Below are 116,782 nucleotides of genomic sequence, written 5' to 3'. Positions count from 1 at the left end.
GCAGGAAGAGCTAGCTGTCCTGCGCTCCTCAGGGAAGCTTGGCGGGAAGAGCCACTGTCCTCCAAGTGGAACAAAGCCCCGCCCCCTTTCTGCTCCCACGCAAAGCCTCTTCCCCTGCAGGTGTGTCTGGGCGTTCTGAGAAAGGAGGGGTCAAGGCCAGGCCCTGGTGGTCACCAGCCTGCGTGCCAGTGGGAGGCCTCCTTACCTGGACAGCTCTGTGTGGGAGGAGCTCGTGTCATCCAGAAGCACCGCGAGGCCAGGCAGACTTGCTAGCAAGGACGGGAGACAACAGTTAGAGGCAGGGGAGGGGGCTGGCCAGCACCCCAGAAGCTGGGAGAGATGGCGAGACTCAATAGGGACATACTGTGCCAACCCCTCAAAACACAAAGGCCCAAACCTGAATTATGGGGCAGCCCGAAGACAGGGCTCTGTAGTGGGAAGTGACACTGGCAGCGCGTCCTGCTGTTCATGACCACCTTAGCCCTGACAGCTGCTCGGTGGGGGGTTGAGGGGTGGGGTGGGGCTGGGAGGGGAAGGCTGTGCATGGCCACAGTCCTCTTGGACAGCATTAAAGAGGTGTTTTTATTTGTTAATTAAATATGTATATGGCTCTTAGTAATGGGCCAGGCACTTGTTCTAATGAACAAACATGAACTCATTTAATCCTCATACAAATACATTAGATGTTATCATCACGGCTCCAAGAACACAGTAAGAGGCAGTCTGGGTCCAGAATCCAAGCTGCTTTTCGAGGTGATGAACATAAAAACTTTACATGCAAAAAAAATTTTGCATATTCTTGACCTAGAAATAGCTTCTGAAGGAACTTATCCCCTGGATCTCCCATGACCACCCAGGGTCACCCAGGAAGAGTTCCCAGCGGGGGATGTTCCTGCAGTGTTACCATCGCAACGCGCTGGGAAGCACCACATGGCCAGCTTGGCTGACAATGACTTGAGAAGCCGTGGCATTGGCCTGGGAGCCGCTCTCCCGCGCACCCTCAGCACGCACTCACGGAGAGGAAGCGCAATCCCGGGCTTACACGCAGGCTGGCACCGGGCCCCAGCAAAGGCATCCACGCACTCCCATCTCTTTTACTAGCCCAGTTGTACAGATGAGCAGCGAGGGCGGAGGGTCCGCGGCCAGACCAGGGCAGAGCTTGCTGTGGGATGCACACCGCTGCCTCTTCCTGTCCAAGCACTCAGTAGGCGCGAGGCTCGGGAGGGGGCCTTGGTACTCGGGCATGCCGCTGCCCAGCCTCTGGGCTGCCCTCTACTTACCTTCATGCGGGAGTTTCTCCCTGCAAGAGTCAAGTTTGTTGTTCTGTTTTGTATTCTTTTTTTTGTTTTTTTTCAATCCTCACCTGAGGATATTTTTCCATTGATTTTTTAGAACGGAAGAGAGAAGGAAATAGACAAGACAGGACTATTGATGAGAGACACATTAATTGCTTGCCTTCCTGTACCAGCCCAGACCTGGGCCCCAGCTGGGGAGGAGCCTGCAACCTAGGTCCGTGCCCTTGACCTGGAATCAAACCCAGGACGCACAGGCCAATGCCCTAACCACTGAGCCAAACCTGATAGGGCAAGGGTCAATAGTTTGACCTCTTTTAACACACAAACTAAACTGCAGGTACCAAAAGTATCAGGTACCGAAGGACTGCTATTAAAGTCAGCCCTTACCTGGTCACCTGGAGAAAATTATCTTAAACGTAAGATTATTGGAAGCCATGTGCCAGGCACTGTTTTGAGTGTGTTGCATGTGTGATCTCATTTATTAATAATACTCGTACTTACTGTTAGGAGCTCTTTATTCCCACCTCATGTGAGTGGAGTAAGGGGTTTTAGCAGACTGTCCATGCTCTGGGCAGTGTGGCTGACAACACAGGGAAGCAAGTTCCTGCAGGCCAGGCTCTCAGAGGTTTGCACAGCCCAGGGGGCTGCTCCGAGGAGAAAGAGCGCACCTTGCGGTTCCATCCATAGCCAGGCAGGGGCCTTGCCGCCACGCCTGCCCCTTCCCCCCCGCCGCCTCGGACTTCGAGCTGCTGGGCCCCTGCCAGCTAACCAAGCTGGTCAGTCACCGATGGCACACGCCCAGCACTGGCCTCCAGGTCAGTCACGAGGGAGCGGGTGGGCATTATAGCTCTCGAGGGAGGGCAGAGCCCGCAAATCTCTCTGGTGGCAGGTGTCTGCGTGACGGTGAGAAGGCAGGTCCCTTTGGTTTGTGCTCTGAAAACTCACATCCCAGCATGAAGCAAAGCCCCGTCCCCAGGGAGCTGGACAGCACCTCCTTCAGGACAAGCTCAGGCAGCTGGGCACAAGGCCGTCCGCACCGAACAGCACAGGGCGTGCGGGCACCGGCCCTGCCTCTCGCCCAGCACTCGGGTCCCGAGCCTGCAGACGATGAAGGGGCTCCCGCCTCTGGCCTGCAAGACCCGCCGTCTGATGGATGCATCTTCGTGTCTGGGAAGGGAAACCTTCGTGTCCTCGGAGTGGGTGAGGGTGTGTGCCGAGTGACCCCTCACGTGCCCACTGTCTTCTCTGGGGAAGGTGCGATGGGCCGGACAATATCCCCCGGTCCTAAATGGAAGCCCTAACCCCCATACCTCAGGACAGGGCTGTTTGGAGACAAGGCCTTTAAAAGGTGATGATGTTAAAAGGAGGCCATTGGGATGGTGTCGGGAGAGAGCAAGACAGACAGAGGACCGCAGGGACAAGCGCACGGAGAAAGGGCCACCCAGAGAGGCATCGGGAAGCCCCCGGCCCCGAGCCAGCAGCCCGGGGTGTGTGTGTGTATATGTGTGTGTGTATATGTGTGTATATATGTGTGTATGTGTGTGTATATGTGTATATATGTGTGCATGTGTGTGTATATATGTGTGTGTATGTGTGTATGTGTGTATATATGTATGTGTGTATATGTGTGTGTATATGTGTGTATATATGTGTGTATATATGTGTGTATATATGTGTGTACGTGTGTGTATGTGTGTGTATATATGTGCGTGTGTATATATGTGTGTATGTGTGTATATGTGTATATATGTGTGCATGTGTGTGTATATATGTGTGTGTGTGTGGGGGGGTGTTTTGCTGTCACAGCCCCGGTGGACGAAGACTGACCGTCACAATACTCCTCCAACTCAGAATGTCAGTAAGCGAACAATCAATCTAAAGATTATTTGATTAATACTTTTAATGACACGATTATAATTATACAATTTCCACTCTTCAATATTTTGTATAAAACCAGTTACAATACACATGATATTTCAAATGCAACAATACATATCAAACTACATATATATGCAAAGTTCACACGCCATTATGAAGCTGTATCTTAAAAAAATACCTTCAGGAAAATAAACATTCATTCAACCAGTTCTCTCAGCTTTATAAAATGTGGTTAGAAATATACATTTTAATTAAAAAAATCAAGACAATGATTGACCCAGTATTGATTAATCAGTTACATTTTAAAACTTTTTATAATCTGTACATGAGTGCAGGTTAGATAAAAGTATGCAAATTATTACTATAAAACCGCAGTACTCTACTCAGATAAGCTACCTGCTGACACTGGTGAGGCGGTGGAGGAGGTAATGCCCCCGCGCCTGCCGGGAGGAGCGGACGTGGGGGGGAGAGCAGCAGCCAGCCCCGTGGGTTGAGACCAGTAAGGGATGAGAGTTGTCTAAAGTTGTTTTTGATGAGCACGACTTCCCAAATACAAGAATAACTGTTAAAAATGCGTGGAGAGAAGCAGCGAAGCTCCTTTTAGAACAAACATCACAGGAGCGCACAGTGACTCAGGCAGAGGACTGGCCGGCAGGACCAGCCAGGGGCCGCACCCACAGGAAGCCTTCTCCTCAGAGCACGGGCGTGCACCGCCTCTGCAACCCGTCTGGGCCCAGAGAGGAGGTAAAAGTTACCCCTGGGAGAGGAGGGGGGCGGGGCAGGAAGTGGGCGGGTGACCGGCCGAGGGGCTCAGTTTGAACAGAAGGTTCTGGAGAGGAGAGGAGCAGTGGGCCTTGGGTGCCATTTAGCTCTCCTTGAAAACAAAAGAGAAGTCTGTCTGCACTGCTGGGGCCCAGTTTTGCAGACCCCTTCCTTTGGACTGCCCCAGACTTTTGTCCCCAGAAAGCTTTAAGGGCACCTAAAAATATTCATTTCTGCTTTCAATTCCAATGAAAACTTTTGGGTGTACTTTCAAAGCTATTTAAGGCTCTTAAGTGAAAGGAGTCTCTCAAGCTGACAAGCAGTTTCATATTCCACAGCGACAAGGTCTCCTGGAACCAGGGCCCGAAAAGGCCCCGGAGGTTCTGGGTGCGATGACGGTTCGGTTGGGGCGGGTTGGAGACTCCACTCTGATTCACAGCAAGAACTACCCATCAGTCCTACCCAGAAACTTCCTGGCTTCTCGACATGGCCCTCGGAAGTTTAACACTGGTGCTGGGTCCTTTGTGTCCCAAATCACTCATTTCCTAAGACTAATTTCAGGAGCAATCCTGTTAAACACAAGGATTTTTAGAAAGAGCCACGGGGATAGCAGTTCGAGCTGGAAATGTGAGCAGCCAACACAAAAAGGCAATTAGTAAAATAAAAAGCACTGAGGTTGGCACTGCCGCCCAGTTTTCACTCTTGGCCTAGACACCACAGGGCTTCCTCTGAGGGGACAGCACACTGACTGCTGTGAAGTAACCAGAGGCCCAGCCAGGCGGGCTCAGGAGGAAGTGGTTTCCACAGCTGCCTGGACTGTTCGGCGGAGGATGGCCGTTAGGTGTGGAGGGACGCAGAGCTGCGCTGAGGATGCAATGCTGTGCTGGGCGCTGTGAAATCTCGGATCGCCCCCCAGCACAATGCGGCGGTGGGATGCTGCTCTCCCACCCAGAGCTCACTGAGAAGCTGGCTCCCACCCAGAGCTCATCTGTCTATGAACTTCAGGGGCAAAAGCCCTCCGTTTTTCTGAGATCTAATCCCCTAGAGTAGGGGTGTCGAACTCAATCAGAGAAGGGGCCAAAATCTAAAATCCAGCCTAAATCGCGGGCTGAATGGTTTACTGAACAATCATAAACTGTCATTGTGATGGAAACGCAGCGGAGTGCAGTGATGACAGCGCGGTGCGGGCCACATTGCAAGGCCTGGCGGGACGGATTTGGCCCGCGGGCCTTGTGTTTGACACATGTGCCCTAGAGTGTAAGAGCAGCAGGCGTGAGGGCCCCCACAGCGCCCAGTGGGGAAGAACTGCTTGTTTGGCCAAAACAACGGCATCTTCCACTCCACATCCCCTCAGAGCTAGCCCACCCCCCAATTACCGAGAGGAAATGCCAAACACAGCGAAGGCCTTCCGGTTACTTCTGCAATCACAGACTTTACTCTGTTTCTACCACCCACTCTTCAGTCCTCCGAGTTTTGTTTAAAAGGCAGCTTACAGAATGGAGCTGCCTACTGACCTGCCTCTTTCATCTTGCAACGGGAAGGCGTTCTGCCTTTCAGTACTGTATCTCCCCATTCCCCAAACCAGGGCAGGCCGACATTGGCTAACAGAAACTAAAACCATTCACTTCTAAATATTTTGAAAAATATTCTCTTATTTTGGACCATATTTATATTTTAGCAGCAAATAAACTGGTTTGTGTGAGTGTGTGATTGCTTTACATCAGATTCCGCTGTGCTGTTGCGGGGCGGGGGAGAAGGCACTCTGCAAAGAGTTGATCCCTAACTGAAGGCCACAGTGAGTGTCTTAGCACAAACTGAAATCCAGATGTGAAATCAAAGGGTGTGGGAAGGGCCTTGGCCGATCATGTGACAAGAAGTCCATATGCTACCGAGAAAGACCCTCTTAAAACAGCGAGTGTTTTAAAGCCCGGTATCTGGGATCCCTTTCTAAGGAGAAACACTGACACGTGGTTTTTCATGCCCGGAAGGCATGACAAGGCAACTGAACAGCGGGCAGCCGTGGAGCCTTCAGTCCCTAATACCACCGCAGGCACGACTCAGCGTCCTCCAACGGAGCCACTCCCCTCGGCGCGCCCTGCAGGGGTGAGGGCCTCGCAGCAGCCTCGGCGCCTTTCCCAGGCTCCAGGAGAAGCACTCTGTGGTGGAACCGAGCGGCTCGGGGCTTACCAGGTAACATTACACACAGCATTCCAGGGAAGAGGATCACTCCAGACAGAATCAGATCAGAGTACCGTTTTGGCAAGGCCTGCCCACCTCTGTACACTCGGGCGCAGGGCGAACAGAAAATAAATGGCGAAGGGCCTCCGTAGACTGTCCCTGGGGAGTCCCAGGGACGCACTCCCCACCGCGGCTCTGGCGCTTACACCTGAGACTGAGCGCACAGCGGCTGTTCCTCGGGGGACGCGTCTGCCAAAGGAGAGCCGGGTTGTCCTCGCGTCCCACTGGTACCCACGCTGTGCAGCTACCACACTCCAGGGGTTGGTTTCTTCACTGAACAAGCTTCTTAGGTGGAAAGCAGCTAAGGCGTTTGCAATTTTGTTTAGTTTCCAAATTAATTGTGCTAAGTCCTGATGCAGTGCTGTCCCCAGTCTTCCTCCAGTTCTGGTCAAAGGATTTACTTAACGCAACACTGTCTTAGTCCTCGAAATGGAGGGACTACGGGAGAAAGAACAGGATTTACCACAAAGGTTTTAGTGTCCCACAGATAGTTAGTAAAGACAAGGAAGGCAACATAATAAAAAATATCAGCATGCTAAAAAAGTATACATTTGTATAATTCTTTAATGACAAATATTTTGGACGACAGTACGATACCAACCATAAAAACAAACAGGAGAGGAAGGCAAAGCAGAGAAAGGTTCAGTTCTGCAGAAAACAACACGAAAAACAAAACACTGAAAACACAGTGAGGGGTGGGCAGAGGCAGCGGGCAGTGAGAGTACCATAATGCCGCGGGGGGCATTTGCTGCAAAGCATTCCTTTTCCTTCCTTCCCTCTGAGGAACCAGGCTGCGGGGAGAGCGGACAGAACGGAAAGATAAGGGAGTGTTACTCGGTTATTTCAGAGCCAGACTTCGGCCCCAGAAAGGCGGGCGCTGCACGCGGCTCCCAGCTCAGCCCAGTGCAGCCGTCAGGGGCCACACCACCCCTGCTGCCCGTAAGTCACTGCCCTGATTCATCCTCATGCTACCTGCCGGGTTTCTTTCCGCCATTTATTACCTTCACCTAAACAGCAGCTTTCAGAGAAGAACTAACGGGAAGGCAGGGTCAGAAAGACCAATCCGATCCGGAGCAGCTCTGCACACGTGCAGCACGCCCTGAGGATAAAGGGCCAGGGCTGCTCAAGTGGGAACGGATCTGGAATTTCAAAGGGAGATTAATGTCCTAGGAGGGCAGAGGTCACCAGCATTTAAACAAGAGAATATTTAGATAGAACGTTCTGGCCTTCCTCACGGACGCACGTGTGGAGATGAGGTGAGCAATGGAAATGAAAGCCCCGCGGTGAACAGTCACTGAGGCCCGAGACGCTCACGGACCAGAAGCCGGGTCAGGTGTGACGACGGCAAGAATCACAAACGAGACGACTTAGGCCAAAAAGAAAACAGCAACCCTAACGCAGCTCCTCCGCATGAAGGGGGGAAGAGCGCGTCTCGGGGGCCGAGGGAGCCCTCGCAGCAGGTGACTGGGCGCAGGGTCCCCGGCAATGAACGTTCGGTAGGTTTGGCAGGTGGAGCAGAAAGTGATGGTCCCCAAGGATGAAACCTGGAATAGAAACCCCTTTTGCATATGCAGTTCTCTTAGAAAATGGATAAAGTTACGATTAAAAAAAAGAAAAGAGACTGCCGTAAGAAAGAGCGTAAGCTGCTGGAAGCACGCACAGCGGGCGAGGGGTGCAGCAGGGGACTGAAGGGCAGGGGGGCGGCCTTCTCCAGACCCTCCAGCGAGCTAATGGAGCCACTGAGAACGGCCACTCCTCACTGGACTGAAGAGCGACATTAGGTGGTGTCTAGCTCTGACAGGAAGCGGGAGGTGCAGAGCGCTCGGGAGGGGGTGGGGAGGGAGCACAGAGCCTGGCCCCGGGCCGGAGCAGGGCGGGCACACAGGACCGAGGGGAGGTGGCCTCCCCGCATGGACACGAGGCACATCGGGGCCTTCTCTGCCAGCAAATGCGTATGACCACAGCCATACTTTTCACTGTCAGATATTCGCTCTTTCAACATGTTTGTGGGGAAATTCCCGTGCTGTGGAGACTCAGTAAACTGTCCATGTCAAGAGAGCGTGGCAGTGGGCGGTGCGTGAGGGGAGGTCTTCTCCGGAACCCTAAGAACGGAACAGAACTCAACAGGACAGAACGTGGGACCAAGCCCAGCGCCTGCTGGGGGGACGGCGTGGCCACCACCTGCAGGAGGAGCTGGGTAGCGGGCGCTGCGCCTCGAGGGTGCGGATGAGCTCTGAAACGTGTCTATTCTTTTCATATTGCTGTTTGAGGAAAGAATAGTCTCAGCTCAGACTATTTTGTACTAAATCAGATTATACAAATGTATTAATTCCTTCACCATCCTCCGATCAAAAACAAGTACTGCTCAGCGGGGAGGGCTGCCTGCTCCTCCCAGAGGGACCTGCTCCTAGATTCGTTCGGAACAAAACGTCTGCCCGCAGGCCACCACAGAGCTCCTGGGCAGCAGTGATAACAGACAGGTCCCAGGACAAGCCCCTCCCTGTCAGCGATGAAGGGAAGACGCTGGGCTCAGAGGGAGAGGAGGAGCCGCTGGCTGTGGGCTGAGTCCCTGAGTCGTGCGGGACCGAAGTCCCACGGAAGTTGGTGTGTCCACCGCCACACTATCCGCAGCAAGCTCACCGCGGCATCTGCACAGAGCGGGCCCCGAGTCCGGGCAGAGAACTGGGAATTCTTAATTGAGGACTTAACATCAGGCGCAACTTGCCCACTCTACGACCCAGAGGCCACATTTTCAGGGCTGAACATCGGTTTTGAAAAATGAAACTAAACAAAAGGCTGCATTAAAAGGGCCCAGATTCCCTTCGATGACCAACACATCAAACACATTTGATCACTTCCCGTCACAGGGACCCTGCCTGGGCCTGCATTCCTGTCTCCCGAAGGGTAAACGGGAAGCAATGCTTGAACTTTTCGGAAGAGTAGGGTTCTTTTCTCACCTTTTAAAACTGCCTTTCCTTGAAGCAGATCTGGTGGCTCTCTTAGCAATGCCTGCACTGCCAGAAACGTTAGGTTCAGATGTTTTACAGCTCTGAACACTGGACTGAAGAATTACTCTGAAAACAGTTGGAAAAAATAAGATTATATCACTGAAACAACTTTCAAATATTTGACCCAGGAAGGCATTTTTGCACTTGAATACAAATGATCTGATGGAGAATTGGTAGGATTTCCCACAAACACATTTTTATATTGAGGTCTTTTGAAATGAAGCACCTCATTTCCTTACGAAGGTTAGTTACACAAAAGATAAAGAGTCTTTGTCTTTGGAGAACGAATGACCTGGTATTTCAACAATCCTCACACCAAAGAAATCAACCAGCAAAGCAAATGTCTGTGTCCTAAGTAAAAGGAAGTCCTCAGAATTCCTGTCATGAAAACAAGAAGCCATTTAAATCCCCCAAATTCTATAGAACATGAATATAAATATCTAGATAATATTCACTCCTCAGAGCTGAGAGTAAGGGCAATAAACCCTGAATCAATACCAATTTCATATAAGACTTCAAATTTTAAAACCATGTTCAAGTAAAATGTGAGTTTTGTTTGGATTACAACTATTGTACTTACTGAATCACCAAGTACCATTAATAAGAAAGTGGAACTGCTTGAATTTTGTGATACTTGATTTAATTAAACTATGAAAACTCCAGGAAGCGGTGCCGGGGAGTAAATTATGCCGAGGTAAATTCATGAATCAGAACTCCTTGAGATCCAGCCTACGTGCAAGTGGAGGGTGTTTTTATATTCCTCACTCAGCTGTCACAGGGAAAACATCAAAACATTTTACACACATTCCTTTTCTTCAAGAGATTGGAATGCTCAAATGTATGCCTCACATTTAGAAAAAGTACTCAATGTGATTCTAAGAGAAACACTGGCTTGAAAAAGCTTCCTGATCGCATATGCAAACATAAAGATAACACAGCCAATAACAGCAGACTTGAACTCAGCTCTTAAGAGTAAAAAGAAACCATACCAGCGCGGCCAGTGTGGCTCCATGGTTGAGCATTGGCCCATGAACCAAGAGGTCGCTAGTTCCCGGTGAGGGCACATGCCCAGGTTGCAGGTTCTATCCCTGAGAGGGGTGGGGGGGGGGGGGCGTGCAGAAGGTAGCCAATCAGTGTTCCTCTCTCATCATTATTTCTACCCCTCTTTCCCTTTCTCTCTCTCTCTCAAGTCAATTTAAAAAACACACACATATATGTTTTTTAAAAAAGAAACCATTCCAACAAACTAGTGGTCCTACCTCTTATGCCTGAGTTACTAACTTGTTGATTAAGCACACCAGATCCTTAAAATGTAGTATAAATTAGATTAGTAAATTCCTACAATCTTACTATTACCCAAAGCATGAAACCATCGATATTTAGTAAAATGCTTGCTCCCATCCCTAAAAAACAAGGGGCTGCACTGTAGCAGAGCGAAAGTCTAGGGGCCCATGGTCTTCAAGCTGTTTGGCATGAGGGGCAGGGCTGACCGGGCTGCTGTGCACCGAGGGTTTCTGAAAGCCTCATGAGACAGCCCCCCACCCCACCCCACCCCACCTTCTCGGTGAGGGAAACTGATCCTCGCTAATGAGCCAATGCTGGACTCAGGACTTCTCATAAAGTTTTACCTCCTAAATGTGGACTGTGCTGGCATACGCAGACACAGTTGTGCGATTAATGCCCCGGCACATGAATTCTATGCCTGAAAAAAAAAAAGGATTTATTTGAAGTTTTTTTTCTGATTATAGGAAGGAGGGGGAGATATTTAGTAGTGTCTGTTAAAGAAGTGAATCTAAAATTTTTCACAAAGGAAAAATAAAACAACAAAAACCAGCCAAGGGTGCTCCGGCCACCGTTCCTGAGCCCAGGCCCGGGCCCGGGGCTGCTCACCCGCGTGACAAGGCGGTTTACCTCCGCTTCTACAAGAGGCAGCGAGGCTCCCGCTGGCTTTGAAATACCACTCCTACTTTCCAAATGAGGCCACTCACAGCCCATAGTGGACAGCTACCGCACCATCAAATCATTAATATGAGGAAAAACAAGGGCCAATAATTGCCAGCTTAGGAAACTTAAGACCTGATTTCTTAAATTAACAATACTATTCAAGACGAGAAATTACCGCTAAATCAAATTTTAGGCTAACAGGAAATTTTTTGTTTTATAAAATGTCTACCAACTTTAAATCTATAAAATTAGTGTAAATAATTAATGTGAATTAATATAATATTAATAACCAATAACTGAGGTGGAACTTGGAAAGAGCGCATGCTATACATTTAGAATGCACTAGTCACACTAATAAAGATTCAGGTCCCCAGTTGTTTGCATCAACAATAGAGCAGCTATTACATCTGTAGATTATGCACCACGAAGTGGGAAAAATCCAGCAACCGCACTTAATGTTCCCTGTGTTGGTGAATAAGTACCACCTTCCAAGGGGATAAGCTGGCAGACTGCCAAGGTAAGCGAGACGGAAGCGTTGCCACCTGGCAAACCAATCACGTGACCCTGCAGAGCATTCCACCTCCCCCAGCAGAATCCTCAGGCCTGCCTTTCACCTCTGCCCTGCACCGCAGTTCCTTTCTTCTCCGCGGTGTCTTCTGAGCCCCAATATTCCCCAAGTTTGGACATAGCATCTGCAACTTGAGGAATATTGTAAAGTAAAAACTATCAAGCCACAAAGTGCTTTGAACATTCAATTCTGGCTGTCACCCAGATGCCAAACGAGCTTCCCAAATGATGGGCCGGGCCTGCAACTCCGCATGCATCTTCCCAGTAAGAGTCTGACGCAGCAACCCGGGGGGTACTGGGCCTCAAGAGCTCCAGGCGCGCCCCCGCTGTGCCCATGAGTAATGGCCTCAAAGACAACTACGAGGATTCTTTTTGTTTACCCCACTGTTACCTTTGAACGCTTTGATTTCTGTAAATTCCAAATTAATCAATCAGGCTAAATGAATACTCTGCTGTGGTCCTAATGCAATGGCGAGCGTTACACCTTCTTAGATGGTAAAGAGAAGAGAGCCTCATGGAGCCCATTTAAAAGTTACCTGGGAAAATGACATACTCAAAAGCACCGAAGTATTATTAGCAACGCCTCCACCCAACCAGAGCTCATCTATTCAAAACAGCTTCACACTGGAAAACCATCGGAAAGGGCCATCTATATGGGAAACAGAGGGTCAGCCTAGGCAACAAGTTGGTATTTAATGACACATTTTAAGAAAATGTCACAATAGAAACATGTTAAGCAGCTTTTCCTTAATTTTGAAAAGCATGACGTCTGTTAGGTTTCAGTCTTTTCCACCATCTGAAGACACTCAATGAAACCATAAAACACGGCGGTAGTTGCCATGGAATTTTACTTTGGACGAAGTCCTAACAGAACTTTTGCATTTCTTAATAAAACTCCCAGATCCAAGTTGGAATAAGAAGAGAAATCCTTGAATATGAGCTACAGGAAAAATGTCAGAGAATAAGGAAGGCAGCCTAGCTGCCAGAGGTCCCGGCAGCCACCAGGGCGCCGCTCCGGGCCTGCGCGGGGTCTGGGCTGGAGATCCCCGGTGAGCCTCGTGCCCGTTCTTCTGCAGGAAAGACGCCTCTTCTCTGACAAGGCTCTGTTTAAGGGTGAAAGGTGTCCAGAGAACACAGAGTCTGTTCATATCACAATAAGGCGTTTTGGTTGCTTTTGGGGAAAGAAGGCAGGCAGGAGCAAGGCGGGAGCAGCGCTGGTCACGCAGAAACACAAACATAGATAAGACTCCCGTCTTCTTTGCTTCCCTCCTTTCAACATCCAGATCTGAACATTGCACGTGACTGAAAGGGGCAGGCAGGGGAATGAGGGAGAGGAGAGGGTTCCGCAGACTCAAGACAGAGATTTGCTGGGAAGCAGCTGCCTGCAGCGAGAGGCTGTGGACGTGGCACAGTCAGATCTTTACAAGAGCACAAAATCAGTGCGAAACTTACTTCTGCTAGACTGGAAAGGATACACTAAAAATGTTTACTCTAGACAACTAGAGAAAAGTTGTACAAACAATTAATTGAAAGAAAAGCATCCCAAGTAACCAAATATATTTGAGAGGGAAAGAAGCTAGCTTGGTGTCTTTTTAAGTTGCTACTTCAAGAAATCTATTCAGAGTTAGCACAACGTAAAAACAAAGCCAATGGCTGAGCATCGACTCAGGAACCAAGGATTGCAGTTCGACTCCCAGTCAGGACACATGCCCGGGGTGCAGGCTTGCTCCCCAGAAGGGGCCATGCATGCAGGAGGCAGCTTACTGATGATTCTCTCTCCTTGGGGATGTTGTTTCTATCTCTCCCTCTCCCTTTCTCTGAAATAAATAGAAAACATTAAACAACAACAACAAAATCAAAGTGTGTTGTTTTTAATGTCCCTTGTGTAAAAAGAATAGTGAGGGGCCTCCTTCCCGGACACCTCACCATGAGTTGAGGAGTTTTTGAAGAGGAACCTTTGAAAAAAGGCAAATCAATAAAGCGGGAAGAGCTGCTAATGACAAAAACATGCATCATGGGAAACAGGGCAGCAGTGAACAGTAGAGAAATGGGTGGGACACTTACACAGCAGCTATTTGTCAAAGGGTCCGATGGCTACTGTGCTCTTAAACCATCGAGACAGAATAGCAGGATGGGAAGAATGTAGTCACACACAATCCACCAGATGACAACACTACACAGTGCAGAGGTCAGCACAGCTAGGGAACATCTGAAAAGGGGTGAAGGGAAAGAACAGATGTTCAAACTGAGAAGCCAAAATAAATAAAATAATAAATAAATAAATAAAGCCATGTGTAAATTTTAGACACCATGTGATGATGTGAAAGCGTGGGAAACAAGGATGGAGTTTTGCTATATTATGTTGGGGAAAAAAGGCTGTCTTGCCCTGGCCGGCATGCTCAGTGGTTAGTGTGTCATGCGTTTCCCGGTCAAGGGCATGTACCTCAGTTGCAGGCTCAACCCTGGTTGGGGCATGGGCGGGAGGCAACAAATCGATTTTTCTTTCTCACATTGATGTTCCTCTTTCTCTATCTCTCTTACACCCTTCCATTCTCTCTAAAAATCAATGAAAAAATATCATTGAACAAGGACTAACAACAACAACAACAAAATGCTGTCTTCAGTATTAAACTGACTTGACACTTGGTAAGGATAGAGTAGGCCCAATCTCTAGTTCAATAACTGCCCCATGTTAATTTAATTGTATGATACAGAAATCAAAGTTGTTGTTATAGTGTTGAAATTCTTCAAAAAACACAATATGCACACACATAAAACTGAACCAAACCAGAGGGGAAAAGGAGGCAAAACCAACCAAACAAAAAAAAAAGGTTGGGACTGATAACTAACAGACATCCATCCGCTCGGAGGCCCAGTTAGAGGCAGACACAGCACAGTGGGCTGGTCTCACTCCAATGGAGCCATATTCTGTACCATCCAGGAGGTGCATGTCCTGAAAACAAAGATTGCAGAAGTATAGGAAACCCACACAATGTGACATGAAGACTATTATCCTCATGAACTAATACAGTAAGTTCTCACATAACATCATTGAAGATTCTGCAACTTTATGCAAAACATAATATGACAGAACCAATTTAACTGTAGACTAATTGATATTAACAACAGTTAATTTCCCACAGCATCTTCTCAGTGTTATTAACAAAGTGACGCCATTGGAGGACCTGCTGTACTGGACACATTTCCTTTGTTTTCCTCATGCAACCCAACTTGGGTTCCAGTGTGGTGTTTCTTAACCCCTGGCCTGGCGTCCCGCAGTGAGAAAGGGATCTCTTCACAGTTGGGAGGATGCTAACTCCTAGACACATCTGTGACCAATAACAAGAGGCTCCATTGAGTATTCGCTTTGTGCAAACTATTGGGCACAAATGATGAAGACTGCCCAGACATCTTCCTCAACGTCTGTCACCTTATCATTGAATGCTAGGTGCCAGGCCCAGGCATCCTATGTGGGTGTGAACCCAAATCTACTCTCTCATTTACTCCTGCCAGCAAAGAAAAACAAAACCAACAAAATCTGCTGCATGTTAAGATTACAGGGGTTTAATAGTTACAGAATGTAATATCGATAAATGACTTTGGAGCACTACCGAACCCTACCAACCCAATGCTCCCTTCCAGTTACTGACTTAACAGTTATCGAATACCCAGGTGTCCGCAGCATACACCTTGTTCCTCTAACGAAGCTCCTGGCATATGAATTATTTTCCAGTGATGAAAAAGTCACCGTCAACACTGTACCGCTAAGGGGGCGTTTAAGGCCTTTCAAGGCTAATTGGATCTGTAATTTGTATCCTGTGTAGGATACATTTCCCCTCCTCAGGAAGCATCTCATTTAACCACAGCAAACTAGCAGAAAGGATCAGTATGCAGAAATAGGCAGCACGGGGGTTATCAAATCTATGAAATCTATGTGAGCACAGGCAGTCACGCACTTGCCATCATGCCTGATGATGGCCTCTAGGTGATGGGCTACATGACCCACTGTCTTCACGGTGGGCAGGATCACAGAGCTTTCTGAGAAAATGACTATTTTACAATTTCTAATGACTTTCACTTTCCCGAATATTGACTATAAAATAGAAACCGGTAAATGGGATGGTATTTTACGTACCATAAATTTCTCTTAAGAATCACATGCTTCTCACCAGCTTTCCTTATGATGAGTATTTTCACTTGGACTTAAGTGCCAACACAAAGAAAAATAACTTGCCCGCGGTCGGGAGGTGGGGATAGAATTCAGGTTTCTCAATCTAAAATGTTATTGAAACTCTCAGGGGACTTTTCTTTCTAAAAGAACAAAAACTTGGGAGGAAAAGAAAATCTCCAATTGATCTCCTTTTCTAGAGCCAAGAGAGCTACAAATCAGAGCAAAAAGGAGATGATTTTAATAGCAGAGAGGGTTTCAAAGAGCAGGACAGGGTGAGCAGCTGTTGCCGGAAGGGAAGGTGCTGACACTGACCTAACATTCCAGGGCCTGTGCACACATGGGGGCTTCGGCCTTTTCCTTCGAAAGTGTGGCCTACAAGCCCGTCATCTCTGTGTGGAGAGGCTGTTCTATTATTTTTGGGTTATAACTAAAGAGGATCCTGAACTAGTTTCTTTAGTAACATTTATAACTTTTACCATTTTACTTGGTTTTAATTTATACCAAGAGTGCTTCAGAGCAACGGGCCAGGGTCCTATATTGGCTTTGGGGTGGGGTGGGGGTGTAACTGGGTAACAAAACCCTGAGGCTGGCTCCCCTAGCCCACCCAGGCCAGTTCCGTCATTCACCATCAGCCTTCGCCCCCAGACCTCAAACACCAAGCGGAGAGGAATGGCACCTGGTGTCACCTTCTGGGTCCGACACATTTAGGATGCCAGTCTTCATTTACTGTTGTATTTTACACAAACCCATCAGCTACGAGAGACAGTATGGCCTCGACTGTTCTGGAAAAGAGTGAGCTGAACTCTAGGAAACCTTCACCAAGAAGCAGGCTCAGTGGCAGAAAATTTCTTAAAAGCCCTATTTAACAAAAAGGTCGGACTAAGCAGAACTGTCATTGCAGCTGGAGAAGGCAATAAGCTGTTGAGAAATAAAGCAATACAAAAAACCTGGGCTCGGTGAAAAGCAGCCCACGCAATCTCCCTTTCCTAGGGCTTCCCTGGCGTCTGGAAGCTTGCTGGAATGAGGACCCGCAGGTGGGCTGCATGCCCTGCGGGTCCCAGCTCCCCAGGAGACTCGTGCACACTGACATCTGACAGGCTCTGCGCTGGGCCCTGCCTGTTGCCTCCATCATGTCTAAAACTGGCTTAAGAATAAGTACTTGGAGGGACTATAATGTTTCTAAATAACCCATCAAGCTTTAAATAAAGACTTTTAATGAAATTAAAAATGGCCCTTGGCAAAATTACGTAAAATGTACCAGTATTAAAGCATTCTAGTTGATGCAAACCCCATTGCAAAGATAATGCTTAAATGGGGCCTGTGTCAACACGATGCCCTCCACTCACACAGCACTTTATACTGGAAAACTCTGCTCTTCTCAGGGTCTTGAAGGACGCCCTGAGGCAGAGGCCCCACAGCACGTGCCTTAGGTGCGATTCTACTTGAGAAGTTAAGATTAATAGGAGATACCAGGGAAGAACCATTTTTTTGGGGGGGAAAATATTTTACTGAATTTCTAGAGAGAGAAAGGGAGAGGGATAGAGAGTTAGAAACATCGATCAGCTGCCTCCTGCACACCTCCCACTAGGGATGTGCCCGCAGCCACGGTACATGCCCTTGACCGGAATCGAACCTGGGACCTTTCAGTCCGCAGGCCAACACTCTATTCATTGAGCAAAACCAGTGAGGGCGAAAGAACCATTTTTAATGAAAAACAGGCTTGCTCTTCTCTGCCATGAACATTTACTATGTCATTAGCTTCTTGTGCACCATATTACATGATGCTTACTGAGTAACTGGCCTATGTCCACCACAGAATAGGGGGAGAGGGCTGGAAACTGGGTGCCCCATACGATGAGAGGTCATCGGAGGGAGAAATCCAGCGTCACAGGTGGGAGATCTACTGAAGAATACCCACATCCCTGGCCAGTGCATCTCCTTGTACACCTAACAGTTGCGGGTTCAATTCCTGGTCCAGATGCACACAGGAGGCCACCAACTACTGTTCCTCACATTGACCTCTCTCTCTCACCTCCCTCCTTTCCTTTCTCTCTCTCTCGATTCAATAAATAAACCTATCTTCAGTTAAGGAATAAAAAAAAAAAAAAGAAAGAAAGAAAGAAAGAATATCCTAGAAAAAAAGTATGATGCTAAGTTTTTATTCTACTTTTTTTTTAAACCATACTGGATGCTCTGTGAAATTTTATCCTAACTATCAGTTACACAAGCAACAAGTGGACAAACACACATTCACTGACTCTAATACTTCCTATTCCCATGCTAAACCTTCTGAAACTTGAATATAATTCCTCACACAAAAAAGTTAAATAAAACATATAGTTTAATCTATTGTTGCCCTAAAGTAATATGATGACATTAAGCCACCATGTCACCACTGATTCAATTCTACCATATTAAAAGAGATTGCCTGGAACATAGTAGTGAGTCTAAAGATATTCACCATTTTTAGTAATTATGGACAAATCTATTGTTCTGTGGCTTACACCTGATGTGACACCTCTGAGGATGTCCAGAGATTATTCCAGAGGAAAAGCATTCCTAAATGCTTTCCTATACATGGCCTAGAGGGTTAGGATGGAGATGGAGATAAACAGAGGACAGCCTGGAGCTTCGTAGCTATTTAAAATAACTCGATTAAAATAAGTTAGAATCATGTCAAAGTGGCCCAAGGGACATGCAATTATGGAGGAAATATTTAAAAAAAAAAAAAAGCTCATGAAGGGCCTCAGACGCACACACAAGAACATCAGCCCCCCCCCCCCCCCCGGAACCCGGACTCACGTGAGGGGCACAGCGCTCTTTTTAGGCTGCCTTCTGCTTTTCAGGGCCCGGAGTCTATCTCCTTGCGTCACGCTGTAGCTTTCGTCGTCATCGCTGTACTGTACAAGTAAAAACACACTGAGCCAGCTACCCAGGCTGCACTGGCTCACGCAGCAAAGCAGAGCAGCTACGCTTATCCCTGAGGCATGCACGGCAGCTTCCGGCTGAACTCTACAATAGCTGCTGCTTTGGAAATAAAGCTACAGGTCACGCTGCACGACACCCAACCTTCACGTCCACAGACACAGAAGCTAACAGTGCTCCTGCTATAAAACACTGACAGTGAAGAGCATAATGGGCTTTCAATATTGAAAACACACTTTTTAAATTTCACCATCTACTTACCATCACTGAATTCAGAGCAGCTACCCCTAAACTCTTGGTTCTCTAAAGTCCCCCACTTGAGAACGGCCGGTCCCCTAGTCAGCTATCACGAATGGACAAGGTGTCGGGAAGGGGGTCACTAGGGCCACCTACAGCGCTTCCTTTCACATCCCCTCCCACCAGTGCCCAGTGTACTCCAGAGTCATGGACATATAACCTTGTTCTAACTATTTTGAGCAAAAAGTTCCTAGAGAGGACACTAAGTATAAAAAATGTGTGACAATAATCCCTCAAAATGTGCTTTATTACTTTGATCTGCAATTTCCTCCGTGCCCTAAAAGGTTCTCAGCAGCATCTAAAGCAATACCAACAGAGTGATGAGGATGGTTCGATTACCAGTTCAGGTTTTTGCTTGGTGTGTTTCTCGGCCCCATGGAGTGAAAAGTCATCCACAGCCACGAGGAGCTTTGAGACAGCGGCTTTGTGTCTGCTATTCTCCTGACCCCTTAACTTTCGACGGAAATGGTCTCCTTCCAACCAAAGGCTTGACTGTTTCCTGTCAGAGCATTTAAATAGCATCAAAATACACCTTTCGAGAAAGTGACAAATGAACAACTTCCTCCTCCAAGACCACTTGTCCTTAAGGAACTAAGAAGTCTACTTCCAATCAGTATCCAGATCCAAGCATTCCCTAGGCATCACCCGAGCTTTCCAACTACTTACGTCATCAAGAACTGTTGTTGCGGCCCAATCACGGAGCCAGGCCTGCAGATTCGGATCCAGGCGATGGCCTCGGCCGCCGTCATCCTATAATGCTTCATGATGTAGCAGGCTATCAGGGTGCCCGTTCGTCCAAGGCCAGCTAGGACGGGAAACAAGCCGATCAGACCTGGTCTCCTGAACTCCAGCATTATGTTGCGAGGGGTGGGCCTGCCTCCCTAAACAGTGGTCCTCAAATTCGGATGCACACTGCAATCTCCTGGAGAGGTCTAAAAACACCTCCAGAGAGCTGATTTGTTATATAATGCCGCCTCGACAGAGATTTCTAATCCTCCAAATGATTCTACACATAGACAGGAATGAAAATCACTGTCTAGCCGAAACCGGTTTGGCTCAGTGGATAGAGCTTCGGCCTACGGACTGAAGGGTCCTGGGTTCGATTCTGGTCAAGGACATGTACCTTGGTTGTGGGCACATCCCCAGTAGGGGTGTGCAGGAGGCAGCTGACTGATGATTCTCTCTCATCGATGTTTCTAGCTCTATCCTTCTCTCTTCCTCTCTGTAAAAAAATCAATAAAATATATTTTTAAAAAAAATCACTGTCTGAGTGACAACGCTCAAGAAGTCCAGTGATTCTACAGAGTTTCCTCTTAATGACAAAATCATATTCCCAAAAGCACAGGCTTAAAATCTTGCAGAGCTTTCCCCTTCATTCACCAGTGTTTCTACTGTACCTTTCTACTCATTTTCACATAAAATTTTTAAAACTCTATTCCTGCTATTCTCTTTTACTCTCACCTAAACTCTATTTCATCCTGCAATGATAACTTTGTGTCAGCCTGGCAGGTGTATTTGGGTGAGAATAGTGACTTTGGCGTAAGTAGATTACCCTCCATGTGGGTGGGCCTCATTCAGTCAGTTAAGGCACATGTGTCAAACACAAGGCCCGCAGGCCAAATCCGTCCCGCCAGGCCTTGCAATGTGGCCCGCACCGCGCTGTCATCACTGCACTCCGCTGCGTTTCCATCACAATGACAGTTTATGACTGTTCAGTAATTCGGCCCGCGATTTAGGCTGGATTTTAGATTTTGGCCTCTTCTCTGATTGAGTTCGACACCCCTAAGTTAAGGTATGAACAGAACAAAAGGCTGGTCTCCCCAAGCTCGCAGGGGCTCTCCAGCAGACCGCCTCCAGGCTTCATGCCCACTGGCTCCTCTGGGACTCCAGCCTGCCAGCCCACCTTTGTGTGCGAGCCAATTCCTTATCACAGATCTCGTATGTATCATACATATCCTACTGGTTGTTTCTCTGGAAAACAATCATTAATACAGATTTTGGTACCATAACCATAACAATACGTAAAAATGAAAAAGTGGCTTTGGCTCGCCGAAACCGGTTTGGCTCAGTGGATAGAGCGTCAGCTTGCGGACTGAAAGGTTCTGGGTTCGATTCCAGTCAAGGACATGTACCTTGGTTGCAGGCACATCCCCAGTAGGGGATGTGCAAGAGGCAGCTGATCAATGATTCTCTCTCATCGATGTTTCTAACTCTCTATCTCTCTCCTTTTCTCTCTGTAAAAAAAATCAATAAAATATATTAAAAAAAAAAAAAAAAGTGGCTTTGGCTCTGGAATTTAAAGGCTGCAGGAGTTACAGGCTCTTGTAAGAAAACACCTAGACTGCCAAAGCTGGTTTGGCTCAGTGATAGAGCATCGGTCTGCGGACTGAAAGGTCCCAGGCTTGATTCCGGTCAAGGGCATGTACATTGGTTGCGGGCACATCCCCGGTAGGGTGTGTGCAAGAGGCAGCTGGTTGATGTTTCTCTCTCATCAACGTTTCTATCTCTCTATCTCTCTCCCTTCCTCTCTGTGAAAAATCAATAAAATATATTTAAAAAAATAAAAAATAAGTTATAAAGTAAACACATACACACACACACACACACACACAAACAAAGAAAACACCTAGACTGCCTTGAAGGAGCTGTCAGCAGGAGTATGCTTGTTAGCACGGATCCTGGAGCAGATGCAGGTGGAAATGAAGACCATATTATTGGAAAATAGAAGAAAGGCCATCCTTCTTAGAAAGAGGCCCAAATCCTGGCTGTATTGTGCTTGCAGGCTTTGTGGAAAGCAAAACTTGTGAGCAGCGACCTTGCATATTTAGCAAAGGAGATACTCAGTGATTGAAGGGTTGAAGGTGCAGCCTGGGGTCTCCTTACTAACATGTAAAATATGAGCAGAAGGAGATGAATCTAAGAACTTTTTAAACAAAAAGGAACCAGAAATTAAGTATTTTGAAAATTCTAAGCCTGTCCATACTGCAAAAAGCACACAAGTTCTGAAGACAACACCAATGGTGTGGTTGAACATGCAACTCCATCAAGACATTACCCATGGATTTAATCACCAGAAGCCAGAAATAAGAGTCACAGAGGTTGGCACGGCCGCCACCACCCAGGCCCAGGGGCATGGCCCAGGCTACCATGATCCTCTTCAGGGACAAGGCCACCACCAGAGCCACGGAGCGGGCCTGCCTCCCGGGTAGGCCTGCAGAACACTAATGGAGCAGACAGCATTCTTCTCATTTGACTTCGGATGATGGGCACACAGTGCAGTACACAATCTTGTAACATAGGAACCCAAACCTGAAACCTCTAGGATCATATTAACCAATGTCACCCTAGTAAACTTAATAAAAAAAAGGGGAAAGAATAACTTTCCAAAGCCAAAGGGAGGAAAATCCACCAAAGCTTCTACACAGCTAAGGGAAAACGAGATGTATTACTCATGTGGTAGTGATTTTTTTGGTCTGAACATTTCAAAAGTACATTTAACAAGCTATTATTGCCCTAGCTGGTTTGGCTCAGTGGATAGAGCATCAGCCTATGGAAGGAAAGGTCCTAGGTTCGATTCAGGTCAAGAGCACATGCCTGGATTACAGGCTTGATCCCCAATAGGGGGTGTGGAAGAGGCAGCCAATCATTGATTCTCTCTCATTGATGCTTTATCTCTCTCTCCCTCTCCCTTCCTCTCTGAAATCAATAAAAAATATGTTTGAAATAAAAATGTGATCAGTCATCATAAATGTCCGTCATGCACTTGAGACAACAGCACATACCATTGGTGAGCAGGGTGCACCGTATGCTCTGAGATGTAGCTGGTTTATTGTGGTGGTCAAGTCCTGCATTTTTAAACTTTTGTCTGGTTTTTCTACCCATTATTGAAAGTGGGGATATTAAAATTTCCAACTATTTTTGGACAATTGTTTATTTTCCCCTTCAATTCTGTCTAATTTTCTTTCCCATATTTTGAAGGTCTGTTAGACACGTAAAATGTTTATAAGTGTTACACCTCCTTACTATATTGAATCTTTATTAATATACCAGTGGCCCAGAGCATAAAATTTGTGCATGGGGAGGGGGATGTCCCTCAGCCTGGCCTGCACCCTCTTCAATCTGGGACCCCTCGAAGGATGTCCTACTGCTAGTTTACAGGGATCGGGCCTAAACCAGCAGTTGGACCTCCCTCTCATATCTGGGACTGCTAGCTCCTAACTGGTCACATGCCTGCCTGATTGCACCTAACTACTCTACCTGTCACCCGCTCACCCCCAACTGCCCCCTCGCCAGCCTGATCACCCCCAACTGTCCCCTGTGCCAGTGTGCTAGCCCCCAACTGCCCCCCTGCCAGCCTGCTCACCCCCAACTGCCCTCATGCTGTCCCAATCACCCCAATGACTTCCACTGACAGCCTGCTTACCCCCAACTGGCCCCCCTGCTGATCTGCTCAGCCCCAACTGCGCCCTCCCCGCCAGCCTGATCAATCCCAACACCTCCCCTTCCACTGACCTGATTACCCACAAGTGCCCTACCCTCTTCACCTCTAACTACCTCTACCTTGGCCCTGTCACCATGATTTTTTCCAGGTCTCCCAGTCTAATTAACATATTACCCTTTTATTAGTATAGATAAAAGGCCTGGTACGGGTGGGGGGCCGGCTGATTTGCCCTGAAGGGTGTCTCAGATCAGGGTGGGGGTTCCCTTTGGGCTTAGGCAGCTTGGGTGAGGGGCCTGTGATGGTTTGCAGGCCAGCTATGCCCCCATGGGGTGAGGGAACCTGCTTGGGGGCTGTGGCCAGACTAGGTGAGGGGCTGAGGGCTGTTTGTAGGTTAGTCACGCCCCCAGCGGGGACTCTTACTCCATGGGAGCGTGGCTAGCCTGGGTAAGGGGCTGAGGGCTATTTTCAGGCAGGCCATGCCCCTGACAACCCAGACCCCCAGCAGTCCTCTCCCCCCGCCCCCCTTTTTTTTAGCCACTCCTTGAGTGAAGGCAGGGCAGGTGGGAAGCTTGGCTTCCGTCACCAGGGGCAATCCAAGCCTCCTGCTCACTATAGCTCTGAGACTACAAAGTGGGCGGGGGGGGGGGGGGAGACACGACAGACAATTTGCATGTTTCTCTTTTATTAGTGTAGACTAGAGGTTTGGTGCATGAAATTTGTGCGGGGGTGGGGAACGGTTGGGTGGTGGTGGTGTTCTTTAGCCCAGCCTGCACCCTCTCCAATCTGGGACCTCTCAAGGGATGTCCAGGCCTAAACCGGCAGTCGGACATCCCTATCACAGTCTGTGACTGCTGTCTCCCAACTGCTCGCCTGCCTGTCTGCCTGATGCCCCTAACCTCTCCCCTGCTGGCCCGATTGCCCCTAACTGCCCTCCCATGCAGGCCTGGTCCCTCCAACTGTCCTCCCCTGCCAACCATCTTGTGGCGACCATCTTGCATCCACATGGGAGCAGCCATCTTTGACCACATGGGGGCGGCCATCTTTGCGTGTTGGAGATGGTCAATTTGTATATTACTCTTTTATTAGATAGGATAATGCCCCCTTTTGAATCATAATCTTTCATTAAAGTCTATTTTGTGTGATATCAGTATAATCGCCTTTGCTCTCTTTTGGTTACTATTTATATGAAGTACCTTTGCCCATCCTTTCACTTTTAATCTATTTGTGTCTTTGGATCTAAATGACTCTCTTTTATTTTTTTAAGCCATTCTTCCAATCTCATTTTTTCATTAGAGAGTCTATAGCTTAAGTAACAGTAGTAACAGCCTTTATAAGTGTCCAATGTATTTACTCTAACCAGAGATCTGTACTTCTCAGATAGCTTCTAGTGACTAACTAGTGTCCTTCTGTTCAATCGTTAGCTTTCTTTGCATGGCAAGCCCAGTGGTAGCAAACTCCCTCACCTTTTAATTATCTGAGAATGTCTTAATTTCACCCCATTTTTAAGAAAAGGTTCAGCCAGTTGCAGGATTTGTGGCTGACTCTTTTTTCCCTTCAGCACTTTGCAAGTGGTAAAAACATGTACACACACTTTAACAGCTGAGCTCAGCTGTTGTTTCTTTTCAGCCAGGTAAGCTCTGAACAAAGGAATTTCATCCTAAAGTGCTATTGGAAGATGGAAAACACAGTTGAAGTACAAACACTTCCTTTATAAATTATTCAGTGTGTATAGCCTATGTCTCCCCAAAATGTATGCACACTTTCACAGCTGATAACTCACTTCATTTTTATTCCTTTTTAGGTTTAACTGGTTTGAAATAATAGGTGAGGCCAGATTAAGCTTTGAACAAAGAAAAAATATCCACTAGGCTTTTTTATGGTGATGCATAAAATATAAAGTTTATGTTACAAAACCAAAAACAGTTGATGAATTAAGGGCACACAAAAACTGAACAAAATGATTCTTGATGTTTATGATTCCATTGCTTTGTATTATTAGCAGTGTATGGACCAGAATAGTCATCTGTTTGAAAACAGGGGTTGACAAAAATATTATTCATTCTGTAGCTTCTTTTAAATGTTGAAAATGAACTGTTATGTTAATAAAAACTGACCTTATAATCATTCAAAGGGCATATACATTTTTTGGGACACCCTATAGATAAACCTTCTGATGAGAAATCTATTGACATCTTACTGGGGTCCCTTGAATGTGATAAGTTGATTCTGTTTTACTATTGTATTTCCAAGATTCTTTTTGCCTCTGACTTTAGATTGATAATAATGCATCTGGGTGTGGGTCTCAGAGTTTATCCTGCTTGGGGCTCCCTGAGTTTCTTTGGTGTTTACATTTGTGACTTTCTTCAAATTTGGGAAGCTTTCAGTGATTATTTCTTCAAACAATCTGTCTGCTCTGCTCATTGACATACCCTAGAGCTGACCGAACAGCAGGCACGGAGCAGATCTGTGATGAATAAATGAATACATTTCCATGTGATGAGCCTTTGTAGGGTTACCTATGAACACAATTTAACTTGCTATACTTTTCATATAAAATTAGGGTTTTAAAGCATTCTTTATATGTAGAGTTTTTTTTATGTCAATAAAACCACCATAATGTGGGTTTAAGAAAAAAGCAATTTATGCCCATCTAATGTGACTCAGTTGGTTGAGCACTCTCCCAGACACTAAAAGTTGGTGGGTTCCATTTCATGCCAGGGCACATGCCCGGGCTTTGGGCTCGGCCTGCAGTAGGGGGAATAATTGATGTTTTTCTATCATCAACGTTTTTATCTTTTTCCTCCCCCTCCTCCCTGTGAAATAAAAAATAAAATAAAATAAAAAATCTAAAAACAAGCAAGTTAAAATAAAAAATGCCTTCTGTAAGCAGCTTCATGTGTCCTAGCATATCATCTAAATAACCATGGTATATACACAAATATATTCACACATCTATACATACATGCCCAACCCTCTTTAACCAACCCTACAAACATACCTTTACAATGCACTGCAATGGCACCCTCGGCACTTTCACAAATATCCAGAAATTCTTTGACGATCGCATCAGTAGGGATGCTGCCATCCGCAAAGAAAAGATCATAGTGATCGAAACCAGCATTCGTAAATTGTTTGGCATTATACATCCTTTTATTCAGACGGATAATGGTAGTAACGTTGTGATTCTTAAAATAGGCAATGTAAGACTCAGGAGCATGTTGGTAGTAACCTACATAAAGAAATTATCAAACGTTGTAAAATGCAGAAAGAAAACAATGATAACAATTTCACCTGTAATTGTGTGGAAACAATGTCTAGACTGGGCATTGAATACCTATCTATAATAATAAAAGCATAATATGCTAATTAGACAAGATAGCCAGGCGTTCTTCTGGACAAATCTACTGCAGCATGGCTGAGGCAGAGGCAGTTAGAGGCAATCAGGCAGACAGGCAGGTGAGCAGTTAGGGGTAATCAGGCAGGCAGGCAGGTAGGTGAGCAGTAAGGAGCCAGCAGTCCCAAATTGTGAGAGGGATGTTCTGAATTTCAAGAGGGTGCAGGCTGGGCTGAGGGACAACTCTCCCCCTCCCTACCCCCATGCACAAAATCATGCAGCAGGCCTCTACTTTGAGTATAAATGTAAACAAATAAAGTTAAATCCAGGCAGAATAATGTATTGAAATGATCAACAACCTTAGTTGAATTCTTAGGCCTCTAAAAAAAGAAAAAAAGAAAAAGAAAAAGAAAAAGAAAAGAAAAGAAAAGAAAAGAAAAGAAAAGGATACTTTTAATAAGAAAGCTATCCGGGTCCCATATTTTTGCATACCACTTTCAAGTCTGGATCTTGAATGAGGTCCACAGAAGGCAATAAATCGGCCTGGTATTATCCAATTTAAATCTCCATTTTCTGCTTTCTGCAAAGAGATTCATTTTTAGACTCAATCTTCTCTCCACACTCCTTCTCAATATTGAGTGCCTGTTGAACTTCAGATCCATTTGCTTTACCAGAAACACTGTTTATAAATGATGAAGCAGGACACTAAATTTGGGCCTTCTCTGAATATTCCAGGGAAGAGTCAGTTGACTTCTTCTGTTCCTAATCATTCTTTTAAGTGTTTCTTTGCTTGGGTAGTCAGCTTTCAGAAAACTACTGACTGCTGCTATCTAAAATACACCTAAGTACTTCAGTTATCTTATCCAAGTAAATTTTCATATAGTTGCTACAAATTAATATAAAAGTAAACTTTTCTATTAGGAGTGATCTGGAAACATCCATTTTCCTAAATGACTACTTGGCTTCCAATATGAGCAATCTTGACTCCTTGAGCAAAGGAGAAAAAAGTAGCTATTCAGGCTCTGGGACTTCTGATATTTACTTTTTATTTGTAGAAATATGTCTTTGCATCATGTTGCTAGCTATTTAATATGAAAGCCGCTGAAAATTTTTTACTAAACCATTAGGAAATTTGAAATTATAAGTATACTAAGATCATTGTAGGTGTCTAATAATAATAAAAAAAAAAACACTGAAATTGTAAACACTTTACTCCTGTTACGAAGTCCTTTCCATAACAATTATAAGATAAACAGAATTCAAATTTAAGAACAATAGAAATGGTTACACAAGGACTTAAGCAGGAAGTAGGAGACCCTTGAGAGTACAGAAGAAAACTAATGATAAAAATAAGGTCAGTTAGCTTTGCTGGGTGTGCATATGTGTACCTAAGACTCAGTAAGAAATAGACTGACTGCTTGGACATCACAGGCCAGGCCCATAACCTAAAACCAAATTACTTAATTATCACGGAGAAGAATTAGTGAGCCTATTCATGCTAATAGGTCTAAATGGGAACGAGAAAAGTGTTGCCAGGTATTCTGATTTTCAAGTGAAAACAGTTTAACAAGAAACCTGTAGTTAGAATTTATTAAATCATAGGAGAAAAGAGGGGAGGAGGGAGAGAGGGATCAAGGATCAAGGATCAAGGAATCAACAAAACACTAACCCAACATTTCTAAATACACTGTGGAGACTGAACAAAGCCAGTTTGTGAGCTCCAGAATAGTCCCCATGTCTCAAAGCAATTTCACTGAAAGTAAACACACTGGTGACCTTGCTCCTCCAGCACCGGCATTTCTGCATTAGCAAGAGAAGCCAAAGAGTGCCGTGTCACTCCCGAGGGACACATGGCGGTACCGCTGTGCTGCACAGCAAGAACACCGAGTGCTGGTTTAGGAGTTCTGCTTACCTAGGAAAGATATTTTAACTGTTTAATTTTATAAGGACAAGCACCAGAAGAGTGTAATAATTAATTTGCAGTCAATAGTGTAATGTGGTAATGAAATATATGTTGTACTTTGGAAATGTTTTGCTCTAACAGAGAATAAAGACAGGGTGTGCCCTAAGGAATCGTACATTTTGCTTTTACATTTTGGGTATATTTCTGTAATGACTGATCATAACACTAACCCTACTCATCAATAAAACAGTTCAGTTATACCTAAGAGTTTAAAATAATTAGAAATTGATGGTTAAAGAATAGTTATGTGAGGATTCAAGATATTGCTGCATAAAATGCTGTCTGAAGTCACTGATTATCAGTGACAAGTCTGCTCCAGATAACTATCTCTAATAATAAAAGGGTAGTATACTAATTAGGGCAGACATCTTCCAGATGTCCATCCTGACAAAGCCACAGCAGCTGCAAGGCCCGGGACTCACGGCAGCCATGGGCACAGGCAGCCATAAGTGCCAGCTGCTGCGAAGCCTGAAGATCAGGCCTCACAGCCACCATGGCCAGCAGTGGCAGGAGCAGCAGGGTGATGGGGGTGGTGCCTTCCCCTGATCAGCCCAGTGGCCTGAGTAATAAGATAAGAAGATAAGACCCCACAGCATTCTTGGCTGAAAAGGACCTTCAGCATCTTACTCATTATCCTCTTCCAGCCTATTTCCCTAGGACGACTGCAACCTTGAAACAGGGAGCCCTGGGTTACCCGGTGGGATAAACAGTAGAATCAAGTTACTTTTCTTTAAAAGAAACACACTGCATTAAAGAGAGGAGGACACCTGTGGTTTTGCCCGCCTGGACTCTTTTTGGTCTGTGTGGTTCATAGGGCTGGCCCAGCACTCCAGCTCCTGGGGGAGTGAGTATGCTCCCCCACCTACCCTTGCTGGGAACATGCCTGGTGGAGAGCTAGGGATATGATCTAAGCCAGGCCAGGGAGAGGATCTCCTGCTGGAGCCTGGATGCTCTTTTCGGGTGAGTTTGGCAACCGGGAGAGTCACAGTGGCTAGTGACTATCATTACCACTGCTAAGGGCTGGCCTGGGACACAGCACCTCCTTCCGCACAGTTTCTGGTGAGAAAGTGAGTACTTGAATCTGGTCATGCGTGATGGTACACTTGCTCCCGGACTTTTTACATATGAAAATCAATAAATCTTCCCTTTTTTATTTAAGCCATAAGTGTTTACTTTGTGAAATTCACAAGCAGAAGTGTCCTGACTTCATGAAAATGGTAATGATAAAATATATTCTCCAGAGGTTAGTTAGATGCATCATCACTATCTATTCATCCCATCAGAGTCTGTGCTAAGGGTTTTACAAACATGGTCTCATTTAGGCACAGATGAAAGACATCATTACTAAAGATGTTTAAACAGAACCTAAGGAAACAGCGTGCAGCACGGCCTTCCCTCTGGAAGGAGGAAGGCAACGAGGGCAGACGCCCACGAGGAACTGGGCTGTATACGAGGATCACGAGGGACTCTTTCATACTCTCCACACACCCCCTTGTTCAGTGTTTTTAAAAACAGTGATACTTCGGTAAGGAAAACATGAGTAACAGAATTAAAATCAATGAACTTGAAAACTTACTTCATAGTGTTCATATTCATCAAGTTTGAATGAGTTGAAATTAAAGAAGCCATACTGCATTGCCTAAAATACAAAGGAAAGCTTTTAAGAACAAAGATTCAAATAAAAAATGATTTCCAATCCAATTTCCTAATATCAGGAGGCACCCTCCAAAAACCATTATCATATTCAGATTATGTTCCACTGAATAGTTTTCTAAAGAGGTGGAATATGTCTTATAAAGGCTCCCAACTAGTTCTAACTATCGTGTTTCCCCGAAAATAAGACATCCTCTGAAAATAAGACCTAGTGCATGGAAAGATAAGACATCCCCTGAAAATAAGACCTAGCGCAACTTTGGGAGAAAAAATTATTATAAGACACTCTTATTTTCGGGGAAACAGGGTAGTTACTAGTACATCAATATTTACTTTAATGATAAAATTAATTCTTCAAAGTAATCCCTCTTATTGGATCTACATGACTCAGGCTTCAAATATAATGCACGAATTCAATGGCCCCCAAACAATAATAGAGGAAAGAAAGGTTAGTTTATCACAAACTAATCCCACACACTTCAAAAATATTTTCACTTTCAAATTCCTCTTAGGTTAAGACAGTGGTCGGGAAACTGCGACTCTCGAGCTATATGCTGCTTGCAAGCCGTGGTTTGCCGGTCTGTTGACTAATGAGTTTGCCAACCCCTGCCTTAGGGAAAAACATCTAAAAAATATTTTAATAATGTATTAATGTCTTTAACCTGAAGTCAAAACTTATGGGTAAGGGTAATGCCTTACACAGGGGTCGGCAAACTCATTCGCCAACAGAGCGGCAAACATCGGCTCACGAGCCGCGGGGTGCCGGCCACTGGGTGAAGAGATTAGTATTTCCTCTGTAGCCCAGACATCAAACACTGAAATTCAAAATGTCTTTCAATAAAAAACAAACACGTAAGTTTTCCATTCTGGGTTGCAGTGGGCAGAGCATGCTAAGTGAAATGAGCAAAGGATCTATATACTCTGAGGCAAGGCTGTGCTGTCCGCCTCAGAGAAGTCTTTTCTGAGGCAGACAGTATGTAAGCTAGAATTCTTGATCAACAAGGTAATCTCGTTAACTAATGTCACCCCAATAAATGTAATTTAAAAAAATGGAAAACAGCAAAAAACATGGGTGACTTTACAGTTTTCAAAATTTAAAGTACTGAAATATAAATGAAAAAATATAAAAGCTACAATACCAAGCAAAAAGGCCTCATTTTATGAAGTGTAGTTATTTAAATGCTAGCTCCAAGACCAAATCCATGATGAATTTTATTTCCTTGAATTCAAAATACTCAATATGTGTCATGATATTTGGACTAGAGATGTTCCTAACAGAATGATGCAATAAAATGCAGTTTATAAGAAATTTCTATTCTTCTTTGAATTTCATAAGGAGATCCCATTAGAAGTAGCACTAATAGCATTTATAAATGTTTCAGGCACACAATATTCTAAACAATGCTTAACAAACAAATGCTTAAATTGAAAATCAGAAGCTGTTGACTTCAATAAAATTAAATAGTGTGAAAAGTACAATCTTTGACTTATAGTTGCTAATTAGATCTGGTTAAAAACAAAAACAAGCAAACAAACAAAAACTAAGCACAGCCAGTGTGGCTCAATGGTTGAACAATGACCCAGAAACAAAGTCACCCATTGGACTCCCAGGTTTTGGGTTCAATCCCCAGTAGGGGGCATGCAGGAGGCAGCTGATCCATGAAATTTCTCTCTTATCAAAGTTCTATCTCTCTATCCTTCTCCCTTCCCCTCTCTCTAAAAATCAATAAAAACATATTTAAAAAAACTAAGGCAAGAATTAACAACAGACAGCTATACACTGTTACAGACCATTTTCCAGGTCTTCCAAGTTGTTTTGCTCTTTATTGAAAGGTGGTGGGAGCTGAGAAAAGGTTGGCCCAGGGTCCTGACTGTGCACATGCCAACATTAGCAGCTTCCTGGGGTCCATGATGGGCTGTACCTCAGTCAGGAGGGATCATGTAGACCTGCTAAGCCTCCTCGCCTGATAGAGCCCATCACCTTCTGAAACATGCCTGGGAGAGCTGCCTCAGTCACCTGCACCTGTCACAGAGTTGCTGGACTCAACCCCAAAAGAATTAAAAGGTATACTAATTAACCTCTGATTTTATATACTAATTAGTCCTCTCATCTTAATCCACATTTCTGTCAAAATTCTCAAAAGCTACCATGTTTTAGCATACAAGAAAGTAAAGCTAGGTTCCTTTTGCCTCTGAAAATACAAGTCCCATAAACACTCAAGAGGTCACTGAAAGCTTACTGATCCATAGGCTACTGACTTAAAGTTCTAGTTGCTTGTGCTGTCCTGACATCCAAGAGTACTACCCAAGGGAGTGAGGCTTACCACTGGGGTCCGCTGTGCCTCAAACTCCAAGGGATCCTGTTCTTTTGAAATGAAATATGCAGGGAATCCCCTGGTGCCAGAGAAACACAGGCGCTACTTTAAAGTAGCTTTTTAGTAATGACCTAGTTGGTTTTATATGTTAACTAATGGGCCATTAGTATACAAACTATTGGCTACTCAGATCTTGTGAATTGGAAATTGACTGCTTGAAGACTCAAAACCAAGTGTATGCCGCTGTGTTATAAACAGGTAAATAGGATTGGTGGGAATCCTATTTATGTATCTTATACAAACACATAATCCAAGAGAACTTGGGAATCAGTAAATCTATTGCCATTCTGTTTTTCCCTGAAGTCACAACACACTCAAAGTCTGGATTTAGAACTCAATTACCTAACTGTCTGATTGGCCACTGTTGCTCAAGTGGCTTCTCCACTCATGCAGAGACACTCTCAGATTCAGAACAAACTTCCCCAGTGGAGGCCCTTCTCATGTTAGTGGGGAAGTGGGTGGAGGCCTTTGGGGGGAAGACCTGTCTTGCCTGGGCGGTGCTCCGTTCTCCAGCACAATGGTGGGGGTATCCACAGTCACCTACCTTCTTCACCGCGTGAAAACAGTCCAGAAGGGTAATGAAGAAATTGCAGCTCCCATAGGCAGCATCTCTGAAATACCAAGATCATTGAAATACGCAGCTCAGTTAATTTTCTGCAGTACATTACTCAACATGAAGCTGACTAGAATTTAAAACCAAACATGCACTCAAAGCAAGACTCGGGGAAAGGGGAAGAGAATATTTGTTGTTTGGCTTTTAAATAAAAGTCTCTGATATAAATGTTTATTGTCCGTTTCTACCTCCATCGGTAGATACTGTTTAGTAAACAGGGATCAATAACGACCACTTCCTAAATTGTGAGAGATCTTTCTGGATCAGCCTGAGCTTTGATGGTTGAGCTTCAAGAGTTACCCATCAACAATATGGACCCCTGCCCCCGAAGGGAAAGGTATTTGAATTCTCTCTTCATACCACAAAATACAGTACCAACCTGTTACCAGGAAAGACTGGTTTTTTATTCTGTATATATGTATCTGTGTGTGTGTGCGTGTAAGCACAGTGTACTTGTATATAACTCTATCCAAGTAAGAAAATGAAGGTAGTATCTGAAATATTTTTCTCCTCTCATTATGCTTTTACAATTTTACACTTTTTAACTATTTAACTGGGTAACTTCTTTCTGATCCTTAAAGAACACAGTACCACTAAAAGCCCATTAGGGCAACAACTACCCTTTGCAGAATTGCTCTGCTCTTGGGAAGTGCTAACTTCAGTTTGCAGTCAACTCGGCCCAGAGCTGCACCAACCCTCAGCAATTCTCCTCCTCAGCCAGGATGTTATCTTCTTAATAAACTGACATCCAATCCCGGAAAGGCATGTTGATTCAGTCTTTGCATTCAATGCCTATTTTTGGAGAACCTAACGTGGGCCAAACCTGCTTTAGACAATGATGATCCAGCAAGCTTTCACCTGAGGTTGGCTACTGTTCTGCCTCACAGGTTGCACTGTCTGAATCGCCAACAAGAACCTTTCTTTGTTCACTTGTCTGTTTCATCAACACCTCTGCCCCCACCCAAGCAATCAGGCTTCTTCAAAACAGCAGCATGGCAGTTAGGGGTCTGGATACAAGCCTTAGCTGAGAGGGGGCTTGGCACTATGATCACTTAACAAATTTGGAAAATCAGATGTAAATCAAAATTGTGACAAAGTCAGTGAATGGAATGCTATTCCATTACTTTCTATTACGAAAGTAGTAAAAAGAAAAAGAATGAGCTGCAGATACCCACCACAATATGGACAAATCTCAGAGGTAGCGTTTAAAAAGCTAGATCCCAGCTCTCCAAAATGCACACTGTATGACTCCATTTATATAATGTTCAAAGGCTAGGATAAAGAAGCGCTCCACAGAACACCATGATCACTATTTATCGGTGTGCCTGTCACTCAGGGACCAAAAATACAAGCATTTTTCCTAAAGGAAGTACACGGTTGCTGTTACATTTTAGGTGGAGAAGAAAAATGAAGCACTTTCCAGTTTAAAAATAACATCAACCCTTTCTACCCCTTCCAAGGTAATGTGTTCACTAGGAAGAAGGGTTGGCACTGGGTTCAGAGTAATCCTTCTGCTTTACTAAGTCACTAACATACAGCATGCAGTGCAACAGGTCACTGTCGTAACAGACTGCAGACTGTCCTCACAGATCTATGTCAAGGAGCAAGTCTGTGGCTGGTCCTGCAAAGTTACTGAAGGAGGAGGTGCTGCCTGACATGAGGGAGACACCCCCCAAAGCTCACCGAGTAGAGCCTCCCACTTTAAAAGGAAGACCACACCTTCAAAATCGGGCATTTGAGGTTTATGCAACAATCCTAAACCTACGGATTTATGAGTGGAAGAATAATGCGATATTTGAGATTATCCATACAGCAGGCAATAAGTAAAATTACTTCACACATTCAGCACCATATAAGTATTTAGATTATATAGTTAAGTCAAATGTTTTGGTAAACAGGTAGAAAAACTTTCAGAACTTAATTTGATTTAAAGAAAAAAGTTTTTCCCCAGAGATCTTCAGCACAATCACGTAGTGAGTGGGAGAGGAGAGTGAGGACGTCACCCTTCACTCAGACATCGCTCATCTAGGCTCTGAGGCACAGCCATTGCTTTTTCGAGTAGTGATGTCATGTTAGCAGCCTCACCTACGATCTCTGCTGGCTGTGTCCTTAGGAGAAAGGGTTAGTTTTTATCCCAGAAATTAACTAGAGGGAAAATTTATTTCTTAATCTCTCAGGAACCAAACTCCTCAGAAGTAGCTTTGAGAACCCTAAGTCAGGACCCTCATCTGATGGTTCCATCAAGGGGAGTGGGACTCAGTAGAGCAACCTGCACCACATGTCAGGGACATTGGGCAATGCCTGTGTACTTTTTAGCTTTGACAACTGTTGTGGGGGTAGAGGTGTCATTGGCATCTAGTGGGCAGAAGCCAGGGTGCTGCTGAACACCCTACAATACACAGGGCAGCCCCACAACAAGATACCAGTCGCGTACCTGCTGAGTGCCCTCGCCCTAGACAGACTTTACCAGGTCCGCTTTTTCTGAAACCCCTGCACCCAGGTATTTCTGGCGCCTGATTAAATGAATCTACCATATCATCTTACATTTACCTGAAAGGAATGTAGGTTGTATTGCCGAACATTAATATTGAATATGCTTCTTCTGGAGTTTTCCCCAAATATATAACCTACATTGGAAAAGAAAAAAAGGGCATTTTACTTCTAAATGAAGATGCAGTGCTGTCGCTGCCACGCTCCATTCCATTTCTGGCCAGGGTTCCCCGGCCTTCCCAGGGACCCTGGCCACCCAGCCCTGCCAGAGTCCCTCTTTTGTTTAAATCTGCCACAGCTTGTTGCTATTGTTGCAATAAGAGCCGTGACCAACAGGTTTCCGAGAAACAGCCGTTTGCAGCAGGAAGTACAGCAATTGAAAAGCAGATTTCCTAGCCCCGGCCCGGTGTGGCTCCGCTGGCTGGGCATCCTCCTGAGTGCTGAAAGGTTGCCGGTTCGATTCCCAGGCAGAACACATGCCTGTAGCAGGCTGAAGCCCCAGTAGGGGGGAATGCAGGAGGCAGCCAGCTGATGCTCCGCTCTCACATGGGTGATGTTTCCCTCTCCGTAAAAATAAATTTAAAAACAAACACAGACCTACAGTGATTTAAATAAATAAATAAAAACAGAAATTCTAGGTCAGAGTGCATGCTTCCTAAACATACACAAAGTGACAGTAAAGAGGTGTGTGGGGAATGGGGTTGGGGCGGACTGGGTCTGGGATGGGTGGAAAGGGGCACAAAAGTAGAACAAAGATTTTGATTTACGCCACCCAGTAGATGATCACTCATCATACTGTACAGATTTCCTGTAAAATCGCAACTGCTTCCTTTATCGTCAGGAGAACGTTTTGCTTCAACTTTCATCTAGAATACTTCAAGTAGAATCTTCAGCATTTGAGATCCATAGCTGATATTCCTTGCATTTTCCAAAAATGTCTTGTTTTCTGCCCTGGCATTTTTTATCTCCATTATTATACACTAGGAGCCCAGCACAAGATTCAAAATAGTATGTATACAGTGTTATGCAGTTTTTGGTCTGCGGGCCTTTCCCCTCAATAGTTTATAGATGTTATTCCACCGTCTTCTCATGTCTAGTGTTGCAGAGGTATTTACCAAGATCACTCTCCTTTCCTCCTCTCTAGAAACTTCGAGTAGACATTTCACTGGCATCCCTCTAAATAAGTCAAGAAGAAAAGGGGAAAATCCCACCTCCATTAAGTTTGCTAGGACTTCCTGACCCTCATTCTATCTGAAGACAATTGTTTATTTTTATTTTTATTTTTAAATCCTCACCCTATGATATTCTTTCCTTGATTCTAGAGAGGGAGAGAGAGAAACATAGATCTGCCTCCTGCATGCACCCCGAAATCTGAGCATGTACCCCAACAGGAATCAAACCCACAGCCCTTCGGCGCATGGGACCATGCTCCAATCAACGGGGCTGAAGACACAAGTCCTTCTCCACTTATAACCTTCCTGCAGGGCAGTGCATTTTCAATTCCTGAATGGAGGGCGGGAGGAGGCTGTAAGCATTAGATTTGCACATTTATCATCGATATCAGATTCCATTCTAAAGTTTACTGTAGCTCAATGTTTCCCAAACTTTTGACATATGTTTACCCCTTCTATAATTTTCGTAACGCTGAGTACCCCTCGTACTTATGAGAACATGCAGCTAAGCATGGTGCAGTACATATTCTCACCAAACTCCCGTGCAACGCGTACCCCCACCAAACTCTTCCCGTACCCCTGGGGGTACACGTACCACACTTTGGGAAACACTGCTTAGCTTTACACAAAACACTTTAAATTCTTTGTAGCAAAAAGAAGTCACTGAAAAAGTTACAAAAGTTTTATCTCCATCATTATACACTAGGAGCCCAGCACAAGATTCAAAATAGTGTGGCACCGCCCACAGTCTTCAGTCCGGCCCTTCCTTCCTCCCCAGGCTCCACAGTAGCTGAGGCTGCTGCCAGTCCAGCCCTGCCTCCCTCTCTGGCCCATGAAGCAACCACAGCCACTGCCGCCCCACACCTGACCCTGCATTTGAAACCTCCTCCTGTCTGGTCGGCCTGTTACAGTGTCCCGGTTAATTAGCATATTTCTCTCTTACATGTATAAATGAGTTGTTCCACAGTAAATGGTGAGCATTCTGAAGTGTGGATCCATAGCTTCTGTTTCATTGTAACTCTTGGTTAGTCCACTATACGTACATGGACTCTGATTCACCAAACTTAAATCAATATAAAGGAAATTTTAAAATAATTGATAAAATCTGATATAAATATATCATTGGACTAAGAGAAATTATAAAAATCCAAGATCCAGCAAGGATCTTTGAAACTGAGAGGACATGTCCCCTCAGCTTCCAGATAATATTTTATCTATTTTCAGTTTTAAGACTCATAAATAGAAAATTTCCCCAATAAATAGCCTGTTTCTCAATATGATTTATTTTATCCCATTTACTCTAAAAAGAATACAAAACTATAATTAACTATACAGAATTTCTAACATTTATCTACAGCAGTGTACGAAACACCCACAGGAGATATTATGAATAACTTAATTCCAAGAACTGCTTTGTTATCTAGTATCAAATAAATTTTCAAGTATACTATTACTGACTCATACAAGATTATAATTTATCATGCATTAACCACAAGATCTAATCTCATTCAACATATTATATTTGTTTACATATTACTCCACACTTACATCTTTTAAGTATCAACCTATCAACTAATTTTCTAATTTATTACTATTTAGAAAAACAGTATAACAATTATTCCTTAAAATATATTTTTACTGATTTCAGAGAAGGAAGAGGGAAAGAGAGAAACATCAATGACGAGAGAGAATCATTCATCAGCTGCCTCTTGCACACCCTACATTGGGGATTAAACCCGCAACACAGGCATGTGCCCTGACCAGGAATCAAACCATGACCTCATGATTCATAGGTTGACATTCATCCACTGAGCCATGACAGCTGGACACAAATCTTTTAATAAAAAAATTTTCGTCCAGCCTCTTCTCTGATCTCATTTTCTTTTAGTCTCCAACATGCTTCCTTTTTCTTCTAAGACTTACTAGATAACATCAGTCTTTTCTTCATTCTACTTGGACTTCCTAGCAGACTCCTTCCAAATAAACCAGCCTTAAACAAACAAACAAACAAAAAACACACAACAAAACAAATAAAAGGATACCTTGAGGCCAAGGAAGGTGAGAATAGGATTTGATTCAGGTGTGTGTGTGTGTGTGTGTGTGTGTGTGTGTGTGTGTACTGGTACATATACATAATTTAAGTAAATTAGTTCAATGAAATCCAAAGACCTCTTTCTGGTTTTCTAATAAGACCTCTCAAATTACAGAAAGTTTTCCTTAAGCACCAGATTAATGATAATTCCTCCTGCTCAAGAATGCACTTTTTTGGTTTCGCTCTTTACTAACACTGCAATGGCATTATTTCCTTCTAACTTCCAAAACAAAAATAGTCTCTAATACATTAAATAATTGTGGATTAGCCTTGAAACACAAGTTCAACTCAAAAAAGACAAAAATATAACAATTTTTCCTATGAGGAAACAAAACCTAATTCCTAGTGACGAACTTAAAAAAAAAAAAATGCAGCTTTTAAATCCAGTTGGGACAAATATAACCAAAGGAAAATGAATAAGAATAAGAAAGATAAGGAAAAAAACAAACAAACTTTATCTGAGGCATGCCTGTATATGAATAGTCTACTTGAAAAATGCTATGGTAAGAATGTTCTGTGCCCCTGCCAATCATATGATGAAATTCTGAGTATCAGTACAGAGGGCTTTGGGAGGTACTTAGCCATTAAGTGTGCAGCCCTCACAGATGGAACTGGTGCTTACAAAAGAGGCTCCCATAGGCGAGCGCCCTCAGCAGAGCACACGTCCCTCTGCGCTGACTCCCAGCCTCCAGAGAGGGGAGTACATTCCTGTTGTTTCTAAGTGTCCCAGTCTGGGATTTTGTTAATAGCAGCCCCAAAGAACTAAGATAGAACAATCAAAAGAAATATTTGATAACAATCATTTTAAATCACCTTACAACAATCAAAGAAATATTTGATAACAATCATTTTAAATCACCTTACAACAATCAAAGAAATATTTGATAACAATCACTTTAAATCACCTAGCAGCCCCAAAGAACTAAGATACAACAATCAAAGAAATATTTGATAACAATCATTTTAAATCACATTTTAAAACAATCATTTAAAATCACCCATTCACCTTGTTTTCTAGTGAGGCCTCCCCAAAAGGAAACTATTCTAAATTTGTTACTTAAGAAAAATCCTATAAATGGTTCCTCTATTAACACAAATTCTCAAATCAATAAACTCGAAATCAATGCAATTCTATGAAACATCACAGTGTTCCTGACAATTTGGAAGCTAACTGGCGTCTCAAATTCTTTTGGTCTATTTTCAAGAGAAGCTATGTATATATAATAGAATGGCCACTCTCATTCCACACTGCTGTCCAAAAACAGGAAGCAATCAATGATGAACAACAGGGACATTAGATAGCTGTGCAGCCAGCTTCCAAGACAGGCCTTGTAATGCCCACCTCCTGGCATTTCCACCCTCTTGGGTCCCACAATGATGCTGTAATAACAGCAAAGTGAACTCTGGAGGCTAGGTCATAAAAGGCACTGTGGCTTCTGCCTTGCTTCCTTGTGGACCCCTCACTCTAGCCCCAGGTAAAGCAACCTATCATTCTGTGAGGGCACTTGGGCAGATCACGTGACAAGGACCTGATGGTCTCCTCCAACTACCATCAATAACTTGCAGGCATGTGAATAGGCCATCCTAGCAGTGAGCCCTTCAGCCCATCAAGCCTTCAGATGACTGCAGCCCAGGGGGATCCAGAAAAAGGTCTACCGCTGGCTCCTTCTGGATACCTCCCCCACAGAAACTGTTTCAGAGAATGTTAGTTACTATTTCAGTCATTAGGTCATGGGATAATTTGTAATGCAGCAACAGGTAATACAGTAGCACAGCAAATAATACAGAAGTAATCATTTCAGTTTATTAAAAGTGGGTAAATAAATAAAAATATGAGACAAGTGCAGATATGTTAAAGTCAGAAAGCCCACATGGCATAGAAAGCATCGATAAGGAGTGTATTGTTGCTTGGGTGTCTGTCTGTATCTCTCTTTCTCAATAAATCTCTCCAGTTTTCGCTGGTGTGGTTCAGTTGGGGCGCATATGGGAAGTGACCAATCAACATTTCTCTCTCAGTCTCTCTCAAATCAACTTAAACATTTGAAAAAAAGGAAAAATCTGTCTTATGGAGCAAAAAGCAATCTCACAAGAATGAAATACTGGGCTAGAGAATACTTAAGAAATCAGTAGTGCTTTTCAGTCACAGTACAAGATTCTTTTTTGCTGAACAATACTGTACCCATTTCTAGGACTCCCACCACCCCCACTTTCAAATTACTGTCTGCCTGCCCCACCCCTGTGAAATTTCTGACCCTCGGTTACTTATCTATGTCTCACAACCTGGGAGGGGCCCAATTAGCAGTGGCTGAAACAAAAGGATCACAAAATGACAATCTCAAGTAATAAAAACACGATTAAAAACTAAACACAATTATTTAGACACAGCCTTCTTTTTTCTATTCTTAAGTTGGAAATAAGCTTAAAGATCCAACTATTGCATAAAATGGTGAGCAGTGAAGGAAGATATATAATAAACAGCTTTATATGACAAAATAAGTAAATAAAATAAAATCACTTTCACGGTTTCTGCACAACTACTAGTAAGGAAAAAATCCTAAATTAATTTTTTAGAAAAAGTCAGATGGTCTTATTTTTCAACAGTTCTAGTTTTTCAAAATGCTATCCTACAGAATAAAAGGCTAATATGCAAATAGACAGAATGGCAGAACGACTGGTTGCTATGCTGCACACTGACCACCAGAGGGCAGACGCTGAACACAGGAGGAGAGCTGCTCAGCCAGAAGCTGGGCTCACAACTGGTGAGCGCAGTGGCGGTGGCAGGAACTTCTCCCGCCTCTGTGGCAGTTGGACATCCCCTGAGGGGTCCTGGACTGCAGTAACTGTGTTATTCTTGAGTCAGATATGATTTGTAATGTTTCATTAACATAGATTAAGCTTCAAAATGTCTTTCAGGCCTAATTGAAAGACCCCTGCCCAATGAATGAATGTCGTGCCTCGCGCGCGCGCGCGCGCGCGCGCGCACACACACACACACACACACACACACACACACACACACACATATATAGAGTCTCAATTTAGATAAAGGGAAATTGGATGCCTGGAGTGGCAAACACTTATCTCCCAAGGCCAGGCAGCTCACAGATATGAGGGAGGGAACTGCCTGGAGGTAAAGTACACATGGATACACTATCTTTTTGGTGGAGACAATTTTTTAAGACAAAAAAAAATCTTAATTAAAAAAAAAAAAGAAAGAAATCTCCTAATCTTTAAACATTGGAAAAACCAAACTACTATTTAGAAATACTCCGAGTTACATAAAGCTGGCAGGCTACTACTTTCCGGCCTTGGTGTTGACTGCTCACTCAAGATCACACCACTTGTTATTGATGGAAGAGGGCCTACTTAGCAGGCCTTATTTATAGACAAGAAACCATGCTATCTCAAACAAGTACAGAAACAGAAATGGCATCCAAACTCCAGAGCTTAACAGATCTGCAACCAAATACCACATATGGTCAGAGGGCCATTTCTCCTCACTTCCCCGAGGTTAATACCACCAGCAAGTGCGCATGCAGCTGAAATGGCAGGCAGGCTCATTAGGGTGGTGGGGAAGGTGTGATAATATGACAACTGAACCTAGCTGCCTCCACCACAGGGCCTTTGCTCAGGCAGAGCCCGAGGGATGCTGCCCCCTCTCTGGGGCTCCAAGGCACCTCATCTCAGACTCCCTGGCTCCTGGTTCTTTTACAGCTGCCCAGTTGGGTTGCTGTTCAACCCAACAGTTCACAGACACTCAGGTTTTGCCTGGGAAGGGTGTTTACAAAGACTCTGGCTGTCCACCTGGTTCTGTCCTCCAGTCTCTGCTGCCCAGACTTGACTGCTGTTTGTAAACTGTATTCTTACCCACTGTTTCTACAATAGATCCTCTCTCTTCTGTTCCCGTTTAACTCAAGTGATCCCTGTATCCACCAGCAACCTTAACCAGCACTGACTAATCCAGGTCCAAAGTAATTAAATCATTATGAAAAAGTGGGCCACAGGTTCAAAAGATCATCATCATTAGATATAAGACCCTGGCCAAGTGGTTCAATTGGTTGGAACGGAGTCTTATACACCAAAAGGTTTATTTCGGGTTCAGTTCCTGGTTGGGGCGCATATAGAAGGTAGCTGATCAATGTTTCTCTCTCTCTCCCTTTTGCTTCCTCTTTCTCTAAAAACATATTTAATAATAATAATATAAACACTTTACTAAGGTAACCTAGGAACCATTAGATAAAAGCAAATTTGAAAACAACATTTTGCTGTGTCTTTTAAACTCAGAATGCTTTAACCACAGAAAATGTTAGAAGTGATGGTTAATTTCCAGGCAAGCCATCAAAAGTACATTTAACCTATGGAAGAACTAAATACTTATTATCTGCAGGAAAATACAAATGTTGGGACAGTAAGATGGAACCAAAGTTGACAACCAGTAACATAAAATATTAACTTTTTTTTTTACAGAAATATGATTTAAGTTATAGTAATGGTAGATAGAACAAATAAAAAGAAAATGGTATTTATTAAATGCTTAATTTGCACAAGATACTTTGCCTAAAATAAAATTAGGGCCAGCTAAAGTGACTTAGTTGGCTGAGCAATGTCCTGTGCACCAAATTTGCCGGTTCCATTCCTGGACAGGGCACATGCCTGAATTTCAGGTTAAAACCCTGATTGAGACACCAATGGAAGGAAATCAATCAATGTTCCTCTCTCACATAAATGTCTCTGTTTCTTTTTCTTCCTCTCCCTCCTTCCTCGCTCTAAGCCTATCCTTGGGTGAGGAATCCTATATAAGAAAGAGGTAATATGCAAATTGACCTTCATACCCTCACAAGATGGCTGCCTATAACGAGGCCAACAGGAGGGTTAATGAGGGACGACCAAATGACTGAACAAGAAGGCTGCCTGGGGTGACCAGACTGGCAGGGGTGTTGAAGGGGGCAGTGAGAGGTTACCAGGCCAGTAGGGGGGGCAGTTGGGAGTGACCAGGCCAGATGGTGGGGAGGGAGCAGGGGCCAGTAGGAGTATCAGGTCAGAAGAGGGAATCAATAGAAAAATATCCTCAGGTGAGGATTAACCAGAAAAAAAAGAACCTCTTTTGTTCCCTAAATATTAATAAATGTAACAGTTAATGTGATTGATATGCTTCATTTAAAACAATTTTTATTTAAAGCCTCGTTGTAATTATAAGTTCAGCTATTTCAATTCTTGAGTTTAATGTGTGCAATAAGTAAAAAAAGATAGTTGACCATAAATGATATATAAATAAAAATGCAGGAATGATTACACTCATTTTCTAATCCCACTCACAAATGATGTGACTTGGTTAGTGAATTTCCAACTTCCCAAGTGCTCACAGATGTTCTTAAAAACTAATGGGAAAAGTGCTTGCACATTTTAAAAATGTTTACCAAATGAGATCAAAACCCACTAATACTGTGTTTAGATGATTTCAAAGCAGGTTGTAGCCTAGTGGTGCAGATCAGTGTAGTGTCGTCCCAATTCCCAGGCAGGACACATGCCTAGGAGGTGGGCTCGATCTATAACAGGGGGCATGCAGGAGGCAGCCGGTCAATGTTTCCCTTTCTCTCTCTCTCTCTCTCTCTCTCTCTCTCTCTGAAATAAAAACATAATAATAAAAAAAATACCATATGCCTGAAAAAAAAAATAAAGCAAGATGTAAAATTTTGTTTTATGGTTATTAATACAGCACTTTACTTTGAAAACTGGTAATTAAAGGAAAATTACCACTCATTCTGTCTTTTCAGTAGAAACTTTGGTTGCAGGGTAACCAAAGAGCCCTAACTGGATGAGGGAAAGCTAAGTTCCCATAAAAGAAAGCCCTGCCCTGGCAGGAGCGTCGTCCAGTACATCAAAAGGCTGTAGTTTGATTCCTGTTCAGAGGATACACCTGTTTCGGGTTAGATCCCCAGTTAGGGCGAATACAGGAGGCTACAGATTGACATTTCTCTCTCTCTCTCTCCATGCCCCTTCCTGTATCTCTAAAAAAATAAAAATAAATTTAAAAAAATCAATCCTTGGGAGAGGATTAAAAAAAGAAAGAGATAACCAGCTAATAAATGAAGGATAAATACAATAATTTAAAAAAATGTTATCCTGAAACCCTAATAAAATCACTGATTCAGGCAAGTATTGGGTCTAGTAATAATTAATGTCGTTTCTAACATTCGTTTAAAATCTTGCTTGGCGTTGACTTATATTGACATAACCTTCAAACACGTGGTATCTACAGAACGTGTGAAGTGCAATTAACAAGTTTTGCTTGAAAAAGTTTGTGTTTGGTTTGGTTTTTGTTGCAAAACTAGGGCTAAGAAGATGGCGGATGAAGAGCATATTTGGCACTGCATGCTTTACGAGTTCCAATTAGGAAGAAAAGCAAGTGAGGCTGCAAAAAACATCTGTAGTGCTCTTGGTCAAGATGCATTAGCGCCAGAAAATGCCAGCGTTGGTTTGAGAAATTTCACGAGGGAAATTTTTCGTTAGATGACAAGAGTGGTCGAGGCCATGTGTCCAATTTTGATCAAGAAGCTCTTCAAGCTCTTTTGGTGCAAAATCCTCAAATTACCCAACAAGAGCTTGCAACAACTTTAAATTGTTCACAAAAAACAATTTCCAATCAATTGCGTGCACTTGGCAAAGTCCAAAAGTTTGGAAAATGGGTTCCTCATGAGTTGACCGACAACAACCATAATCAAAGAGTCACAATTTGCAGTTCGCTCCTCTCTCGTCAAAACCGTTTGCCGTTTTTAGAGCAAATTGTTACCGGAAATGAAGAATGGGTGCTGTATGTTAATTTGAAAAGGCGGCCTCAATGGTTGGACAAAAATGAGGCTCCGCAGCCCACGCCAAAACCTGACTTGCATGCGAAAAAAGTGATGTTGTGTGTTTGGTGGAATTTTAAAGGAATTCTTCATTATGAACTTTTACCATGTACCCAAACCATTACAAGTGCAGTGTATAGTGCCCAATTGGAAAGGTTAGCCCAAGCTTTAAGAGAAAAAGAACCTGCGCTGATTAATCGGAAGGGCGTAATTCTTCACCACGATAACGCACCACCGCATACTGCAAGAATTACTGCTGAAAAACTGCGCCAGTTGAAATGGGAAGTTCTCCCTCAACCTGCATATTCTCCTGATATTGCCCCTTCCGATTACCATTTATTTCGTTCTTTGCAAAACTTTCTTCTTGGAAAAAAATTTAATAATGAAGAATGCCTCAAAAATGCATTGACCGAATTTTTTGCATCAAAATCACAAGAATTTTACAACAGAAGGATTAAAATGCTTCCTGAGCGTTGGGAACAAGTAAAATGCCCCAAATTTCTCAAGCGTACACAAATAGGTTTTGTATATGACATAATTTCTTTTTTTTTACAACAAAAATATAAAGTTTCAAACTTTTATTTGTGAAATATTTTCTTAATCATGAATTTGTTATGAAAAAAATTTACTTTTCTACTGAAAATTTCGTATCTGAAAAGATAGGTTAAGTACCACCACCCCAACATCTAGCTCAGTTAGCAGCCACTGACTTATCACAATAGTCTTATCACAAACTTTCTATTTTGTAAAATGATATGGTTCATTCATCTTTTTGTAAAAGAAAATTTCACTTATCTGTTATGCTCTTCAGCTCTTTTACAGAGTGATTCAAAAGATTTTTATTATTTTATTTTTTAAAAATATATTTTATTGATTTTTTACAGAGAGGAAGAGAGAGGGATAGAGAGCTAGAAACGTCCATGAGAGAGAAACATTGCCAGCTGCCCCTTGCACACCCTCTACTGGGGATGTGCCCGCAACCAAGGTACATGCCCTTGACCGGAATCGAACCTGGGACCTTTCAGTCCGCAGACCGACACTCTACCCTAGAGCCAAACCGGTTTCGGCTCAAAAGATTTTTAGATTCGCGTTAATTTGTTACCAAAGATTCTACTATTTGGGTAGTTGATAAATCCATTCACAAGGCCACATAAAGTGTGGCACCTGAAAATATACAGAAGACAAATGAACAGCCAGGCTGCTCCTCTCACTTCTTAAACCACTGATGGCGTCTGGCCATGTGGCAAAAGTCCCGGCGAGCATGGCATGTCAATGTAGTTTAAGTGTTTGCACTAAAGCCCAATCTCTTGTGCTTAAGGATAAAATAGATAGAAGTGTTGATGCTTCATTCTCATGCCCCCTCCACAACCCATTAGCGCCTTTCGGATCAGGAGGATGAAGGGAGCATCATTCCTTTGGGAGGCCCAGAGTGTAAAAGGGCAGAATCAGTCAGTCCACTTGGAACTGACTTCTCAACAGTTCTTCTCCAGATTTTTTGCCTCTTTTAACATTATCCACTCCCCCACCCCCCATCTCCCCAGGCAATCACTAAAAAGCCTTACTGATTCCAAAATCCCTCAGCAACTCCTGAAAAAGTTGTCAAGGCTGAAGATCAATTTTTAGGAGAATTCTCATCATCTTACTACAAATTTCTAGTGGTGGATTCACCCAGATCAAAGCCTTCATTTACTTACCCTGATGTCAATCTTGTGAGGTATTCACATTATATCTGGACACTTCTTTGCTACTATTTCCTTTTCCTAATACCTTCCTCCTGTTTCCCCACCTAGCATCATTACAGTTCCATGCTCCCACGTCTGCCAGCCCTTCATGGCTGCAATAACTCCTGCTACAGCCAAGAGTTGTAATCCTCCTGCCAAGCTGGTTTCCAGCTGAGCCCAGGAATGAAATTAAGTGGGTGCCCAAATGGCTTACCTGGCACTTTCCTAACCAATCAAATCAGTGCTAACCTGGGAGCATAAAGTCCTGAAAAGATTGGTAAACCAAAAATATATTAAGTCCTCCCCCAAATTAACTTCGCCTGCTATGAAAAAGAAACAACAGGCCCAAAATGGAGTCAGAGTTGCTAAGCCGAACTAAGACTTCATACCTATCGTAACTGCAGTTTCAGCCATCCCAGGAATGGAATTCTAAACCAATCCGTCTGGAATTTCCAGGTCAGCACTAATGAAGTAATCTGCCTCAAAAGACCTTGCCTAAAATAATCCACTGCCGGACCCTCCTCCTCCTTGTTTACAGCTCCTGGGGCACCTTTCCATTTACCAGATGGAATGCTGCCTGCTGCATGCATTGTTAATAACAACAATTCGATATTGAACGTTACTGGGCTGGATTTATATTTAACAATATCAAAATACAAACCTATATGGAGTCAAAAGGCCAACACCAAACTACAAACAAATATGCCAACAAATTTTCAATGAATATTCCAAGGAGTTACTGTTTTTAATCAGCAGTAAAAACAACATTTAAAAAGAGATATATCTTATTTATAAAATGATCAAGTGTTTTGATTTCGCTTTTCTGACAACCCTTGGTTCTCACCATGCCCACAGCTACCCTCTCAGGGCTTCTTCACGCTGAGATCACCAGGTCTGATTCCCCAGCAACCCCCATCTTGCGGACATGCCATCGAACATGAGACAAACTGCCACAGGCGGAGCTCTGCAGTTCTGCTCCGGAGCACGCTCCCTGCCGCCCCTGCCGCCAGCTTCGGCCAGCGTTTGTTTTCTCCTGGGCTCTGTAAGAAGGGACCACTCCTCCAGGGTTCCCTGTAATCTCTTATAAACCCCAAGAACTCTGGCTGTCTCCCCTTTTCTGTAAAGCTGTCATAATTTACTCCAACCCTGGGGTTTCTCCCCAGTGACTCGCCAAGTAATGAGAGCAAATGCCCTCGTTAAACAACTACCTTTCCATCCTCTCTTTTTCTTGAGACCTTGAGTAGGCTCTTTCCCCCTAACAGTTTTTACAGCCAAGCACAACAGCCAAAAGATGGAAAAACAAACACACAACATCACATCTGGGTGAGCTTAAGAAATCAAATTCTGCTAGGCACATTCTACAACCTGTGTTTCACAAATGCAAAGATTATAGAACTTAGTTATCTCAGAATTATTTCTCAACCACTTTTGTGGGCACAAATAGGAAAACAACCCACAAAAGGCCTTCATCATTGTTGTGAATTAGTTTCGACATAGAAAAAGAAACTATTCAATTTTGAAGTGAAATTTTAACTAGTACCACCAACTTTTGGTCTAATCAATGTAAATCCCCAATTATAAAGTTATACATAAGAAAAGATATGTATTTTAACAGGGAGGCAGCATGACAGAATCAAATAACAAGCTGAGGGAAGAAAGAAGGATCTCAGGAACAAAAGCAATCCCTTTGTTTTTTTAAATGAAGGGTAGGCATTACTACAACTTGGGTGGGTGTAGGTGGCAAAAGCATCCGTGCCCTTGAATGGAGGAGCTTTTTCTCTTCCACGCTCTCTGGGTATTTCTGTTTGACTTAAAAATTTAAATGTCTTGGGAATAGGTTTTGTTTTTGTGTGTGTGTTTTTTGTTTATTTGTTTATTTACACAAAAACAAAACCTATTCCCAAGACATTTAAATTACAATAAAAGGGTATATAAAACCGGGCAAAAGTAATTCTTTGTGTTAGACATCAGCATAGTGAATGGGGGGGTAGGGGGAGAGGGTCAGGTGAGAGGCGCAGAGATACCCAGAAAAACTGACTCAAAAAAAAAAACAAGCCCACAAATATCTCCCATGATATTTACAAACCAATGAAATTCATAATTCCTGTGTAAATATACACACTTCCACTGGCCCAATAGATAACCACTCAATGCCATGTGTAAGCTAGGGGGTATGTTACCCATTTCCTACAGCACTGACACACCACGTCCTCCTGCTAGACCTTCTGATGAGGATGAAGATAATCTTAGAATCACACCTTAGTAAGAAAAAACTTGTATTCAAACTATAAAGCACTCTTACATCATTTGGTGTATTTTGATTTTTTAAAAAAAATTTTTTTATTGATTTCAGAAAGGGAGAGGGAAAGAGAGATAGAAACACCAATGATGAGAAAGAATCATTGACTGGCTGCCTCCTGCATGCCACACACGGAGATTGAGCCCACAACCTGACCAGGAATCGGACCGTGACCTCTTGGTTCATAGGTCAACACTCAACTGGTGAGCCACACTGGCTGAGCTGGAGGACATTATTTTCTAACCTTAAGCGCCATAACAGATAAAGGTTTTCATAATAGCTGGTCAATTTTTTAAACAGACTTTTTAAAAGCGGCTTTAGACGCACAGCAAAATGAGCATAAAGGACAGAGTCTTCCCCACGCCCCTGTCCCTGCATGTGGACAGCCTCCTCAACTGATCAATTTTAAAAATCAAAACAGCTGGGACCGGTTTGGCTCAATGGATAGAACGTCAGCTTGGGGACTGAAGGGTCCCGGGTTCGATTCCGGTCAAGGGCATGTACCTTGGTTGCGGGCATATCCCCAGTGGGGGGTGTGCAAGAGGCAGCTGGTCGATGTTTCTAACTCTCTATCTCTCTCCCTTCCTCTCTGTATAAAAATCAATAAAATATATTTTTAAAAAAAATCAAAACATATTTCTCTGGGGGGAAAATCAAAATATCTTAGAAAAATAATTTCGCACTTCCAACAGCAAACGTGAGGCACCACTGCTGTATGCATTTTCACTGACACAGGAGGAAAGGAGGTAGACACTTACCATGTAGCATCCAATAAGGAAAGCAGCATTTGCTTGTTTTCTCTGATCAGGGCCAGTAAAATGAACAATTTTCTTCCTTAACATTGGGATGGACTGCATAAAGATACACAACTGTTAGTGTATTGTTTCATAATTTCAGGTTTTCTAAAACTTTATTTTGTGATGAAGATAAATTCCAAATCTCAGCATTCATATTAGCAAGATCTTTAAAAATACTAATTTTGATGTCCCAAAGTACCGTGTACCTTCCCATTATTGGGTCAGAAGAAACGTATAATTAAAGAAAAGGGAAGGAGACAGGAAAAGATAGAAAGTACAGACTACCTCTGACAGAATAAATAAGAAGCGAGGGGGAGGACGAGGTCAACTGTTTGACTTAAAAAACAAACAAACAAACAAACAAAAAACACACACACAAAAACAAAACCTATTCCCAAGACATTTAAATTACAATAAAAGGGTATATAAAACCGGGCAAAAGTAATTCTTTGTGTTAGACATCAGCATAGTGAATGGGGGGGTAGGGAGGAGGGTCAGGTGAGAGGCGCAGAGATACCCAGAGAGCGTAAGTGGGCTCCTGAGTGGTGCTGCTAGTGCCCTATCCCTTACCTGATGAATAAGAAATAAGAGGACAGCCCATGTATATTCAGTTTGTGACAACTGATTGAACTGTACCCTCATGATCTGTACATATTTCTGTACATACACTGCACTTCGATAAAAAGTTAAAGATGAAAAGGGTATCAAAGTTAAAACCCAGAGGAACACATGCTGAGTTAGCACTTTCGCACCTTAACTTCAATAACGTGGGTGGGTATGGATTCTGGGTGGGCATGGATTCGGTGAGGGAGAGGCTAGGACACATTCACTTCAATGAGCTCACGTCCAAGGCCTCGGTGAGTCAGTGATGGATGCGAGCACATGTTCCTTTAGTTGATTACATGGAGTGAGAGAGCCAGGTTGATTTTAAAAACTGAAACAAATCCAACCAGCCATAGAGCAACACAAGCACAAGGGTCTCTTCATTCAATCTCTCGACACAGTTTTATCACTACTAATTGAATAGGCAGTAATGTTTTGACCAGTTTGGATGCTCGAGACTGCAAGTTGTGCTAGCGAATGATAAAACGTTAAAAAGAGGGGAGATGGGGAACCAATACATTCTTAGTTGACCCAAAGGATACAAGTTCATAGATGGCTGAGTGTGGAAAAAAAAATTCTTTCAAAATTAGACCAAAGGAACACAAGTGGGGGGAGAGGAATTATTGTTAGCTTCATGGCCCTGCATGAAACAAAAAGCCTGCCACTGACAACTGGAAAAGGGAGGGGAGACATGAACACATAAGACCATAAGTGCTTATATTCTAATTTAGAGGAAAAAGTGCAGAAAGAGTCTCCATTTCTATACAAATTCATAGTGAACACACATATAATAATAATAATTTAAAAATAATAATTTAATAATAATAATTTAAAAACAACTTCCACTTTACAGATTAGGTGCTTCTAATATTTATGATGTGAAAGTTCTGGTTTGACACTCAAACAAAAAACACCTGCCTTACCCATAAATTTTAATATAATTTCATTTTAATTGAAAATAATGTTATTTCTTCTTTGTAGTAGACTGTTAAGTATTTGACTGAATAAAGTTGTTTTAAAAAGGACCTGTCCCAAATCCAGTATTTTTGACTTGAGAATTTATAATGACTCATTAGGAATTGCCAGCAGTATATACACTTCCCATTGTGTATGACCAATCATTCAAAGTGTTTTAAATAAATGGATGGGGTCTGAAGCTTAGAAATACACTGTTGCAGCTCTCAGTGACAGCCTCAAAGATAGCTGCTTGCCCTTGTTTCCCCTGCTCCTGAATCCCAAGTGTAAAGGTCAAGGTGAAATTAGTACAACATCAGGGGAGAGTCAAGGTAAAATGAGAGACAGTAAGAGGGGCAGGGACTTCTTTGTTTGCCAGTACTCCTTCCTATTAAAGCAAGAGATGTTTCTCTTGTTAGGTTTCTTTCAGTTCCATTAGGTCAGACAGTAAGAGATTTACCGTATTTTTCAGACCATAAGACACACTTTTTCCCCCCCAGAAGTGGGGGGAAAAAGTCCCTGCGTCTTATGGTCCAAATATACCCTACACATATACTTTTAAAAAAAAGTTTTTTTACTCGCCCGGCTCTGTGTGGTCTCTGTGTGCTTGCCCGGCTCTAAAATGGTTCTAAATGCTGCTGTTTACTTTACAGGGTTGATTACATGTGTTTATGACTGTGATGTTGGGTTTTAATGCACATAAAATATTTTAGGACACTATTTGTTTCAGAATCTTTTTTTCTTCATTTCCCTTCTCTAAAAACTGGTGCGTCTTATGGTCCGGAGCGTCTTATGGTCCGAAAAATACGGTACTTTATTAAACAGTTTCCACTTTGGACTTCAAATATTTAAGAATCACTAATCCAAGCCAGAATCAAATGGTCCAAACTCAAACTGCTCAATCAAAACTCTGGACAACTAACATATACACTATGCCTTTATAAAATAAGAAAACCATGAATATGCCCCAAACACCACTGCAGTAAAAACATGACATTTCCTTTTTAAAACAGATGTGCTTTCCTTACTTTCCCCTCCCCAAGACCAGGCTAACAATGATTAAGTCAAATCTTACATAAAAGAGACTTTACCTTTAATTTCTTATTTATCTTGCAACAATATCTGTAAAGCATTGCCAGATTGAGTGGTCCAAAATCTGCGTAGAAGCTTTAAAAGTAAAACACAAAAACGTATAGTATATTCTAGATGCCCTGAATATTAATGCCTTTTTGGAGCTAAAGATCAAATTCAGACAAGAAAGCATACACCAAATTGTTATCAGTCACACTACCTTAAGTTGAAGAGATATTTTGGTAAATAATGCCTATTAAAAAATGGTTCAACACCTACATCTCACCTCAAATAACATGGAAATACTTTCTGAATAAAGAAAGCTGTTTTTCCACTGGTAAAGACACATCTTAATACATTAGTTTATACTTCATTGTACTGTAAACTATTAGAATTTTAAATATAAGTTATTACATTTAGAAAGATTCTTCCATTTTGAGTTTTTCCCTAAGGATCTACTTTATTACTAAGGGTTAAAGGGAAATTAAAGGAAAAACATCCTTTTTATCAGTCAACAGATTTGTAATTTTCCAAGGTTATCCTGTTTATAAACATACCTTTAGATTCTTCAAAAACAAAAACAAAAAGTTACTAACAATCTTTTAAAAACCAATACTTACTTCTCATATTCAAGTTCATTATCTATGGTGAAATAATGTACATTTGATGAACTCTTTGGTCTGCTGCAGAGAATGGCAAAACAAAGGCGATCTGAAATGGAAAAATTGCAGTGTTCCTTCCTTCAGATTATTTTAAAAATTTTCATATATCATGATACAACTCTTTTCAGATGAAGTCAAATTTTTATTTTTTCCATACAGGTTTCTGATGGTAAGAATGCTAACAGATACTTTTGATGAGTGAAAATAAATAAGACCTTTTTAAAGGAGAAATAGCCCTAAACCATAAATTTCAATAGTGACAAGTGACTTTTCATGTAGCAGTATGGCTTGATTTCTGGAGTAAACTCTCATGGAAAGCTTTACTTCCTCTGGACTGAGAAATCTGAACAAATGGCAGTGTGCACTTGATGGCTAGCCAGCAACCAGATGGCTTTCGCTATGCATCACTATGTTTTCACAACATCCTAAAGAGTGCTTCAATATGAAACCATATTTTAGGTAAAGAACGCTTTCAAAACTGCTTCAAGATTTAACGTTTAAAGCTACATAACATCAACAACAAAATGAATCAGATGTTTATCCAACTGTTCTTAGGGATCACTACTACTTTTGTAGTGACTTTTACAATTAGACAAATTGCCATTGCAACCTAAGCAATGAGAGGTATCTGCATGATGAGTGTGCGATGAACTTGTGTTGCATAAATGCAGTTAGGCAGCCATGAGGCGAGGGTTTAGAAAGAATGATAACTGGTGCTAATAATGTTCTGAGGCTCCAACCTTCCTCCCCCGCTTTAACCTAGAAAAAGTTGCTTAAAAATCCTGACAAAAAAGTCACCTGCAATACCCAGTTGTAACAACACTTGCAGTGCTAGTATTGATAGATATACTTACACTTAAATTGTAGCAAAATCAAGTTCAGCCTTTAAAGTAATAAGAAACAAAGGACGCCAGCTGGCATCCTTTGCCCAAATGGTAATTGTCAGCAATTCAACTCACGCAACTGCTGTATTTATTTCCTTGTAAACTGCTCAGCAAAAATGTCTTGCAACCACAAACACTCAAAAGGATGACGGGCTTTCTCTTTGCCAACCACAAATGACCCTTTATCCCCGTGCAGAGACCACAGACTTTGTTCTCTCGGGTGGAGACGCAGTTCACCTTCAGCCGGGGGGCTTCCCGTGGCACAGGTCTGTTCACATTCACCCCAAATCAAGAGCGCGAGAGGGGCTAGGAGTCCGGAAAGGCCACCCACGCCCATGAGACAGCATTGGCCCCGGCCGGAAAGTTAAAGGCTCCTCCTGGCCAGAAACCGGGGCTGCCTCCATCTCCGGCCAGCCTTATGCCATCTCAATATGGGTGTCCCCGAGGTGCCGGGACCGGCTAGCCCCCTCCCTTCCGCACTCACCTTTGATCACCTCGGCCACCAGACGGGTCCCTGAGCCCTCCAGGCTCATGACTCCAGAGCATCTGGAAGGCGGGGTGGAGGGAGGGAAGGGCCGGATGGCCAGAGAGCCACCAGTGGCAGAGAGAGGAGGAGCAGCGGCCACACCCCCGAAGTTTAAAAAACAAAGTTTAAAGGTCCGTGCCCAAGCAGGGAAATGACTCCACAGCATACCGGGGGCCACCGAATCCACTCCACAGCATACCGGGCGTCACCCCGGAAGTTCAAAGCTTCTCAAAGGGCCGCAGTGGGGCGCGGCACCACAGCCAGGGCGCGGGCTGAGCTTCGGCCACCTCGGCAGCGGCCGCCAGCGCCAGACTCCGCCGCAGGAGGGCCGTGCAGGCGCCCTGGGCCAGGAAGCAGCTCCGAAAGCTCGTGAAAGGGTTTTTTGGGAGTGAAGGGCGAGGCGGTGAACCTGACCACAGCCCCGGCTCCGGGCGCCTCCCTCCGCCGCCCTGGCCGCTGCCAGCAGAGGGCGCAGCACCCAGACCGGCGGGAGGCGCGGCCCAGGGGAAAGCCCTAACTCCTCCACCGCCCCCCCTTCCCTCCCCCCCCCTCCCGCCCCCAACCTCGGCGCCCAGCACAGGGGCTCCTGGCGCTCAGCCTCCCAACCTTTGCTCCCCGCCTGCTCCCAGCACCCAGCTAGCAGACCTGGGCCGCCCAGAGCCGTGTCCTCTCTCATGTGTCGGGCTGCATCTTCAAAATAGTTCAAAATTTTAAAGGTAAGCCTACTACTGTGGCCAATCATTCCTTAAAAAAAAAAAAAAATTCTGACACATGCTAAGCAACCATTTAAAAAAATTTTAAACCTGTTTCTTATAGTCTCAAGTGAAAAAGAATTAAGATACAGTATGAGTATAGCCCCAATTTCGTTCTAAATAAAAATTGTTTCTTTAATAATCCGTGAAAAATTTTGCAAAGACCTCCCTTAACACAGACAACACAGACAATACAGCAACAACTCTTTCCCAAGGATTACACCGTATTTACATTCCCAATGCAATATCTACATTACATATCACATACATGTGTTTGCCTCAGAAGTAAACCTCCCTAACTTGATTCTAAAACTCCAGATAAATCTGAGACTTTAACGTAACAACAAAGCTATAAATTCTGTCTTTGTGGGGTCCAACTGGAGAAGGCCTTTCAAAATAAAACCTAAAAGCTACTGGAGCAATGGACTGCTAAATTGATTCCCACTTTTAAAAAGGTTTTGTGGCAACAAAGTAAAGAAATAAACTGGGAAAATATTTTAACTTCATCTCACAAAGATGCCAACCTTCTTTCAACTTTGATCTTAAAAAAATAATGAAATGCAAATTTAAACTACAAGGTCCTAGTTTTCCTTCAGACAGGTGAAAAAATCAAAGGAGTTTGGAAAGGCACTGTGGTGGTGAGTTTGTGGGGAAGCTAACACTGCTGGTGGGTAGGAATATAAGCTGGGACAACCTCCATTCATGGCAATTCAAGGCAACACACACTCTGCCATCCCAAAATAAACCTTAGGGATATTGATTTTTTAAGCTGATTATCGATATTAAGAAACAAAAGTCTCAAAAAGAACCTCTGAGCCGAATTCAGATAGAAACACCTTAAGGAATTCAGATAGAAACACCTGCTTAAAGGAAGGGCATTTAGAAATGAAATGTGGAGACAGCCTGCTCGTTGGCCTTCCCTCGGGGTCCCTTGTTTCTGGGGTGCCAGCAAGAATCTGTTTATGGCCCGCTTGCTCTCTCCACTGGTAAGTTGTCAGCTTCCCCTTTGAAGTCCCAGACCTTTTCCTCCTCCTCCTTTGTCCAGAATGGCATATACATCTCAACTGCCCAGTGTCTCTTTGGGTATCATATTCTTATGGCATCCCAGCACGTGTATCCAAAATGATTTTAGATGTTTCCTGCTGTTCTGTCTCTTGTTGCTTTGGCTACTTAGCCCAGCCAGAAGGACTTAGGAAAGTTGCTTTTGGTGCCCTACAGAGCCTTTCATAAAGGAATGGTCAGAATACCTAAAACTGCAGGAGCCAAGCTTATAGGACAGATGGTTATGCTATATGCCTGCTTGTGAAAAATATTTAATAAATGACTGTTGTGTGAAAAACAATATTTTATCTGAGATTGGACAAACCCCACTTGCCTGGAGTTTTCCTGCAGGAAACTTGTTATCAAGAAGTCCTAGAAGCTGTGCAAGACCAAATTGGCTCAGGGCTGTGTCCACCAGGACGATACAGAGACCTGGGATCTTTAACATGTCCTAGAACTATCTGAATCATAGTCATGGCAAACATGAGCCAGAAAGAGAAGTAAAGCAGTCAGCTTCAGCAGACAGATCTTTTGTCCCAGGATCCTAGGTCAAGAACTTGGATGAATTCTCATGTATCTACCAAAGTAATGAGCATTTCAAAGGGGAGGAAAGATAAGAACATGATCTGTCTCATTTCAGATTTCTTGGCAGTGAATAAGACTTTATTTGATGAGTAGATTTAATATACTTAACCGTCTTATCAGAAGCAACTTCTTACAATGCTTGTTCTTAACCTCTAATGGTATTTCAAGGCCCTCTGAAAAGTATTTAATCACAATTCAATTGTCATGCCAATTTGGCTATATATATATATATATATATATATATATATATATATATATACACACACACATACACACACACACATATATATACACACACACACAGACACACACACACACACACACACACACACACACACACACACATATATATATATATTTTTTTTTTAATTTTTTTTTTAAGAAAATGGTGTAGAGAAGAGAGGAGTAAGGGTACATATTAAATTATTTTACATGTTAACCAGGGCAAAAGATTCGAAGACACTTTATGAATGAGTTTATAGGAATGGCCTATAAGCTCATGAAAAAGGCATTCAAATTGCAGCAGCTTTGAAACTCCAGAAACTGGAAACACCACAAATTTCCATCAACAGGAGAAGGGACAAACAGATTTTACTATATTCAAACAATGGAACACTACTCAACAAAAACAAAACAATGACATGTTGATATACAAATAAAATGCATGCATCACTAAAACACTTTGCTGAGCAAAAGAAGACACAAGAGAGCTCATGCTGAATGACTCTCAAAATGTCAAGTTCAAGGACAAGTAAAGTTAATTTATACTGATAGAAATCAACAGTGGCTATTTAGGATAAGAGGAGGTCAGGGTTTGATTCCACCCAGGGCACATGCCCAGGTTACAGACTCCATCCCCAGAGTGGGGTATGCATGCAGGAAGCAGCCAATCAATGATTCTCTCTCATCATTGATATTTTATCTCCCTTCTTCCCTGAAATCAATCTATATATCTATAATAATAAAAGCCTAAGTGACCATCACAACCAGACGACCAAACAGGCTGCGAAGGGCAACCGGGCCAGCAGGGGGCTTAGTGAGGGGCAACCAAGCAGCAGGCTGTATGGGGCGACCAGGCCCGCAGGAGGGGCAGTTGGGGGCAACCAGGTTGGCGGGGGGGGCAGCAGTGAGGGGGGACCAGGCTAGTGGGGTAGGGGGAGCAGTTGGGGGAGACCCAGCCAGCAGAGCGGGAGTAATGAGTGACCAGGCCAGTGTGGGGGCAGTTGGGGTGACCAGGCCAGCAAGAGTGGTTGTTGGGGGTGACCAGGCCAGCGGGTGTGTGTGTGTGTGTGTGTGTGTGTGTGTGTGAGGCAGTTAGAGGCAATCAGACAGACAGGAAGGTGAGCAGTTAGGAGCCAGAGGTCCCAGATTATAAGAGGGATGTCCCAATTGGAGAGGATGCAGGCTGGACTGAGGGGACCCCCCCCACCCACCACGCACAATTTCCATGCACCCAAGAGAGGGAAAGACAGAGAGAAATAAATTTGAGAGAAACACATCAATTGGTTGCCTTCTGCACACAAGCCTGGCCTGGGAGGAGCCTGCAACCGAGGTACCTGCCCTTGACCAGAATTGAACCTGAGACCATTTGGTCCACGGGCCTCTAGTATATATATATAAAAGCCCAAGCGAAGGTTAGGACCGAACGATTGGAACAACTGGTTGACTAGTTGCTATGATGCACACTGACCACCAGGGAGCAGATGCAGGAGCTGCCCCCTAGTGGTCAGTGTGCTCCCACAGCCAACCTCCCGCGGCCCCTCACCCCTACTGGTCACCACCCCCCTCCATAAGCGTTGATCACTGGCCAGGCCAAGGGACCTCACCTGTGTACAAATTCATGCACTAGGCCTCTAGTAAAAATATATTTTAAAAAAGAGTATACACTAGTTAAAATTCACACTATATGTACATATAAACCTATGCATTTTATTGTGTACGAGTTATACTTCTTAAAGGGTGGGGGCAAGAAAGAATTTTAATGGAGAAGGTGAAGGGACTAGAGAATAACTGCTATTTCAAAAATTCCTGAAATAATCTTTTTTATAATCCTCGCCCAAGAATATTTTTTAATTGATTTTTAGAGAGCGGGGAAAGACAGAGAAATATCGATGTGAGAGAAACACATCAATTGGTTGCCTCCTGCACAAAAACCTGGCCAGGGAGGAACCTGCAACCGAGGTACCTGCCCTTAACCAGAATTGAACCTGAGATCATTTGGTCCACAGGCTGACACTATCCATTCAGCCAAACCAGCTAGGACTATTTTTATCTTTTAATGGAAAGATTATCTGCCATTCTTCACATTCAATTAACATGATTTTAAAAGTATTCTGGATTGAGAGTTCTAAGAGAAAGTGTTAATTATACCATGGCTCCAACTGATACTTGCAGGAGGCAGCTAATCAGTGATACTCTCTGATCATTGATGATTCTATCTCTCCGTCTCTCTCTCTCTTCATCTCTGAAATCAATAAAAATATATTTTTAAAAACATAAAAATAAAAGCTCTCTCTGCTGTATGCCTGAAACTAATACAAAATAATATTGAATATGAAAAAAAGCTTTCTGCCAGCACCCAGACTTGATCTTTTGGTGTTGCCCCTTGAGGTTCATGTACTCCTCCAGGACCTATGAGTAATAAATGCATCTATTTATTTTAGAAATCTGAAAAGGAGCTAGTACTACCAGATATTAAAATGTAGCAAAAGACTTTTACTAATAGAGAATGTTCCTGGCACCTGATAGACATATACAATAGAACAGGAGTTATGAAATAGACCCACACACACAGTGAAATGTAATACACAATAAAATGATAAATCAAGACAGATGTTGAGTAAATAAATATTAGGTAGCCATCTGAAAAAAACAAAAGTGGCTCTATGACCTCACAGCAGAATAACTTTCTAATAAAATATTTAAATCTAAGAGGATAAAAATGTAAAATACATAACAAAACACAGATAGAGTATCAGGGACCAGATTACCATACTTTCTTTAAAAAAAAAAAAGCCTTCTTGCCCTAGCCAGTTTGGCTCAGTTGATAGAGTGTCAGCCTTCGGACCAAAGGGTCCTGGGTTTGATTCCAGTCGAGAGCACTTACCTCGGTTGCAGGCTTCTACCTGGCCTAGGCCTTGGGTCAAGACTCATGCAGGAGGCAACCAATCAATGTTTCTCTCACATCGATGTTTCCCTCTGTCTGTCCATCTCTTTCTACTCTCCCTAAAAATCAATGGAAAAATATCCTTGGATGAGGATTAACAAGAACAACAGCCTTCTTAAAACAGACAAAATACATTAAATAATGGTATGCATGATTCCAGGAATCACAGGCAATGGAGGACAGTGATCCCTGATACAGAGAAATAAAGGAGAGCGCTAAGGTTACCCCTGCTCACTGTCACTGCACAAGGAAGGGTAAGTAAACTCAGGCAGAATCCAGCCAACTTCACAGCAGCTGAGTCCAGGGAAACGAAGGCAGCAGGATTAACAGAAGACAGTACCAAGAGGAGGAAGCTGTAGAGAGAGAACCCTAGAGATTTGCAAGAAGTCCCAAATATTTAACAGAGTACAAAACATGCATGTGAGGAAACTACTAGAGGCCCAGGAAAGGCTCCCCTGAAGGGGTTGGAGAAGACAATGCTGGGCACTCACACAGGGCTTGCACGAGCTGTGTTCTCATGGGTCACTATGTATAACCTCTTAAGTCCCAGGGCGCTTCATTACTCGTATCTCTGGAAAGTCTTGCCTCAATAACTGGCTGAACACGGATTCAGGCCTACCTAAAAAACCATAAAAGACTAGAAAATATGAAACTGTTCCCAGGTAACTTAACTGTATCCCTGAACAAAGCTCAAAAAGATTTATAAAAATACAAAAATACCCAGCATCCACTAAGGTAAAATTCAGCATCCAATCGTATTGCCAGGCATGCAAGGAAGCAGAAAAGCATGACCCATAATGAAATGAATAATCAGTCAATCAACATAGACCTAGAACTGATGCACAAGTTAGAATTAGCAGAGAAAGGCATTAAAAGTTATTATAACTATATTCATATTACAGTAAACTACGAAGATTAAACTATCCACATAAAAATATATATTTATTTATACATACACATGTGTGTGTGTATGTATGTGCATAGCAGCATTATTCATATTAGCCTAACAGTGGAAACAATACAAATGTCCATCAACTAATGAACAGATAAACAAAATGATACAGTCATACAATGCAGTATTATTCAGCCATAAAAAAAGGGATGAAGTACTGATACATGCTTGGATGAACCTCACAAACAAGCTAAGCAAAACAAACCAGTCACAAAAGATCACTGATAGCATAATCTGATTTCTATAAAATGTCCTAAAATAGGAAATATGCAGTGACAGAAAGTAGGTTAGTAGTTGCCTAGGGCTGAGATGGAGAAGGTGAAGGGACTAGAGAGTAACTGCTATTTGGTACAAGGTTTCTTTTGGTGATATTGAAAATGTTTTAAAATTAGATTGTGGCTATGCTATAGTTGCACAACCCTGCAAATATACTATTCACCCACCAAAAATACTATTTTTAAAATATTTAAAATTTAAATAGTTAATATTTAAATACTATATAAAATATACTATTACCCGTTCCCCCCAAAAAAACAAAACTCACACTAAAATGAACACTTTAAATTAGTGGGTTACATGATATGTGAATTATATATCAATAGAAGAACAAAAGAGTGAAGAAGGCATTTTAGAGAACCTCTCCAAATGAAACAGAACAGAAAAGAATATCTAAAATATTAGAGCATCTGAACTGTGGGACAGCATATGGCCTCATATATAAGAAGTAATTGTATATTAAGGAAGGGGGCAGGCAGAAAAAATATTTAAAGAAAGAAAGGCTTAAAATGTCTAAATTGATGAACACTATACCCACAGATCTATGAAGTTCGGTGAACCCTAAAGCACAAGAAACATAAAGAAAATGGCACCATAATCAAATTGCTCAAAACCAGTGATGAGAAAAATTGGAAGTCCATGCTATACACAGAAGCAGAGCTAAAGGATCAGATTTCTTACTGGAACCATTGTAAGTGATAAGACATTAGAACATCTTCAAAGAAAAAAACATTTCAACATCAAATGCTGCACTAAGCAGAAATCTTTAAAAAATGAAGGCATCATGAAAATACGTTTAGACATTCAAAAGATGAAAGAGTTCAACACTAGCAGACCTATACTATATGAAAAGTTTTTTTTAAATATCCTTCAGTTGGAAATTGCGGTGTACACAAATGTATTAAGGGCACTAAAAATGCTATCTACATAGAAAATTATTAACAACAATGTTTTTGAGAGCTTAAAATATAATTATGCACAAGTCAAATGTCCAAGAACAACAGCATAAAGGCCAGGGCAAGGATAAATGGAAGAAAGAAAACACATGAGAATTCCTTGATAACTAAGGCTTAAAATCCAGAAGCCATAGGAGAAAAAATTAACAGGTTCATCTATCAACTTTGCACGGCAAACACATATCACTATCACACTATAAGAAAATCAAGGAAGAGATCAACCAAAGAACTTGGATGCATATATGCCTAATCCATGGACACAGTCAACAATGTGGTGAAGGCCTGGAGTGGGGAGGGTAGGAAGGGGTCAATGGGGAAAAATAGGGATATGCAATATTTTCAACAATAAATTTTTTTAAAATTCAATTAAACAAACAAACAAAAAAGGTAATGACAAATAGAAGACATTTGTAAATCCTAACAGATAATAATTTCCCTAATATTTAAAGAGCCTAGTGCATATAAATTGGAAGCAGCCAGCAACCCAATAGAAAAATGTGCAAAAGATATGTATAACTAGTGTTCAGAAACTCAGCCTGTGCTCAAAGAGAAACACAAATGAAAATTACATTGAGACTATAATCTTCCACCTGCCAGGACTGGCAAAAATTTAAAAGCTTGATAATCCACCCTATTGGTGAAACTATAAATAAACCCTCTCATACATTGAAGAATGAATTGTAAATGGAAACAGCTTCTATCAAAATTATGAATATACTAGAAGCCCAGCACACAAAATCTCGCGGCCCCATCCACCTGCCTGCTGTCCTGCTCCACTTGCAGCCCCACCCACTGGTGTAGGTCTTTGGTCATTATGGTGTTAGGGCCACAGGTCTTTTACAATATAGATGATTATAAAACTCAAGAACCCACTTTTGAAAAGCCAACCCTGTATGAAATTTCATATTAATAGGTTATTCAAACAGCATTATCTTTTACTAGTGACCAGGTGCACGAAATTCGTGCACAGTGGGGGTTCCCCTCAGCCCAGCCTGGCCCCTCTCACAGACTGGGAGCCCTCAGATGTCCTACTGACGGCTGAGGCCCACTCCCACCCTCTGTGGGTGGTGACTGGACTGATCAGAGGAAGGCACCAGCCCCATTACCCTGCTGCTGCAGCCACTGCCAGCTACTGCAGCCAACTAGGTATTTTCATCAACACAGACTCGTCCCTTCACTGTGAAAAAATGACAACTTTCTTTAGGCATTTTCAAGATGTGTCGTTCATAGGATATGACATTTCTTTCTTTCTTTCTTTTTTTAATCCTCACCTTAGGATATGTTTCCATTGATTTGTAGAGAGTGTGGAAGAGAGAGGGAGAGACAGAGAGAAACATTAGTGTGAGAGGGACACTTTGATTGGTGGCCTCCTGCATGAGTCCAGACCTGGGCCCCAGCCAGGGAGGAGCCTGTAACCTAGTTACATGCCCTTGATCAGAATCAAACCCGGACCCTTCAGTCAGCAGGCCAAAGCTCTATCTACTGAGTAAAACTAGCTAGGATTAAACATCATATGGCAGGATATGATATTTCTTAGTCTCTCCAGCAGTGGACTTTAGGTTTTTCCTCCAGGAATGTGGTGGAAAAACCCTAGATCACCTTCTTGGATTTTTAAAACCCAAGTTACCAAGAACACTGCAAGTGGTGGCAACAGGAGCTTAGCCAATGAGCAGTCAGAAAAGGTGTTTATGCTGGAACTGGTTTGGCTCAGTGGATAGACCATGGGCCTACCTATCCACTGAGGGTCCCAGGTTTGATTCCTGTTAAGGGCATATACTTTGGTTGGAAGCACCTCCCGTCCCCAGTGGGGAGTGTGCAGGAGGCAGCTAATCAATGTTTCTCTCTCATTGATGTATCCAAATATCTATCCCTCTCCCCTCTTCTCTGTAAAAAAAATCAATAAAATATATATTTTTCAAAAAATGGTGTTTCCTCTGCAGTTCATGCAGCCCCTGCGTTGTATCCATTGAGCTAGGAGGTGTCCCTGCCACCCGGTAGTGGCCACAGGGGTCTCCACACACCCCAGAGACTGGCAGCCAGCCCCGTCATGGGCACTGGGCTGGGGGACATGTGGGGACACCCGGGCAGCATTCAGCAGTGGCCATGGGGGAGGTCTCTGCATACCCCAGAAGCCAGCAGCCAGCCCCCCCATTGTGGGCACTGGGTTGGGGGCATTAACCTGAACTGCGACTTGGCACCAGAGCACACACAAGTGGCTGTACCCATAGTCCCAGAGTGGCTAGGGGTGTTCTGGGACCCCTGCCACTCAGGGCCTAAGTGTGGGTCTACAGGCTAGGAGCGGCCTGGGTTCCAAGTCGCTCGGCACCAGCGTATGAAAATTAACTGCTATCTTTGTTGGGTTGATTTGCATGCTTGCTCCTGATTGGCTTGTGGGCATAGTGAGGTATGGTTAATTTGCATGTTTCTCTTTTATTAGATAGGATAGCTAAACAACAAAAATCATCCACATGTGTATCAATAAGGACTTGAATAAAGCTGTCATGTGCAATATAAAGTGAAATTCTATGCAGCAATAAAAAAGAATGAGAAAATCTCTCTAAAATAAAACTCCAAGATCTCCAAGATATATATTATATAATATATATAATATTATATATTCCATCAATTTAAGATGTAAGTTTTTTCATTTTGAACATCTCTGAAATTAGGCTGTATCTTAAAACCCATGACTTACAGTTATAATTGGCAGTACTTTTTTGAAGTACTTAATATATATTTATACTTATGACCAAGAAAGATTCCACTGTAACATGAGGTGGAAAAAAAGCAATGACATCTGTATTTACAGTGTTTCTCTTGTTGATGTAAAAACATCTTGGAGTTGTGTGTGTATATAAATACTAAAGGCCCAATGCATGAATTCCTACACAGGAGGGGCCTGGTGGCCCGGCTCCAATTGGGGCAGATTAGGCCTGTTGGGAGGAGGGGCTGAGGATGATTGGCCAGTGGGCCCAGTCCCTGATTGGGGTGGAGGAGCAGACTGGGAACAGAACAGCTGTGGGGAGGGGGCTGATATAGGGTGGGGCTTGGTGGGAGGGGCTGCAGGAGGTTGGCCAGCCATTCCTGCCCCCTATCAGGGTGTGTGAGGCAATCAGGGGTGGGGCCAGCCAGGGGGAGGGGCTGCAGTCCTATCTGGGTAGGAAAGGCAAATCAGGGGCCGATTAGGGGCGGGCTGCAGGTTGGCCAGCCAGTCCCACCCCCACATCAGGCTGGTTCGCAGGCCTTAGTGGGCATCATGGCAACCAGTCGTTCAGGTCGTTCCAGCATTCTGGTGGCTGGCTTTTTATATATACGGTATATATAGATGCACTGAAAGTCTAAATGAGTTATTAAAGCTGTTCACCAAATGTTTCTGGCTGATTCCCTAACAGGCACATTCTGGTCCCTCTACAAATGGGTAGTCCCTCTGCAATTGGTGATTAATTCTGGCCAATGAGCTGAGTGTAAATGACATTTAATGTTGATTCAAGACCCTCCACCCTTTCCCTTCTGGTGCAGGATGCTGTCAGCCTAGGTCCCCAAGCAATTACAATAAGCTGAGTCCCCTGCTGCCACACAGTGGATGTGAAACAGCAACAAGTTTTAAATGTTTGTTTTAAGGTGCTGGGATGGAAGAGGGGGGTGTATAATGACCAAGTCTAAAGATGAAGGAAAAACATCCTTGCTAGCAGAATAACTAATCATTTTTATTTTCTTTTTGTGCTGTCTTTTAAAAAACTAAAACCTTCTGTGTCGGAGAAGGTTTATTTGGAAGTGAAGGTGTGACTGGCCTTAACATCCAGCAGATATTGACTATCCAGCAGCTTTATCACCAAAACTCAACTTTAAAAGCATCGTCCATTAGGCTCCTCCAGCTCCCTTTGTTCCAACTCTGTTCCAATTCTGTACCAGGAACATAAGAACAGTAAAGAGAAAAGCCAGGTGCAAAAACAGTGAGAATTATGTGTTGTAATTTGCATGAGGATACAAATATACATACATCTGTACACACAGTGTTGTTTAGTGAGCCATATTTCAGTAACACAGAAAGCTTAATAAAGGGGCTTGCGTGGACCAATAACGAATGTGTGGTGAACCCAGAATCATGAATGCACCTCAGAAACATGGAGCATGAATAAAGGGCAGGAAAGATCACCAGCACTACTTTTTCAGGTAAGTGTTTCAAGTTGCCACTGCTATTCAAGAAAAGGAAGAAAAACTTTTTCTAATGCTTCCAAAGTTAAGGCTTTTGTTGTTGAACCTTGATCCCATGTGAAAGCTTCAGCCCTGTTGGATGCCACCTCACAAGACTAGCAGTATGACATCTCCCCTCCACTGAGAATAGTGGGCGGAATTATTTCCAAAGAAAAATGAAAAGGGACTGTGCAGGGCTTTCACAGGAGGAAAGCACACAGAAAGGTAAGAAAACAGCACTTACACCACATATTGTAAACTGTGATTTCCCAACTTGGTATCTGTGTAATACTTTGCACAGACATGCGGTACATAAATTATAAACTCCTGAGCCATTTAGTCATTATTTATTTTCCTTGAAATATTCCCCAGGGCACCTAATATGTGTTATCTGGCCTTGTTAGAAGTAAATGACATGAGGTGGTTGACTTCCCCTGCTGGCACAAACTCCATTTAGCTGGGGATGAGGAGTTCCTGTAACTGGAACTTGCACAGCATCAGCAGTCTCCATGGAGATCCAGTCCTGGCATTTTGCTCTGGCAAGGACCCAGCTGTGCGAGTCACTTCACATTCACTGAAGTCAGGATTATCTCTGCCCCTAATTCTTCTAGATGTTAATCAACAATTGTTTAGTCAAACCTCCAAGCTACAGTGATGTTTCTCAAACTTTTCATAAAAATCAAAGCACCTCCAACTATCTTTAACTGCACACTGATCTTAATCTATTCCTATAAGCAATTCCTTGCAAGTGCCTCATTAAGCGTAGGTGTAAACTTCCAGCTTAGTACTCTCACAGGTGCTATCAAAAATGCCCCAACTAGGCCTGGCCGGTGATCGAATGTGAACCTATGATTTCCAGTCAGGGCACAAGCCCATGTTTCAGGCTACATCCCCAGGGGGGGGCGTGCAGAAGGCAGCTGATCAATGATTGTTTCTGTATCTCTCCCTCTGCCTTCCTCTTTCTGAAGTCAATAAAAACATGTGTTTTTTTTTTAAATTAATTCTTTAAGTGCTCCACCAGGATACAACATAGAGACAATGTCACACTCAACTTGCGATAATGGTCGAGTGTGCTAACTCACTGAAAACGTACAGTAGCACCAAGAGTTCCCGGACCAAACCAGTACTGTCAGTGGCTACAGGTGCTCCACCCATAGTTCCTCCTTTTGGCACACTTGCCATTGCACCACCATTACTTTCAGGGCTGCTGCTGCTACGAAGTCCATTTTGGTCACCCTCTCAGCACTTCAAAATTATCACTCACTTCTGTACCCTCATTTGTTCTCTAATGGCTCCCTGATTTCCCCTGTGGGATTAAACTCCAGCTACCACAGGAGTAGTGGCTTCAACGAGCCATCTATAGCCTACCTTTCCTGACCCTCCCATTTCCCAGCTCCCCTCTGACAGCTTCCTGGAATCATCTCCCCAAAAAAGTACAGTTGTCCCTTAAACAACACAGGTTTGCACTGCGTGGGTCCACATACAAGGGTGTTTTTTGTTGTTGTTTTTTCAATAATAACCTATACTGTTTTCAATGTGGTTGGGAATCTAGAGATGCAGGGCCCACTGTATGCACTGGTTCAGGACATTTTACGTAGGGGACTTAAGCATCAGTGGAACTTGGTATCCAAGGGGATCCTGAACTAATTCCCATGGGTACCAGGGAACAATTAAGTTTTATGGAGTCAAAAGTTATACATGATTTCTGATGGCATGGGATCAGGTGCTGCTGCTCCCAGCATTGTTCAAGAGGCAACTGTACTTGCTTTGGAATTCTTTGACTTGGTGTGTTCTGAGAACCCCAAACAAAACATTGACTGCACTTTTTTTTTTTTAATATATTTTATTGATTTTTTTTTTTTTTTTTTTTTTTTTTTTTTACAGAGAGGAAGGGAGAGAGATAGAGAGCTAGAAACGTCAATTAGAGAGAAACATCGACCAGCTGCCTCCTGCACCCCCCCCACCGGGGATGTGCCCGCAACCAATGTACATGCCCTTGACCGGAATCAAATCTGCAACCTTTCAGTCCGCAGACCGACGCTCTACCACTGAGCCAAACCGGTTTTGGCTTGACTGCACTTTTATATATGCCTACTTATTCTTAGTAAAATATTTAAAATGACAACAAAGCAGAACTGCATAGGGTTATGTTATATGGAGTATATCACGGGTACACATAAAATTGGCATTAAAAATTGCTCTTGTGGCATAAACAACAAAACTTAGTAATCTAATTCATAAATCTCTATGTTAGGATCTTTGTTTTCTGGTATCATTTTAAAATAGAGTGCTTAAAGCCTAAGTCCCAAGTTTATTGCTTAACATTTACAATATCCCAATTTTTTATTTTGAAAATTCCCCAAGGGGGGGAAAAAATTCCTTTAACACTGTGCCTGGAAATGGCTGTTTTCTGAATCCTCAAATTTAACTTGTAAAAATTTATTTGATTCAGTCCTGCCTGGGAAACTCAGTTGGTTAGAGCTTTATCCTGAAAGGCCAAGGTATTGTAGTAGGTTCCATCCCGGTCAGGGCACATACAAGAATCAACTAATGAATGCATAAATAAGTGGAAAAACAAGTCAATCTCAATCAATCTCTCTCTCTCCCCCCCCCAACCCCACCCCCACTGCCCTCCATGTCTAAAATGGATTCTTTAGCCGAAACCGGTTTGGCTCAATGGATAGAGCATCGGCTTGGGGACTGAAAGGTCCCTGGTTCGATTCCGGTCAGGGGCATGTATCTTGGTTGCGGGCACATCCCCAGTAGGGGGTGTGCAAGAGGCAGCTGATCGATGACTCTCTCTCATCGATGTTTCTAACTCTCTATCTCCCTCCCTCTCTGTACAAAATCAATAAAATATATTTTTTAAAATGGATTCTTTAAGTTTTATTCCTCTTTGCTTGCTCTCCTGAATAAGACAGATTTTATGAAATACTTTCTACTTTTGGAGCAAAGTTGTTGCTTAATTCAGGTTACCATGTCTAGATGCTTGTTACTGGCAAAATGTAAGACCACTGTGAGAGATCTCAGAGATATGAAAAGGATATAAGGATATTTTCCCCATGCTGGGGTAAAGTCTATCCCCAATCCCAATCACCGATCTCCCTCCTCCCCCAACACACACACACACACACACACACACACACACACACACACACACTGACAGCACAGCTAGGGGCTATGGTGCTCTCAGCAGGAAGGAGAAGCAGACTTGTGTGCTACAGTGATTAAAACCAGTTCCTGCTGGTTCTGGAGGAAAATCTAAGAAGCTTTTAAAATGGGAGCTCAAGCCTCCTTTCCAAAGATCTTATCTTTCAGAGCATCCATTGTGGAGTGTCAGTGACATTCACAGATAAGCCCCTCTGTGCGACACAGACATGGATGCAGATGTAGATACAGTCACCGGGTCTGAGTGCTGTGTCACTGCCCAGAGATTAGGGCAAGTCTGAAATCTATCCTGCTTGGCTGGCAGCAGCCACTGTAAGGACAAGACTATAAAATGCACTCAAACACATCTTGAGTGAAGTTGTGCGTCTAGCCCTTTCTGTCACAACTGTTTAAAATTAGGGTATAGTATTAAATAGTGAAGTTAAAATCCAACTGCAGTTGTTTGCTGGCTAGATGCATATTACAGTGCTTCCATTTCAGGTATCAGGGGCATCTAACAAGCTCTCCAATTACAATACAAATTCCCAGATCACACTGAGAATAGCTCCCAAAAATGTAAGCCCACAATATTCATTGTTATACATTCATGTCAAAGCAATGCTCCCTCAGCACCTATAAGAAAAGTGAAAATCAGAATGCTTTTCAGTCCAAGTCACACACACCAAATCTACCCCTTAAATAGTTAGTAATATTCTTTAGTGTCTTTAATTTAAGAAGCAATACTTAGCTTATAGGGTGTTCTATAATACTTCTTACCAATAAATAATGCATTCTTAAGAATAAGTAAAGTGCCAAAACCAGTTTGGCTCAGTGGTAGAGCGTCGGTCTGTGGATTGAAGGGTCCCAGGTTCGATTCTGGTCAAGGGCATGTACATTGGTTGCGGGCACATCCCCGGTAGGGAGTGTGCAGGAGGCAGCTGGTCAGTGTTTCTCTCTCATCGAAGTTTCTAGCTCTCTATCTCTCTCCCTTTCTCTCTGTAAAAAATCAATTATATGTATATATATATATATATATATATATATATATATATAAAGAATAAGTAAGGTATCTCATTTTTAATTATATACACTGGATTACTTTGAGATTCAAATTGGAGACATAAAATTAATTGAAATGTAGACCTTTCACTTTGACTCTGTTTTAATCGAGTCAGGGATTTCAATATATTGTGTGTGTGTGTGTGTGTGTGTGTGTTTGTGCGCGCGCGTGTTTAATTAATTATATACAAAAATGAAGCTTTTTACCCTAGTTTCTGTTAAAGAATAACTCTCTCTCTCTCTCTCTTTCTCTCTCTCTCATGCATACACAAGAAAGACACCATGAGACAAATCAGTCATCCTACATATTGGGAAAAATAATTGACTTTGTGTAGTAATTATCGAGTGACATTTTTATCACAAAGTTCTCTCAAACCGACACGATTTCAATGAAGAAGAATATAAAACTTCATAATGGCTGATTCCTTTATTGCCTATCTTCACTGAGATGATGACTTAGATCTATTCTTTCTCAATCTTTCAAGGATAAGGAGCAGGTCATTAATAACTCCTTGCATCCCCTTCTTCCTTCCTCAATAATACTTGGCCCAATCCCTTGCTCAAAGTAATTGCTCAATAAATATTTGTTGAATAAATATACTAATCCCATACACAATTCATAGAAATGTAAATGGGTATAAATGAGCAAAATGCAGAGAATGATTCAGCTGTGATGGTCCCAAAATAGAGGGCTTTGTAGAATTCAGAATCTGTAATGATATTATAGCATTACCAGAGGCTTGGTGCATGAAATTAGTGCACAGGGGCATCGGGTGTCCCTCAGCCCAGCCTGCACTCTCTCCAATCTAAGATTCCTCTCACAATCCAGGACTGCTGGCTCCTAACTACTCACCTGCCTGCCTGCTTGATTGCCCCTAACCACTCTGCCTGCCAGCCTGATTGTTGCCTAACTGCTCCCCTGCTGGCATGATTGTCCCCAACTGCCCTCCCCTGCAGGGCTGAGGAGGACTGGGGGACTCCAGCTGGATGAAGCAGGGCTGAGGGGACTGGGCGCCACCATCTTGTGGCTATGGGCACCACTATCTTGTGAGGGTGTAGGGGTCCATTAGCATATTCCCTTTTTATTGGCTGTGAGTGGTGTCATTTGTGAGGATGTGATGGTCAATTAGCGTATTCACTCTTTTAAATAGGCTGGATTGGTTCAAAGATCAATGTCATCAATTAAGCAGCAGTGCCAAGAAAGTAATCTTACTTTCAAATTAGAACTTGAAGGAACAACAAACCCCATTGACATCAGGAACAAGATGTTTTTCTTTTGTGAAAAGTACACTGCCAAGCAAATTTTAATGGTATAAAAGTGAATTACCGGAAAAATGAATTCAGTATGTGATATTACACAATTAGAGTGAATTTACCCAGCCTAACTTCTCAGCTTTTCAGACTCAAAGACAATGAGACTCAATCTCTGAACTGACTGGTGAATAAAGCATTCTAAGACAACTGTTCTTTTAGAATGTAATTTATACTAAGAATCAAAGGAGATGAATAAAAGACCAAGAAAATAAAGTGAGAAATCCTTTTTAAAATAAGAGGGGGTGGGAGGGGGGAACACATGTATACCAGTTTATGGGGCCATTCAGATTTGTTCTGGCCTTATTTGAGGAACTTGAATATCAAAGAGAATCAGAATACTTTTTTAAATTATTTAGGAAAATAGAATATAAAAGATCTTTGCTGTTCCCAAAGTTCAGGTTGGCATTTCATGACATTTCTCTCCTGCCAAACACAGTAAATAAGACATAAGCCTGTCCATTAAGCAAAGTAATGCCTAGAAATAACTAAGTAAGCTGGGGGAGGAGGGAAATCAAGAATAGCTGTTATAACAACTCATTATAAATAGCCTTTCATCAAAAGCCTACAAAAGTGAGATTTGGTTAAAATACAAAAAATTTAGTATTACAAAAATATCCACCATCTGAAACATAGCATTCATAAATGACCCAATAAAATATCATAGAAACAACTTTCAGCAATACTTGGACACAGAAACCAACAAACCTTTTCATATAAAGACAAATTTCAACTTGAGTCATAAGCATACAAAAGCTACTCTACAATTATACAACACTGAATCCATATCTCAGACTAAATTTAAGACAAGCAAATAGGAAGGGACAGAACCAAGAACCACAACTAACAGATTAAATCTATGTTTAAAATTTGTCAGAAAGAACTGCAAAGTAGAGTCAATGATCTGAATACCTTTTTTGGTGCAGTATCCATGAAGTGCTATAGAAAAAAAGAAAAGAGAGAGAGAGAGAAGGGCGTAAAACTTTCATATAAACTCCAGAATCCAGATGAGACGTACACATTTCAGTTCAATATCCTTGTATTTAAGATATTAGAATCAATTTTATCTTGAAAAATGCTTACAAAGGTAATTCCTGCCTAATACAGAAGTCAGCACTTGTAGAAATTAAGTGACTAACCCCAGTAACTAAAAACCAAAACATGTAAAGAAACAATTTTGGGAGATTCGTTATCTCCTGCTGAACCAACACAATCTCTAATACAATCTCTCCACTTCTGCCCACAACCCCTAAACCTACTTACCTCAATCGTAAAGGTGCCCGTCCTAGGAGAGGAATAGCTTTGAAATATTCAGATAAACCACTCTGGTAATGCTTTCATTTCAACTTACAGATAATTATAAAAATATTTTTAATGTGAAGGATATGAAAAGATTTACTAAGATTAAAAACATTCCTTAGCTAGGAAGGGAAACAAAACACTGGCTATTAAAATTATTTCCCCCCAATATAATAAAAAATAGATTTAGCAATTTAATTTATTATTTATGTACAATACCCACACATTTCAAATAAATTGGGCCTCTATGCTACACATTAAGTATGGAAAGGCCTTTTGAAAGGAAATTTATTTTACCCCACTACCAAGAAAATGCCATCTGCCAGTAACATGCACCGCCAGTATAAATCTTTGGATCTGTGTAATACTCTCTTAAAATGGACGAACTAGAGCAGTCATGCTTTACCTTAACCACTTTAAAAACATTTATTCTCTCTCAGAAAATAATTTATTTACTTTCTATAACCTTCTACCTGATACTCTCCCATGAGGCCTTTGCATCTTTGCGAAGACCCCCAATAAGCTTATCTACAATTTAATACCAGGCAACATACAAACTCCTTGGTATAGTATCATTATGTAACAATAGCTTCAAACATGAAATATGGCTTGGGTTTGTTCTTCCTCTGTGCCACTCCTCCTATGCTGCAGACAAATACTGAGCCAGCCTCCACTGGGGCCAGAAGCTGAGCATGGGAGACTGCATTTTCACTGGGGTCTCACCAAACCTTCTGTGCAAGGAACTGATGGGGAAATGTCTACTTCTGAGCTACAAACTCCCAGCAGTGCCGGTCCCAGTCTGCCTCACAGCTCTGTCCTGGCACACTTGAAATACTAAGGAGATCGTGGAGCCCTATCTGTCAACAAGCACCAGGCCAGTCACTCAACATGCAGCTCCTTCCCTTCAGCCTCCCTACAACTCTGAGCATTTTTTAAACAGATGGGGAAATCGTGGCTCCAAAGGTTATTAATAATCCAGCTCTGTTCAATCCCCGTGTGGGCAGACATGAGCTTACCCTGGTTTCCTCATGCCTATCCACGAGAATTAGCTCTCCCTAAAACCCATCAAAGTTTTCTCTCCCCAGTGATTTCAAACACGGAATGGCTCGGCTATACGTTGGTTCTCCCTCAGGCCCTCCAAGTTTTTTCCTCACTTAACACGTGAAACAAGCTCCATGACAGCTGGGACTATCTCCAGCCGTGACCTATTTTTAGCACTTGAGGGGGGGGGGGGGGGAACCTGGCTGAGTATTCATTCACATTTGTTGAATGAATGAAATATCAGGAAAATCTTGGCTGTAATGACAGCCAATTTGGAAAACAGCACAAGCTTTGCAGGACATGAATTGTGTGCTTAGTTTGCTCATTTCTCCAAATTCCCAATGTTAATTACTCATCTCTAAATTCAACTTTACAGATACTACTTTTGAAGCATCTACTATGACACTGTCTACTAGCCTAAACAGCACAGGACTAATGAGTAGATGTTCAACAAACCACTTATGTATAACTCTGTCGGAAAGAATGGAAGTCAGGTACTCATAAATTATTTCCCATCGATTTGCCCAAAATTACTTATCTCTGGTCTTGGCTTCTTCAGAGGGAAAAGTGAGTAAATAGTTGTGATATTTCTAGATGATCGCCTGAAATTCTTTCAAAAAACAAAACATCTGTCCTATCAATTCAGAAATCCCCAGAGACTATCTCAGAAACTTGCAAGAGCTGTCATTCGATCCTAAAAATCCACAATGTGGTTTCATCCCAGTAGGAACTGGAGAAATTCACTCCCATTCCAAGGCACAGAGAAGTTAGAGTTTGCACTGACTGGCAACTGATGACATTAGTACTACCTATATAAGCCAGTTAATCCACTTCCCTTTCTCATCTGTATGTCCAACCCTCTTTATGTCTACTGAAGCAGTAACATTAAAACTGTTAGGTTTTTGTGTATACTGTTGGAATGCCTGAGAAATTATACTTAAAGCAGATAACACGACACCATCAAAAGTAAAGATTTTGAAGAATGAAGTACATAAATAAAGAAAATGAATTCACACTATGCACAAATTTAAAAGTATAATTTTCTTCTTCTTTTTATAGAAGTCATAAGCAAGAAGAAATATGAATAGGACAGCCAAGACCTGTTTGGCTCAATGGATAGAGCATCGGCCTACAGAATGAAGGATCCTGGGTTAGATTCTGGTCAAGGGCATGTACAGTGGTTGCGGGCACATCCCCAGTGGGGTGTGTGCAGGAGACAGCTGATAGATGTTTGATGTTTCTTTCTCATTGATGTTTCTGACTATCGCTCTCCCTTCCTCTCTGTAAAAAATCAATAAAATATATTATTTTTTAAAAATGAATAGGACATACTTTGATGAGCTTCAGTTTTTGAAACTCAATAATCTACTATATGAAACTTGTGAAGAAAAATGAATTTATTTCCTCTTGAAATAATGCCCCAGCATTCCTTTTCTAGCAAGAAAATATACTTTTATCACTGCAACCAATGAACATGCATGACTGTTTTACATAGTGAGCATGCAATAAATATTTCTAAAATTAATGAATAATTTTCCCCATCTAATGATGTCTAGTGTTTTTTTATTCCTAAAAAATGGGGGTGGGGTGTGTATTGTTTAATTATATTTGATGAGTATCCAAGACACCACTAATCAGTTCTTATAAATGACAATCCTAACCTCGATTAGAGCTTCTCCAATAAAATGGTTTACCGTTACTCTTTATAAAGTAGAATATCATAGCAGACACTAAAAAAAAATCATTTTTTTTTAAATTTAAGACAAACCACCAGGAATCTTTTTTAGCTAGCAGTTATAAACTTTCTTTACTTGTTAAGAATTTAAAGAACAAGCCAAGACCGGTTTGGCTCAATGGATAGAGCTTTGGCTTGGGGACTGAAGGGTCCCGGGTTCGATTCCGGTCAAGGGCATGTACCTTGGTTGCGGGTATATCCCCAGTAGGGGGTGTGCAAGAGGCAGCTGATCGATGACTCTCTCCCATCCATGTTTCTAACTCTCTATCTCTCTCCCTTCCTCTCTGTACAAAATCAATAAAATATATTAAAAAAAAAAAAGAATTTAAAGAACAAGAAAGTAAAATAAATTGAGGTTCTATACCAACAATCAATCCTGTAAATTATCAAATAGATTCCACAGTGCTATAATCGTTAAAATGCTTTTCCTATATTAATAAAGAGGAGAGGAGAACTAGCATTGCCATTTATGGAGAGACCCGTTTAAGGGACATGAATACAGAGATCGAAAAGATTAAGACTTGTAGCCATAGAAGGTTATATGAAAATCAAAATCCTGACTGTGCCCAACATTTTTTCCTTTGGTATTTCTCCCATCTTGAATTATCTACTTCCAAATTCGTTGACTGGTAATAACTAATTCTGATAATAGCTTTACTCGGCAGCTTATACTACTATACTTATGACCTTCCTTTCACATGGTGCATTGGGACTGCAACAGGAACAGCTCAGATAAAAACCATCGCACTGCACGTGGCAAGAACTCAGTGAATGGTCAATAACAGTGTGAAGGGGTCAGTGTCAAAATAACCCCCCATCAGTCTGCTCCTAGTAAGAGTAAAAATTTTAGCCCAGTGTAACCAGGTGGCTGGCCGGACACTGAACAACTGTGACCACAGAACAAAAAACTACAGGAACAAAATAGGCATTAAGCATTCTATTATATATTGAATGTACACACATGAACTATCCTGGAACCAATAAGTCTTCAACTTACTGATAAAATAGGCTGCAATAAAAATGACAAGGGACTGCCGAAACCGGTTTGGCTCAATGGATAGAGCGTCGGCTTGGGGATTGAAGGGACCCGGGTTTGATTCCAGTCAAGGGCATGTACATTGGTTGTGGGCACATCCCCAGTAGGGGGTGTGCAAGAGGCAGCTGATCGATGACTCTCTCTCATCAATGTTTCTAGCTCTCTATCTCTCTCCCTTCCTCTCTGTACAAAATCAATAATATATATATATATATATATTTTTTTTTTTTTTAAATGACAAGGGACTAAAGTAAAAAAAATAAAAGTTATAAAGTATTTAAGGGCAGAAGTGATAATGTGCATTAATCTTTACAAGCCAAACTCAATAGGAAAAAAATCATCACAATCTTTTAAGTGTTGGCAAGAATGTGGAGTCATTGGTATATAGCTGGTGGGAATAATGGTGGTACAGCTGCTTTGGAAAAAAGTCTGGCAGTTGGTCAAAAAAATTAAATATGGAATAACCATGCCATTCAGCAATTTCCCTCCTACGTACAATATATACCCAAAGGAACTGAGAACATATGTCCACTCCAAAACTTATACATGAATGTTCATAGCAGCATTATTCATAGTCACCAAAAAAGTACACTGATGAATGAATAAACCTATATGTACTTTGACCAGTCTCTTCACTCTGTTTTACTCTATAGGTAGTCAGACATGTGGGTAAACACACTGATGCTACATAGCCATTTGCAATAGGACTGGAAAACCCCCAAGGTAACCATTTATTTATTATCGTTAAATAAATCACACCTCAGCCACACAATGCAATAACATGCAGGCATTAAAAACAGGGCTGCTCTAGCTGGTATGGCACAATGTGTAGAAACTCACATATGCATAGAAAACTAAAGAAAAGAAAGTATTACCAGAGAGGGAGACTAACTATTATCTATATACCTCCTTCAGTAATGTTTGACTAAAAATGTGCAGGCATTGCTTTTTAAGTTCAGGAAGCAGCGAGAGAAAGACAAGTTGGCAAGAATGGGACCAGGATGCCATTTGCTGAGAATGAGGCCTTATTTTACAAGCTGAATAAAAAGTAGTCCACATACTGCACTCCAAGTCACTTTATTTTGTCTTATATATCACACCAAAACAGACTGATTTAGTATTTTTTTTTTCCAGGAACTAAAATTGTCACTAAGGAACACCTGAAGGAATCACACAGGGAAAGCTGATTCCCTTACTTCCCTGGAGTGATCTTAAACTGATACTGGAACCTTCCATTCATCTGGGCTTGTTAGCCAAATAACAGCACTTGGATTTTATACATGGCACCAACTTTTTCCTCAAAAAAGTTGTTTGTGATATTTTCTGAAGGTATGTTAATTCACTGATCACTGTCTCAGGAAAGCCAGACTGCATTTTTTTTTCTCAATGAAGGGGGAGGAATTACTCCCCTGACTTTGTTGTAAAAAACTTCCCTTTGCCTGACCATTGAGGCTCAGTGGTTGAACGTCCACCATAGTTCAATTCCCGGTCAGGGCATATGCCCAGGTTGGGGGCTTGATCCCAGAGGGGGAGCCTGCAGGCTCATCATTGATGTTTCTATCTCCCTCTCCCTCCGTCTCTGAAATCAATAAAAATGTATTTAAAAACAAAAAACTAACTTCCTTTTTGACTGGAGCCAAACCAAATGTTCAGCAGTAGGGAGCTGTCTAAACAAGCAATAAACACATGTACATTTAAATCCCCATATCCTTTTTCATGGTTTTAAAACCATACCTACTTTGACCTAAGCAGCAATTAAAAGCAGTGAAGCATAACAATCAGTCTGCTAAGAAATAGTGTGAAGAAAAACACGAAAAATGAGATTTGTCTCCTACCATGCCTGGGTATGGTAGAGAATATCTCTGTGTAAGTACTCAGTCTCTTTCTCCCAGTCACAAGGAACTAAGAACATGCATTATCTCTGGGGAGGGATACCAGTGGCTGAGACCAACTTGTCACTGCATAATCCTATGCACCTTTAGAAGTACTAAGAGTTCTGGACCATGTGAGTGCAATACTGGCATTAAAATTAAATGCTAGAAAACAAAGTTCCTTTGAAGAGGTTTAAAGAACAAAGGGATGTGGGTCCTCCACCCTCTCCATCCCCCAGCCCTCTTCACCGGCCATCTCCAGAGTGTACACTGTTGGGAGGACCAGAGCGCTTCCCCTCCCACACTGCAGGTTCCAGCAGGGGGCAGGGATTAAGGTAACCACTTCCTGCTTACCCTCTGTTCCCAGGAGCCACCCACCAGCATTGACAAACGTTCCGTCCTTTTTTTTTTTTTTTTTTTTTTTTTTTTAAAGAACCTTAGTTTCCAACTGTCCATCAACCTAGAATATACTAATAATTTCTACATTTCTGTGTTTGAACACTTTTAAAACTAATTTTCTGACCACTCCAGCTCACCTTGTGCCCCAATGGCTAAGGGCGGCAACAGTTTATAAAAACCCCAGGCATGCCAGGGTTTACACATTACACACCACATTCAACAGACTGTAAATTCCCGCAAAACTGTGACTGGCAGTGCTGTTTAGTGTTTCCTCACTCTCCATCGTATGTGATGCATTCACAAACTTCAGTATCAATCCTGGCAAACCCAACAGCTACCAAAATCGATGTATTAGCTTTCCAGAACTGTAGAATCAGCACTAATAAGAAAACAACTATCAACGGGCTGCTTTTCTACCTGCTGTGTCTGGATGTGATTGCTCACAAGTGACAACTCAGTGCATTCAGCACGCTGACCGGTTCAAATACCATCCACGTGACATGTTGTTTCTTGAAGCCCGGGAGGGGAACGACCGCGTGCCCAAGCTGGGGAGGGGGCTTGCACAGGGACCAGGGCGGGGAGAGGGCAGGCTCGTCAGCAGGGCACGCAGCCCCAGGCTGGGCTCTATTTCCTACCCAGCAGCAGAGGTTTGGCACACGGCACACAAACAGCTCCCCTGCGGGCATGTTCTGCGAGTCCCGGGAATCCTCTGGGGTCACAGGGAGGTTCAGGCTCTGGCAGGGAACCCCAGGAGGTGGTATCAATCCGAACTTAGAAAAAGCCCGAGGTGCCAAGCTGATCCTATCCATTTAGAAAGGTGACCTCGGCCCACCTTGCTGGGTAGGAGGGAGTCAAACAGATCAAGTTACAGCTCAACACACACACACACACACACACACACACACACACACACACACACACAGCAACTAGGAGGGGGTGCTTCCCGGGCGCCAGGCTCCTGGAGGGAGTGTGGCGGGCTGGGGCTTTGTTGGGGGTGGAGGTGCCTCCACTGCCGGTGGCTAGGACCCCCACGCAGGGTGCCGAGTGTCCCGGGCTCCTCGCCACGCATTGGTCAGCCGGCTCACCGGAGATGTTCAGGTACAGGTCGTCTTGTTGGTCCAGGTGACGCTGTTCCTGCGACGCGGAGCTGCGGCTCTTCTTCACTCCCAGGGAGAACGATGAGCTGCGCTCGGAGCAGGGAGGCGAGCAGGGGGGCGCGGTGGCCCAGCTCAGCCTCTGGCTCTTCCGCTTCATGGAGGCGGTCGCGGCCCATCAGGGGGCCACCACCATGGTCCCAGGCGCCCGCCCGCCCACGGAGGCCCCTGCCAGCAGCGCGCGTGGACTCTCGGGGCGCTGGGAGCAGAGTGGCGCTGCGGGAAAGTCGGGTGCCCGCCGAGCCCGGCAGGAGGCGGCCGCACAGGAGGAGGAGGAGGGGCCAGGCCCACCGTGTCTGCCCTTCTCCCTTCTGCAACCTCGGCGGGACCCGTGCCGCAGCCCCAGCTCCCGCGCCTGCAGCCCCTGCGGCGCCCCGCAGCCCGCCCCCAGGTGCCCGCAGCCCGCGCGCGGGGCAGAGGGGAAGGCGCTGCGCGGGAGGCCGGGACTGTCTCGGGGAACTGCGCCGCAGCGGAGGGGCGGGTGTGGGGCAGTCCCAGATGCCCGGGGACCCCAGGAGGGCTGTTCCGTGGAGCTTCATTCACAAAAAAGGGCCCACAACCCTCCTCGGCCGCAGACTGAGGCCTTTCATTGGTCAGTGAGGTGTGATGTCACAGAGAGGGGACCTTTCTACAGGCAGGTACCTGGTGACGCCATAAAGAAAAGTCTGTGTGGTTCCGCCAATCAAAGATAAAAGTGCGGGGGACCCTGCAGGCGCCCCAACTTTACAGTTTCTTCTGTGTTCCCTGAGTGCCTAGACCCCAGTCATAGCTTCTTGGTGAGTCACCGAAGCCTTACACAGCCCGTCCTAGTAACTCCAGTTCTTTGGCATATTTTTTTTGTGTTTTCTTTTCTTTTTCTTTTTTCTTTTTTTCCGGTTTTCCTTGTAATCGCACCAACTGGAGGGCTTCAGCCACAAAGCTTGAAATGCTGAAGTTGTCCCTCACTACATAGACTTAAGGTAGATTTGGTTTCAGAACTAACCGACTGTTTGTCAGCTGTGCTTCTTATCGACCTCGCAGAGCCTTCAAAAAGGACAAGCAGCCCTGGCCGGATTGCTCCAGTTGGTTAGAGCGTCCTCTGGATACACCAAGGTTGTGATTGGATTCTTGGTAGGGTATTAGGAAAATCAACCAATGAGTGCATAAATGGGTGGAACAACAAATCACTGTCTTTCTCACTCTTTTGAAAAATCAATCATTTTTTTTTTAAAGAACAAGCAAGGGCTCCTTAAGGAGTGGATAAAACTACAGTGGAGACACCTCTTACTTAATAGTTCCTTATCTTGGAATCCAGCACCTGAATTAATTCAGTAATTTTTTATACCAGTTACTATGTTTTTCTTACCAAAGGTGTCTACAAGTCAAATTATTGTAGTATTGAAGCAAGTGGCAGATTTAATCCTTGAATTTTTTATCTTGCAAACTGTAGTCAGATCCCTTTGTTTTTCTTCTGGGTTGAAATAATGCCTGATCTTTCTGGAACTTAACCAAAACTCATTTGGCAGGGCCTTTAAACAAATTTCCATGACAGCATCTAAAAGGGTGAGAAGATTGGAGGATAGTCTTTACATTTCATAGCCCAAAATTATACACCTTGCAAACTATTCCTAATTTTTGGCCAGCATATTCCTAATTTTACCCTATGGTTCCACAATCACAGCCAGCTTCTGGAAGAGGAAGGTAAATTGAATCAGTCCCCCGGGAATCCTCTCAGAAATGCACATTTTAATAGTTTCCTCCTGGGTGGGCTATTTGGCTTCTATTGTTGAAGGCCTTTCTTTTAAGCACTGCTAATTAAGAAGGAAAGGGGGCAGGAGTGGAAAGTACAGCTAGACCAGGGGTTGGTAAACCACGGCTTAAGAGCTACATGCGGCTCCTTGGCCCCTTGAGTGTGGCTCTTCCACAAATTACACGTGGGGGCGCGTACTTACAGTGCGATTGAAACTTCGTGGCCCATGCACAGAAGTCAGTTTTCGGCTCTCAAAAGAAATTTCAATCGTTGTACTGTTGATATTTGGCTCTGTTGACTAATGAGTTTGCCGACCACTGATCAGACAGTCTCAGTGGAACAGTCTGGAAGTAGAGATCAGCCACTTAGACCGAAGCTTAAGAGTCATATCCATCTGTCCCCTATTTCCCATGAAGAAATCGGTGAAGGTCAGGAATTTCAAATGGTCTATCTGAATTTCAAATGTTTTGTCTGTAGGGGCAGCAAAGAAGTTAATAACTTAAAGGCTGTCAAGTGCTGTGCTAATGACTTCAGTAAGGAGGAGCCTGCAGCCCCAGGTCCATCCTGTTTTGATTGGGAGGAGACCTTTCACCCTGATCTAGGAGCTCAGCAATAGAAGGGCCACCCTTTCCCAATCTACCTGGGATTTTACAAGAAGAGTTCTTTTGCTTTGTTGAGGTATAATTGGCCCACCGCATTATGTGTTTCAGATGTACAATGATTTGATATTTGTGTATATTTCTAAATGATCAATCATCACAGTAAGTCCCATCTCAGTATGTCTTGTTCTAAGTAACTATTACATGGGAGGGGTCTTCTTGGCTCCCTAGAATGACACTCTACTTATTGGAGACTGACTGACCTACACGTCAAACTCCAACTAAAGTGCCATGAAGTTCGTTTATATTAATTTGTTTTTCTTTCACCTTCAGATACAGTATTTGGGCTAGAAACTCTAACAAAATGTGTTTTCAATAAAAGAAAAATTCTGAATACAGATAATTATACTATAAGCCTTTTTTCATTTTACAAATATATACCTTTACGGTTTTGTTAGTATAACATCATTAAGAGGAAAAAGTACATGATTACACTTTATACAGAAAGATCTTCCATTCTTGGGAAAAACAAGTCCATGAGCTAAGTATATCTATTAAAGTTTGACGCCCTATTTATATTTTGTTCTTAGGTCATGTTTACATAGTGGCTAAAAGTACTATTTCTTACTGATACTTGTTTTGTTGGGACACTTTCCTTGAACACTTGGGAGGCTCCCCACACTTAAGGAAAAAAAAGTGACCTCTTAGCTGAGAATTTGGCAACAGAAAATGTAGTTTGCATGATTGGTTGGTGAGTTTGCTGTTCATTGTTTGACCATTGATCATAGAAATTTAGAGCTTGGAAGGGCCTTAACAATATTTGGTCCAAGGCTGTCCTTTCACAGTGATGACCTGGCACCCAATCAGTGGCAGTGGCACAATCTTAACACTTCAGGATTCTAGGTTGTTTTTGTCTGAGCTCAGAGAACAGATGCATCTGGTTGGATCCTCAATGCTGGACAACACATTGAAAAGCAACAAAAAGACAGGAGGAATTCTAGGTAAAATTCACACTGGAAGGAAAATAGTTATGGAGCATTTTCTTGAATGTATATTTCAGATAAATAATATTCTGAAAATTTGAAATCTTACCTGAGATTTGTAGAAACTGGTCAATAGCTACATGATGCTAAAGTTTCAAAAAGTGCCTGGCTGGTGTGGCTCAGTAATGGAGCATAGATCTATGAGTCAGGAGGTGACAGTTTGAGTCCTGGTCAGGCGCATGCCCAGGTTTCAGCCTTGATACCCAGTATGGGGCATGCAGGAAGCAGCCAATCAATGATTCTCTCTCAACATTGATGTCTGTCTGTCTGTCTGTCTGTCTCTCTCTCCCTTCCTCTCTGAAATCAATGAAAATGTGTTGTTGTTGTTGTTGTTTTAAATTTCAGATGGTAATATAAAGTTTAGGATCGATGGGTTACAACTTTTTTTTTTCCTTTAAATTTTTATTTTATTATATTGATTCCAGAGAAGGAGAGGAAGAAGGAGAGAGAAAAACATCAATGTGAGATACATCAATCAGCTGCCTCCCGACCCAGAATCGAACCAGAACAGGAATCAAACTCATGATCTTTCAGTGCTCAGGGCAACACTCCAACCAACTGAGTCACACTGGCAGAGCTGGATTACAGCTTTAATTATATATATCTTAAAACAAATTATCTGATTTAAGGTCAAAATTTAATTTAAAAAAAAAAACTAGAGGGCTTTAGGTGGCAGGCATATGGGAAAAAGGACACACTCTAAAACATTCTATAGCACATCTAGAAAAAGTGGTTGTATTTCATTGGATAGTCTGGTAATCTCAGCATTAATTTGAAATTCCCATGTTCCTGATGCTGAGACAGAAAATCTCTTAGAATTGTGAAGAGAATGTAAGGACAGAAAAAAAATGCCTTTTTCTTTTTGTGGTCAGCCATAATTTATGAGAAGCACCTGGTAATTAAACCCTAAGACTGTTAGCTGCTCTGATTCAAACAGCCCCTCTGTTCAAACTGCAAGACAAGATAAGATACTTTCAAGGCTACATACCTCTCCTCCCTGAAGATTTAATGAGTGGGGAAATCAGGGCAGGAAAGTTTCCAGTTAGTAGAAGGACTCTACTCCCTCCCTTTCAAACCCAAGCTGCTCCTCTTTTGAACTCTTTGTAACTTTTGCTCTAAGAATGTTTTACTGGTTTGTGAAGATGCTGATAAAGACACCTCCCTAGGACATCAGCCTGGACTAAAGAAAGCAAACAAACCTTTCCCAAAACAACCTCCCTGATGTCTGTTCAACTCAGCCCCAAAATTCCCTTCCCTTCTAGCAACAGCAGCCATTACCCTTTAAAAGAGTAGGCCACAGTTTATTTCTTGCCTTTGTACTGATTGGCAATGCACTGTCCCTTTGCCTTCGGGGAAAGTAAAATAAACTTTCTCTCTGCATCTATCTCTTCTTTTAGTTGTGAATTCTTACACAGCCAGTATCACGCATGGGCCAAACACCTTAACAGGAAAGAAAATGGCTATTTACTGAGTTCCCGTCACATGCTGGACACGGTGCTGGGGCTTCACACAAATGACATTAGAGGTTATTGTTCTCATTACAGGTGTGGAATCCCTCATTTGACAGGTCAAGTCCTTTCATCAGGTCCTGCAGTGAGTTTGATTTGAAAACCTATGGCTCTTTCTTGGTTCTAGCACTATTCTCCACAGGTTGAGAACAGAGTTTAAATGGATCTCTTCTTGCAGGTGGGTTTTGTTTTGTTTTTTTTTAATTGAATAACTTCTACAGTTGTGTAAATATCATGAGTTTTTATTAAATTTTTTGGACCTCAGACCAAACCCTGTAATTGTGGACTTTAAAAACAATATTCCTGATGTTAATTTGATTTTTTGCTTTTGCACACCTCCTCCCACATAAAAAATAAAATAAATTTAAATTTCCTTTAAATTTTTATTTTATTATATTGATTCCAGAGAAGGAGAGGTGGGGAGGGGTTGAAAATTCTAGTTATTTTGAGACTTGTGATCAGAAAACGACTGAGAATGCTTAGGACTGAATAAGCAGTACAGAACGCTTTCTCTCGTTTACCTTTTGAGAAATGCTGGCATGCATTTGACATGCTGTCAGATATTCAGTATGTCAGTGGAACAGAATGTAGTAATCTGGGAGAAATGGGAGAGAGATACATAAAGATCAGCACATTCATGCTGTCCTTGGCTAAACACGTCTACCAAGACTGAATGGATATTATTGTGTTCATCCTCCTGATAAGCTTCAGAAATCTAGGTCCTATTTTGAGATAGTGGCTTTTTACCTCAAAGATTCGTTTGTTTTTCCAAGATTGAGTAAGAAATTTTTCTTTCTTTTTCATTTTATTCCAAATGACCAAATATCTAAACCTATAACTATATTTTTATTTTAAATAAAAGACAACAGTATATAAAGAAAATATAAAAGTTCTCCACCTTCACACCCCACCTCAATCCTGCTCCCATATAACCACCTTTAACAGTCTGTATTTAGATATGATTCTTTAAAAAATGGTTTCTGCTATGCATACTATTCTATGCACAGTTGTTTTCATTTAATACTGCATCTAGAACATTTTCCTTGCCAGCCCTTATAGCCACTTTGTTCTATGGCTAAACAGATTTTCCTTGTATGTTTTCAATAATTTATTTTCCTGTGGATGGACACTGAGATTGTCTTGGGGGGAAAGCGGGTGCTATTACAAACCATGCTTAATGAATATCTATGGGAGATGAAATTGTTGGATCAAAGGGTATTAATTTTTTTTAATTTGGATAGAATGAACAATATTTGTTAGTACCTGTTTCCCCACACTCTTGAAATCATTGGATATATAATCAGTACTTTTAAGTTTGAGATAAAAAATGATATCTCAGACCGATCCAACAAGATGGCAGCATAGGTAAACAATTGAACTTGCTGCCGAGCACAACCATATCAAAACTACAACCAAAAGACAAAACAAACATCATCCAGAACCACAGGAAGGCAGGCTGAGTGGAAATTCTATAACAAGAAGGAAAGAGAAAAGTGCATTGAGGCCAGTAGGAGGTGCAAAAATGAAGTGCAGAGGTACGGAGGTGTACGAGAAAGGGGCTAGCAGCTAGGTACGCTGTTTTCTTTCTTAATCAGGAGGGAGATACAAGCTCCAACTGCTCAGAACTTCTTTTGGGACGAGACTCTGGGGACCCAGACTCATACAGAGAGAAACTGGACTGTCTGGCATATGGCTGGAACGGGAGGGCTGGTAGTCAGCCATTGCTGTTTGCTTCACCCTGGTGATTCCCTGAGACCCGCCCCACCCAATTTACAACCCCATCCAAGCTGTGCACAGAGAATTTTGAATATGAACGGCCTGGCCTTTTGCAATCTAAACCTAACAAACTGTAGCAGGGTCAGAGAGCCCCAAAGCCATCAAAAGAAGGCCCAAGGCTCGCCAGCAGCTTATACTGCTTCAAAACTGGGCCTCATCTGGAAACCTCCAAAACCCCCCAAAAGAGGAGGAATCTACAGATCTCTCCATAGCTCCTGCTGGGTGGCCTCAGGCAGAGGCTAAATTGCACCTCCTTGGAGATCCAAGAACCAGTGTACCCAGTGGTCAGAGTGGGACCATCCAGATTACAACTCCTCAGATCCATAAGGGACACACTCAGGGCAGACTCAATGAGCACCAAAGCCCCACTGAAGCAAGTCTTGCCTCATAAGGGTGTCTCCAGCACAGAAGTTCTCCCATCGTAGACACAGCTGATCCTCAGCCAATTGGCCTGGAGGTGATTTCCTTCCAGTGATACCAACAACAATTAAGGCTTAACTACAACAAGACAGTGCACACAGTCCACAAAGGGGTGCACCAAGAGTGCCCATCTCAGGTAACTGGGGAGGCTGAGCCACTAGGCCCTTTAGGACACTTAACACAAAAAGCCACTCTATCAACACAGGGAAGCAGCCAAAATGTGGAGACAAAGATCAGGTCACAAATGACAGAAATTGAGGAAAGCAAACTACTGGATATAGAGTTCAAAACCACAGTTAAAAGGTTTTTCAAGAATTTCCTAGAAACTGCCAATAAATTTAGTGAGACCCTCAAGGATGTGAAAAAAAAACAACTAGAAATTAAGCATAAACTGACTGAAATAAAAAAAATAATAATATACAGAGATAAGAGTCAAGTCAAAAATTTGAAATACAAAGAAGCAAAAATCACCCAACCAAAAAGAAAAAAGAAAAAAGGATCTAAAAGTTGAAGATAATATAAAGAGCCTCTGGAACAACTTTAAGCCTACCAACATCCTTATTATAGGGGTGCCAGAAGAAGAGAGCAAGAAATTAAAAACCTATTTGAAGAAATGATGACAAAAAACTTCCCCTACCTGGAAAAAAAAAAAAAAAAAAATAGACTTACAAGTCCAGGAAGCACACAGAACCCCAAAGAAAAGGAATCCAGAAGACCACACCAAGACACATCATAATTAAAATGCCAAGAGCAAAAGACAAAGAGAGAACATTAAAAGCAGCAAGGGAAAAACAGTTACCTACAAGGAAGCACCCATTCGGTTGTTAGCTGATTTCTCAACAGAAACTATGCAGGTCAGATGTGAGAGGCAAAAAATATTCAAACTGATGAAAAACAAGAACCTACAACCAAGATTACTCTACCCAGCAAAGCTATCATTAAGAATTGAAGGTCAGATAAAAAGCTTCACAGATAAGAAAAGGCTAAAGGAGTTCATCACCACCAAGCCAGTATTATATGAAATGCTGAAAGATATTCTTTAAGAAGAGGAAGAAGAACAAAAAGGTAAAGATAAAAATTATGAACAACAAATATATATCTATCAACAAGTGAATCTAAAACTCAAGTGAATTAAAAATCTAATGAACAGAATAAACTGGGGAATATAATAGAATCTGGGGCATAGAAAGGGAGTGGACTGACAATCATGGGGGGGGAGAAAGAGTGAGTGAAGTGGGTTAGTGTGGAGACTGAACAAAAATCGTACACCTATAGATGAGGACAGTGGGTGGGGCTGGGAGATAAGGGTGTGGGGGGGAAACCAGGTGGAGGGGAACTGTGAGTGGAAAAAAGAGGAACAACTGTAATAATCTGAATAATAAAGATTTATTTTTTTAAAAAGAAAGAAACAAAAAGGACCCAAATAAATAAAATCAGAAATGAAAGCAGTAAAGTAACCACTGGCACCACAGAAATACAAAGGACAACTCTATGACAATAATCTGGACAATGGATGAAATGTACAAATTCTTAGAAAAATTCATTCTTCCAAAACTGAATCAGAAACCTGAACAGGCCAATAACAATGGTTGAAATAGAAGCAGTAATCAAAAAACTCTCAAACAAAAGCCTCTGGTCCGGAAGGCTTCACAGAGGAATTTTACCAAACATTCAAAGAAGAACTAACACCTATCCTCTTCAAACTACTGCAAGCAATTCAATAGGAAGGAACACTTCCAAGCTCTTCTCATGAGGTCAACATTATTCTAATTCTCAAAACAGATAAAGACACTACAAAGAAAGAGAATTATAGGCTAGTAACCATGATGAACATAGGTGCTAAAATCCTCAACAAAATAATAGCATATCGGATCCAACAATATAAAAAGACCAGACACTATGATCAAGTGGGATTTATTCCAGGGATGCAAGGCTGGTACAATATTCACAAATCAATAAATGTAATACATCACATAAAAAAATTAATGACAAAAATCACATGATCACATCAATGGACACAGAAAAAGCATTCAACAAAATCCAACACCCATTTTTAATAAAAACTCTCAGCAAAGTGGGAATAAACAGAGCATATCTCAACATGCTAAAGACTATATATGACAACCCTATAGTGAACATCATACTCAATGGGCAAAATCTAAAACCATTTCCCCTAAGAACAGGACCAAGATAGGTATGTCCGCTTTCACCACTCTTAGTCAACACAGAACTGGAAGGCCTAGCCATAGCAATTAGACAAGAAGAAATAAAGAGTATAGAGGGCCGCCTGAGAAGGCACATGGACATTCTTTAAATTGTTAGCTGAGCCCCAAGCACTGACAGAGTACCTTGTCCAGGTGTCAGCAGGGGTGGGTCTAGATATGTAAATCCAGTAATGCTAGGGCCTAGTTAAGAATGCAAATAAGCTCCTTTGACCCTATAAATAAACCTACTGCATGGCTTGGGGGTCACCTTGCTGCCTCTCCATCAGAGAGATGGCTCCCACCTAGAGCCCAGCTTGATGAATCTATTTCTGCCTCCATGGTCTCTTTTTTCTTTCTCTAATTTCTTAATCCCCAGCTCTTCCACTCAGGAACCTGTCGTTTTCCGTGATGGACACCGAAAACAGAGAAACAGCAAGCGCACACACACACACACACACACACACACACACACGCAAAAAAGCATCCAAATTGGAAAAGAGGAAGTAAAATTCTCATTATTCACAGATTATATGAAATGATACTTTACATCACATGTGTCAAACACAAGGCCCGCGGGCCAAATCCGTCCCTCCAGGCCTTGCAATGTGGCCCGCACTGCGCTGTCATCACTGCACTCCGCTGCGTTTCCATCACAATGACAGTTTATGACTGTTCAGTAAACCATTCGGCCCGCGATTTAGGCTGGATTTTAGATTTTGGCCCCTTCTCTGATTGAGTTCGACACCCCTACTTTACATAGAAAACCCTAAAGACTCCACAAAAAAAAAACCTACTAAACTTAATAAATGAATTTGGCAATGTAGCAGGATACAAAACACCCAAAAATTGATGGTTTTTTTATACACCAATAATGAATTCTCAGAAAGAGCAACTAAACAAATAATTCCATTTACCACTGCAACGAAAAAAATTAAGATACTTAGGAATAAGCTTCACCAAGGAGGTAAAAGACCTGTACTCAAATAACTATAGGACATTGAAAAAAGGAGATAGAGGAAGATATAAATAAGTGGAGAAAATAGTGTTCATGGATTGATAGGATTAACATCATTAAAAAGTCCATACTAGCCGAAACCGGTTTGGCTCAGTGGATAGAGCATGTACCTTGGTTGCAGGCCCATCCCCAGTAGGGGATACTCTCATCGATGTTTCTGACTCTCTATCCCTCTCTCTTCCTCTCTGTAAAAAAATCAATTATATATATATATAGTCCATACTATCTGAGGCAATCTAAAGATTGAATGCATTCCCCAGTAAAATACCAACAGCATATTTCACAGATCTAGAATACTTTATACATTTATATGGAACCAAAAAAGACCCTGAATATCTGCAGTGCTATTGAGAAAGAACAATGTTGGAGGAATCAGAGTACCAGATTTCAAGTTATATTACAAAGCTAGCATAATCAAAACAGCCTGGTACTGGCACAAGAACAGGAATATAATAGATCACTGGAACAGAACAGAAACCCCAGAAATCTACCCAAGCCATTACACTAAATTAATATTTGACAAAGGATGCAAGAACATACAATGGAGTTAAGACCATCTTTTCAATAAATGGTGTTGCAAAAATTGGACAGATACATGCAAAAAAATGAAACTGGACAACCAACTTATACAAGAATAAACTCAAAATGGAGAAAAGACTTAAATGTAAGTTGTGAAACCATAAAATCTTTCAGCTGCCTCTTGCATACCTCCCATTGGGGATGTGCCCACAACCAAGGTACATGCCCTTGACCGGAATTAAACCTGGGACCCCCAGTCCACAGGCTGAAGCTTTATCCACGGGTTTCGCCTGTTGTTACATTTTTGCGATAATAGATGAGGCACAACTACCTCCTGCTCTTCCAACATCTCAGTACAAAAGACCACAATCAAGGGTAACAGTGAAATTAAGATAAAAAATTACAAAAGCTAAAGGTTTTAGAGACAAAAATGACTACAGTCTAAGTGTAGAAAAGTTGTAAATGGTTTAGTTCAGCATTGCAAATAGTTAACTTCTATGGTTATGATGAATCCCAGAATTAGATTGGCTTTGATGCCTTCCTCTTGGCACTGGAATTGCAGACTCAGCGAAATGCCCACAGTGGTGGTGGCTGAACTGGCGGGTCCTGGCCTTTGGGCCATCCCACCCAGCATTCCAGTCAGCCCAAAGCAGTCACAATCCCAAATCCTATATAATCTTATATAATAAAGAGCTGATATGTAAATGATCATCACACATCATGCTGGGGCTGGGGGACCCGAGGCCACATTGCCCTCCCCGGCGCTGGGGCTGGGGGACCTGATGACCTGAGACTGTACCCCCCCCCTCATCTGGCGGGGCTTGACAGGGGTAGGGCTGGCTGGGTCTGGGTCTCACTCGATTTCAAGGTGCACGTGGGTAGGTGGGGACTTGACTGTGGGTCTCACGGTGTACCCCAGACTCTGACAGGAGGGAGATTTTCTTACACATTTTATTAATTTTCTTTCATCTTTGACAATTCTATTATAGAGAAAGGGCAAATAGCAATATTAAAATTTTCTATTTGTCCTTCCAGGAAGGAAGGACAGAGCATGTTGGAGGCATTAATTCCCACTTAACATGTACAAATTTCGTGCACCAAGCCACTAGTACTTATATCAGTGGTTCTCAACCTTTTTAATGCCCGGACCCTTTAATACAGTCCTCATGTTGGGTTGACCCTCCAACCATAAAATTATTTTCGTTGCTACTTCATAAATTTTGCTACTGTTATGAATCATAATGTAAAATATCTGTGTTTTCCGATGGTCTTAGGCTCTACAGCAGGTTGAGAACTGCTAACAGGGTCACCTAAGACCATTGGAAAACATAGATATTTAGATTCTGATTCATAACAGTTGCAAAATTAGTTTCAACTGAGCCACATTTTCAAGTCAGTAACAGCTCGAATACTCACACACCTATGAGACCCAACACAGTGACTAGCAGGGAGCACCCCTACTGTCATCAAAGGCAAGTGTGATCTCAGAATCGCCCTGCCTAGTGCTCCTTCTCTTTAAGCTTCACTGATATTAGGTGACTACCTCTCAGCTTATGAAGAGCCACAGTAAGCAGTACAAAAATAGTTTTTTCTAACAACAACAAAAGCTGAGCCCTGGTGGCCTGCGCACCTGAAGGTCTCAGGTTTGATTCCTGGTTAAGGGTAGGTACATGGATTGCAGGTCCAATCCTACTCCCTCTCCCTCCCCATTGGAGTCATGTGGAGGCAACCAATCGATCTGTCGCATCAATATTTCTCTCTGGCCCCTTCCAATCTCTCTAAAAAAATCAATGAAAAATATCGTCATTCCTTGGGTGAGATTTTTTTTTTTCTAAAAAGAGCTGAAACCTCGGTGAATACTGCCACACAGCCTAGATCACCAAAAGGGAAAAAATTTCATGTTGTCTCCTCATTAAAAACACAGTGATAAAAAGGGTAACTCAGAAGCAGGTTTTCCCTCTCTTTTCTTCTGGGTCAGTTTTGGCCACATGATTCAGGTTTATCTGGCCTACTGACATGGAGCCAAGAGAGATGCAAAGGGACACAGGAGGGAAATAGTGTGGCCTAAATACAAGGACCCTAGGTTGTATGACTAAACCTCAATGAATTCTGGTGTCAGCTTCAGAGGAAGCTCTTTTTTCTTTTCTTTCAAAGGCCAGGAAAGCCCTAACCACCGAGACAGACTTTGCAATGGAATGAAATGTACTTTTACATAGTGGCATCTGGCAGGTAGATGGACTGTGACTGAGTGCCACTGAACAGCCCTGTCACACCCACAGCTCCTGAATTCCCCCAGCTGGGAGCCACTGTGGTCGGTGTGCATGTGTTGTGTGAACATTCTAGAGGCAGGAGTCCTGGACAAGACCCTGGATGGAAAAGAGGGCTGAGAATGGGGATCAGCTCTAAGAGGCACTGGGGTTGTGGAAGTCTGCAGGGACTCAGATTTGTGCAGGGTCGGCACTTCTTGAAAGTCAGATTTCAGAGAGGAAAGGAGAGGGAGAAAGAGAGAAAGACTTCAATGATGAGAGAGAATCATTGATTGGCTGCCTTCTGCATGCCTCCACTGGGGATTGAGCCGCAACCTGGGCATGTGCTCTTCACTAGAATCGAACCCAGGACCCTTCAGTCCACAGGCCAACACTCCATCCACCGAGCCAAACCAGCTATGGCAAAAGGGATTTTCTTAATAATAAAGTCATGCTCCATAATGCCCTTGGTGGCTTTCATCACCAGCAGGATGTCTTCTTGCTTACTAGGAAAGTAGCTCAGCTGGCAGATCTGGTCCAAATTGTCCAGGCTGCACCTCTGCCAATCTTGGCAGAGGCTGAGGTCTGCACCAGGCCGGACAGATATGGCCGCTCAGGCCAAGGACCCTGCTGCAGGCAAGGCAAGCTCCTCAGGCCAACGCCGCTGCCAATGACCCAATGGTGATTAGTTTTTAAGAATAATACCAAAATCAAAATTCATAAAAGAAAAAATTTTAAGTTGCACTTACTTAAAATGAAAAACTATGTGAAGCACTATTCAGAGAATGAAAACATAGACTATGAGAAAATATCTGCAAATCACATAGATGATAAAATATATGTATCTAGCATATACAAAGAAATTTTAAGTCTGAACAGTTAAAAAGCACACAAAACCCAATTTTTTAAAATGGGCAAAATGAGAAAGAGAATGAAGAGTAGGGATGAAAGTGAAAGCAAGAGCAAAGGCTGATAGAAAGGCTAGATTATACGGTAGAAAATGATTTGACATTCCCAAGAAGCCTACAACTCCTTTTTCTGTTTAAATATTAGTAAATTATAGATATTAGTTATCCATACATTGTATTTTTAAGAAAAAATAAAAAGTGTGTGTAAAAGTGTGGTTGCTGTAGTTTTCTTTTTCTTGTAGAAAAGAAATTGGTATTTGAATAGTTTTGAATATGAAATGTCTGAAAAAATTATAGCATATATTTCTCCTGGTGTATAAACCAGTTATGTTTTTAACATATTAGATGATTTTTAGAACCATAAAACTATTTTGTCTAGTACTACAATGATGGATAACTGATTTTATTCATTTCTCAAATCTCATGGAACTTTATAGCGCAAGGAAGGAACTTTATGTAATATTTTAAAATGCAAATTTTAAATCATAACCCAGAATGGAGACTATGAAAAAAGAATTTAATTGTAATACAAATGTTTGACATAGCCTCACTGGAGAGAATAGGGAGGAAAGGATCTAAGTAACTTTGGAAATGACTGAAAACTGTAAGATAAAAGGAACTGTACATGAGCACTGTGGATGGTAATGCTGCTTCCCATGGAGGTACTGGTGAGAAGTTCTGTTGCTGCAATCGTATACACTGGGACTGAAAAAATAAGTAAAAAGATAGTGAATGGTAGGGGCCAGGTTTCTCACAGTTGGAATGAAGGATGACAGATACAGAAGAGGGAAAGTCTAGAATGAACCACGGTAGTTCTGAATTAGTGTCTAAGTTATCAGTGGGAATTCCTGTTTAGCTTAATATAGAAACTGATGAGTAAAAGAAGAAATAATTCAGATATGTATGTATACTAGTATACAGGTTAGTATGCATACATTTATTTCCTAGCTCTGGTCACTGACAGGGTCTAAAAGCAATGATACCCCAGTAATGGTGAGCACATCAGAGCAAATCCTGATTTCTAACATCATTCTCCAAAAAAAGGATCCAGGAAATGCTGAAATGGCTAGTTTTAGGACTGGAACAGAATATATAAGATGAGCCTAGTGCATATATACTACAGTGACAGAAAGTAGGGAGGTATTCAAAACACAAACTGCTGGGAATATGTCAAAGTGAAGCCAACTGAAAGAGCCCCAGTGGCAAAAGATGGAACAATTTGAGCAACAAAAATAAATAATGCGGTTTTCAGTTATGTCTGGTAACAGAAAACTTTGACATGTTCAATGATAATAAAAGTAGGTAAGTTTTGATATTTTTCTAACTTTAAATCATGTAAAATTGTGTTCTTGTATAGGTATATTTTTTCAAAGTAGGACAATATACCAGGAATATAGCTTCAAAGGGACAGACACACTGGAATATGTTTATAGGGAAAGAGGCCAAGAGAGTTAGGGACTTACATGAACAACAGCCCAATTCAGTGTAATAAATATGTAAGCCCCTACTAGGTACCCAGAACTATGAGAGGTATGGGAGAATACAAGGACAAGTAAAATAGTCCCTGACCTTTAAAAGACAACTGTCTGGTAGAAAGAATGAAAGCAAACACTAAGGGAGCGAGCGATTCATCCAAATATTTAAAGGATTATTATGTGGAAAAGAGTCAGAGGTGTTCAGCATGCCCTGAGGGACAGGCTTAGGAATGAAGGGTAGACAGAGTAACAGGCTGACTTGGGCTCAATGTCTGGCACAAAATTAGTGATTAATGTATGTTAAGATCTCTTCCCCAAATGCCCAATAAAACAGGATTCACTCTGCTGAAAACAATAAACTCTACCATTTATGTGACAAAGAAGATATTACTTCCAATTGTAATAATCACTTAGAAAAATTAGATTGTTTTAAAGTACAAAATTAAAACATCTAAAATCCTACCTAATAAAAGAGTAATATGCAAATTAACCATCATTCTGCTATACCCATAAGCTATGCCTGCATCCTTCTGGACAAAACCATGGTGGCGGGACTGAGGCAGAGGTGGTTAGGGGCGATCAAGCCAGGAAGGAAGGGCAATTGGGGGAGAGCAGGCCAGTGGAGGGGGGGCAGTTGGGGTGAGCAGGCTGGCAGGGGAGGGCAGTTGGGGGTGACTGGGCCTGCAGGGGAGGGCGGTTGGGGGCGACTGAGCTGGTAGGGGAGGGCAGTTGGGGGTGACAGGCCCTGCAGGGGAGGGTAGTGAGGGTGACTGGGCTGGCGGGGGTGGGGGGGAGTTGGGGACGATTGGGCCAGCAGGGGAGCAGTTAGGTGTCAATCAGGCTGGCAGGGGAGTGGTTAGGGTGTGATCAGGCTGGCAGGCAGAAGCGGTTAGGGGAAATGAGGAAGGCAGGCAGGCGAGCTGTTGGGAGCCAGCAGTCCCAGAGAGTGAGAGGGATGTCCAACTGCTGGTTTAGGCCTGATCCCTGTGGGCCTAAACGGCAGTCAGACATCCCCCAAGGTGGTCCCAGACTGGAGAGGGTTCAGGCTGGGCTGAGGGACACCTCCCTCCTTGCCCCCCAGAGCACAAATTTTGTGCACAGGGCCTCAAGTCCTACATAATAAAAGCCTAATACGCTAAGTGCCTGGGCATCTATTCAACCAATCAAAATATAATATGCTAATGACATGCTAAGGCCGCTCAACCGCTCACTATGACGAGCACTGACCAGCAGGGGGCAGACACAATGCAGGAGCTGCCCCCTGGTGGTCAGTGCACTCCGATGGGCGAGTACTGCTCAACCAGAAGCCAAGCTCACAGCTGGCGAGCACAGAGATGACGGGAGCCCCTCCCGCTCTACAGCAGTGCTAAGGATGTCTGACTGATGGCTTAGACCAGCTCCCTTAGTCAGACATCCTCTGAGGGCTCCCAGACTGTGAGGGGGTGCAGGCCAGGCTGAGGGACCCCCTGGGTGCACAAATTTCGTGCACTGGGCCTCTGGTCTCATAATAAGCCTTGGCTTCTCCCAACAAAGGATTTCCTCCTGTCTGGAGGAGTTGGAATCTCTGCTCAGGAAGCAGCATTTTGAATCTCTTGGGTACAACCTACAAGAACTGGGTGGGAAATTAGACTACAGTACTTATTCTCAAAATGTTCCCTGAATCCCCAAAATGGAATCACCTAGGAAAGTGGTTTAAAATGCAGATTCCCCAGCCCAGTTCTAGACGCTGAATCCACATTTCTGAAAGCGGGGCCCGGGAATCTGCACCTGTTAACAGTCACAAGGTGGAATTCTGGTGCACCAGGAGATGGGGACACGCCCAGACTGGAGGCTAGGCAGGATGAGCAGGTAGGTTTGGAGCCACGCTGACTGGGTTCACATCTCAGTTCCTCCATCAACAGCTCTGACGGCGGCAAGCCCCCCAGACCCTCAGAGCCTCCGCTTCTCCTACAGAAGGTGGGATGAGGCTTCCCTTGTGAAGACCAAGGAGAAAGACTACCTGTGTAGCACGTGTGTACATGCGCGTTTGCTTTAACCCCTTCATGTACAGACAACTGTTCGGGAACGCCCGCATCTCTTCCCCTAAAGCAGAGTTTCGCCCCTTTTCCTCATTATCCTCGTCTTTCTGGACATGTTTTCTCCGAACCCCCTGCCTCCGGACACAGAAACGCACAGAGGCTGCACACCTGCTTCTGCTCCGCACCTCTGGGGGCGCGGGGCACGGAGCCGGCGAAGCCCGCTTTGCCCCCAAGAAGAGCGGGACCGCGGTGCTGAGGGGCCTCGGTCCGCCACCCCCACAGAGGCCGAGCCGGCACCCTCCCTCCCCCCCCCCCCCCCACAGAGGCAGAGCCGGCACCCCCCGCCCCACCCCACACACAGAGGCAGAGCCGGCACCCCCCCACACACACACACACAGAGGCAGAGCCGGCACCCCCCGCCCCCCCCACACACACACAGAGGCAGAGCCGGCACCCCCCACACACACACACACACAGAGGCAGAGCCGGCACCCCCCCCCCCACACACACACACAGAGGCAGAGCCGGCACCCCCCCCCCCCCCACACACACACAGAGGCCGAGCCGGCACCCCTCACAGAGGCCGAGCCGGCACCCTCCCCCCCACACACACACACACAGAGGCAGAGCCGGCACCCTCCCCCCCCACACACACACACAGAGGCAGAGCCGGCCCCCCCCCACACACACACACACAGAGGCCGAGCCGGCACCCTCCCTCCTAGCCCCCCCCCCCCCCACAGAGGCAGAGCCGGCACCCCCCGCCCCACCCCACACACAGAGGCAGAGCCGGCACCCCCCACACACACACACACAGAGGCAGAGCCGGCACCCCCCCCACACACACACACAGAGGCAGAGCCGGCACCCCCCCACACACACACACAGAGGCAGAGCCGGCACCCTCCCTCCCCCCCCCCACACACACACACAGAGGCAGAGCCGGCCCCCCCCCCCCCCCCCACACACACACACAGAGGCAGAGCCGGCACCCCCCGCCCCCCCCCACACACACACAGAGGCTGAGCCGGCACTCCTCACAGGGGCAGAGCCTGCACCTCCCTCCCCCCCGCAGGCGCAGAGCCCGTCCCCTCACAGAGGCAGAGCCGGCACCCCCCCCCCCCGGGGCAGAGCCGCCCCCCGCCGCCCCTCCAGGGGCAGAGCCGGTCCCCTCACTGAGGCCCCGGCGGCTCCCGGCGCGCGGTGACTTACTTTAACTCGCTGCCACCGTCAGAAAGCCGGAGCTTCCACCGGGAACCCACAGTCCGCTTCTCGAGACCAGGGCGGTCCGGGCGGCGCGGGCCGGCAAACCCGAACCTGCGACCCGGGAGCCGCCGCTGCCGGTGCCGCTGCCCTGAGGAGGCCCCGGCTCCGCGGCCCTGGCCCCGCCATGGGGGTGGGGGAGCTCCCTCGGGCAGCGGGGCTCCCGGAGGAATCTCCGGGTCGGCGGGATCCCGGCTCGGCTCCCGCAAGACCCGGGGCAACGCCCCCTCACAGCCTCTCACAACCGCCCGGCGCGCGGACACGCCACCGGCCCGCGGGCCCGCCCCCGCCCCCCGTCCGCCCAATCGCCGCCTCGCGCCGCAGCACGTGACACGCACCAGCCAATGGCAGCCCGCGGAGGCCGTGAGGCAGGCGGAGTTGCCGGGCGCTCTCCAGCGGGCGGCGCACGACGTGGTCCAGGGGCTTCGCGGGCGCCAAGGGTGGGGGGCGCGGGCCCGGAGAACTGGGGGGACTCGCCCAGCTGAGCTGTCCCCCCATCCTTACCTGCCACAGGTGTGTGGGTACCAGCCACTGTGTGTCTGCCTCTTTTTCCAGCCCCAGCGAGGCTGCTTCTTTGCCAGAGTTCTCTTCATCCGTCTCCAGGTGGCTTCCAAGGGCCGCTGTTCCTTATTTATTTGTCATGTTGATGTATTAGGTCTAGTAATAATTAATGTCGTTTTCTAATACTTTTTAAAATTGAATTTATTTAAACAATACAACAAAATTTAACCAACAATATAGTTGCCGTTGTTTTCTACTATCGAAATACTTGTGCCCAACGCTCAGGAAACATTTTAATCCCTCTGTTGTAAAATTCTTGTGATTTTGATGCAAAAAATTCGGTCAATGCATTTTTGAGGCATTCTTCATTATTAAATTTTTTTCCAAGAAGAAAGTTTTGCAAAGAACGAAACAAATGGTAATCGGAAGGGGCAATAGCAGGAGAATATGCAGGTTGAGGGAGAACTTCCCATTCCAACTGGCGCAGTTTTTCAGCAGTTGATTCTTGCAGTATGCGGTGGTGCGTTATTGTGGTGAAGAATTACGCCCTTCCGATTAATCAGCGCGGGTTCTTTTTCTCTTAAAGCTTGGGCTAACCTTTCCAATTGGGCACTATACACTGCACTTGTAATGGTTTGGGTACATGGTAAAAGTTCATAATGAAGAATTCCTTTAAAATTCCACCAAACACACAACATCACTTTTTTCGCATGCAAGTCAGGTTTTGGCATGGGCTGCGGAGCCTCATTTTTGTCCAACCATTGAAGCCGCCTTTTCAAATTAACATACAGCACCCATCTTTCATCTCCGGTAACAATTTGCTCTAAAAACGGCAAATGGTTTTGACGAGAGAGGAGCGAACTGCAAATTGTGACTCTTTGATTACGGTTGTTGTCGGTCAACTCATGAGGAACCCATTTTCCAAACTTTTGGACTTTGCCAAGTGCACGCAATTGATTGGAAATTGTTTTTTGTGAACAATTTAAAGTTGTCGCAAGCTCTTGTTGGGTAATTTGAGGATTTTGCACCAAAAGAGCTTGAAGAGCTTCTTGATCAAAATTGGACACACGGCCTCGACCACTCTTGTCATCTAACGAAAAATTTCCCTCGTGAAATTTCTCAAACCAACGCTGGCATTTTCTGGCGCTAACTGCATCTTGACCAAGAGCACTACAGATGTTTTTTGCAGCCTCACTTGCTTTTCTTCCTAATTGGAACTCGTAAAGCATGCAGTGCCGAATATGCTCTTCATCCGCCATCTTCTTAGCCCTAGTTTTGCAACAAAAACCAAACCAAACACAAACTTTTTCAAGCAAAACTTGTTAATTGCACTTCACACGTTCTGTAGATACCACGTGTTTCAAGGTTATGTCAATACAAGTCAACGCCAAGCAAGATTTTAAACGAATGTTAAAAACGACATTAATTATTACTAGACCCGATAATCACAGGAAGAGGCGAGCAGAGTGGTTTTCTGCTTTGTCATCTGACGGGAACATTATTTATTAAACAGACACTTATTTCTCGCAGTTCTAGAGGCTGGAAGTCCAAGATCATGTGCCAGCAGACTCTGTGTGCAAGCACGTCTCTTTCCTATTTTCTGTGCTACATTCATCTTTTCTGACTCTTTTCTGTGGTGCATTGACCTTTCGTGTCATGCATTTCTTCTTTTGCAGTATCTTATCTACTCTTTTCCCCACTCACTTTAATGTACATACGTGTGGTGTTTGTATGTTCAGTTTCATCATGTTATCAAATATGTGCAATTTCAGTAGTCAAGGTTTAATAACAAATACTTTTTATTTTTTTATTTAGAACATTCTTAACTGAAGCTGCTATTTTTCATGACCAGTGGATGCTCCTCCTTCCAGGAGGCCCCGAGGCAGACAGCCTGTCCCCAGGCCCAGCCTCTTCTCTCCCTGCAGGCCACAGCATCCAGTGCAGGGAAGGTTTGGATTGAAACAGCAGAAGGTAGCCAAAACCAGTTTGTCTCAGTGGATAGAGTTTTGGCCTGTGGACAAAAGAGTCTCAGGTTCTATTCCGGTCAAGGGCATGTACATTGGTTGTGGCAAGTGGGGGGCATTCCATGGAGGGCTCTGATAGGTAGGCAAGAACCAGCAGTTCTTTTCAAATGTAAGTGACAACTCTATTGGTGTGTGGTTCTTCGGCACTTTATACATCGGTGATTTTAGATTCACAGCACAAAGTCTTTACCTGATGTGCCCTGTATTTCAGTTCTTGATACATCACCCTAGTTCTGAGTCCCTCAACCTACTTCCTATCTGGTCTTGGTTTACTTCAACACAGGCTACAGTTTTTGGATAAAATTCAGAACATGGGGTCTAAAAAAATAATGGGAACGTATGGTTCACGGATCCCAGTGTTTGAAATTAGGATTGACCCCACTGAGGCAGCATGCTGGGTTGCTGTGTGCACCTCATTCCTTAAGGAGCAGTCCTGTGGCCCCAAGTTCTGCCCAGTGCTGGGAGCCCTGCAGATGCAGCCGGCCCAGCCTTTATAACCCATCCCCTTTGCCCCAGTCCATCAGGGCAAGACCAGAAATCACCATGTTTGTTTCTCAGAGTATTATATTGTTCAATGTTTGTTAACCTTTGAGTGATTTTAATGCAATGTTTTAAAGAAGTAATGCCTTTGCATAGTTCACAGCCCAATTCTACAAAATGGAAAATGTAGTGAAGAGTCTTTCTCCTGCCTCTTTCCCCTCTTGCAAATGACCAGAAAGGGGATCAGATGATTTCAGTTTCCTTGGAAAGTATGACAAACTCAAGTAAGTTGATTCTGCTACTATACACATGTGTTTTTAAAAAAAATGTTTTTATTGATTTAATTGAAGAAAGGTGAGATAGAAACATCAATGAGAGAGAATCTATTTGTCAGCTGCTTCCTGCACGCCCTCTACTGGGGATCCAGCCACAACGCAGGCATGTGCCCTTGACCCAAATCTGACTTACGAACCTTCAGTACCAGGCTGACACTCTCTGTCCACTGAGCCAAAGCGGCCATGGCTATACATGTTATATTGGCAATTGAAATTCTGCAGAATGGGCAGGGGCTGGCATGGCTGCCTCCAGAGTTCGTTATGTAGACAGGAGGTAGGGTCCTGGCCCGGAAGTTCAGTTGATCACACACACCCCTCCTCTAACCTGTGACCTCCAAGTTCATAGGTCAGTGCTCAACCACTGAGACACACTGAAAGGGCTGGACACCGGGGTTTGGGTGAGCGTCCCTGGTTGGCAATAATCCACACAGATTCATTGATGCTGGAATACTTTACTATCCTGATTCTGAGAGGGCAACTGGGAGCCCCAAATCGGGCACTCTCTGGGACTGCTCTATGTGTACTTTCCCCTCAGCTCACTTAAATCTTTGAGATAAGTTCTTGGTTCCTTGTCACCTCATACCAGCTATCTTTTGTAGGAGCTACAGCATCTACCTGCAAATGATCACATTTTTGCATTTAATAAATTTTACAATATTAAAAACACCAAAATTTGCTTATAAAACTGAAAATATAAAACAATTTTTGGACTTTATTAATAAAAAATTAAATTCTTTGTAAAGTTGAAATTCTCAACTAAAAATTGATAGTGTCCATGTCAAAATTTTAATGGTTAGCAGGTAGTTTGTGACAAAGATGGCTAAATAATGAAGCAAATTTGAATTTATATATACTAATGAGCTGCTGTTTCCTATTGAGACTATCATTATTTATCTTAGCCAAGAGGCAATGAACTTAATTGATTGTCTGAAATATAACATGCAGGAATAGTTCTGTAAATACATTTAAATAAACTGTAAAGATATTTAATAAATATAGCATTTATGATAAAAATGTAAATCTTTTTTTACTTAATAGATGATTTGCTTTTTTTCTTTTTAAAATGTTTTGTTTTTCACTTACAGTGCACATTCAGTATTATTTGTTTTAGTTCCAGATACACACATTGTAGTCTTTTCAAAGTCTTAAAGGCCTATTTAAAAAATACGTTTTTATTGATTTCAGAGAGGAAGGGAGAGAAAGAGAGAGATATGCATAAATGATCAAAGAGAATCGTGGATCAGCTGCCTCCGGCATACTCCATTGTGGATTAAGCCTGCAACTGGGCATGTGCCCTTGACCAGGAATCAAACTGTGACTTTCTGGTTCATGGGTCCATGCTCAACCAAGTGAAACTATGGATATTTTTATTGATTTGAGAAAGAGGGATGCATAGAGAGAGAGAAAGAGAGCGCATGCGAAATTTCAATGTGAGAGGGAATCATCGATCAGTTGCCTCCCATACCCGCCCTGACCAGGGATTGAACCCACAATCTAGTTATATGCTATGACCAGATATCTAACCCACAACCCTTTGTTAGATACAGGATTACACTCCAACCAAAGGAGCCACCTGGCCAGGGCTTCCATTGAATTTTTTTCAAGTGTTATAGCCACATACAGCCCACCAAACCACCCCTGACTTCCTGTCCCAAATACCTGAAAACCCTCAGGCCTGGAATGATGGGCATATTACATCCAACAAACAGACATCAAAATACACAGAAGCCTTTGAAAGCACAAGGTGCCCCTGAGAAAGCACAGCATCCTGACTGCTGCCATGGCAAGCTGCCCATTTTTACGTGCTCGCTGTTTTACGAAGCACGTAGTGCCCTTTGGGTCTGGGCTTTGATGCTTACCTGGACCTACAATGAGGGTCCCGCCTTGTTGAACTGGATCTCCTGGGAAATCAAACAGAGGGCTGGTCACCGCCCGCCACAGGCTCCAATCGCTTCCTGAGAGGATGTCTGACTTTATTTGGGGGCTCGGTCCTGAAATATTAGAAAGTGTCTTCAGATGTATCATTTTATATTAGACTGGTGGCCTGGTGCATGAAATTCATGCACAGGTAGGGTCCCTGGACCTGGCCAGTGATCAAGGCCTATCTGGGGGGTGACCGGTGGGGTGGTTGGGGCCCCTGATCACACCTGCCTTGGCCTGGTGCCACCAGCTCACCTGCTCCACCATCCTGCCATGGTCCTGCTCTTATAGGAGCCCATCAGGGCCAGCAGGGCCTCCATTGCTGCCCCTGCCTGCACCATGTTGCTGACACCAACCATGTTCTGCACTGCCCCCTGGTGGTCAGCACACGTCTAACTCCCAGTCGATTGAACTCCTGCCCACCCATGGGGACAATTTGCTTATTAGTATTTTATTATATAGAATTAGATACTAAAAATATAATGTTGCTCCTTCTCTCTCTTATGTGTCATCTTAACTTTTGTCTTTTTTTTCCTTCAAAGAACAGTTTCTCAGCCTTCCACTACTGATGCTTCAGATGAGATCATTCTCTGTCTTGTGCGATGTAGGGTGCTTAGCAGCCCCCTTGCCATCTACACCCACTAGATGACATGGCACCCACTACCCACCAAGTTGTGATGACTGAAAATTTTCCAGACAAAGTCAAATGTCCCCTGGGGGCAAAATTGTCCCTGGTTGAGTAAATTGTTTTAAATTTTTTTATTTGTTGATTTTAGAGAGGGAGGGAGGGAGATAGTGAGCGAGAGAGACATTGATTTGTTCTCCCACTTGTTCATGCATTCATTGGTAATTCTTGTGTGTGCCCTAACCAGAGATCGAACCTGCAACTTTGGCATATAGGAATGATGCTCTCACCAGCTGAGCTACCCAGCCTGGGCCAATTGCCTGATTTCTTAATATTCCCAGATACCTGTTATTTTCCTCCATCTCATGAACTCTATTTTTTTTCATGTTTACATTAAAATGGACAATCATCTTACCAAGAAACAAACACAGGTGCATTCACTTGGAGACAACTAAATTTTACTGTTTTATAGGATTCTTCACCTACAATAAATATTTAAAAATCCAAACAATCTCCTCCTGTCCAAGAAGAGGTCATTTGGTATTTCTGAATTGTTAGAACTTCAACTGAAGAAGATTCCACAGCCTAGAATTTAACAGTCTCTGCTGAGAAGCACACTCCTGTGGGATGCAGCCAACGGATGTGTCTCTGTCACATCAGTGTTTCTCTCTTTCCCCCTCCCTTCCACTCTCTCTAAAATCAATGGAAAAAATGTCTCACTTCTCAGATCAGGATTAAAATAACAATAAAATAAATTTATAACTGTATAGTATTTTTTTACTGTGTTGATCTCAAGGAGGACTATTCTGAGATTGACTGAAATTTATACTGTTTCAGGAAGGAACTTTCAAAATTATTATATAAGAACCTAATATTTTCTGTTTGGAAATACAGTACTTTAACACAGGCCAAAGAGGCTTAAAAATGTGACTAGACCCACTCTTGTAATCACAGGATATATTTTGTCTAGAATTCAAATCCTTATCTTGGTTGTGGCAATGCATGGGGAGGTGCTACTGAAGGGAAACTCACAGTTTACATCTAAAGTGCTAAGTGAGACAGAGACACACACACACTGAGACTCCATTGCAGTACCGGAAATCAGCCTATCCAAGAGTGAGTCCACACCGGCACTCTGAAAGTTCCTTCACTACAGAGAGAAAAGGTGCGAACTCAGTGTCTATGCCAGCTCACCAACAGCTTTCGTGAAGTTTAAGCTGCTTTCTTTAAAAGCATTAGAAATGGGTCATGTTAACTCGCTCATAGTTTACCAATCCGTCCCCTCCTGTGACCCACTCCTAGGACTTCAGGCCTCACTTCTTTCCCGCCCTTCATTACAACCTTCTCACGCATCACTGGCTCTGGTGGTGGGTTCCAGTCCCTCCTCCACCCTGGAGTGTGACTGCGTCATAACTTGTCACTTTAAGTACTTGTACGAGCACACTACCTCCAGAACAGTCACCCCATACACCCCATGAATTGGCCCACATCCTGCCCCTTGGCTCACACCAATTCCCAAACTGCCTTTTAGACTCTGGCCAGATGCAGGGACCTGGACTTCCCCAGAGTGAGCTTAGCCTGGCCGGTGTGGCTCAGGGGATTGAGCTTCCTCCCATGCACCAAGTGGTCACTGGGTCCATTCCTGCAACTGACTGGGTACCATCATGAAAGCTATGCCTGCGTTGGGGACTTGATCCCCAGTAGGGGGCATGCAGGAGGCAGCCAATCAATATTTATTTATCTCCCTCACTCTTCCTCTCTCTCAAAAATAAATAAATAAATACATAAATACATACATAAATAAATAAATAAATCAAAACATTTAAAAAGTGAGCTTAGACCACCTCCTCTGAGAAGCCTTCCCAGATACGCTCTCCCCTCACTCTTCTGGAGCAGGTATCCCCAGCACATGCTTTCCTCTCGTACAAACCCTCCACCTGGATCAGAATGAGCTGTTTGCTTCTGGCTCACAGGGCAGAGGATGTGCCAGAGGGCAGGGCTGTGTCTGTCCTCTACCACCACCCCCCGGAGCACCAGCACAGCAGTAGTCACTAGCCAGAGCTCAATAATGTTTGTGGAGATGAATGATCTGAGTTTGAGATCTCTTACTGGCATCTCAGGGCCAAGTTCTTCCAACCTAAACCGCAGATTAGCAGCTCACCTGGCGCTGGCCAAACTCTATTAATTATAAAGGACTGTGCTAAGGGCAGGGAATGTGGACCACATAATGGTGAATAAAACATCAAACTCTTCAACTAACTACACTCCCAGCCACTTTACACGCAGTAACTAAGTATACAAGGAATACAAGGTGCCGTTATATACAGCGAGGGGAGCATTTACTCCCAATCAAAGAGCTAGTGAGAGCCCCTTTGAGTTGGGCTTCAAATGAAACCAAGATTTCATCAATGAAAGGACATAAAGTATTCAAAGTCATGAAGATGAGGGTATGAAAGTGTATTAGCTTAAGCGGTTATTTTAATCACAAAAATAAAGTGTATTATTTAGAAAACATATAAAAGCCATTTTTCTTACTTCCATTCATTCAGGTTAGCACTGCAATACCTTTTAAAGTGTTTTTCATTATACATACACACACACACACACACACACACACACACACACACACACACATCACATCTCTTTATGTTTAGTACTTTGAAGCTTTCCATGTCATTATACCCCCAGAAAGGAATCTTTTAGGTCTGGTGTATCTGGACTATTTACAGAAATCATAAAAAACAGTCTGAGTTATTAACTTATCATTTGTTCCCCTAAGCATGTAGATTCAAATGTAAAAATACATCATCAGTATTTTCTACTTGAGACATGTCATGTGTAAGTTACCTGAGGAAGTAACTTCTTCACCTCTTTTCATTCCCAATCTTTTATAAATTTCTCTCTCAGGATCAACGTAGACTTCATGACAATACCCAGTCAGTTAGCAGAAAGAGAATATGTGGGGTCTTTATAAGAAAAAGGTGAGAGAAAAGTAATTATAATATAACCTACACTTAGTGGTTCAAATCACATTCTTGCTATGTCTGTTAGTTTTAATCTGTTAACTTTTCAATTTGTTATACATTTACCTCAATAGGATGGTAGGATGACTGTCCAATCACTATAAGGGTGACATTTGCTTCCTTTAGGAGAAAAAACATACATATAAATACTATTAGAAATTATGTTTCCTACAACTTCCCCTCATCCATTCCATTCCAAAGCCACTATAGGCTTCTGGAAGAATAGAATAAATGGGAAAAGTGTGTGAGTCAAAGCAAAGAAATGTATGGTAAAATGTGTCATTCTGATGATCTTTTGCTAAGAACTTTAATATAGTCAATAATTCCCTACACTCCCCCCTCTCCCCCCCTCCCCCCCAAAGTGTACTTTAGAAAAGAATAGCCCTGGCTGATGTGGCACACTCTCTCTTCTGTTCCTGTGTTACAAGGTTACTGTACATCACAGCTTGCTTAAGAGAGTCCCATTTTATGTTTGCTCTCACCAATAGTTATATAAAATATATCTATATATCTATATATCTATATATCTATATATCTATATATCTATATATATATGTATATATATGTATATATATATCTTTATTGATTTCAGAGAGGAAAGGAGAGGGAGGGGGAGACAGAAATGTCAATGATGAGAGAATCATTGACCTGCTGCTTCCTGCGCATCCCCCACTGGGGATTGAGCCTGCAACCCAGGCATCTGCCCTTGGCTGGAATCGAACCCAGGACCCTTCAGTCTGCAGGCTGATGCTCTATCCACTGAGCCAAACCAGCCAAGGCAAGAACAGATTTTTTTAAAGGGTCATTTTATCACTGTGGTAACTAAGATTTATAGAAGTTAAATAGATTGTGTAGAGCTAAAAAACTAATAATCAAAATGTTTCTAAAAGCGTTTGTCTTTATGTTTCCCACTGTACCACACTTACCTTCTATAACATTGAATCTGTGAGTTGTAGAAAAATGGTATTTCAATACACACCTGCTTCATGAGTCTCTTTCTTTCCAGTATAAGAGGAAATCACCTGCCTAGAAAACTGGTTCTGTTGGTCTTGGAAATTGTTTTGTAAGCAGTCCATCAGCATGATGTAAACAGACTGTTGCATTGGAAGAACTTAGCAGAAACAGCCAACTAAAAGGAAGATAATTTTTAAAAATTTAATAAATTTTTATTGTTCAGATTATTCAATTGTTCCTCCCCCCCACCCCCACCCCATAGCTCCCCTCCACCCAGTTCCCATCCCATTCTCTGCCCTTACCTTCCCCCCACTATCTTCATCCATAGGTATACAATTTTTGTCCAGTCTCTTCCTGCACCCCCTACACTTCTTTCTCCTGAGAATTGTCAGTCCACTCCCTTTCTATGCCCTGGATTCTATTATATTCACCAGTTTATTCTGTTCATCAGATCTTTAATTCACTTGACTTTTAGATTCACTTGTTGATAGATAAGTATTTGTTGTTCATAATTTTTATCTTTATCTTTTTCTTTTTCTTCCTATCCTTAAAGAGTACCTTTCAGCATTTCATATAATATGGGTTTGGTGGTGATGAACTCCTTTAGCTTTTTCTTATCTGTGAAGCTCTTTATCTGCCCTTCAATTCTGAATGATAGCTTTGCTGGGTAGAGTAATCTTGGTTGTAGGTTCTTGCTATTCATCACTTAGAATATTTCTTGCCACTCCCATCTGGCCTGTATAGTTTCTGTTGAGAAACCAGCTGACAATCATATGGGTGCTCCCTTGTAGGTAATTACCGTATTTTCTGGCGTATAAGACGAACCCCTAATTTTACAGTTAAAACATAGGTTTAGGCCTATATTTGCTGTATAAGACTACCTCCCACTTCCGAGGCACCAGTTCTTTTTTAAATAGACAGCCTCTCTAACTCAGCCAATCCAAGCAGGCTTTTTATGCATGCAAATTATACATGTTCTGTACCCAAAGCTACACTGTGTTCTAGTAAAAAGCCTGCTCAGATTGGCCAGAGTCAGTTTAGACATTCCAGGCTGCATTTGTGAGGAAGAAAGCACTACAGTCATGCTGATAATTCCCATTTCAGAGTCACTGATGATGTCATCTGAGGTGTGGCTCTTCTTCCCCATTTGAGAGAGTCCAACCACAGGTCCCTATTTTACGGGTTCTGCTTGGGGAATAGCAATGCACCACCTGTGCATGGCTGCCTCATCCTCTCCCTCTCACCACACCATGGGCAGGACAATGCCCGCACAGAATAGGGATGGAAGAAGGAAGAGAAGGAAAGCAGGGGTGAGGGAAGTAAAGAGAAATGAGTTTGTCTTTTGAAGAGAAACATAGAAAATGCGCAACCAGCCCACATGATAATGAGACAGATTTATAATATGGCTGAGGGTTGAGAAGTGCTGTTTTGGGTGATTCACATTCTGTCGAGAATATGGGGCAGGATTTGGCAGTTGGGCTGCAGTTCCGGAGTCACTGTCGAAGGACAACATGTCTTCAACCCTCTGGGTTCCCAGCAGCACTGTCTGGGGCCCACATGGGGAAGCCTTCCATCTTTTGGGAATTGGGTGTGTTTTTTTGTTTTGTTTTGGGGGTTTTTTTGTTCTTGTTGTTTTTCTTTTCTTCTAGACTCTAAAATACATGGAATCCAAGAACTCCCAAAATGGAAAAATGATTAACTTTAGGAGAACTTAAGTTATTTAGTTCAAACAGATCATATTTAACAACCTTTCAAATAAAATTAAGACATGTTGCATGTGTGTTCTGAAACATATAACTAATGGGAATTTCCAGTCTAGAGGAACAAACTTGGTGTACAGACTGGGCTCTACATTCTGGTCCTACTGCTTGCCACCTGTGCAGCCTCAGGTGCCCTTGCTGAGCACATTGAAACATGAGGTACCCAGTGGGTGAGCTGCTGGGCACAGAGGACTCTATTTTTGGGTAAAAGAGGAGGGGGACAGAAGACAGTGGGGAACGGAGGGCAGACTAGGATGTGTCCCCAGCCAGTGAAAGGGATGGTTAGCGCTGCTTCCAGGAGGAGCCAGGATGCAGACAGAAAAAAGCTCCCAGGGAATCCATGTCCACGGGGAGGGCATTACGTGGCACCAGTGGCTCTGAGGGAGCAGCGCCCCCAGTGAGGGGGTGTGTGATAGGCAGACAGACAGACATGAGCAGAGCCAGGACGATGGGCCATCCAGAGGAAAAACGGACAGGATCCTGAGACATGCTTCTCACCACTCCACCTGCTCAGAGGCTGGCAGGGGGGAAGCCCTGGCTCCATCACACCAGAGGGAAGAGGGCCCAAGGAGCACCTCCAGGTCGTCTTTCAAAGGCAGCACTCACTGTAATGGGGCTCTTGACCTCTGTTAATTCCATCCAGAAGAGATGAACATATTTGGGTGTATTCAGCAAAAATGTTCTTAATATTTCTGACTTTTGCCTTTCAGGAGGTGCCAGAAACCAATCATTGTCTCACTAATAGGAAAAGGCTGGTCAACCTTGAAGCTCTGAAAGGTCAGAGCCAACCACACCCTATCTAATTGAGACAATAGTAACTGAGGCAACTTCCCCATCTTGTAATCATGTAAATCCTTACTGATCTGGTAATCTGCTTATTACCTGCCTAAGGGCTATGGGGGTTTCCCAAAGCTGCTTAAGGGTAATGGGTGTATCCCATAGCAGCCTCAATAAAAGGGATAGCAAGGCCAGAGCCTAGAGAGTCTTCCCACTAGAGGTTGACTCCCGCTTGGCCCCCCATTTGTCCCAAATTAACTCTTTTCTAGTCTCTTCATTTTAGTGTGTGGCCTCCTCCAGAAACCGGACCCTGAGTGGGCCCTAATCATGCGAGTTGTGTTAAGGGTTCCCACAAAGAGGAACCTCTGTAGAACAGGCCTTTATATCTGGCCTTGTAGGAGTTGGGACATGTATTGCTAATATATAGAATTATAGACAAAAATGATGGATAACTTGTTCTTTTGTGTGCAATGTATTGTTATGCCCAGACTTCGTGATCCCCAAGGACCACCAGGGAGCCAAGTCCGATGCAATAAACAAAAGAGCCTTCTCCATGCTAGCATGGGCCCCTCCCACCCACGCTGGCAGCATGGCGGAAGAGAGAGCGAACTTCTCCCAGTCCAGGGGTTTTACTCCAGTCGGTGGTGATGTCACTGCCTCGGCTAACCCTGATTGGTTGGGTGAGGGCTAGGGATAACTCCGCCCTGCGGGGCACAGTCGGGAGCTCATCCTCGCCCTGCCCTGCCCTCTCATTCCCCCCTTGTCTAATGTGCCTAGTCAAATCATTGACTCAGCCTACTTCCTTTCAGCATAAACAACAAATACAGTTACCAAGACCCTTAGTACCACAGTTCCCATCAGTATTGTCCCCTCCTGCAGGCATCCTCCTGGCCTGTAGTTGCCAGGATCCAGGCCATGCAGGAGCTGGGAGTCATGTAGTCAGGTCTGGGTGCCATCTACTTCAACAGCAGTGGGCGTGCTCAGGATAACAGTGCAGCATCCCTTTGAGTCCTTGGGCAGCGAATTTCTTTATCTACATTGAGTTCCGGGGCTACAGGGTCTGCGGTGGGCACTGGTAGTGCATCTGGAACAAGCAAACTGCTGAGCCTGTAAGGACTTGAGCAAGGAAATGGTTACCATACATGATCCCCTCTCAAAAAAAAAGAAACTTGTCCCAGTAAGGGATACACCTGGCCCTCAAGAGGGCAAAGGACAGGGGGTTGGTCCAATTTTCACCAATTCTAAGACACATTTAGTTAAACCCCCTTTTCCAGAGTCTCACCTGTCCCAAGGCTAGAGCTATACTCTGAGATACCTTAGCTACCAAGGTGGGGTTGTTATCTGATAGTGGGGTATACCTCAACCTAATCTGAAGTGTCGATAAAAACTAGACCTTAATGCTGGTGGTTTAATCTCTGAAATCCACCTACCAATGCTCTCCTGGGGAGGTTCCTTGGGACCCAAATTCCCAGGGGGGATCCCCTTACCTTGCTTAGCATTTACCTGTGCACAGACAGTACTTCTAGCAACTCTGCCTCACAGATGTTCAGAAGTCTTGGTGACACTTAACCTGGTGTCACCAGGCAACTCTGACCTAGAGCCTCTGGGACCAACAGTCTTGTCAACCATCTGGTCCTTCAGTGGCTTGCTTCTGGTCAGCCAATTCCTTCTGGCTACAGTTGGTAACCCTCTTTTCTCTGTGGATGGCACAGTGTCTCCATCAAAGGGCCTGGATTAAGGCCAAAAGTTCTGGAACTGTGCCCAAATGGTGTGGTCCAGGGTAACTACCACTGCCTCTGCATATCAGGTCCCATCCTGAATGTAACTGCTCCCATCCGTGAACAGTACCTTGTCGTCTGTTACCTCTGTGCAGTCATGAATGGGTTCCTCCATCATCATCTGGAAGCAGGCTGGCAGGGTTGATGGCCAGAGTCTTATGAAACTGGACACAGGGCTGGTCCAGGAGAAAAGCTTAGCTCCTGGCCCAGAGTCTGCTTATCTGCCTCCTTCACCAGCAGTGCAGTGGTGGCCACTGCCTGGGAGCACGCTGGCCACCCTGCTGCCACAGGGTCCAGTCTCTTAGACAGATAGGCAACAGGTCTTTTCCAGGGACCTAGAGTCTGAGTGAGAACCCCTTTGGCAATGCCTCTTACCTCACTCACATAGAGGTGGAAGGGCTTCACGACGTCTGGCAAGGCTAGGGCAGCTGCTGAGATGAGAGCCTTCTTTAGCTCCTCAAAGACCCGTTGTTCCACTTTGGACCAGTTCAACAGCTGCATTCCCCCAGTACATGTTGCTTCTGAGGACCACAGTCCTTCTTGATGTCCAAGGAAAACAGGCAGTTTGTCCGGTGGCTTCCTGGGCTGATGTACGGGTCCTATTGGCTCTCTCAAGACTAAATAGGGTGCCCCAATGCCCATCAGGAAACTAACAGGCTTGCCTCTCCTAGCTAACCTGCCAGGACATATTCTTTATAATTTTTATAAAAATCTTATCTTCCAAAAATACATAACCATGCCTCAAATTTTAAAGAAAAGGCAAGGGAGGAGGAAGCAGGTTCAGTACCTGTTCCCAGGCCTCCAGCCGTTTAAAATTTAAAATGCCACATTTTTCCTACAGATACAGATCTATCTACATTTCTAAGCCCCTCTACTCCCCCTTGCAGAACATTGGTGAAAATTGTCCAAGCAGTCGCAGGGGGTTAAATCATACAAATAATTGTTTTCACATTGTTTTAACACAATTCTAAATAAATTCTAAACCTTTGTGATGAAGTCTACTTAAATCTATACACATGACTGAAACCAAAAATGATTCCCAAAGTTTAAACAAAATACAAGATGCAGGTACAAGCCCAAATACAACAACAATGGCATATGAGAAAAGCAAAACAAAAGAAATAAAATATAAAAGTTTCATATGTTACATTAAATATTACTTTAGAAAAACTGACTTAAAAAATACTGCATCACTGACTTAAAATAATTTTTTTAAGTGTAAGCATTACATACTTTTTCATCTGACAAATGAGAATAAATCAATCCTTGAGATCTTTGATCATTACTACTTATTCTTAACACCTATAATACAGTTTAGCCTGCCATATTCTAGGCATCTAGTTACTGCATTTAACTTTTCCTAATTCAATTTATACTTTGAACTTTTAAAGCTGGCAAGTCAAATAAATTTGGCATTTCTTAGATTAATAACATTACATTTTTAATACATCCTGCTTACTTAGGGTAAAGTTTCAGCAACACATTTTTTTTTTCCAGCATTCAAATGCAAATGAACACATTCTTTAGCTGAAGACTCCCGGCCATTCACCACCATTCATGGCCATTCACCACCATTCATGTAAACTTGTGACCATTACCCTCTAGTTTCCACTTCATGGCGGGGAATTTCAAAAGCTGCTTACAATGTCTTGGGAAACCAGTTTTAATTTATCTCCCAGTTATCTCCACCACGTTTAAAGCTCATTCTGTACACAGAAAAGTTTTAAGCACAGCCCAAAACTATGCGCACTCGTTTTGAACTGGCCTTTCTCTTTACTGAGCACAGAGATTCGCCCTTGAGCTCTTCTCCGTTACCGGATGTCGGCTCGCCAGATGCCTCCACGCCGGCCCAGGCCCCTTGGGCCCAGGCCCCCTGAGTGAGGCTGCTTCGGCCGAAGCCCCAGCCATGCTACTCAGGTGGCCCCCGAGGAGAAAGCGCGGGTCGCCCCAGCGGCTTCCCGGCTCCGCCTCCCCTTCTCCAGGCAGCCAGCAAATTAACCCAGGTGCCTGCTCCCCGAGCAAGGCCACCACTGCCCAGCTGCGCTCCAATGCGCAGACTGAGCCCTGCAGGAGCCCCCCCTCCGACCCAGTGCCGCCAGGGGGCCCCGCACCGCCACGCCGGCCACACTTCGCTGGCTCCATCCTGGGGCGCCATGTTGCCCACAGATACCAAACTCAGACCTGGCAAAGGCTCACTTTCCACAGGTGAGGCAACGGCTCACACCCGCTCACCTTGTCCTGGGAGAGGCTTATCCGTCTCCCCACATGAGGGTCCCTCTAGGGCCCTCCAGGGAGGTCAGAATGTCTTCTGATCCTCCTGCCCGT

General features: G+C 43.3%; 1 protein-coding gene across 14 annotated transcripts; it reads right to left on the bottom strand.

The window, feature by feature from the left end:
- Positions 1 to 5,985: 5,985 nt before the first annotated feature.
- CDC14B (cell division cycle 14B) lies at positions 5,986 to 81,920 on the bottom strand. Of its 14 annotated transcripts, XM_036461322.2 has the most exons (16): positions 81,489 to 81,920; positions 73,935 to 73,961; positions 54,132 to 54,222; positions 53,532 to 53,607; positions 50,845 to 50,937; positions 36,015 to 36,091; positions 33,396 to 33,462; positions 30,400 to 30,462; positions 27,353 to 27,440; positions 26,525 to 26,755; positions 19,752 to 19,890; positions 19,425 to 19,584; positions 18,666 to 18,763; positions 9,131 to 9,247; positions 6,899 to 6,964; positions 5,986 to 6,611 (listed from the first exon to the last, which is right to left on the bottom strand). In XM_036461322.2, exons 1-16 carry the CDS (start codon positions 81,655 to 81,657, stop codon positions 6,575 to 6,577), a joined length of 1,599 nt encoding a protein of 532 aa, XP_036317215.1. In that variant the 5' UTR covers positions 81,658 to 81,920; the 3' UTR covers positions 5,986 to 6,574. The 14 variants fall into 14 exon arrangements, with proteins under 14 accessions (XP_036317215.1, XP_036317216.1, XP_036317228.2 ...); XM_036461323.2 differs by lacking the exon at positions 73,935 to 73,961 and having other exon boundaries at positions 81,489 to 81,919; XM_036461335.2 differs by lacking the exons at positions 73,935 to 73,961; positions 81,489 to 81,920 and adding an exon at positions 55,542 to 56,027.
- Between the last annotated feature and the right edge of the window lie 34,862 nt (positions 81,921 to 116,782).

This window comes from Pipistrellus kuhlii, unplaced genomic scaffold (assembly GCF_014108245.1).
Source record: "Pipistrellus kuhlii isolate mPipKuh1 unplaced genomic scaffold, mPipKuh1.p scaffold_m20_p_36, whole genome shotgun sequence".
Lineage (NCBI taxonomy): Eukaryota > Metazoa > Chordata > Mammalia > Chiroptera > Vespertilionidae > Pipistrellus > Pipistrellus kuhlii.
The sequence above is the reverse complement of the archived record's forward strand: the minus strand, read 5'-3'. Positions and strand labels throughout refer to the sequence as shown.

Excerpts from the sequence above, each read along its gene's own strand:
- CDC14B (XM_036461335.2), bottom strand. The coding sequence starts at position 55,749 with ATGCTGTGGAGTCATTTCCCTGCTTGGGCACGGACCTTTAAACTTTGT. Across the intron at positions 50,938-53,531 it reads AGATAAATAAGAAATTAAAG|TCCATCCCAATGTTAAGGAA; the intron begins GTAAAGTCTCTT and ends ATCTTTATGCAG. Across the intron at positions 33,463-36,014 it reads ACAACCTACATTCCTTTCAG|AGATGCTGCCTATGGGAGCT; the intron begins GTAAATGTAAGA and ends TTGGTATTTCAG.